Source organism: Microtus pennsylvanicus, chromosome 21 (assembly GCF_037038515.1).
Source record: "Microtus pennsylvanicus isolate mMicPen1 chromosome 21, mMicPen1.hap1, whole genome shotgun sequence".
Classification (NCBI taxonomy): Eukaryota; Metazoa; Chordata; class Mammalia; order Rodentia; family Cricetidae; genus Microtus; species Microtus pennsylvanicus.
The window spans coordinates 32,409,775-32,553,953 of record NC_134599.1 but is presented as its reverse complement, the minus strand read 5'-3'; the positions used below and the strand labels follow the sequence as shown (position 1 = coordinate 32,553,953).

The window sequence follows — 144,179 nt, the reverse complement described above, 5'->3', positions numbered from 1 at the left end:
GCCCCCTTGAAGAGGACAGGGGAGTTCTTTTCCACACCATTTCTTCCTACCCACGCACACGTGTATAGACAAAGGAAAAGACCACACCTAAAAATGGCTCTTACTTAGCTATGTGTGCACACACATGTGTTGCATAGATGCACCCTGAGATATATGCAGATACGAGCATAGGTAACTCCTAGGTCACACACTTGAGACTGTCGTTAACATGCAGTCTCACAAAGACATTCACACCTATCGGGTATTGATACTTCCAGCACGTATTACACCACACAGCCTATGAGCATGCGTGAGTCTGACAGCTGATAGGTCATCTGTCCCCAGCAGAGACTAATGCCACCCACACTGATGCCACCAGCACGGGCTTTGTTCTTCAGGAAGTTTTTGTAGAAAGTTGCCTGTGCCTTTGACAATGAGCGCATCCTCTCTTACTTCCTGCGCCCCAGCCGGCTTTCTTCTTCCTGTCCCCTCCGCGCCCCATTCTTTCATCCGTGGCTGCTCCTGCCCAAGGAAAATGCTAATCGCCATGACAGGAGCTGTTTCCACCTGTTTACGTCCAGGCTCGCCTCCCCCTAATGCCATTTCAGACTCTGCCAAGCAGCAGCGGAGGCCTGCTGGGCTGGCCTTGTGAGAGAGGAGAAGGAATGAACGAGAGGACAGTTGGGGTGTGAAAAGGACCAGTCGCTAAGTGACTCCCTATTCCAGCAGCCACACACAAGATGCACATAATTGCTTTTAGCACAGTGGGATGGATAGGGATACAAAAGGTCAAATCAGGGATTTGTCCCATAATATCTTTGCTAAGCAGCAGCGTCAGTCCTCGGAAAAGCATATTCATGAATTGAGCCGCCAGAGTGTGGGGCAGGCTTTTCAGAGGCGGCGGTGTGTTCCCTCTTTGAGGTGTGCCTGCCGTGGTGATTGGATTCACACGGAGCAAGTGACTTCTCAATGCTCAACAAAGCTCTGCCTGTGAATTGGACTAAATAGACTACTTGGCAAGCAGCTGAGATAACTATGCTAAGTGAATTGCAGACTTACTCCCACTCCCTGGACGTCCACGCTTCTTGGAAAATGCCGGATAAAGGCCAAAGTCCTGAGCACGGCAGGCGAGATCCTCCACCATCTGACCCTCGTCCACCTTTCCAAGTAGTGCCTACTATGAAAGTCCCCTTCCCCAATAGACCCAAACTATCCCGAGACTTACCACCTTGGAGATGGTCCCTACGGCATTTCCCATGATGCAGTGCTCCCTTCTGCCCATCACATCCTACCTGTTACTCCAGTCCTGATTCCACTGGCTGTTTTCTTGCTCTCGTTGGCTACTGCACTTAGATGAGAGGGTTCCCTTCTTAGATGAATGGAGGCCACAGGACAGGGGAGAAAGAGACTAGAAATTTCCTGACACTGTAGATCAGGGTAACCAATAGGGGGCGATGTGATTGAGAGTTATTGTAACTACTACATTGCTCACCTACCACCCTCCTGTCTTGCAGTGGTAGGAAGCAGGGGATTTAAAGTCTACCAGAAGTAGGTGGAAGAGCAGGCTCGGATCCTGACTGACAAAGCAATGGTTACCTTTCATTGAAGCAGGGTACCTCTAGCTCCAGTCTCTACCGGACCTCCTGTAAGTACAATGATCCTCCCCCCTCTTCCCGCCCACCTCTCATCTTGATGTGTTATCAGCACCTCACGTGGAGGCCGTCTGTGACACCAAAGGTAGACCTTCCTCCCGAGCCTGTGGACCTGGCTCCTGGCATGAAACCACCCATGGGAGACCACGTGCTGATGTACCCAGACCTACGAAGATGAGACCTTTTCATCCCATTGATTGAATACCAGGCAGATAAGCGTAGAGGAGAGATCTCTTTATATCAAATCTATGTTGTTTGTTTTGTTCACCAGGAGAGCATGGGGTTGTGACAGTGTTCTTACAGGGTAACAAGGAGATTTCCTCCCTTTGCATATCAGTGAGAATAGGCTTGGAGAGAGGCGAAGTGGTACAAAAGAAAAGGTGGTTTTGCTTTTTGTTGTTTGTGTTTTTTCTATTTGTAAAATATGAAAAATAAAACACCTTCTCTTGCAGTTAACATTCCTTTGGAAATCAGGACCCCCAGTTTGAGTCCAATGACCTGACTCGAGCTGGGACAGGTATGTCCTGCGCGACATGTTGCATAGCCTTTGAGGTAGGGCAGAGGGAGAAGCAGAAGGTGGTATGGGGCTGCTGTAGTCCCGCAGGGGAGACATGGATGATTCCGACGAGGGCGACGTCAGCGGAAGTGCTGGGCAAAGGTTAGGTTCTGATACTAGATGGTATTGTTTACTATTGTTGTTGGGGAAGAATGCATGTTATGGTCTAGACGTGGAAGTCAGAGGACCCCTTCAGGAATCAGTTCTTTCCCTCCATCTGTGAGTTCCGGAGACCAAATTCTAGTCTCCGGGCTTGTGCAGCAGGTATATTTACCTGCATCTTTCTGGCCCCTGATGCTCAATTTTGAAAGTAGAATTGAAAAGATTTGATCACGAATTGGCAGTGGGGTTGGAGAGATGTGCAGCGGTTAAGAACCATTAGTGCTCCTCCAGGTGGTCCTGGTTTCTACCCTAACACTCACACCGACTCACAATTGCCTGTACCTCCAGTTCCAAGAGTTCCAACACCGTCTCCTGGCTGCCATGGGCACTGCACACATGTGCTACACATATAGAAATGCAGGTGCACACCTATATAAACAAATAATAATGATTATAATTTCCATAGTTAGTGTTTCTTTTCTTCTTCTATTTTTTTTTTTTTTTTGAGACAGAGCAGAGTTTCTCTGTGTAGCTTTGGTGCCTGTCCTGGAACTTGCTCTGCAGACCATTTTGACCTCGAACTCACAGAAATCTGCCTGCCTCCACCTCCTGAGTGCTGGGATAAAAGGTGTGCCCCACCACCGCCCAGCATAGTTAGGATTTCTATTGCTGTGAAGAGACACCATGCCCAAAGCAACTCTTGTAAAGAAAAACGTTTAATTGGGGCTGGTTTACAGATTCAGAAGTTTAGTCCACCTATCTTCATGGCGGGACATGGTGCACAGGCGGCCATGGTGCTGGAGAAGGAGCTGAGAGTTCATGTTTTCATCTGCAGGCAGCAAGGAGAGAGTGGGTACTGAGTGTAGCTTGAGTATACATGAGACTTCAAAGTTGGCCCCAACAATGACACACTTCCTCCAACAAGGCCACACCTCTTAATAGTGCCACTCCCTATGGGCCAAGCATTCAAACACATGAGTCTATGGGGGCTATACAAACCACCACAGGGACTACCATCTTTTAAAAAGAATTTCTAGTAAACTGAAAAAAAAATTAAAGATGAAAAGACCTTTGGCCTGAACATTCACTTGTATGCAGAGAACTCCAAATTGCATGGAAAAAATTCTGAGTCTAGTTGGGGATGTATTAAAACGCTCGTCAGACATCTAAATAAAGAGGCCATGCAGAAGGACAAGGAGCGGGGCACACGAAATCTAGGAAAGAGCGAGGGGCATTACAGAGGAATGCGAGCTGAGGCGAGTACAATGGGGAGGACCAGGAACTGTGCTGACCTGGGCAAGCGTGATTTCCATGAAGCAGTGGAAGAAAAGCCTGGGTTGGAGCAGCTTCAGGAGGAAGCACTGAAGGGCTTTTGGCTGCTGTGTTGTTTAGAGATGTGGTTTGTAGTCCAGGCTGGGTTCAGAGTCACTGAGGCAGTCCTTAAACCTCCTCTTCCCACCTCTCCTGTACTGGGATCACAGGCTGCACTCTGATGCCCACTTGGGCACTGCAGACTGAACTCAGGGCTTTCTGCCTACAGGGCTAGCCCTTTACCAACTGATCTACACCCTCAGCCATGGAAATAGTGCATTTCTGAGGTTCTGTGGCCAGGGGAAGTAGATCAATGAGGGGAATTGTAGACTCAAAGAATTCTTGTTTGTTTGGTTTTGGTTTTTCGAGACAGGGTTTTTCTGTGTAATGGTCTTTGCTGTCCCAGAACTCACTCTGTGGACCAGGCTGGCCTCGAACTCAGAGTGCTGCCTTCTGAGTTCTGGGATCAAAGGCGAGCACCAGCCCTGCCCAGCAAAGTCTTGGTTTTAATGCTGAATCCAAAACACAAGGTTCTGCACACATTGAATGCTCTGTCGTACCTGGGCTGAATGCTTAGCTCCTGGAAGGATTTTCTTTGTGAGGGGCAGGGGAAGTTATCTTCAAAACACATCTATCCACGTTGACTAGTTCAACCCATTCCCCTCGCTCAACAGCAGGAAGAATGCCAGAAGTGTCTGAAAATCGAGTCCACTGACGAGCTCTCATGGTCTAGCGCAGCGGTTCTCAGCCTTCCTAATGCTGTAACCCTTCAATACAGTTCCTCACGTTGTGGTGACCCCAAGCATACAATTATTTCCACTGTTACTTCATAACTGTAATTTTGCTGCTGGTATGAGTTGTAATGAAAACATATCTGATATGCAGGATGGTCTTAGGTGACCTCTGTGAAAGGGTCATTTGACCCCCCAAGGGGTTGCAACCCACAGGTTGAGAACCAATGGTTTAGAGGCCTCTCCCGTGCAAGTGTCTCAGAAAACCAGGCCAGCTCTCCTTACCGTTAAGCCCAGCCAGCGGCCCCAACCACATTAATCCCCTCGTTCCCAATATCAAAGTCATGCTATTATTCTTCTTTCCAAACATCTTCCCAGCCTGGGGAGGAAGACATCTTCTCTCAGGAGAACCACATATTCTTTACCAGGGAGCACTGGCACATTCTTTTCCTAGCAAGTTAAAAAGATATAACAAATACATTTAGAAAATTTACTGTTCTTCACCATAGGGGGAAATGCCTGGCATATCAACTGCAGAGATGTTAAGTGCATTTACAGCTCGCAGAGAATACAGCGTGTAGCAGGGACATGATTTCATTAGCCTATTGCATGGCGGGAGCTATTGTGAGGGTCTGTGGTGTCTCCACTCTTCCCAAACCCCCGCCGGGGTTTAATCACACTCGTTTTCCCATCGTAAATCTTGTTAGACTAAAATTAGGCTGATGACTTAGACTTTAGGATACAAGCCCTCAATATTTTCCAACCAGGGCATTGTACTGGTTAAGTTGTCTCTGAATAATGTCAAATAGAATGAAGTGCTATAGAACAGAAAAAAAGCAAGCGTGCGAATTTTGAGAGCTGAGGTGATTGTCCTGAAAACCTGTCTACTGCAGAACTCTCAGGGACGGGGGGCGGGGCAGTCTTCCTTCACCAGCTGGGCTGGTGGAGACATAGCCTTTCCCACCCATGCGATGAGAAACTCACCAGCCCCTCTCAGAAACCCTGCCTTCGTGAACGGCTGGCTGGAGTTGCACGTGCTGTAACGATGCTTCTGGAAGTGGTGTAACATGCAGCCATAGCCCACGCAGCAGCCCTCTCTCTCCAGAGAGTGTTGTGTGAGTCAAGAGAGCATCCGTGGGCAACATCTGGACTTTTCCACTAACTACAGCACGCTTGCTTGTCACTGACGCCTTCCTCTCAGGCTGTCCCATTGAAAATGGCTGAGACCACAAAGGGTGCGGGCCACCAGCACCGTAGCCTGTTTAAATGGGACTAGAGTATATCTCAGGGGTAGAGTGTTTGCCTAGCATGTATGAGGCCCTACATTTAATCCCTAGCCACACACGTGTGCCAAGTATCCTGTTCAAAAAAATATCTCACGTGTGATAGCTACTGCCTTGCCGGAAACTCAGAAGCACAAAGGAAACCGCTCTGCAGCTGCGGACCTTCTTCTACGTGGCGTGCAGAAAGGTTCCCACATCCCGCACAGGACGTGTCAGCATTGCGTATATACTCAGAGCGCCCACATCCTGCACTCCGACCGCTGAGGCTGAGGCTGAGGCTGAGGCTGAGGCTGAGGCTGAGCTCACAGTCCCTTAAGCAGTCCCTTCGCAAACATGCACTCAACCCCCCTCCTGCCCCCATCTTTCTCTCTGCCCTCGCACAGAGCAATGGCTACGCCACCGCCAGCACTCAGCTCTCAAGGCTCCTCATAAGAGGAGAAACTTCCGTAAGCCTTTCTCTTGTGTCTCGTATCTTAGCAATTTCCCTCCTTTCCCCCCCAGAGGAAGAGAATCAGCCTCTACCACTAGCTGGAAAGTGATTTCCCCTTTTGACCAGACTCTGGCAGGTTTGGGCCTCGTTTCCTCCTGATAATCAATATGTCTGCGACCCACGCTATAGTCAACCTTCGCCCACTAACCCACTGTCACGTCGTCTGCAGTGTTCTCTCTACGTGCAAAATGCCCTCGGTTTCTCCTCTGTGCTGCCATGACCAGGGCTCTAGACCCCTCCCACCAACCAGCTGTCCTTCATCTGCCTTGCTGAAGTCTGCTGTAAAACCCAGGTTCTGATTTGACTACACATCCGGACATGGTTTTATGGGAGCCCTCTTTCTCCCTGCATGCATGTACATATTAGAATTTCATTTGGCATAAATAGTTATTTATAAATAATAAATAGGGGTTATAAAGTGATCCGAAGACTTTTTAAAAAAAAAAAAAGACTGGATTTGAGCTGTTGCTGCAAAGGACATATTTTTGTTTATTTATTTTGGGGATGTGTTTGGGAGGGTTTTTTTTAAAGTTTTATTTATTATATTACAATTATTGTTGTTGTTGTTGCTGTTTTGAGACAGGGTTTCTCTATTGCTTTGATGCATGTCCTGTAACTTGCTCTGTAGACCAGGCTGGCCTCAAACTCAGAGCTGCCTGCCTCTGCCTCCCGAGTGCTGGGATTAAAGGCGTGCACCACCACTGCCCGGCTTGTTTTCATTTTATGTGTATGGGTGTATGCCTGCATGTGTGTCTGTGCACCTCATGCATGCAGTGGCCACAGAGGTCAGAAGAGGGGGTCACGTCCCCTGAGACTGAAGTTACAGATAGTTGTTAGTGGATATGTGGATGTTGGGAACTGAAACCAGGTCCCTACCAAGCAGCAAGTGCTCTTAACTGCTGAGCCATCTCTTCAGCCCCCCTGTTTTCACTTTTTATTTATTTGATTTTTTTTTGAGGTTGGGTCTTGTTCTGGAGCCCTATCTGGTCTGAGACTTGCTTTGCAAACCCACCTACCAGGCTGTCACAATCCTCCTGTCTCTGCTTTCTGAATGCTGGGATTACAGGCGGGCATCACCACACCTGGTTGGGAAGTGTTTTGTTTTTGAGACATGGTCTTAGGTATCCCAGGCTGGATTTGAACCCAGTACACAGACAAGAATGACTTTGAATTGGTTCTTCTGTATCTACCTCCTGAGTTTTGGTGAGTGGCCTTATGCTAGTTTTTAGCAGTGTTAGGGATCAAACTCGGGTCCTCACGCATCTAGATAAGAACTTTACCAACTGAACTGTGTCCCCAATCTTGGGGAGTGTTTCAAAATGACCTTCATGGCTTTGACATACTTAATAAGGCCTACTAGAGAATTTAATTAGATCTTTATTAAGTTTTGGGATGTAGTTTCCCCATTTGGTTTCCAACATCCTCAACAGGAAAAGGTGGTCTGAATGCAATACTCTCTGAGCCGTTCACGATTTGTCTTCTTTCTTAGGGGCACAGGTATTGCCCGATACTAAAGGACAACCTCCCAGCTCCATTCCCCATAGACACATGTCTGATGGCGCAAGGCTAGGCTCTCATTCCCATGTACACGGGTGAGGAACTGGGTGAGGCAGTGGGGGTAAGGTTTTGGGGTGCAGATAAGGGAAACTCCTCTGGGTCCTGACTACAAGGCATCACAAATGGTAGAACTATTCTTCGTTTCCTCATCTGAGCCAAGCTAACTTGGAAATTAGAGACAGCAGAAAAAGGCCAGACAGAGGAAGGATTCTGAACCGTATTGTCTTTCCCTCACTTTAGTTTTGGATATTTGTGCTAACATGAGAGATATTCCTTACGGATAGAGGACTCTTCTGCTTGTGCTGGTGTTGGAGAAAATCTCTTCTATCTAATGGCATCATGGAAGATGAAAGAAGTCTCTGGTCCTGTGAGGAAGGGGAGGGCCAGGCTGTGCCATGGGGAAGTCCTGTGGCCTCACACCCAGGAGAACCGAGTCTGGTTTAGACTCTTCCATTCTCCATGGTCCCTCTGCCTGCATTATGATCTAGAAAGTCCACCCTAAAGAAAATACATCGGTTTTAGTCTGCTTTCAAAAGACCACTTCCTGCTACCTTAGGCGACACAGGAAGCAGAAATTGCTTTGTTCCAGCGCCCCCTCAAAAGTCCATTCCCTGAGGTGTTTATTTTTTATGTTTTTGCTTCAGCGTTTCATCTTCTGTGTCGCCTCCACAGCAACTCTGTCCCTGTCCCTTCCTTCCTTTCATCCGCTGCCTCCTCCCATCCTCAGCCACTGATCCCCGGGTCACACAGCTTTAGCAAGGCTTCCTGGCTCTAATCTAATCTCTGAAGAGTGGGTCCTATTGTTGCCTTCTCTCTCAGACAAACTGGATTTATGTTGCTGGGATGACCTTTAGGCCGACAAGGGCCGGCTAAGCTCTTGGGGAGGGTAGCTTTGGCAGCGCACCAGGCCCTGTTTCCTGGGGCCTGTATCAGTGATCAGTCCCTCACATTTGAGCTTGTTTTTCAGAAGGGGCATGGAAGGGCAGCTCATGCCATAACCAACTGTGAGCATGTCTCTGTCCTGGAGGCTCTTCGTCCACCTGCCCCTGCTATCCACATGGAAATAGCAGGGACCAGAGGCCTGTGTGCCTACCCCATCAGTTAAAGAATATTCCTAGAGCAGGGCGGTGGTGGTGCACGCCTTTAATCCCAGCACTCGGGAGGCAGAGGCAGGCGGATCTCTGTGAGTTCGAGGCCAGCCTGGTCTACAAGAGCTAGTTCCAGGACAGGAACCAAAAGCTACGGAGAAACCCTGTCTCAAAAAATCAAAAAAAAAAAAAAAAAAGAATATTCCTAGAGCCCCTGAACGCGCTGACAAAAGGCCAAAACATTCCATAGCATATCATATTTATTATATTGTAAGAATATGCCAGATCTACGCATATCATTATCATATCATATTCATAAACATTAGCGATGCCATAGACAGGGCGCCTTAAACAATAGTTTGCCTCAGTCTTGGAGGTTAGGAGTCCAAGGTCACAACATCAGTAGGTTTGGTTTCTTCTGGGCCTCTTTTCCTGTTTGACTGTCAACTTGACTGGATCTGGAATCAACTAGGAGACACACCCCTGGGCAGGCTTGGGGGGGCATGGAGGTGGTAACCCCAACCTTGGAGAGGGCAGCATCTTGTGTTAGCACCCCAGACATAGGAAGGGGTTCGAGGGAATGTATCTCCTCACGGCTGGTATCCCATCCTCTGCCATCATCGGAACACAGCTTTTTCAGCCTTCTGTTGAGGCCTGAGGAAGCCCTCAGGCCTTCAGGGCTGGACTGGAACTTCCGAGGCCTCCAGTCTGCGGGCTGAGGAGCTCCTGGGTTCCCAGCCCCTCCAGACTTCAGACTATCCAGACCACATCACGTGAGCCGGTCTAACGAGTCTTCTGTAGTGTGTATCCATCCACAGGTCTGTCTCTCTGAAGAACCCTGACTTACATCCTGCTTCGCAGATGGCCATCTTCTTGCTCTCGTCTCACACTGTCTGTGCGCACCTCCCTGGTGGATATGGGGGTACGTGTGTGTACGTGTTCACGTATGTTGCATATGTGTGAGACCATCTATGTGTGTGTTTGTATGTGAGCACACACGTGGAGCCCCGAGACTGACCTTTGGTATCTTCTCCAATCTCTCCCATATATATGGAGGCAGGGTCTGTTGCTGTGCCGAGAGCTGATTGTTTAGGCTAGTCTGTCTGGTTAGCTTGAGGGGTTTAGCACAGGGGATGGAGACGCCTGTCTCTGCTTCCCATGCTGAGATTATGGTGGGCTGTTATGTCCTGTGGATTTTCCATGGGTTCTGCTGATCAGTCCTCACGCTTGTACAGCAAGAGCGTTAGCCCCCGGGCCATCTCCACAGACCCCTGGTGTCTTTTTTTGTGTGTCAGAATCTTCTCCTTGTACAAGTAGGTGGATTTGCGCACACTGATGAAGTCTTCAACTCCAAATTCTATCTTTGACTAAAGTCCCATTCCAGGGAACGTCTGAGCACCTCAAATTCCCAGGGGTGAACTTCAGGAGAAACAGTTCCACCCTCTGCTTACAGTGACGGCGGCAAAGGCGATCTGTCTGACTGCGGTGTGTGCACATTCGCCGGGGTTCATGAGCTCCCAAACTGAGACCCTGACCCGGGAAAGCTCACAGGAGTGGGGAAGAAGGGTGAAGATGAAAGCAGACACCCCACAAAATACAATCCCCGGCTTTCCAGAATTAGAACAAGACAAGTAATTTTGCAGTCTCGGCATCTGACTCTCTCTTAGCAAGCATTCAGGGAACACTCACAGGGCGCCAGCACTAGGAATGTAGAAGCTATTCAATGAAGGGTCTTATCCCTGGAGAAACTAAACAGAGTATCTACATCTGGGAGTTTGTAGGGCTTGGAAGCAGCAGGTGAGAATGTTTCCAGGAGGCTTGGATGCTCACTGAGCCTCACACCTCTGCTGCAGTCTGCACAAGCTTGTCTAGTTCCTTCCTGACACCTAGCCACCCCCACCCCGCCTCCACCCCACTCGGGTCCGGATACAGGATCCTCCATTAGTTTACTGCATAAAGTCTAAACGTCCTAAATTGAGGGAAGTCTTTAAAGATCTTGCAACTAGAGCCAACCCCAGGGAACCTGCAAGTATTTCAAGGCTTGCACTTGGGAAAGGCTGGACGGAAGAGTACCTGGCTCCAAATTAGAAACCATAAAGTCAGGCTGCAATGGGCCCAAATCCTGATACTACTGTAGCCGAAAGACAGGCAAAGGCTCCCAAGTCAGACCCCTGCAGAGTCTCGTCCCCTGGGGTCAATCGCACCTTTGGGCATCTGTTAGGATTTGGGGCTCCAAGGGAGGGGCTTCAAGCTCGAAAGGCTCGAGCACGCTCATCCAGAAGGCAAGGCTGCCATCTAGTGTTCAAATCTGGCCACACAGGCGCCAGCAAGCCGTCATGGCGCAGGACACTCCCTGATTTCAGAATGGGCTTGTTTTTAAGAAATGACTAAAAGTCATTCCAGACCTAACAGTTACTGATGGAAATACAAAGAAATAAAACCAATAAATACCCACAGATTCCTCCCTAAGGCTTCTAACAATATAAGGTCAAATGATTACTTTGAGAGAAATAAACAAATCATAAACACACGCCCCATTTGTGTGTGCATGCCTCTTCACAGGCGTATAACTCTTGTTATTTTATTTTTAATGACGGATTCTATGGAATATGACTAAAATGCATTGTTACACAGACTTGTACCTGTCTTTCCCTTAGGAATGAGCATTTCTGGTATCTTCCCTGTGCCTCCCCCATCTCTCTTTAGTTTTTTAAGATCGAGTTTCTCTGTGTGGACCCAGCTGTCCTGGAACTCACCATGTAGCCCAGGCTGGCTTCGAACTCACAGAAATCAGTTTGTCTCTGCCTCCAAGTGCTGGGACTAAAGGGGTTCGCACCCGGCACAAACCACACTTTACCCCCACCCCCACACTGGTGTATGCCTGTCTTTTATGAGAAAGAACGGGATTTGTTTGATTAGCCAGCCAATTCATGGTCAGTTATCCACACAGTCCAGTATCCTCCCAAGATGTGCCTTTCAGAACCAAGTGGCAAACCCAGAAAGTTGATGCTGGCTTCTGGGTCGCTCATGGAGTTTTTCAGCCAACTCCAAAGCTTGCGGGGGGTCATAATAAGAGGGGCCCTGAGGGTCTTTCCCTGGTAGTCTACCAACAGCACCTGCAAGTGTGAAGCATATATACATAAGAGTATATATATATATATATATATATATATATATATATATACTCTTAAAAATACTTTGCAGGGGCTGCAGAGATGGCTGAGAGGTTAAAAATAAAATAAATAAAATAAAATAAACAAAATGTGAAATATTATGAAAATATTTTAAATAATAGGCAGTCCCTGAAATTGTCAAGGAGTAGCCCTTTCAATGTCTCTCACATTTTCACATAGAAATCTCTGCATTCGTTTTGGAAACTGCAAAGTATATTTTCATTATGTGTACACTGTTCTTTCTGCATATCTGTGTGCAGGCCAGCAGGGGGCACCAGATCTCATTACAGATGGTTGTGAGCCACCATGTGGTTGCTGGGAATTAAACTCAGGACCTCTGGAAGAGGAGCCAGGGCTCTTAACCTCTGAGCCATCTCTCCAGACCCATATTTTGTTTATTTTTTAAACACAATTTCTTTATTGATTCTTTGGGAATTTCGTATCATGCACCCCAATTCTGCTTACTCTCCAGTCCCCCATATCCTCCTCTCACCCCTGCAGCACCCCCCAAACCAAGCCAAAACAAAGCAAAGCAAGCAAACAAACAAAAACAAGAACAAACCCCCCCCCCCCCAAAATCTCTTCACTTTTCCGTCTTTCCCACCTCTCCAATACTTCTTCATTCATTCTGGCCGCATTGAGAGCCATGGTGTGTCACACAGCATAGCCTTTGTCCAGTCAGCTTTACTAGCAAGTGTTGATCGCAATGAGTCACTGATCTGGCTCGAGGCCTCAGGTTTCTGGTCCACCATCATCACTGGATCCTCACCGGAACTCCTCTGGAATATTCCACAGCAGCCCCGAGTCATGCAGCTCCTGTTACGCAGGATCAGTCAGAGACTGCCTGTTAACTGGGCGAAACGATTAGCATTGCCCATAATATACGTGCAAATACACACACCAACACAACTCCGAGGGGCAGATACACCTATGTGTTTGTAGACTAGAGGAAATACAACTTTTTAAAAAGTCTCACAAAAGGGTCAGAGATGCATGCATGAAGGCCTGGGTCCAGTTTCCAGTGTTCATAAACCAAGCTTGGTAGAGTATGCCTGTAATCTCAGTGTGGTGGAGACAGCAGGGTCAGAAGTTCAAGGTCATCCTCGTAGAGCGTGGGAAGCAAGCCTGGCTACATGAAAATATATATTCCATTCCCAGCACCTACATGGCAGTTCACAACTGTCTCTAACTCCAGTTCCAGGGGAACTGACGCCCATGGTGAAACTTCAATGCACATAAAATAAAAACAAATAAAGTTTAAAAAGAAAGGAAAGCTGAACAAGCCACGGGAAGCAAGGTAGCAAGTGATTTTCTTCTATGGTTCCCAGCTCTGTTCCTGCTTCAGTTTCTGCCTGACTTCCCTCAATGAATAACCACGGTAGGGACAAGTAAGCCAGATAAATGCCTCCCTATCCTCCAAGTTGTCTCTGCTCATGGAGTGTATCACAGCCATAGGAAGCAGCTAGAACAGGGTTGGTTCCCAGCCCTTCCAAGAACAAAACACACATCACTTGTGTTCATGGCCCAGTGGGCATGATTTGGTCTCATGGTCACCCTTTCAGTAAGGAAGACTGGGACGTGGTTATGGGCCAACCAAAACTACGAAAGGTATGGGGGACCGGGGTTGGTAAGTGACGTCTGATACATTCCTCAGACAACTAAAGCCGTAGTATAGTCATCCACGGACGCAGCAGTGGCGCCCTGTGAGTAGTGTTACCGGACAGGGAGTGGGTTCTTTTCCTGTCCTGGCTGGTCTAGCCAACGGAGGCATATCCAGCTACCTCCCGGAGGGAGATCTGTTTCTTAGAAACTCTTGTCTCTCCATTTCGGGATGCAGATCTTTCTGCATCCATCTTCTCTGCCTCCTGCACCTCCGTGCTCAAGGAAATTCTGGCCCTTGATTTCTGTGTCTCAGCCTGATGGAGAGCCGCCTGCCCTGCGTTCCGTGGAGGCTGAAATGAAGAAATGACACCTTAAGTGATGGAGGCCCCGCCAGTTTCCCTACCGGGCTGAGCTTTAGACTCTGATTCCAGCTGACACTGGGCAGCTGTTAGAAGAGTCTCTCCCCGAATCCCCCCCCCCACCTGCCCCCATGATTTGCCTCTAGCCTGTCTCAGTCCCTGGGGAATTATTTCTCTCCTTTTTCCTTTCTTTCCTTCCTGCCTTTCTTTCTTTTTCTGGTCACAGCAATATTTAAGCAGGAGCGGCTAGCCATGCCTTGTTTGAGCTGTGATCTAACACCAAGTGACAGGTGGGTTTCGGGGGTGTCTCTAGGGCTGTGGCCTCTTTAGTGGGTTTCCCACTCTAAACTCCATTACAGAGGCTTTCACGCTCCAGAAGCAACTCCAGGCCCCTGTTGATAAGAACTCCGTTGAGTAAATAAGTCATATGTGATAGGGGGCCTGCCATTTAATATTCATTGAGGTACACGTGTTTGGAAATTGGAAGCATAGTTTAATCCTTTTTCATATTTATATCAACATGCAGCTTTTAAAAAGACCTCCTCTTTTCTCCAGCAATCTTGCCAATTTCTTGTTTGTAAAGGTTAAGGTATAAAAGACACATTTTGCTTTTAAAAGTTAGAAAGTTCTGGAGTTCCATAGTTCTACTTACTAACTCTTGAGCTGCAGGTCTGTTCATTTATGGAAGAAATGATTCTTTATTTCTTTCATTCATATGTATGTGTGTGTGTTCATGCATACGCATGCATTCATGTGTATACACACACACATTTATATACATGCAATCAAAGCCATTGTTATTTCTTCCAGCTAAACCCCCAGAATTAAATGTGCAATGGGAACTTCTAAAGAAGAGGTAGGGGCACCTCGGGCCCTAGACCTTGCAAGGTAAGGGGATGTTGCATGGGGAAACATAGCCATGGAGGAGCTGCCCTTTATGAATAAAGATCATTTGAAAATGAGCAAGGATACATTTTTAAGTGCTTCCCTGAGAAAATTCTAGAGCTCTTCAGTGAGCATGGAAAAAGACAAGAAACCTGTGGAGAAAGGGTTAACAGAGTGACAAGTTGGGACACAGTTCTGCTGTCTCTTCCTGACCTGGTCTTTTTTTTTTTTTGTTCCCTGTTAAATGTGGATGAGTGTTTAAGTACGGCGCCGGTCGAAGGCATCTCTTTTAAATAATGCAGCACAGCTTCCTGAGGGGACAGCAGTTGACTTGGAAACCGAATATGGTGCACTCAAAATCCCGGTCTCAGAGGAGGGCTGGCTAACGGATAAGTGCCATGAGCTAGCGTGGGGACTCATTCTGTCAAATCAACTTGCCTGAAAGGCCCCATGCGGAACCTCTCCAGTCTCCGGGAGCTAATGCGAGCAGACATTTGCGACATTAGATAGAGCAGCAGGCCCGGCATGAAGGAAAACTTCACCATCCGCCAACAAGGTAGTCTTTAGATGACAAGGATCAAGAACCCAGCGCAAATTTGTTAATGTAACAACTTGGAAAAGTATGCTTTAAAAAAAAAGTGCCACTCTGTAGGGAAAGAGGGTCAGAGAAAACCAGTCACCGGCGGTTCCTGAAAGCCTTCGAGGGGCTTTCTGCAGCTTTCAGCCGTTGCCTTTCTCTCTCAGTCCCATTTCTAGGCTGCGGCGTCTTTAAATGAATGAGTTCCAACCTTTGCCATCCCACCAACCCTTCCCCACTTAAAATGCAAAAGTAAAGAAAGGAAAAATAATGAGAAGGAAAATGTGTGTCCTTTTGCCATGCTGGAGAAGAAAACCTCTCTCCTGTCCTCCTTCCCTGCTTCCTCCCCTCCCTCCCTCCCTCCCTCCCTCCCTCCCTCCCTCCCTCCCTCCCTCCCTCCCTCCCTCCCTCCCTTCCTTCCTGTCTGTCTTTCTTTCTAAGGTTTATGCATGTCTGCGCGCATGGCCACCAGCTACCAGCCAGAGGAGGTATTGGTTCCCTTGGAGCTGGAGTTCTAGGCAGTTGGGAACTGCCTGGTGTGGATGCTGGGAACCGAACTCAGGTCCTCGGGAAGAGCGGCTTGTTTTCTTACCCTCTGAGCCATCTCTGCAGCATTCTTTCTGAGTGAAAATTCCTATTTGTCTGATTGTGGTCCACATGGCTTGGAGGAAAAACTGAGGTGGTTATTTCTTGAGGAAAGAGATGGCAAGAGAAAGTAACTTTCTATGTCCTGTTGCTGTAACACCATACCTGACGCTGGTCACACTTAGGGTCGCGGTTTATAGTCATAGAGGCTGCGGAGTCCAATAGAAGGCCACCAGAATCTTCTCCGTTTTTGGTGAGGACCTCAAGGCTCTTCAACTTGTGGCAGTGGTGGAAAGCTGAAGGGCAAGTGAGGTCATCCCAGAGAGAAGGAGGCTGAATTGCCACACTAGATAACTTATTCCCGTGAGAAAAGCGTTTACGCATCTTTGGGCTCCCCTCCTTCTGCGCTAAAATTGCTTACCTTTCCGTGTTGTTCCACCGAGGAATTAGGGAAGGCTCACAGACTGAAACCACAGCAACCTGGGATACAAATCACAAGCAGATGTCCATAGCTGGAAAAATGAAAGAATATAAGGATTAAATTGTACTTTTTTGAGATCAGATAAATGAGTCTGGTTGTTTTGGAGATGCCTGGCTATTTCCTCTTTGTTGGGGCAATAGAACCAAATGGCAATTTGATGTGGCCTATTTGTCCCAGGTTTAAATTAGGAAAAAAAAATATGGCATATCATTGAACACGACATGTTGAACTAGGTCTTCCGTGGAATCTAGGCTCTGGGGAGACAGCCTCCATTCAGATCCTAGCACTACAACTTAACTGAAGTAGCTTGTGATCTGTGAAAGTATCTACCTCAAGAGATTACTCTAAAGACACCTGCCTCTTAAGATTATGAGAACATGAGTTAACCCACGTGAAGTTCTGAGACTAGTCCCCAGGATGGCTAGAGCACTAAATAAATTTGGGTTTAATAGGTATTTTTAAATTGTTTTTATTGAGCTATATATTTTTCTCCGCTCTCCTCCCTTTCTCTCCCCTCCCTTTCTACTCTCTCCCATGGTCCCCATGCTCCCAATTTACTCAAGAGATTGTGTCTTTTTCTATTTACCATGTAGATCAGATCCATGTATGTCTCTCTTAGGGTCCTCTTTGTTGTCTAGGTTCTCTGGGTTGTGGATTGTAGACTGATTTTTCTTTGCCTAAAAGATTTTTCTTTGTCTAAAAGTCACTTAAGAGTGAGTACGTATTATATTGTCTTTCTGGGTCTGGGTTACCTCACTCAATCTGATATTTTCTTTTTTTTTTTTTATTGATAAAAGGAGAATAAAGAAAAGAAAAAAAAAAACAAATTTCCACCTCCTCCCAGCCTCCCATTTCCCTCCTCCTCCTCCCACTCTTCTCCCCCTCCTCCCACCCCTTCAATCTGATATTTTCAAGATCCATCATTTTGTCTGCAAATTTCAAGATATCAATATTTTTTCCACTGTGTAGTACTCCATTGTGTAAATGTAACCACATTTTATTTACCCATTCTTTGGTTGAGGGGCATTTAGGTTGTTTCTAGGTTCTGGCTGTGACAAACAATGCTTCTATAAACATAGTTGAGTACATGTTCTTGTGATATGAATGAGCATTCTTTGGGTATATACCCAAAAGTGGTATTACTGGGTCTTTTTATTTTTTATTTATTTATTTATTATTATTATTTTTGGTTTTTCGAGACAGGGTTTCTCTGTGGTTTTGGAGCCTGTCCTGGAACTAGCTCTTGTAGACCAGGCTGGTCTCGAACTCACAGAGATCCGCCTGCCTCTGCCTCCCGAGTGCTGGGATTAAAGGTGTGCGCCACCACCGCCCGGCTATTACTGCGTCTTGAGGTAGGTTGTTTCCTAATTTTCTGAGAAATTGCCATAATGATTTCCAAAATAGCTGTACCAGTTTGCACTCCCACCAGCAATGCAGAAGTGTTCCCTTTACCCCATACCCTCTCTAGCATAAGTTGTCATCAGTGTTTTTGATCTTGGCCATTCTGACAGGTATAAGTTGGAATCTCAGAGTTGTTTTGATTTGCATTTCTCTGATGACTAAGGATGTTGGGCATTTCCTTAAGCATCTTTCTGCGATTTTATTTTCATCTGTTAAGAGGTCTCTGTTTAGGTCTCTACTCCATTTTTTTTTAAATATTTATTTATTTATTATGTATACAATATTCTGTCTGCAGGCCAGGAGAGGGCACCAGACCTCATTACAGATGGTTGTGAGTCACCATGTGGTTGCTGGGATTTGAACTCAGGACCTTTGGAAGAACAAGCAATGCTCTTAACCACTGAGCCATCTCTCCAGCCCCTCTACTCCATTTTTTTAATTGGATTATTTGTTCTTTGGATGACCAGTTTCTTGGGTTCTTGGTATATTTTACAGATGAACCCTCTGTCTGATGTGGGGTTGGTGAAGATCTTTGTCCACTCTGTAGAGTGCCATTTTGTCTTGTTGACCATGTCCTTTGCTTTACAGAAGCTTCTCAGTTTCAGGAGGTCCCATTTATTAATTGTTTCTCTCAGTGTCTGTGCTACTGGGGTTATATTTAGGAAGTGGTACCCTGTGCCCATGTGTTCAACTGTACTTCCCACTTTCTGTGGTTGATTTTATGTTGAGGTCTTGAATAATTTGGACTTGAGTTTTGTGCATGGTGATAGATATGGATCTATTTTCATTCTTCTACATGTTGATATCCAGTTATGTCAGCACCATTTGTTGAATATGCTTTCTTTTTTCTATTTTATATCTTTTGCTTCTTTGTCAAAAGTCAGGTATTTATAGGTATGTGGACTGAGATCTGGGTTTTTGATTTGGTTCCATTGGTCCTTCTGTCTGTTTTTATGCCAATACCAGGCTGTTTTCAGTACTGTAGTTCTGTAGTAGAGTTTGAAACCAAGAATTGTGATGTTCAGAAATTCCTTTATTGTACAGGATTGTTTTGGCTAACCTGGGTTTTTTGCTTTTCCAAATGAAGTTGAGTACAGTTCTTTCGAGGTCTGTGAAGAATTTTGTTGGGATTTTTGATGGGCATTGATTGAATCTGCAGATTACTTTTGTTAAGACTGCCATTTTTACTATGTGAATTCTACTCACCCAAGAAACATGGGAGATCTTTCCATTTTCTGGTGTCTTCTTCAATTTCTTTCTTCAAAGATTTAAAGTTCTTGTCATACGGGTCTTCCACTTATTTGGTTAGAGTTACTCAAAGATATTTTGTTTTATTTGTGGCTATTGTGAAGGGCAATGTTTCTCTTGTTTATCATCTGTGTACAGGAGGGCTACTGATTTTTTTTGAGTTAATCTTGTATCCTGCTACATTACTGAAAGTGTTTATGAGTTGTAGAAGTTCCCTGGTAGAATTTTGGGGATCACTTATGTAAACTATCATATAATCAGCAAATAGTGAGAGTTTGACTTCTTCTTTTCCTATTTGTATCCCCCTGATCTCCTTTTGTTGTCTTATTGCTCTAGCTAGAACCTCAAAAACTATATGGAAAGAGTCAATAACCTTGTCTTATTCCTAATTTCAGTATAGGATAGCTTTGAGTTTTTCTAGATTTAATTTGATATTGGTGTTGGCTTGCTGTATATTTCCTTTATTATGTTCAGATATGTTTCTTGTATACCTGCTCTCTCCAAGACCTTTATCATGAAAGAGTGTTGCATTTTGTTGAAGGCTTTTTCAGCATCTAATAAGATGATCATGTGGCTTTTATTTTTCAGTTTGTTTATATAGTGGATTACATTGACAGATTTTCGTATGTTGAACCAGACCTGCATCTCTGGGGTGAAGCCGACTTGATCATAGTGGATGATTTTTCTGGTGTGTTCTTGGATTCAGTTTGTCAGTATCTTATTGAGTATTTTTGCATCAATGTTCATGAGTGAGATTGGTTTGTAATTCTCTTTCTTAGTAATATCTTTGTTTAGTTTGGGTGTGGGGTAATTGTAGACTCGTAAAAAGAGTTTGGTAGTGTTCCTTCTGTTTCTATTGTGTGTAACAATTTGAGGAGTATTGGTATTAGTTCTTTGAAAATCTTATAGAATTCTGGGCTGAAACCATCTGGCCCTGGGCTTTTTTGGTTGGGAGACTTTTGATGACTGTTTCTATTTCTTCAGCAGGTATAGGTCTATTTAATTTGCTTATCTGGTCTTGATTTAATTTTGGTAAGTGTTATTTGTCCAGAAAACTGCCCATTTCCTTTAAGTTTTCCAATTTTGTAGAGTACAGGTTTTCAAAATATGACCTAATGATTTCCTCATGTCTGTTGTTATGCTCTGCTTTTCATTTCCGATTTTGTTTATTTGTTAATTTGGATATTCTTTCTCTGCCTTGTGGTTAGTTTGGATAAAGGTTTGTCTATTTTGTTGATTTTCTCAAAGAACCAATTCTTTGTCTCATTGATTCTTTGTATTGCTTTCTTTGTTTCTATTTTGTTGATTTCAGCTCTCAATTTGATTATTTCCTGCCATCTAGTCCTCCTGAGTGAGTTTGCTTCTTTTTGTTCCAGAGTTTTCAGGTGTGCTGTTAATTCCCTAGTGTGGGATTTTTCCAGCTTGTTTATATAGGCATTTAGTGATATAATTTTTCCTCTTAATACTGCTTTCACTGTATCCCATAAATTTGGGTATGTTGTGTGGTCATTTTTGTTGAATTCTAGGAAGTTTTTTTTTATTCCTTTCTTTCTTTATCTCTTGATCCATTGGTGATTTAGGTGAGTATTGCTTAATTTCTATGGGTTTGTGGGCTTTTTGAAATTAGTGTTACTGTTGAATTCTAATATTAAGCCATGGTGATCTGATAAGATACATGGGGTTATTTCAATTCTTTTTATTTGTTGAGGTTTGCTTTATTATGTGGTCAATTTTTGAGAAGATTCCATGAGGTGCTGAGAAGAAGGTATATTCTTTTATGTTTGGATGGAATGTTCTATAGATGTCTGTTAAGTCCATTTGAGTCATAACATCTGTTAGTTCCCTTATTTCTCTGTTAATTTTCTACTGACAGACCTGTCCAATGGAGTGGACAAGTCTCTCCCATTAATGTGTGGGGTTTAATAAGTTATTTAAGCTTTAGTAGTGTTTCTTTTACATATGAGGATGTGCTTATATTTGGAGCATAGATGTTCAGTATTGAGATTTCCTCTTGATGGGTTTTTCCTGTGACAAATATGAAATGTCCTTCTTTGTCTCTTTTGATTGATATTAGTTTGAAGTCTATTTTGCTAGACATTAGGATAGCTATACCAACTTGTTTCTTAGGTTCATTTGATTGGAAATTTTTTTTTCACCCCTTTACTCTGAGGTGATGTCTGTCTTTGAGGTTGAGGTGTGTTTCTTGTATGCAGCAGAAGGATAGATTCTGTTTTCCTGTCCAATCTGTTATCCTGTGTCTTTTTATAGGTGATTTGAGTCCATTTATATTAGGGGATATTAATGACCAGTGATTGCTAGTTCCTGTTATTTTATTTTTCAATTTGGTGATGTTATTGTGTATGTGTTTCCCTTCTTTGGGATTTACTGCTGTGAGATCATCTACCGTCTGTGTTTTTTTGGATGTAGCTAACTTCCTTGGGTTGGAGTTTTCCTTCTAGTACTTGGTGTAGGGCTGGATTTGTGGCTAGGTATTGGCTAACTCTGGCTTCAGGATGTCTTTTGTATAAAACAGGTTGTCCCCAAAGCCACAGATCTCCTGCCTTGGTGGGTATTTAATGAGTCTAAATGGCTTCTTAACGATCATTGCTATAAAGAACTTTCTGTAATTTCCCCCAATATCTCTTAACTAATTAAAAGTAAAGCCAAGAATCAACTCCACCTACATAGGACACCAAAGTTTTTAGAACCACCATAACTGAAAAATAATATTAAACCACATTTTAAGTGGAAATTAGTAGTGGCCCATAGAACTTGTCTCTGGTGCCGTTTGTACAAATGCCTTTTAATGTAAAAATCCTTAGCTTGCACAATTAGGGGTTGGCGGATGACGATGTGGTATTATGTAGAAAACTGAATAGGCAACGCAGGCCCCAGTCTCTTAATCGGATGATTATTTATGGACACTGACCAATAGATTGGCTTTCTGCGCGATCTGTGTGTGTCTGCGTGGCTATTACTGTCACTAGCATCTATGTGGGGACTGATGGGAGAAAGTCTAGTCACCTGGATTAATTGATCTCTCCATCCTGATGTTTCTGGATGGAAAATTGACTGCACAGCAAGCAGCTCCATGGACTGAGGCAGAGCAAGCTCTGTCAGGGAGAGAAAAATCCATATTAATGATATGCTATAAAACACTTTCTGTTAGGTACATATATTCCCTTACTTTCGTTTCCCAAGAATAGCTCAGCTGTCAAAGCATTTCCAAGATTTCCATGGATTCGGCAAATACTGTGCGATCGAATTATTGCCCTGAGAGAAGCTACAATTAAAACACATTAATCACTGTAACAAAAGATCCTTATTGAGGCTGACAAAGACAGGGAAATCTGATGAATAATTAGTCTGGTTAATCTTTTTAAAGGGAATTAAACTGCTAACAAGTTAAATCACTGTGATTTTTCAAAATAAGCCTCTAGGGTGAGCAAAGGCTGGGAGATATTCTCTTTTACAACCACGTTTTCTTTCTTTTTCATCGCTGGTCCACTGGAGGGCCCGTGGTTAGAGCAATGGGATTCTGAGCCAGTTGGGAGAATACGGCTAACCAAAAGGTGAGGGCAAGGTCTATCCTTTTCCCACAATAATTTCCCAATATGTCCAAAAGATTCGCATAGTGTCTGGAAGAGGAATTAGGAATGGCCTCTATCTCTGTCCCAGAACTAATGTGGTACCCCCTCACCAGCCATTAGCAGTAAGATCCGTCATGAAGCCTTTCCCAATTAACCACAACTCTCAGGTCAATCGCGAATTCATTTCCTTTCATTTTTATCCTTCTCTCCAGTTGGGTGGGTTATTTTTCCAGACCACACCCCTCCTTTTCCTTGTCAACTGCTGCGAGAGACATTTTCCATGTTTTCAATAAAATGAGAGGTGAAAAGGGATGAACCACAGCAGTGGGTGGCAAGGAACGACAGTCATTTGGGCTCACATCTGTTGTTGTTCTGTTTGTTTGTTGTTTTAAGATTTGTTTTATTTTTACCTATTTTGCATATGTGGGTTTGGGGGTGTGTGCATGAGTTCAGGTGCCAGTGGAAGCAAAAAGAGGAAGCTGGATGCTCTGAAGCTGGTGTTACGGGCAGCTGTGGTGCTGATGTGGGTGCTGGGAGCTGATCTGCAGGAGCCGTACGTGTGCTCTAAACCACTGAGCCATCCCTCCAGTCCCGCTTCGTCTGGACCGCTGCAACTTTGGGGAGCTCTGATGGGTACTGTGATGGATTGTCTAGATCTTCCTCCAGCAATGAAACGTTTCCTCCCCCAGCTGCTGGAGATGACTGTTGGTCACCAGTGGAATTGCCGGAATAAAGAAAACACGGGGCAGAAGGCCACGTGTCCTGTAGGAGTAGTTGGAGTGACGTAAGAGTATTAAGACTGGCCTAGCCGGGCAATGGTGGCGCACGCCTTTAATCCCAGCACTCGGGAGGCAGAGGCAGGCGGATCTCTGTGAGTTCGAGACCAGCCTGGTCTACAGAGCTAGTTCCAGGATAGGCTCCAAAGCTACAGAGAAACCCTGTCTCGAAAAACCAAAAAAAAAAAAAAAAAAAAAAAAAAAAAGACTGGCCTAATCTGGGGCAACTTTTGGGAGGATTCTGCTGTGCCGCTCTGTAACAGTCTCATCTGTGGTGTCAGAGAGGCCTTCGTGGGGAGGATGTATCACAACCCCACCCTCCCCATCTACCTAAGCTGAGTTTCTTCTTTCTCCTTCCATAGAATGTGATCACGGGCACAATGCCCAGAAGAACCACTGACTGCCGTGCTTAAGCTGAGAACCTACTTCTGGTCACTCCAACCTGCGACAGGAGAAGCATCACTTCTGAAGAAGCCTCTGATGGCTAGGGGGGTTCCTTATCAGCAGGTGGACAAAGATTCCCATCTTAACTGTTGCTGCCTCTGAGCCCTATACTGTTCTAACAGCAAGGTGCTCCTGTTCTCAGAGGCCGTGGGACACAAGTACTGCCATTTTGTTGTTGTTATTGTTGCTTTGGTGGTTTTGTTTTATTTTTTTGGAATGGCGGGGTGATGTGAATAGGAATGGCCCCGGATAGACTCATGTTTGAATCCTTGTTGGACGACGTGTGTCACTAGGCGGTGGGCTTTGAAGTCTCAGGGACTGACAGTGTGTCATTTCCTGCTGCCTGAGGATCCAGATGTAGAACTCCCAGCTACTTCTCCAGCACCATGCTGAGACTGTAGGGCAGCCCCAGTTCAATGTTTTCCTGTACAAGAGTTGCTGTGGTCGTCGTGTCTCTTCACAGCAACAAAACCCTAAGACAGATGGGGGTCTTACTTCTGAGCCCTGGCTGTTCTGGAACTCTATGTAGCCCAGGCTGATCTCAGACTCACAGAGATCTGCCTACCTCTGCCTCCCAAATGTTGGGATCAAAGGTATGTGCCCCCATGCCCCGTAATACACCATCACTTAAGAGAGGGGCTGAAGCTCCCTGGAAGTGGTGCATCAGTTTGCAGGGACACTGAGTCCTGTGAAACAGAGGTTAATGCACCCCACCTCCCACATTCTGTTCATGATCATCTTTTATAATTGACAGTTTGCTAAAAACTAAATGTGTTTACCTGAAAGTCCTATGGTGAAACCCTTGTATCTTTATGCTGAGATTAGGAGATAGGGTGATAGAAATTATTAAATACCTTGAAGGAAAGCTCTAAGAAGAGGAATAGTGCCCTCATGGAAGAAATTGAAATGTTGGAAGGGGGTAGGGTTTGGGCTGAGGTGGAAGAAATGGTGAGCTCAGTCTTGGCTCTGACATTCAAGTAGAAACATCTACCAGACCAGGCCAGACCTTAGAGTGGATCTTTCCACCAGAGAAACACTCACTGCTCAACGAGGATTGTTTTTGCACTTCCTGTATTATAAACCACCCGCTCTCCTGCTGGTGCTACTGCAGTGAATCACAAACAAAGCCCCTGGCTCTACCCACAAACACTGCATGAACTACTGAGAGAAAAATACAACAGAGAGAATAGGGAGAGTTAATGAAAGACGAGCTAAGACTTAAATTTAGGCCGAGTGTTGGGGTAGTTTGAATATAGTTGGCACCCCTAATCTCATAGGGAGTGGCACTATTAGGAGGCTTTGTTGGAGTTGCTATGGCTTTATTGGAGGAAGTGCGTCACTATGGGGGCAGACTTTGTGACATTTTTATGCTCAGGATGTTGCCCAGTGGGCCAGTTGACTTCCTGTTGCCTGTAAGATGTAGGACTCTCAGCTGCTCCTCCAGCACCACGTCTGTCTGCACAGCCACCATGCTCCCCACCATGATACTAATGGACTGAGCCTCTGAAACTGTAAGTGAGTGTTGTAGGACAGTTCTGTATTCTGTCAATTATGTTTTAAATAAACACTGATTGGCCAGTAGCCAGGCAGGAAGTATAGGCGGGACAATGAGAACAGGAGAATTCTGGGAAGCAGGAAGCTCCCTCTGCCGTCCTGTCCAGACACCAAAGAAAGGAGATGTGACCTGCCCAGCTGAAAAAGATACTGAACCATGTGGCTAACAAGTGAGCCACCCCAATTAAATGTTTTCTTTATACAAGTTGCCATTGTCACAGTGTCTTTTCACAGCAATAGAAACCTAACAAGCGCCATGGCTGCAGGAATTATGGCTAAACTTGGTTCACAGGCCCTTCAAGCAGCATTAGGGTCTAGCCTCTAACAACATGGTTTAGACTATCTACATTCTTCTGTCTACTCCAGTGAGTGCCCATCTTCCAGACCATAAGAATTGCATGGTGCTTGCTAAACTTATGTCACCTCCTGGGCCCCTCCCTCTGCTCCATCTCTGGGGAAGATCTTAGATGTCACATGTCAGTGTGTGCCTTATGGGATTCTTGTCAATAGGGAGGTTCAGGAATGCTGGTCCTTTCCTTTGCCTTAAAAAAGCAGCTCTACCTTAGATGAATTATGTATGTATGTATGTATGTATGTATGTATGTATGTATTGATTTTTGAGACAGAGTCTCATTTATCCCAGGCTGGTTTCTAGCTGACTATGTAGTCAAGGATGGCCTTGAACTTCTGATCCATCTGACTACTTTTAGTACTAAGTGTTAGAATTACAGCTATGTGCCACCATGCCTCATTTTAAGGCCAGTAATTTACTAATTGACTTAAGAACATGTGACTTGTATTAAGAGATAGACCAATGCTATACACCATTCTATGTTTCAACATTGATTTTATATGAGCCAGAAATTTAAATATAAGATGCAAATTCATGAAAGGCCAGAGAAGAAAATTTAGGTGAATTTAAAAGTGAATATCGTCTACAAGGAAAGTCCTTCCTAAGATGAAAAACACAACAGAAGATATTGGGAAGTGTGATATGTAGTTGAGTGTAACTAATTTCACATTAACCTAGCTTTATCACTAATCTCTTAATAAATAGATGCCTTGTGAAAACTACTTTGGGATGTTTAACTATATAGCATGTATATTCAGTTATATAGTATGTAGGAGGACTCAGTTATATATGTGTGTATGTATTCACTTACATAGTGTGTATATGGATTCGATTATATAGTACGTATGTATGTATGTATATTCAATTACAGAGTATGCATGTGGGTCCAACTGTATGTATTTATGTCAAGAGGAAGTGTGTAACAGTTGAGAACTTACTCCATGGCCTCCATCTCCTTCTATATGATACTTTGTGACTTGTATGCTTTTCTTGCACATTCTAAAGGAAGGAGTAATCATCAAGAAGTACAAAGTATCTATATCATTTTCTAGTAGACTTAAAATAATAATAAAAGCATGTGAGTGTAAAGCCTAAGGGATACAGTTTTACCATTGCATCTCTTTATTATTTGTGTGTGCACACACACGCAAGTGTGTGTGTGTGTGTGTGTGTGTGTGTGTGTGTGTGTGTGTGTGTATGAAGGGTGCATAAGTCAAAAAGGAGACCTGCAAATGTGCCACATCACACATGTAGAGGTCAGAGGGCAGTTTTAAGGAGTTCTCACTTCTGCCGTGCGGATTCCAGGGACTAAATTCACCTGGTGAGCCATCTTGCTAGTCTAAGAAATGTAATTTTAGACACAAAAGTTCCAAACAAGAAATATTTGAGCTGGATGTTGTGGCACTCAGGGAGCTAGAGGCAGCAGGACTGAGAACTTGCATGTCAGGCTGACGCCTGATACAGATTAAACCCACAGTGGAAACAAATCCTTCTGGAGGGAGAGTATAAAGGAAACACTGACGGGATATAATTAGGACCTGGAGTGTGAGCACTGCCTTCTATTGAAGACACCTCCGGTCTGCAGCAGTTCTGTAAAATACCCGTACACTGTCGTCAAGGCACTCCAGAAAGACATCGGGGTAAAGGTAGTTCTTAAGAGCCTCAAAAACCGTTGTGGTGGTTAAAGGAGAGAGGGGGGCAGCACAGCATTCTCTTTGCTCCAAAGGAAGTCACAAATGGAGGAGAGAAGAGGGTTACTGGTGGATATCTACTCCAACCTCGTCTGTTTCTCCTTCGCTTCATGGTCTGCGGTGAAGGTCTCATTGAAGGACTGGTGTGCAGGTGGAGACTGATACCTGAAATTTTTTCTTTACAAAGTAGGTCACCTCTCTGGAGGAGCACGCCATCTATTGCAAAGGAGATAATCCAAATTCAAAGCAAGGCTGCACATAGGAGGTAAGGTGATTCTCTTGTTGTGTTGGCCAGTTAGGAAAACCCAGCGAAAACAAAGGCCTTAAAAGATGGGTAAAATCTGGGCTGAAGAGATGGCTCAGTGGTTAAGAGCACTGGCTGCTTTTCCAGAGGACCCAGGTTTGATTCCCAGCACCCACATGGCAGCCCACAACTGTCTGTAACCCCAGTTCTATGGAATCTGACACCCTCACACAGATGAATGTACACATAAAAATAAATAAATAAAAAGACGAGTAAAAAATCCAGGAAGAAATAAATGTGTGTCATGTTTAGAGCTTGCCAAGTAGAGGGGCTGACTAAGAGTAAGGAGGACTAGGGAACCTGCAGACTGTCTCATTAGGGACACAGAAAGCCCACAACCTGCCGAGAACTGAAAGCCCAATCAGGAACTGCCCCATCACTGTTAATGTCCCCTGTGACAGCAGAGCTGATGGCACCCCCATAACAGAACACCCCACTACCACTTTAAGAAGATGTGCTATGAATTTAAATCCATTTACAGACTCCTTCGTGTTCTTTCCTTTGACCCCTTCACAAATATTTCACCCTGGCTCTAGCCCTGAGATGTTTCTTAGGCTGAAATTTAAGTTAAAACTTTTTTCTATTAAGTTTTAAAATGTTATAATAGGGGCTAGAGAAATATCTCAGTGGTTAAGAACACTGGCTGCTCTTGCAGAGGACCCAGGTTCAATTCCCAGCACCCATTTAGCGGCTCACACCTATTTGTAACTCCAGTTCCAGGACATTTGAAACCATCTTTTGGTTTTCTCCAGGAGCCAAGCATGCAAGTGGTGCACAGACACATGTGCAGGTGAAAACCCATGCACATAAAATATAATAAATCTTTTTATTAAAGTTAAAACATTTGTTTGTTTGTTTGTTTTGTGTGTGGATGTCACAGTGTGCCTGTGAGAGCATGCATGAGTGTGTGTGTGTGTGTGTGTGTCAGCATGCACGTGGAAGTCAGAGGACAACTTAGTAGGAGTTGCTTCTCTTCTTCCACCATATGGGTCCCCGGATTGAACACAGTTTTAAGGCTCCGCAGCAGGCATTTTTTATCTGTTGAGCCATCTCAGCGGCCCTAAGCTAAGCATTTAAAAGACGTTTACAGGTGACAAATAGCAAGTAAGCAAACAGACATACCCAAGATCAACCAAACTCCAAAAATAAACTCCTAGGATTAGGCAATCAAACCTTTGTGGGTTTGTTTTGTTTTGTTGGTCTTTGGCCTCAGCAGGAAGCAAGCTTCCAGTTTCACGCCAGTGCGAACTAGCTGGTCTCAGCATCATAGTGAACTTGGCTCCACATCTTGGCACCTTCTCATGGAAGAGCAAAGTGCCCTTTAAAACCATCACATCTTCCCCTCCAGCACCCTCAGTTTCTGTAAGCAGTTTCTGTAAGCTTTAATTTTCAGAGGCTTTTGAGCCGTGTATGCACGTGTGCACACCAAGTCTCCGGAGTGCAAAGGTGAGACTCCCTCCCCAGTGGGAATCTAAGCGAGAAGGGGCCTAGAGAGAATGGTCTTCTCTGGAAAATTCCATTGTTCTGGTTTGGTGGGAGTGACCGACCAGCAGGGGGCTGGTGGTGCTGTCCGTGGTGCTGACCCAACACAGCTTGGCAGACACCTTTGTTTCTTTTAACTCTGGGACCAGGACTGGGAACTGAAGGCCCAGCCAGCCCAGTACTTATGTTAAAATGGTCATGGTTGTGAATATTTTATCTTGTTCCCTAATGATAACTTATTACTTTTATCTCAAAACAGACTAATTGTAGTTTTTGCATCCTTATATATACAGAGGGTTTATAAACGCTAAATTCTAGGTTGATAACAGAATTCTTCCCTAGAAAGACACTGTCTTATCTACCTTGGTCAGTTTGCAATGTTATAACAAAAATTACAGCCAGGTAGTGGTGGCACATATCTTTAATCCCAGCACTTGGGAGTCAGAGGCAGGAGGATCTCTGTGAGTTCGAGGACAGTCTGGTCTACAGAGTGAGGTCCAGGACAAGCTTCAAAACTACAGAGAGACCCTGTCTTGAAAAAAAACAAAACAAAATAAACCAAAATAAAAAATAAATTCCAGAGACTAGGTAGCTTATGAACAACAGAATTTAGGTTTCCTTTTCTTTCCTTTTCCCTTCCCCTTCTCTTTCTCATTCTATTTCCCTTGCTTTTCTTTTTGGCAATAGGACACTACTTACGTACCCTAGGATGGCTTCAAATTCATAGCCCTCCTATCTCAGCCTCTTGGTGTCATGATTAAAAAAATGTGTCATTATGCACTGTGAAAAAAATTTCACTCACAGATCTGGAGGCTAAAAGTCAGAGATTAGAGTACCAGCTAAGCCAGGATCTGGTGAAGTCCCTCATCTGGGTTACAGACCAATGTCTTCTGAAAATATTGTCATATGGTAGAAAAGAAGGCAAGCCCGCTCCCTGGCCTCTTCTTTCAAGGACATCATCTCATTTGTTTGAGCTCCACCTTCAGTACATGGTCACCTCCCTTACAGCCCTACCTCTGATGTTATCACAATGTCTTTCGCCTACAGTGTCACAGCGCTGAGCACTGACAAGTGACACACGGATGTGGAAACAGTCTGTGCTACAAATCTTTTAAGACTTAAAGTACAGTGTGAAGAAAATTCCTCTCTTCTCAGTGTGCCGAATGTTGACACATTTTCTATGACATTCTTTATTTCCTATTATCAGAAAGGGCAGGATTTCTTCTGAAAAAGAAGAAAAAGGAGATACACAGAACATCGGTTTTAAGTGTTATTTTTGTTCTTGAAAGGGCTTCTCGTAGTCTTTCAAAGAGAGCTTTTTTCCCCTCCAGAGATTTATTTTGATAGAATTAGCTGAGCCTTGTCAGGGAGAACAAAATTTTTGTAAGCTTACCATACCAGTAAAATGCCAAATTATATGCTGTAAGTTTCTTGTTCTATTCTATCCGGGTCCAGTCAAAGAGAGAAAAGATTTTGAATCCAGAACTATTAGAGTTTGGAGACAAAAGAGAGACATCACCATAGCTGTTTGCTGAGAGCTGGTTTTCTCAGACCCACGGGCCCTGTCACTCAGGTAAAAGATGCTGTGGACCCTCCTCACTGCTCTTCTGGACCAGAAGGAGCATAGGGTAAAATTCTTTCACCTTGGCTCAATTCTTCCCCATTCTCTAAAAAGTTAAAAAGCTCACAGAAACCAGAAACTGCTACATTTAAAAGAGGTAATAGGGCCTAGTCATGTCTGGTGGTGCACACCTTTAATCCCAGCCCTTGGGAGGCAGAGGCAGGTGGATCTCTATGAGTTCAAGACCAGTTTTTCTGCATAATGAGTTCTGCATAACTAGAGGTCACATAGAAACATAAGACTTTGTTTTTTATTTTTATTTTTTTTGTTTTTTAAAAATATTTATTTATTTATTTATTATGTATACAATATTCTATCTGACGTGTATCTCTGCAGGCCAGAAGAGGACGCCAGATCTCACTACAAATGTTTATGAGCCACCATGTGGTTGCTGGGAATTGAACTCAGGACCTTTGGAATTGCCAGCAATGCTCTTAACCGCTGAGCTATCTCTCCAGCCCCAAGACTTTGTTTTTTAAAAAATGAAGTAATAAAATAATAAAAGAGGCGATGAGATATAAAGAAAGAAATTTAGATTTAAAACCATAAACATCTGGATGTAAATTCCAGCAGTGCCAATGCCTAGCTCAGCTACTTTGAATTAAATACTTAAAACTTGGGGCTGGAGAGATGGTTCAGTGGTTAAGAGTACTGGCTGCTCTTCCAGAAGACCCTGGTACAATTCCCAGCACCCACATGGCAGTCTACTGTCTGTAACTATAGTTCCAGGGGATTCGGCACCCTCACATAGACACACATACACATCAATGCACATAAGAATATCTGACACTCACTGAACCTCAGTTTCCTTATTTCTAAAGAGAAGGCAGCCATATGCATGGAGGCTGTGGCTGTTTTGATGAAAATTACCTATGGTGGGACTGGGGAGATGTTTTGTTGGTAAGATGCCTGCTGTACAAGCAGGACCTGAGCTCAGATCCCCAGCATCCATGTGAAAAACCTGTAATACACACCTCAGAGCTGAGAATTCCCGGGACTTCTGGCCAGCTAGTCTCCTCAATCAGTAAACTTCAAGTTCAGTGAAAGACCCTGTTTCAGAAAAGAAGGTAGAGAGGAAGTGATGAAAACAGAGGACACCAACCTCTGGATAAGTGTGCAGGAACACATACACACACGTGTGTGTATGCACACAAATTACCTGCACTAAGTGCCTAATGTATTAGCTCACACAGAGCAAGCTCAGTAAATGGTATGAAGCACTAATGAATGACAAATTGGACTACGCCATTTGAAAGACCAACTCAAGACACTCAGGGAAGGCTACCCTGAAAAGAAGGGGGCACTCATAACTAGCAGGTTGTTGAGATGGGGAAATGAGCAGGACCACATCACACTGCATCCACACAATCGTGGTGTGATGGTTTGAACAAGAACAGCCTCTATAGGTTCATAGATCAGATTTGAATGCTTGATCACCAGGCAGGGGCACCATTTGAATGGATTAGAAGGTATGACCTTATTGGGATAGGTGTGTGGTCTTGCTGGAGGACATTGGGACACATCTTCAGACTACAGGCCCATAGTGTTCAGGAGACTTTTCCATAAAGCAGAAAATTTGAAGATCTCTTATGCCTTGCATTGGCAAAGTTCATCAGTTGCTTTCTTCTGTGTCCTGTAGAATGTCTGGCAGACTCTTTCATGAAGTGGGAACCCGAGGGATGGTCTCACCTTTAGGAAAGTCATGCATGTCCAGTTCATATAGCATAACATCAAGCAGTCCAGGTAAGAGCAGTTTTTGCCCAAATGACTAAACATCTCCATAAGGAGCCTCTTCGATGCCCATCTTCTTGAAGTAATTGGTGCTGCCAGGAGCAGATGTGTCTCATTGTTATGAAAAGTCCTAGGTTCTTAAAACATTTTAAATGCCATATTCTGAAGTTCTCCAAAAGATTTGAAGAATACCTATCTAACTGAAATATATATATATATATATATATATATATATATAGCTTAACTAACATGACTACAAGCTTGACTACTATAGATGACTATTTATTAATCTATATTTCTTAATTATACATTATATTTTTAAGTGAGCTTCACAAACACAATACCTTAATCAAGAGTAGAAATACACATATAACAAAACTGACCTCAAATTTATGTCAATAAACCAAGATCCATACCAATGCAAATCTAGATAGTATATCCCCCTTTAAATGTAAACAAATGTTTGTAAACAATATTTGGGAATATGGGCATAGTTCTCTCCAAACTGCTTCCTGCTTTTTGTTGGGCAAAGTATTTTCTTTTGGGAGGTTCATAGAATACATGAACCACATTAGTTTGGAAGCAATCCACAGGTTCTCATCTTCTATAGAAATAAAAGAAGACCCTCTTTTCCAAAGCAACAAATCCTTAGACCCAAATTTTGAAGTCAAGATACCTTTAAAGTATATATGTTGGTTTATCTTAGCAGCCCATATAATTAAATGTCTCTCTGTACTTAACTCCTTCACAGTCAAAAAATTCAAAGACAACACAATAATATACATGATCCAGTGCCAGGATCTCTGACAGATAGAGTGGAGGTAAAGCCAGTCCAGCCAGACTCTCCCTGGACCTCCCTCCTAGCCACCAGAAAGAATCACACCAAGTTGGGAATCTTGTCGAAGCAGGATCTTGTTTTATTGCATTAGGCAGGAACTTTTCTAGGGCAGGAGTCTTGGGATGAGTTGAGGTGGAGTAAGGAATAAGGGCCAATAATATCCTGCCACCTTAGCAGTGGCTATGCAGAGGCAGGCTTAGGTCAGGCTGTACTGAGTCACTCATATACAGAAGTCATGGCCAAAGACAGATCACCAAACTCGAGTTAGGCTCAGGAAGTTACACTAGGCCTCATGCCAACTTGAGTTAGGCTTAGGAAGTTAGACTGGGCCTCAGGCCTGGGCCTCATGAGTCCCAACAATCCAGACTCTCTGTATATATTCCATCTTTACATGACTTATTTTTCTTACTCTATCACTTTTTCTACAAGTTTAATATTTATTTTATTATCTTTAATCCTTTCACCTATGACTGTCTGTACTCTTTTATTATGTAACTGTCTATACTCATTTTCCTCTCTCAAGCCTACGTATATTTATCCAACACTGTTACCCATTTAGAGGTCTTTTTCATCTGAATATGTCTTTATTGCATGTGTATCTGTAATTATTTTTTGACCAGGAACACTTTTTTTTATTGCTAAGCGGGCATGGCTAAGGCCAACTCCACCATCCTACCTGTTGGCTCTGCCCAGTCCAACATGGCAGAGGTTTGTTCACTGCCTCTGAGATTGCCGGGTGGGAGCCACACTTACTACCTCAACTCTGGTAACCAGTTGCCCATGCTGCCACCAAGTAACTTGCAGCACACTAGCCATAAACTCCATTCAAGTGCTTGGCCGCCTGAAAGAGCCAGAGTTCGTGCTAGCAGCATGGACCAGGAAGCCACCATTTTGAAACCACGCTTTTTTTTTTCTTTTGCTACTGCTGAAATAAGAAAATAGAAAGACCTCTTAAAGGAGCTGTGGTGCCCTGCTTGATGCCAGCAAACAGAGCTCACCTGAAAAAAATGTGGCTAAACTTTGTTTTTTTGGTGTGTCTAGAATTCCTTTTCAAGCTTCCTCAGGTTTTACATGGATGTAATCAGCCCCCCCCACCCACCCACGTTAGCGCACCAGGGGAGAAGTTAAGTAAAATCTTCATTGTCACCAACATACAATGTTGTACAAAGTCACTGTAGGCCCCACAGGGCTACCCCTTCTCCTGGGGTTCATATTGAGGATTGCTTGCAGTTTTTGGCCAAACATCTTGTTGCATTTTCCGGCTAAACATCCTATTTGCTCTGGTGCTCCCTCTGCCCCCACTTAGGGGTTTGGTTTACTCTTGGACCTGGTAATTTTCTACCTGCCTTGGGAGGGATTTCCATTGTGCAGCATATAGCTAGGTATATAAGGTTTTTGCTAAGCTTGAATAAATGGCATTTGCTCCTCACAAATGACCTATGTCTCTGTGTGTTCCTTTAATCTCCAGGGCCTCTCCCGGCTCGCGAACGGTACAGTGTGTGCACTGTACAGTAGAGAGTAACGCAGGCGAGGCGTTACAGTCACAAGATTACAGTAGATGAGCAAGGAAGACTTGTGTAGAGAAAATCAGTCCAACGTGCAGAGGGTGGAGAAAGTGGGGGAACCCAATTAAAAAAAAAACTCAGAAGGGGTGTTCACTCCTGGGTTTGGCCGCATGAAGTCTATTGGTAAGCAGAACGGCAGGAAAGAATGCCTGATTATAATAAACTCGAGAGTGAACAGCAACTTAAAAAACTTGTCCTCAACTCTCAAGTGTTTCGTTGTAAAACTGGCCGGGGAGTTTGCTGGAAAGAGAAGAGTCCAAGAACCTTCCCTGATTTCATTTGTCTGCGTGCAGAAGGGTTTCTCAGGCAGAGCGGGGCAACTTAGTATGCGGGAGGAAGAAGAGAGGGTTTCAGCTGCACAGCAGGCAAGCAGAGAAGGAGGTGGGATTTGAATGTAGCCTCAGACGCGATGGCTTTGAGAGGAAGGAAGGCTAAGCATTGACGCCAGGGCAGGGGAGGTTGGAATCCTCGGTTCTTCAGTGCGTTATTGGAGAGTGTCCTGTACCTGGGAGAAAGCTCGCCAGCCAGTGAAGGCTTCCACATCACAGTACAGGGAAAGTTGGATTGTTTTCCTTCTGACTTCCTTCCCACTGACTCCTCCTGTTTGTAGTCTCTGCAGTTTCTCTAACCAGGGGCCAGCATGGACATTGCATACTAATGAGACAATGCTTGGTCCAAACTCAGGCACTTGTTTCTGAATAATCAATCTGGCGTTTTACCAGCAACCACGAGCTTTGGATTTGCTGACAATTAAGTAAAAGGCCAAGGCTCTTAGCAATCATCCACTTTAGCTCCGCTGTTCAGTCTGACTTCATATCATGCACGGGAGGATGGGGGGCTGAGGAAGAACAATGAGCTCCCCTCCCCCCACTCCTCCATGACTACCAGACCATAGCTCAGATAGCAAGACTTAGAAGGCTCAGCTTAGAGGAAAATGAACACAGGTAAGGTGTTAGGACAATTTCCACATCACATGCACCGTGTGTGTGTGTGTGTGTGTGTGTGTGTGTGTGTGTAGTATGTGTGTGTGTGGACAAGGGTAAGATGTCATTGTAATTCCCACATCACATCTACCATGAGTATGTTGTGTGTGTGTATGTATGTATGTGTGTGGTGTGTGTATGTGTACATATGTATGTGTGTGTGGTGTGTGTATGTGTACATATGTATGTGTGTGTGGTGTGTACATGTGTGTGTGTATATGTGTATGTCTGTAGTATGTGTGTGTATATGCTACAGTGCCTTGGCCACAGGATGACCTTGGTGGTTTGTCCTTGGGTGTGGGCCATCCTTTTTTGAGGCTGGGTCTCTTACAACTCCAGAACTAGCCAACTAGCCTGGGTGGTTGTCTAGCAAACCCCAAGGAGTCACTTGTCTCTGTCTCCCCAGTGCTGGGATTACACGCACACTGTCACACTTGACTTTTTTTCACACTTTTTTTTTTTAAAAAAAAAAAGATTTACTTATTTACTGTATATACAGTGTTCTGCCTGCATATATGCCCGCACACCAGAAGAGGGCACCAGATCTCATCATAGATGATTGTGAGCCACCATGTGGTTGCTGGGAATTGAACTCAAGGCCTCTGGAAGTGCAGTCAGTGCTCTTGGCCTCTGAGCCATCTGTTTGGCCCCCCACACCTCGTTTTTTAAATGTGGGTTCTGGGGATCAAACTTACATCCTCATGCCTGTGCAGCAAGTACCTCACTGACTGCGGTATGTCCGCAGAGCCCTTTATTATCCATGCCTTATTTTATTTTATTTTTTCTAGAGTTGGGGATTGAACCCAGAGCCTGATGCCATCAAGCACATCAAGGTTTGCTAGCCTTCTCCCACGCATCTCAAGCGTTACTGGGACCATCCTGGAGCCCTTGCAATCATCCACTCAAATTGGCTTTGTTTGTTCTCTTGCAACCTCATATTTCTTTCTTCTAGTATTTATTTCTTAATATGATGACTATCAGTTTAAATCCCCTCAGACTGGAATATGAAAGTCCTAAATCCAGAATGCGAGTCTCTTTTCCAATGATTTTATTTTTTTAAAGCAATACGGTTTGTCTTGGCTCAGATGTAAACTTGCCAAGCCAAAGTCCCCTTTGAACGAAGCTTTGGGGCTTTGGCTGACACTGAAAGAAGAGAGGAAGAAGACAGGACAGCAATCAGTTTTTGTGACATCCTGCCGGTACTGCAGAGCTTCGTGAACTCACAGGGGACATCAGAGGCACTGAGATGGCAGAGATTGTTGTGGCAGAAGCAACTGGAAAACGTCCTGAGACTGAAATACAAACAGATTAACATCACTGGGGCGGACACTAATGTCTAGTACTTGGAAATGCCAGAGGCTCCTTCTGCCAGTTAAGACAAGGGAAAAACACATTTTCAGTCTCCTAAGACCTTAGATATTTCCAGACTCTAAGGGCAAGGGCAGCCCCGTGGATTTTGCATTAAGGATGGTCAGTCCTCCCCGTTCTGAGCAGGGCTGTGTTGCCAGATCTGCTATGGGCAGCATAGCTGGAAAGGTTGAACTCAGCAATCATGGAATATCTCCCAGAGGTTAAGTTAGCAATGACTCGATCAATCAATCCTCCAGCATCTCTGGTACCTGGCTTATTTTAATAGTACCAGGTGAACAACTCCTTTTTTTTTTTAATTCTGAGTGTTCAGACACTCAACAAATGGGTTTTAAGACACATATGATTTACCCTTGAGAGATAATTAGAATGTCATTCCAATCACCGGCATTGGGATTATGTAATTTTGTCCCAGCATGCCAATTTCTAGGAAACAACTCTGGCAAAAGAAAACTCTGAAGGACTGCTCTCCTCCTCAGGCAGGGTCTGCATTTTCCCCACACCAATCTGATAAGCAAAAATCAATGTGGACTTTCAAATCATGGAGATCAACAAAAAGATATCTAGTCCCACTGAAGGAAGTGCGGAAGGTGCACAAAGATGCAGAAAGGTAAGGCCGGGCGGTGGTGGCTCACGCCTTTAATCCCAGCACTCGGGAGGCAGAGGCAGGCGGATCTCTGGGAGTTCGAGGCCAGCTTGGTCTACAAGAGCTAGTTCCGGGACAGGCACCAAAGCTACAGAGAAACCTTGTCTCGAAAAACCAAAAAAAAAAAAAAAAAAAAGATGCAGAAGGGTAAAGGGTAGGAACTGAGTTCGTGGACTATAAACCACCTAAGTTCAGGCCTATGTGAGCCCATTACCCAGGAGTCTAGGGTTTAGTTAGCCCATTCAAATGTGACCAGCAATGAGTGTGGCAGTGTTCCAGGTCTCACGACCAAGGAGATGTAAAGCTGGGCCTCTGCACCCTCTAAGTCCCGACTCCTAGCTGAGAAGATGTGAGGAGCAGAAGAACAAAGGCGCGAGGTGAAAACTGTGTGTACTGTGTGGCTATCTACGGAGCTTCTGGAGTCTGGAAACAAGAGAAACCAGTGTTGGTTGGAAGAATTCCTGGAAGTGTAACAACAGGTCAAATGAACCCAAATATATCTCCTTCTGAGCTGCGCATAATTGTCACCATTCTTACTATGTCTTTGTATGAAGGCCATTCTTTTAAACAATATGCAGAAGTAGTTAAATACATTGGCTTGGAACCAGCCTGCCGAGATCTCAACAACATACAAAATGGATGATTATCGGGCTGTCGAGCCTGGCTTGAGCATTTGCTAGAAGGATGATCTTTGCTGATTTGCCCTCTCTGTGTCTTCATTTCTCTTTTCTTGTTTCTTTTGTTCTTTCTTTCTTTCTTTTTTGTTTGTTTTGGTTTTTTGAGACAGTTTCTCTGTGTAGCTTTGGAGCCTGTCCTGGAACTCACAGAGATCCGCCTGCCTCTGCCTCCTGAGTGCTGGGATTAAAGGTGTGCACCACCACCACCCGGCCTGTGCTTTCATTTCTTATAAAATGAGATTAATGACAGAATTTACTTTATAACATTCTTACTTTTTGTAAAACTGACGATATCTTTATTTTATACACAGTACAGCCTAGTACATGAAGAAATATACTTTATCACAGCCACAATCAGTATCTTCATTTCCACTTTGTGTGTTGTTGAATACCTGACGAATCATTTATCTATTTAAACACACACAGGAATCCAATAGTTAATTCTAAATAATAGTGGGTTTTTTTTTCTTCTTCAGTATCAAGTCAACCTCTGCTGAGGGGAAGTTAAATGTAAACCCCACAGTGGCGTTCATTTATGAGACTAATTTTTGCTTCCAAGCATCAAAATTAACTTTTTTCCAACATATTTTTATTGATTATCTGGGAATTTCACATCATGCACCCCAATCACACTCACTTCCCTGTCCTCCCAGGTCCCTAGAAAAGAAGAAAAAAGTTCAAGTCGTGTTACCCATATACTCACTGTGTTGTAATAGGAGCGGCGGGGCTGCGTCCCGCCACCCGGCTAGCTTTACCCGAAAGAATTACACGGAAACTGTATTCTTTTAAACACTGTTTGGCCCATTAACTCTAGCCCTTACAGGCTAATTCTCATATCCCGATCAACTCATCTCTAATAATCTGTGTAGCATCAGTCTTACCGGGAAAGATTCAGCATGTCTGACCTGGCAGCTTGCTTCATGGCGTCTGCCCGGGAGAGGGGAGCATGGCCTCTGTCTGAGGCGTTCTCACCTCATTTCCTCTTCCTCCCAGCATTCTGTTCTGTTTACTCCTCCCATCTAAATTCTGCCCTATCAGATGGGCCAAGGCAGTTTATTAGCCAATGACCTTCCTCCATCATCACTGGAGCATGGTCAAATTCCCAAGGGCCAACCCCTTAAAGAAAATGAGTCCTTCTCCATCTGCACCCCTGTCAGACACCATCTCTTGTGGAGAGCTACATTTCAGCATCTTTATCACGATTTTTAAGAGTTCTCTTCGATGGCTTCCTGTCTAGGCAGTAACTTTTTGGCACAGGGATTGTCACAAAAGCCTTATATGTCCTTGTCTCTCAACTGTGAATCTATAGTCATCAATGCCACTGCAAAAATGGCTTTCTTTTCCTTTGCAGCCCAGTGACAGCACGGACCATAGACTTTCACGTGTTTCTGGTGACAGCATGGACGGGGACAACCACATGGTCTCTGACCTCAGCAAGTGTCACAGACCTCAGCATGGTCTCTGGTGGCAGTACAGACCACAGACACCAACCCTCTGTCGCAGCTCGGGCATAGACACCATCATAGTCTTCAGTAGCAGCATAGGCCAAGGACATCAACTTGGCCTCTGAGGCAACATGGGCCATAGATACCAATATGGTCCCTGGCTGTTGTCTGAAGGCTTTCTGCCCTGCCCAGTTCCCACAATCATTAAGTCCCAAAGAAATCACACAGAGGTCTACATTAGTTATAAACTGATTTGCCCATTAGCTCAGGCTTCTTATTAACTCTTATAACGTATATAGCCCATTATTCTTATCTGTGTTAGCCATGTAGCTCAGTACCTTATTCGGCGGGGCAGTCACACCTTGCTTCTTCTGTGGCTGGGTCAGGACTGCCGAGGAATGGGCTTCCTCCTTCCCAGAATTCTTGTGTTCTCCTTGACCCGCCTTTACTTCCTGTCTGGTTGTCCTGCCTATACTTCCTTCCTGGCTACCGGCCAATCAGCATTTATTTAAAATATAATTGACAGAATTATATTTTCAATAAATTATAGACATTTGTCCCATACAACCTGGCACCATGGCTTTAGGTGGTAGTACAGGTAGTGGTAACACGGGCCACAGACAACAAGATGGATATGTATGTGCATGTAGAAGCTAGAGAGCAGTCCTGAGTATTGTCCCTCAGAAGCTGCCCACCTTGGTTTATTTATTTATTTATTTATTTTGTTTTTTTTTTTTTTTCGAGACAGGGTTTCCCTGTGGCTTTGGAGCCTGTCCTGGAACTAGCTCTGTAGACCAGGCTGGTCTCGAACTCACAGAGATCCACCTGCCTCTGCCTCCCCGATTAAAGGCGTGCGCCACCATCGCCCGGCCCACCTTGTTTTTTGAGATAAGTTTCTCTCAATGGCCTGGAGCTCACCAAGTGGCTTAAATTAGATGGCCAATGAGTACCAGGGCTACCTACCTATCTCCGCCTCCCCAGAGCTCACTGTCCCTGCCAGGGTTCTCTAAGGAAAACACACTGAATATATTAGTTTGGTTTGGATGATATGGTCTAGGTAGTCCAACATAGACTGTCTCACACTGGAGGAGAGCTTGATTATCTTTTAATCTTTCACCTTTTTTAAGATTTTTTTTTTCTGAGACAGGGTCTCTCTGTGTAGCCTTGGCTGTCCTGGAACTCAGTCTGTAGAGCAGGCTGGCTTTGAACTGACAGAAATCTGCCTGCCTCTGGCTCCTGAGTGCTAGGATTAAAGGGGTATGCCATTATTGCCCAGCTCACCATTTTCAGCATATAATATTTTTATTTACTATTTTTATTTTGTGTGTGTGTGTACATGTACGTGTATGTGTGTGCGTGTACATGTATGTGTATGTGTGTGTACATGTATGTGTATGTGTGTGCGTGTACACGCCATAGTGCATAGTGTGGAGGTCAGAGGACAACTTAGTGGAGCTGGTTCCCTCTCCACCTTATATGGACATGGGTTCCTGAGATGGAATTCTCATCACCAGACTTCAGAGCTTTTACCAGCTGAATCATCTCACCAGCCCTCAGTGTATCATTTTTCAAAACATAATGAAGTTCTAACCAACAAATTGATCTTAAAATGACATAAGAGAATGCAGAGAGTTAATGGAAAGAAACATTTACATGACAACAAAGAATGAATGCTTATATTCATGCTTAGAAGCATGGTGTTAAAGGAATAAATCTAAAGGAGACAGTGGTGGTTCTGGGCCAAATTCAACAAGGGTTAAGTCAGACCCCTTTCTACTAGGAACTGCAAAACAATCTCTTTAGCCAAAGTCATTTATGAGTGCCGGTAACTGGGATGATGCCATCAGTCCCTTCTCTTTCCTTGGTTCTGATTGAGGTGGTGCCCTCCTTCTCTTAGTACAAGAGGGTTTGGAGGAGAGTGGAGTAGAAGCAGAGAGAGTCACCAGCAATTGCTGTTTGCATTTGTATGCCTCAGAATTTAAGATTAAATATCTCTCCTTCTCTGCTAACTGCGGGTAGAAACGTCAGATGGATTGTCCTAGTCAGTTTAAATTGGGTTCTTGAAACAATGTCTCTAAGCAAAAGATACAAATTTTCATAGGCTTGGACTGTGCCACAGGCTGATCTTCGTGACAGGGGGACCTGTGGGCCTAGTTGCCAGTCAGTCTAGCAGAGCCAATGAGCCGTAGGTTCAGTGACAGACCCTGTCTCAAAAAAGAAAATAGAAGGTGACCAGGAAGATGGCATTGTCAACCTCCTGCGTGCAGCACACACATATGTACAGTGGACACATACAAATGCATACAATACATGTACATATATCCTCCGTGCAGTATGTCTACAGGAAAATCATTGTACATCAATTACTGAAGACTTCCAAAAATGCAACAGTAACTGTGTATCTTTCTTCCATAATTAATTCCAAAAGTGTTTTTTTTAACATAATTCTACTGAATCACATTCAATTAGAAAAATACCACTTACCCTCCAGGGAGTGGGAGACAATCTAAAGATAGAAATACCTCTTTTACATCCTGTGTTCTATAATTGCAGGTGGTTTGCAGTCTTCCTGTTCAAGCCTGAATGAGGCTCATCAGGACCTAATAGCCTACATCTAAATTATAGATTGTTTCTACCAAACATGCTTAAGGCATAGAAGTGGAAAGAAAATCAGATAATCAGAACTTAAATCACATTTAGGAATGGCAAAGTTGGGAAATAACCAACAGCCCTGCACATTTCCTGTTGGTAAGATTACAGGGTCTTTTCCAAGTCCTGTAAGTCTCTTTCTCTCTCCCTCTTTCTCCCTCTCTCTTTGTTTTTTTGAGACAGGGTTTCTCTATGTAGCCCTAGCTTGTCCTGGAATTTACCATGTAGACCAGGCTGGCCTGGAACTCACAGAGATCTGCCTGCCTCTGACTCCAGAGTACTGGGATTAAAGCTTGTGCCACACTGTCCAGGAGTGACTCTCTTGATTGCGATCTGGTTGCAACGGTTTCACCCAATGAAACAATTTCCTCATCCCTTCTTCTCCATGGCCAATCTGAAAGCAATGGTGGAAAGATTCGTATTCATGTCCTCAGAGGGCTCAAGGATTTTGTAGGCTCTCAAGTCCCTGTTTGCAGGGGTTGGAGCTTCTCTGGCAGCAAAGTTTTCATTTTTTCCTTGAGGTTCTAGCCAGCTGGCTGATTTATAGGGTTCACGGGAGGTAGTAACCAGTGCCAAGGGATTGTCAAGCTCCATCCTCTGAATTCATCTCACCAATTTTCAAACAGTGTCTCCCTTTGAAGGAAGCCGCTCGATGGATAGTTGTGGTGGAGGTTGTTTACCACACATACATCCCCTGTAGGACTGAGGTCCTCATCTCCATAGCAACTCCTAGTGTTGGAAGCTGGTGGATCTGAGCTGACATTAACTGGGAACCACCCTAAGCTTCACCATGGCCATGGTTTCTCCCTCAGAGGTTACTGAGACAATAAGGGACCAGTGGCAGGATATAAAGGCCTGAGTGGCTTACCTGAGGACAGGTTAGTTCTGGAGATCTGGAGCTCTCGGGACCGTAAGGCGTCAGTTGCAAATGAATTATCATCTGACTTCCCCCTCTGCCCAGTCACACTTTGTGACAACCCATGGACAGTGTTCTTAGCACACTCTGACAAACCTCCTGCCCTCCAAGCTGAAACTCAGGATTTCCTCAGGAAGGCAACATATGAATTAGTGAGAGATGGTGGTGTGGGCCTGTCATGTGATCACAGGTTGCATCCTAGAGCATAGTGCTTGACAGGGTTGGATTTACTACTTTGATCAGAGAAGTGGTATGGAAAAAGGAAGGATTGAGGAGAAAACTATCTTAAGACGTCTCTCTATTCTATGATTTCTCTTGGATTCCAGCTATAAATCTTGTGATTTTAACTATACAGAAATTTAGAGAAAAGGCTAAAATTGATGTGGGACACCTCTTCAAGGTACGTATTATTAGATCATTAGCGATCTGAGATAGCTGGGGGGCAACTGGAGAGACCACTGCTTGACAAAGGTGTGCTGTGTGAACTTCCTCTGGGGAGACACAAATAAGCGCCTAGTCATGCCTGATAGGGCATCAGCAACAGACCAAATATTAGTCCACCGAAGTGGACTCGGCAGGCCAAGGAGCGATTTACAGAGCCTGGGTGGGGGGCTATTGTCAGGAGGGTAGATGGCCTCGAACAGTTGCATCCCGGGAATGTCTTAACCTAAATGAATGACAGCTTCCTCCTAGCTGCCCGGGTGGTGCCCCCATCTTCAGTTAACTTCCTGTCTTATGTATGTCCCCTAGTACTTCCTGAGAATCCCACAGTCACATGCAATCAGGTCTTAATTACATAATAGAGAGGCCAAGATCTCAAGAGGGCGTTTAATCCCCCTCCCTACACCTTCTATGAGGGAACGTCCACAGACTCCATCTCAAGAGGCTCTGGTGGTCCCAGCTGCCTCTGTTGACGATGGTCATGGAGGGCAGTGTTCCCATGCTATGAAATGTTACAAGGTGACATTCCCCTTCTGCTTTCAGATGATAGCACAGAAAGAAGTTTGATCCTCCCTGCCAGAACACTGCTGGAAATCAAAAACGAAGGAGCAAACACGTAGGGCTGCAGATGTATCCCAGTGGTGGAGTGTGTATTTAATATGTATAGGGCAGTGCGCTATAAGCAAATAATAAAGTAAATAAGTAAAAGATGATACATGTATATAAACACATACTCTATATGCTGACTTTTTTTTTCCTAAAAAATTCTCTAAGACTCTAGTCTTACCACATTATAGAAGTCTGTTTCTCCATATCGAGTCCATACTAGTCAGAACTCTTTCAGATGAAAATGATCAAAGCCTGCCCCCAAGTTGAGAGACAGAAACACCAGGACTATACTGCCTCATTTTGCTGGGGAGTCCAAGAATGGAATTCAGATACTGTGAACTCCAGAGAATCAAAGTTGGTCATTAGAATCAGTCTCTTCCTTCCCCCTCCCCCTTCCTGCCTCACCCTTGCGTTTTCCCTGCATGTTCCCATATACTGATCTCAGTATCCATCCTTGAAAATGCACATAGCAGAGAAAAGGCTGTCCATAGGCAGGTCTTCATATTCTTTAAGTACCATAACCTTTTAAAACACCCTGAATGTGGTTCACTTGCCTCTATAAACCACATTACCATCTGTGGTGGTTTGAATGAAAACGGCCCCCATAGACTTGTATGTTTGAATCCCCAGTTAGTGGAATTGTTTGGAAAGGATCAGGAGATGTGGTCTTGCTGGAAGAGGTGTGTCACTGGGCGTGGGCCTCGAGGTTTCCAAACCCCACAACAAACATAGAGTCTCTCTCTCTCTCTCTCTCTCTCTCTCTCTCCTCTGCCTGTTGCTGTGGATCGGGATATAAAGCTCTCATCCACTGCCCCAGCACCATGCCTCCCACCGTGATGAGCGTGGAACAACACTCTGAAATTATAAGCAAGGCCCCAGTGAGATGCTTTCCTTTATAAGAGTTGCCTTGGTCATGGTGTCTCTTCACAGCAACAGAACACCAACTAAAACACCTTTCTTATCAGCGTCTCTAGAACTTTGATTAGGCCGGATTTTATTTATCGTATCACTGTTTTAACCAAGGTGACATATTAGTTAGACCTAGATAAATTCATATATCAAGGTCTTGGAATAAAATGCAATAAAAAACAATTTCTCTTCTAGTCATGAGTATTGAATCAGGGCCTCACACATGTTGGGTAAGAGCTCTACCACTGAGCTACATCCCCCTTCTTGTTGTGTTTACTAAGATCAAACAAAATCTTTTGGTCTTCCTTCCCTTAACCTAACTGAAATGATCAGAAGGAAATTTGAATAAAAATGTTCAAGGGAAATTATCTTTTTAATACAAGGTAAGAATAACAGTGTTAAATTCCATATTACATATGCTCAGAGAGAATTAAATATATTTTCTAGCTCTTTTTTTCATTGGTTGTGAACCTAGCCTTTAATAGCTAAGCCATCTCTCCAGCCCATTTTCTAAGCTCTTTTAAAAATAAAATGAAAAGACACAAAATCATCAAACACCCAGGACATTAAGAAACACATCAGATTTTAATAATTAAAAGTTTTGCTCAATAAGGACTTTCTGAAGTGTATTTCCAGAGTTGTACCACCAGTTCCTGTCTTGAAGGGAGTCATTGTATACATCAGCCAGGACACTGATATGCCCACTATGTTTGAACAGCATTCTGTATTGATTTACCCAGACACTATCTGCCCTGTGGGAAACACATAGACTTGCCAGCCTTCACACTTGGAGACACCGGGAAAATATCAGCAACGACTCCTTGTTGCCAGCATGGGTTATTTTCTTATAGTAAATGACCCTGCATCTGTCTTCCTGGTTTGTGCACTTACGGAAGAATCTGTTTGACAGAGGGTCGCTGAAGGCCGTAACTGCAATGGCATGGACCTCCGCTCTTGAGGAGAATCCTGGGGCTGTATGCAAACAAGGGGCTGAGCAGAATATTTTTGGAATAATTGAGAATTACATACGTGAATAAACTTGGAAATGAAAAATGTTGTCACAGATGGGAGAAGCCCTGGACTCATCAGCTAAGTTGCCTTAAGAGAAAACACAGTCCTAGCTAAACATGAGATCTGCTGCTTAAAATATGCTAAGGCTTTCTGAGCCAAACAGGCTTTTAAACTCCAGGCAATCACTTGCTTCTGTGCTCACATTATTTTGGACGTGTTTGTGTGAAGGCTGAAAGAGACTGCAAAAAGGTCAACGTGAAATTATGAATGATCAGCGCTGGTTTCCGATTCTTTGGGATTCTCACAATCTATTATAAGGCAAGAAACAAGTGTATTGATGGAAGCCAAGCAAGATTAATATCTTCTGTTCTGCAGATTTCCCACTTAGGGTGTCAAGCGCCCCCTTCTCAGCTCAGAATCTTGAGGTCTTCTCTTTTTTGAAACTTTAGTCTTCAATGAAAATCATTATCTTAGATGATGAAGGTTAAAAAACCTCAATTCTTGAATATTTTGCAAAAAACGATTTACCAGCAATAACAGCATGTTTTGGAGTTTGGGAAAACTTTGTTGGAAAAGTCCACTCAGCTACATGGTTCCTGGGTACAGGCAGGTACATTGTCTGCCTGGTGCCTCTGACTTGCTTAAGTGTAGAGTTCCTAAAATTATGACTCATGCTCTAATCACAGCAGAGATGTAAAAGCAGCCGTCATTTCAGTTCTCTATGAACTGTTTTTCTCTCGGCACTGGTAGCTGAACCCAGGGTCTTTGCTCTACCTCTGAGCTACATCCCAGACCCTGCAAACATTTTTTCAACACATTAAATTACAAACAGTAAAATAATCCCCCAAATTCCCTGCCAAGACTTGCTCTTGGCTGTGTCAAGCTGACAAACGGTAACAAACTAACTGAACAACTAATTTTACACACTCGGAGTTTAGAAAACCATGGCGTTCAGACTTTTGTAAAGTTTGACTTCTAAATTGTTCTTCCCAGTAAGACTCTACTTGGACTTTTCCTTTCACTGGAAATCAGGACTCTAGTTAACCAACATCTGAGTGTTTTATATCGTTCAAAAGCCAAAGGGAGGCCAAGGACAATTTCTTGGGACCTCTCTTCAGCCACACCCAGCTTCTGGAGAATGTCTAAGGTATTCTTTGAAGAGGATGGAAAGGTCTGAACTGAAAATGGTCAAATAACGCTCTATCATGCTCTCCCTTTCTTTCTCTCCTTCCCTCCCCGCTCCACCCCTCTCTCCCTCCCCCTCCTTACAAACACATCTCTACCTGAAATTGTAAATGGCGCTGGGCGGTGGCGGCACACGCCTTTAATCCCAGCACTCGGGAGGCAGAGGCAGGAGGATCTCTGTGAGTTTGAGACCAGCGTGGTCTACAAGAGCTAGTTCCAGGACAGGCTCCAAAACCACAGAGAAACCCTGTCTCGAAAAACCAAAAAAAAAAAAAAAAAAGCCAGGGACCAGGGAATTGAGAGGGATGTATCTGACCTGTTTAAGGTGGATCCTTTAATTTGGCTCCCTGGAACTCACAAGAATTTTTTGAGTTTGTGAAAACGTAAGTTTTAAACAGCAGCATATTTCTATCAGAATGACTGTGACAGATATTTTTGCACAATGAAAAGCATTTTTAAGACTATGAAAGGCAGTGTGAGAGAGAATTTGATAACTTGTATTTGTCCTCACACATTTATAATTTGTAGGTTCATGCCTTAATATCTTGTATTTGTATTTTACTGAAATTCATTTGGTGAGGTTGTCCTTTTAAACTGACAAAGCCTCTCATATGTCAAACTGCATCAGAAATCTTTAAAAAGGATAAAATTTTACTTGAGGAGTTAATGATTAAAAACTGACAGAGAACTTACTTGGTTGGCACCTAGACCTATTTCTCAGGGTCCTCCATGGTCTCTGAGGGTTGTATTTACCTTTTGCTGCTTAGCGCAGGGCCTGCCAAGCTCCAGAAGATCCTGTGGGCTAAGAAATCTGTAGGAAGACAAGCCTACCTTGACCTGAGCAGCAGCTGCCAATTCTGGTGATTCTTTCCACTGTCTGGAGATCTTCAGTTTAGATAAAAGGCAGTTTTTCCCAGTGGTCAGTGCTTGGCAGTTGAAGTGAATTGCGGATGGACGTTGTTCTGTGCTCATTTGTCTTCTGTCTTCTTTGGAGCAAGTGGAGTGCTGTTGCTAGGAGCCAACCTGTCTCTTTTTGTTATGAAACCTTTTTAATAATTAAACATTTAAATGCCATATTCCCCAGATCTCTGGGCAGTTGAGGGCTGTTTACCGGGTATAGATAAGTTATAGAATCTGCCTGGAGTGCTGGGTCCAAGCTTGACTGTACTGGCTCTCAATTTAACAGGTAAGATTTATACTTGTAAAAGACAGAAATAATTTTTAAAAAAGCGCTTGCAATAAAGCTTAACAGTAGAACTGACAATAGTAGAGAACTGTTTAATACATTTTAGAGCAAGGTTGGATCAAATATATATTATTTTTGTAAGAGACTTAAAAGTACATACCAATTTAAAACATGAGACTTATTGTTTTTTTAGTCTGGAATGAGATACAATGGGCAGACAATTATAACATTTAATAGTAACATAGGTACATTTAAGTTACATGTATACACACACACACACACTAAACAGAAGTTGGGCAAAGTGGATGCTCTTGGTGGGCCCTACCAAAGGAATGCCACTGCACAAAACACACATGTGACAGAGTCAGCACCAGGGGACCAGGCAGGGGATACCTCCGTAAAGATGGCGGGAATTGATCACCTGACCTGGCCCTCAGTTAAGATGGCAGTGAAGTCACCTGACCTCAGTGAAAATGGTGGTGGTCACATGTTGTATGGAGAAGCCATGTTTTTTGAGCCATGGGAGTTTTAAATACAATATCAGGAGAGACTTAGAGGCTTGATCCGTCCTGTTGCCAATCCTTTGTGCCACGGCAGAGAGGAAAGGCTGGAATTGAAAACAGCTGCCTTGCGGATCTGACCAATCTTGTCGGTTTCTGTGGGACCAGCAGTAGTGGTGTCAGGGATAGACTAGAAGGAATGGGAGCGAGAGGAAAAGAGCATTTTCAGATGGATGGGGATTTTGCCCAGCAAAGGAAAAGCGGAGCCAGCGGGACACCAGCGGAGTGTTTGCAGGCAGGTGCCTGATATTTTGAGGGTTTATAGTCTGTAGCTGAAAACCTGTGAAAACAGCACCACTGCAAGGCCTATAGGAAAACATCTTCTCTCTACAGGCCGGGTGTTGATGTAGCCTGACTGGCTCTGTCTGGGTGACTGGGAAGCCAGAGGCTAGAGGCCATCCTGGATGATCTCTCACAGCAGGGATCACGTACGAGCGAGCGGTCCAAAAGAAAAGAGAAAGAAAACTCTGAGGGATCCTGGGTTCCAGAAAGAATGCACTGCTCAACGGTCAATTTCTCAGGTTCAGAGAAACAGTTAAGCTGACTGGAAGGGGAAAAGTCACCATTGAAGCCGCTGGTGTGTGTAGAGATCAGTGCTCAGGTAAATACCTGGTTCCTGAGCCCAGGTTTCCACACGTCCTCAGCCAGCCCACCTGCGGGCAGGAGGAAACATGGAGGAAGCATGAGCACCAATGTAATGGTTTAAGTAAATGACACAGTTCCCTGAGGGGTGGCAGTGGGCCATCAGGGACAGCCAGGTTCTACTGAAAGACCCCCCCCCCAGTGCGAGGAGACTCTCACTAAAGTCTCGGGATAACACGACCCCCCCAGTAACTCACGAGAGACCATCCTTGCTGCAATCACAGGAGGCTTTCATTGATGAGATGAGCCGGGAACCAGTGCACTGGGGCCGAGACTCATAACCCACTGCAGGGGAAGAGTTCGACCCCGAGTGACCTGAAGAAGGGAGAAGGGTTTATAGGAAGAAACCACAGTCCAATAATAGATGCAGGGAGGGTGCCACAGAAAGTCACAAGGGGACAACTCCCTGCCTCTCAAGATCACTCAAGGTCATAATCAGCTAGTTCCTAAAATCACTACGGGGAAACTCCCTGTTTCTCAAGATTATAATCTAACTTTATCTTCAGCTAGTTCCTGAAACACAGTCATTGAACAGGCTAATCCTAGATTTTTGATCCTTCTCTTCCTGCTTGGATTTTTGGCTATTTTCTTCCTGCTGGGGAGGTCTGGATTTATCCAGGTCTTTCACTACCACACGAGGCCTCTGTGGGTCCCAGGTGGGTGGGAGGTGGTGGGTGAGAGACCTTGTCTTGTCGTGGGGCAGCTGTGGCAGGTGGGTCATGGATAGGCATGCCATGCAGAGAGAGGGTTTGGGTATAGTTTATTCAGTAAAGGGAAGGAAAGGGAAGGGGAGAGAGGAAAAAAAATCAGGGGGGAGAGAAAAAGGAAGCGGGGAGAGGAGGAGTAGAGCAATGGCAGCCACTTCTCCTGAAGAGGGCAGAGAGCGTGGGCTTGAAGTAGAAGGAAGATCCACTTGCCTAGGCTGAAGGGGGGAGTGGGCAGGGCTTGTCTCTTAAAGGGACAGGACAGACCATTACACTTCTCACCTAATGCTGTAAGACCACGGAGACTTCACAAAGTTCTGCCTCCGAGGTGATTGATTCTAAGTTCCACTAAGTAACAATTAAAACCAGCCATCAGAATCAAGTGGATGAACAAGAAGAGCAATCACACCAGACAAAAATACTAGACAAAGTCAGGTAGTGGTGGCACATGCTTTTAATCCCAGCCCTTGGGAGGCAGAGACAGGCGGATCTCTGTGAGATTGAGGCCAGCCTGGTCTACAAGACCAGGATTAGTTCCAGGACAGACTCCAAAGCTACAGAGAAACCCTGTCTCGAAAAAAGCCAAGGAAAACAACAACAACAAACAAACAAACAAACAAAAAGGCCATGACTGCCCCTGAGTCTGGTGGAGGAGAAAGTTGATTGTAGATACGCGGGAGAGCATAGTCAGAGGCAGGGACATCTGGGAGAGTCCAGAGTGAGTACAGACTGCACTGGGCCCTGTGCAGAGAGAGGGAGGGGAACCAGGTGCAGCAGCCAAGAGGCCAAAGGTACAAAAAGGGGCAGGCAATCAAAATGTCTGAATTACATAGGGCAGAGCCTCTGGGGGAAGGGCAGCCCAGCTGCTGGGCTGAAAAGTTCAGGCTAGCAGGTGGGATGTGCCAGCCATAAGCTGTAATAGGTTTGGACTGAAAGATTCTGAGAGAACCTGGTGGCTCTGTCTGCTTTGGTATGTTAAATCGACTTCTCAGCCATTTGGGACAGGGCTTGAAATTTAACACCAAGGAGTGGAGTTTTCAGGAGTAAACACTTAGAAAATCCATTATGGTAATTACTTCTACCAGCCTTCTTTCACACTTGTATTCAAACTCCTAGTCTTCCTTGGATGTAGCATATACTTGGAGAGTCTGCATTCTCTGTCTCTTTGTGTTTTTTTTTGTTTTGTTTTTTGTTTTTTTGTTTTTTTGTTTTTTGTTTTTTTTCAAGACAGGGCTTCTCTGTAGCTTTGGTCTAGCTCTTGTAGACCAGGCTGGCCTCGAACTCCCAGAGATTCGCCTGCCTCTGCCTACCGAGTGCTGGGATTAAAGGCATGTGCTACCGCTGCCACCACCACTGGGCTCTGCATTATTTTTTAAAGCTGTATATACTGGTTGGCTCAATTCCCAGCACCCACACACAGTGACTTGCAACCTGTCTGTAACTCCAGTCCCAGGAGATCTGAAACCCTCTTCTGACCTTCGAGGGCACCAGGTGTGCCTGTGGTCATATGCATACATGCAGACAAAACACTCATACACATAAAATAATGATAAAATAAGTCTTTTTTAAAAATGCATGTGAATTAGTTTCATAGCAACTCACCAAATTTTCCAATTGTTTTTCCATCTCATCTACATAAAAGCCCAAGTCTTGACAGTCAGTTCCCAGGGTCCCGCGTGCAAAGACCCTTCTAGTCATTCACACCCTGCATGATCTGACTCCCAAATACCTCCGTGACCTCCCTGTCCAACCCCACTCCCTGCTCATTCTTTTCATCTAGTCCTTTTCAGTTTCCTCCACCTCAGGGTTTTGAATTTGCTGTTGTCTGAAACTAGCACAAGAGCTGGCTCTCCTTTTTCCTCCAGTTAACCCTCACTTCCTCTCTTTTGATTTTGTTCAGACGGTGAGTAAGTTCCTTGTTCTGTTGCTGCAACACAATACCTGAGAAAAAGCAACTTAAGGGGAAACTTTGTCTTTGGCTCATTGTGGTATAGGCCATCAGGGTGAAGTGGCAGCATGAACTTGGTCACATTGCTGTAGGCCTCAGCCAACCATGATATAGGAGCAGACCACCCGAAGGAAGTTCTTCCAACCATTATCACCTGCCAGTATTGGACCCAGTCAAGATGAGCCTCAGTAGTTCACCCTGAGGCAATACCTGGTTGCAGGAAGGTCAACAAACTGAGATTACTAAGGCACCACCCAAGAACAGACCATCCAAAGGAAATTCCTAATGTTCCAACCATTGTAGATAGGATCACCTGCCAGCAGACATTCACCAGGACACCCCTAGACAAATGTCAGCCAATCAGGGGTCCTGAACCTTGGAAATCCCTCACCCCCTTTACTACTATAAAAACCCAACTCTAACTGAGCTCGGGTGTTGACAGGGGTTTCTGTTCCACCTAGTCCCACAGCTGTTAAGTCCCAAAGAATCACACAGATGTCTACATTAAATATAAAGTGATTGGCCTATTAGCTCAGGCTTCTTATTAACTGTTATAACTAATATTAGCCCATAATTCTTGTCTGTGTTAGCCACATGGCTTGGTACCTTTTTCGGCGAGGCAGTCACATCTTGCTTGCTCTGTGTCTGCTTCCTCTGTGTCTGAGAGACGACTACAGATTGCATCTCTCTTCTTCTCAGAATTCTCCTGTTCTCAATGCCCCACTTCTTCCTGCCTGGTCGCCCGCCTATACTTCCTGCCAATCAGCATTTTATTAAACAAGCACAAGAAACAAATCTTTACAGGGTAAAACCATTGTCCCACAGCACTGGGGGCTCTCCAATTATTCCAATATGTTGGACACACTGAGAGACCAAGTTTGCAAACTTACATAAAATTTAATAAAAGCTCTTTGCTTTTACATACAGGACTCAGTTTCCATGTTGGTTTTTGGGGAACTTCACAGATCTGGGTATAACAGCTGCATAGGGTGTCAGGAAACAAAGAGATGATGTCTGGTGCCCAGTGCTTTCTTCTTTTGATTCAGCACTGCCAGGTCACCCAATGGTGCCACTCATATTTAGGGTGGTTCTATAATGGTAAAAATAAAAATGGTGCAATTTCCCAAGGGGTGGCAGGCGGAGGGCCATGAGGGGCAGTGAGTCCCAGGCAGGGAGCAGTGCTGCAGGTGAGAGACCTCCGTGGGTCAGTTGGTCCCATGATGAGCTGCAGAGGGTGAGAGACAGAGATGAATAGGATAGGACGCTATGCAGAGAAATGGGGTATTTATTTAGTGGGTTATGGAGGGGAACAGAGGAAGGGAAGAAGGAGGAAGAGGAGAAAGAGGCAGAGAGAGAGAAGAGAAACAGAGAGAGAGGAGGGGGAGAGAAGAGAGGAGAGAAAAGGAGAAAAGAGGAGAGGAGAGGAGAGGCTAGCTCTTCAGGAGAGAAAGGGAAAAGGGAAGAAGGAGCTCAGGCTGAAAGTGGAAGGAAGATCCCCTTGCCTCAGGTGACAGAGGAGGGAGTGGGTGAGTCTTGTCTCTTAAAAGGAACAGGACAGACTATTACAGGTTCTTAACCCCTTCAACTAATGACTAGTGACTGTAAGCACTGCAGCTTGGATGGAAAAGGATCCTGGCAGTCAGGAGCCAAGGAATAGCACAGGTCACACAAAGCATAGCAGCTTACAGCCCTGCTCTAGGGAGAGGTTTCCCCATTGTAACAAACAGTTCTGCTGGAGCAGGTGAGGGCATCCCCAGTGAAGTTGTTGCAGTTTGGCTAGGTCCCTAAGCAGAGTGTAACAACTCTGCTTAGCTAGGGGAGGTTTCCCCAAAGTGTTACAACCCTGTTGTTCTGCTCTGTTCTGTTCTGCTGTGACTTAGCTGAAAAGTTGCTACTTCTTCACTCTGCTCCATTCCTGGGAAAGAAGGTCTCACTCAAACCTCATTCAACAGATTTATTGGGAGGGAAAAATCCAGGAGAGTGGCTGCCTCTGTCAGGGTGAAAAAGAAAGCAGCAAACTGAACAGGTGCAAGGCATATACAGGGCTTCTTAGGGGCGGAGTCTTTCCAAGGAGAAGATTTTCAGGGTGGACTTGGTCATTTTTCAGTTCCTTGAGGTCAGATTGGCTAGATCTCATGCTTGGGGATTGGTTGGTTTTCTGCTCAGGAATTGGTTGGTTTTCTGCTCAAGGGTTGGTTGGTTTTCTGCTCAGGAATTGCTTGGTTTTCTGCTCAGGGATTGATGGGTTTTCTGCTCAAGGATTGGTTGGTTTTCTGCTCAAGAACGTTTTGGTTTTCTGCTTAATTGGTCAGGGGGCAGATTTGGCTCTGGTTTCAGGGCCAAAGTGCGTTTCTTTGGCTCTAGTTTCAGGGTCAGGGTGTGTTTCTTTGACTCTGGACAGGGTGTGTTTCTTTGGCTGGCCCTTTTCCCCTACAGGGTCTCTAAATCCTATCAAGATTAATCATCACAGATGGCAACCTACCATCAGTTCTTTGATTTATTTTACATCACAATTCTTTTGTGGCTCTTTAAATGTACAGTGTTTCATCTGAGTTGAGATTCGTTCTGTTTTGTCTGTTGCATCCCCAGGATCTCAAGTAGTGCCTGGCACAAAATATGTGCTTAATAAACAGTACTGATACAGAATGAGGGAATAAATTACATTCTATCATAGTGCTTAAGAGTGTAACTCAGGGCTGGGCGGTGGTGGCGCACGCCTTTAATCCCAGCACTTGGGAGGCAGAGGCAGGCAGATCTCTGTGAGTTTGAGGCCAGCCTGGTCTACAAGAGCTAGTTCCTGGACAGGCTCCAAAACCACAGAGAAACCCTGTCTCGAAAAAACCAAAAAAAAAAAAAAAGAGTGTAACTCAGAGTAAATTAATCTTTTCCTGGGTGCTATCAGCTTCTTCTTCTCCAAAAGGAACGTGAATCAAGTTATCTCTAAACGTATATTCACTCAATAAATTCTTAATGTACAGAAGGCGTCTCAACCCGAGCAGGCCTTCCACTACACAAGAGGTCGCAGTCTGGGCTCTCGGAGTTTGTCGCCCAGCAGGAGAAACAGTCAAATAGGAAACTTCCAGAGGGAGAAAGAAACTGACTGCTCACCTGGTGACAGTCAAGGAACAGTTAAGTAAGTAGAGGGTAGAAACCTGTTCCCGGTTCACGCGAATGCACGGGGAACCCTTTCAGAGTGCAAGCCCTGTGAAGGTAAGAACTTGTTTTACAAGCTCCCGATATACTAAGCAGACAGTCACACCATTGCCTTAAACGCTATATTGGTGTATTAGCTGAAAGGAGGGCCGGGGCAGCGAGAAAGGGAAAGTTCAAAAACTATACGATCTTTGTTGAAATCCATTTATTTCATAAAGCGAGACACTGCCTATGCACTTGGGATGAGGTCTGTCTATTCCGTCTACCACATCCCCAATCCCAACAACACAAATCGTATATATTTAATTAGAGGGCCCACAGCCCAGTCTCAGTTTCCTTCATCAAGTTTTCCTCTAACCCCCGTTTCTGAGTGCTATGGCAGGAACTACGTCACTGAGCAACTAGGTCAGCAACAACCTTGGCGCAGGGAAGAAACGTAGTCGACACTCCGGGTTCTGCACAGTCGGCCCTTCCCGGCACCCTCGGTGTTGCGCTTAGTCGGCCCCCCACAAGCCCTTGCGCGAGCGTGGGCGGAGTCGACCTCTAGGGGCTCTACCAACTGCAGCGTCTGGTGGGGGTGACGTGGCTGAGCTCTCCGAGAGCGGGAGCGAGAGAGAAGGGAAACCGGAACGTTGAGGTCAGAGAACAAAAAATTATTGTTGTAAAAAGCAAAAAAGTGATCCGGATGTCCCAGGGAGTTCGGCTCTCTCCTCCTGTGCGCCTTGGCGAGGCTCCAGCCTCCCCTGCGCTTGGCCGTTGGTCCGTCCCACTTGGGGGCGACCCCGTCGTCACGTGTTCCTCCAGGTCCTCGGCAGGAGCGTGCTTCCCGGCTTGGGCACCCTGAGCCATGGCTGCCCTCCTGAGACCCGCTCGTTGGCTGCTCGGGGCCACGGCGGCCCCGCGCCTCCCGCTGTCCCTGCGCCTCTTTGCGGGCTGCCCGGGCCGGCTGTTCTCCGTCGCCCGGGTGGCGGCGGCTGGGAGCAGGCCGCCTGCAGGGTGAGTACCGGACCCTTCCTCCTGCCGGCCGATGGACAGACGTCTGGGCTCGCGTTCTCCGGCTCAGGGCTCCCGGCAGCTCAGGCATAGTCTCCCATGCTTTGGCCAGTGCTCTTGCCCGTGATTTGGGGGTAACAAGGTTGAGCGTCTTGAGAAGGTCATGGTCGAGGGCATGGCTGGTTTCCGGCTTGCTGCTTGAGGTCGCCACCTGCTCTTGGACTGGGGACCGCCCGGGAAGCTGAGGGATTTGGGGGGGGCCTGCTACGGTGGGAGCAGGTGCTGTGTCCTTCCTTAGGAGTACCCTTCCTGGGTGCTGTCCCACGCTGTTGATCAGTAACTTGCTTGTGTGTAGTCTTAGGAGGCTTCGGGTTTTCCTACCCCCTTCTCTGGGGGGTGGGGTTTGAAATTTTGAGTAACCCAGGGATAGTTTAGAGCATGACGTTTGATAATGCCCAGTTCGGGTTTTTGCCTGAGTTTTGTTGAATGAAATTTTCATTTAGTATTTAGGCCGATGTCATGGGTTGGACATTGTCTCAGCAGAATAGTATAATGAACACATGTAAGACACTGTTGGGATCTGTCTAGGAATGCAGAAACAAGTTAAACACCCAATGAGTGTCAAGTATTTGTGTGAGTACATCGTCATGGGTTGAGGTTATAGGGAGATAAGAATGCTCATTTGATTAGTGTTCTGATCACCAGGAAAAGGAAGATGGGTACTTAGGTTTTAGCACCAGAGAGAAATTGACAATTGAATGACCTACAAAAGAGCTTTGGGGTCTAGCAAGATCTGGGAACTGATCTGGAGTGGGGAACCGTGGACTGAGGGTGCTTCAGTTCATTGCTCTATGCCATTGGACAAATCACTCAACATCCAAGACCTTAGTTTCTTCAGGTACACAGGTGTACACAGCACCAAGGTGGGGAGTACTCAGTAACTGCTTTGCTGCCGTAATAGAAGTAACTGTCTTCGTGGGCCAGCCTGGCACTGCGGATGATTAGGTGAAGAAAATGCTTATGGGTTCTCAACTGCTTAGGTGTACACCTTCCGAGTGCTGCTGCTTGGAATTTAGGCCTGAACAATGAACCTTCAGAAATCATTGCCTTTGCTTTCGCCACATCTCTTCATCCTTCGTCTCCTAGCTCTCATTTCTTTGAGTAGAGCAGCCAATCCCTGTACATTCCTTTAGTCCAGTGGTCCCCAGCCTGTGCGCTGAGACCCCTTTGGAGGGTTGCATATGTCAGATATCCTGCATATCAGTATTTACATTATGATTCATATCAGCAGCACAATTACAGTTATGAAGTAGCCATGAAATAATTTCATGGATGGGGGTCACCCCAACACAAGAAACTATATTAAAGGGTCATAGCACTAGGAAGGTTGAGGACCACTGCTCTAGTCCTCAACATGATTCCAGAGGCCAGGAATGCAGTGCTATTGTTGACTTCTCTGTAGTGTTTGGGAAACAATGAACACGTTTTAGTGACAAGCTCTTGGTCTAGATGTTTAGCACACCTGGGTTCCGTTCCTTGCTGCTAACCTTAGACCTTCCTCTCTGTAAGGGTCTCTGCCAGGTGTCTTTGTAAAGCTGATTTTTTGTCATTCAGGGCTCAGGTGTCTCTTTAGAAGAAGCTAAACTTCCTGTGGCTCCTCTAGAAAAAGCACATCCCCTGCAAGTCTGATGACCTCCGTTTGATCCCCAGGACCCATCTGGAAGGAAAGGCTCCTGCAACTTGTCCTGACCTCCGCCTGTAGCACACACAAAAGATAAATACAAGAAGACCCTGAGCAGTGACATTACCGCACCTGAGTCTTGTCTATGACCACGTGTTCTTTTTTTCTTCTTCTCTGTTTCCGTGGTAGGAAGTAGGCTGTGGAGCACAGAACTTGGTCTTGTTCACAAAGCTGTGTGCTTAGCTCTCAGCAGGCAGTAAAGTAGTGTTTGTTTTCTTTCCTGGACTTTGAACACTTTCCCCTACGGGCTCCTATCCCACAACAGCTTTCTGTTTTGTTTTGTTTGTGTTGGTGCTCTCTGGTCCCCTGGAGTTTTAGTTACAAGCACTTGTGAGCTGTCTGGCATGGGTGCTGGGAACTGAACTGGGTCCTTTAAAAGAACAGGAAGCGTTCTTAACTGCTGAGCTGCCTCTCCAGCCCTTTTATTTTTTTAAGCTGTAAAACTCAGGTTCCTTGATGAATAACTAAATTACAGAGGGAAAACACCAAAAATCTTCTCTAATTATCACCCAGAGAGAACCATTGGTACACCATTAGTATATTTTTCAGTTGTTCATGTGGCTGTATATTGGTTTTACTTCTTTTTTTACAGAAGACGTCATGATTACCAAGTCTGTGTTCTGGGCCTGAATCTCTAGCATCCTACTTCCCTTTCCCATAATGCCCCTTTCCTGGCTAGGATGGCACTGTCAGTTTCTTGTGTCTCAGGATTTTTTTTGTACCTGCCTCCTTGATACTTGTCCCCATGTTCATGTATTAGATGCTCACACACTCGGAGGCTTTGCTGTTGTATGTTAGATGCTCACACACTCGGAGGCTTTGCTGTTGTATGTTAGATGCTCACACACTCGGAGGCTTTGCTGTTGTATGTTAGATGCTCACACACTCGGAGGCTTTGCTGTCGTGTCGTGTGTTAGATGGTTGCACACTCAGAGACTTTGCTGTCGTGTATTAGATGCTCACACACTCGGAGGCTTTGCTGTCGTGTCGTGTGTTAGATGGTTGCACACTCAGAGACTTTGCTGTCGTGTGTTAGATGCTCACACACTCGGAGGCTTTGCTGTCGTGTCGTGTGTTAGATGGTTGCACACTCAGAGACTTTGCTGTCGTGTATTAGATGCTCACACACTCGGAGGCTTTGCTGTCGTGTATTAGATGCTCACACACTCGGAGGCTTTGCTGTCGTGTCGTGTGTTAGATGGTTGCACACTCAGAGACTTTGCTGTCGTGTATTAGATGCTCACACACTCGGAGGCTTTGCTGTCGTGTGTTAGATGCTCACACACTCGGAGACTTTGCTGTCGTGTATTAGATGCTCACACACTCGGAGACTTTGTTGTCGTGTATTAGATGCTCGCACACTCGGAGACTTTGCTGTCGTGTCGTGTGTTAGATGCTCGCACACTCGGAGACTTTGCTGTCGTGTATTAGATGGTTGCACACTCGGAGACTTTGCTGTCGTGTATTAGATGCTCGCACACTCAGAGACTTTGTTGTCGTGTATTAGATGCTCACACACTCGGAGGCTTTGCTGTCGTGTGTTAGATGCTCGCACACTCGGAGACTTTGCTGTCGTGTATTAGATGCTCACACACTCAGAGACTTTGTTGTCATGTATTAGATGCTCGCACACTCAGAGACTTTGCTGTCGTGTGTTAGATGCTCACACACTCGGAGGCTTTGCTGTCATGTATTAGATGGTTGCACACTCAGAGGCTTTGCTGTCGTGTGTTAGATGCTCACACACTCGGAGGCTTTGCTGTCGTGTGTTAGATGCTCGCACACTCAGAGACTTTGCTGTCGTGTGTTAGATGCTCGCACACTCAGAGACTTTGCTGTCGTGTATTAGATGCTCGCACACTCAGAGACTTTGTTGTCGTGTATTAGATGCTCGCACACTCAGAGACTTTGCTGTCGTGTGTTAGATGCTCGCACACTCAGAGACTTTGCTGTCGTGTGTTAGATGCTCGCACACTCGGAGACTTTGCTGTCGTGTGTTAGATGCTCGCACACTCAGAGACTTTGCTGTCGTGTGTTAGATGCTCGCACACTCAGAGACTTTGCTGTCGTGTGTTAGATGCTCGCACACTCAGAGACTTTGCTGTCGTGTATTAGATGCTCACACACTCGGAGGCTTTGCTGTCATGTATTAGATGGTTGCACACTCAGAGGCTTTGCTGTCGTGTGTTAGATGCTCACACACTCGGAGGCTTTGCTGTCGTGTGTTAGATGCTCGCACACTCAGAGACTTTGCTGTCGTGTGTTAGATGCTCGCACACTCAGAGACTTTGCTGTCGTGTATTAGATGCTCGCACACTCAGAGACTTTGTTGTCGTGTATTAGATGCTCGCACACTCAGAGACTTTGCTGTCGTGTGTTAGATGCTCGCACACTCAGAGACTTTGCTGTCGTGTGTTAGAGGCTTGCACACTCAGAGACTTTGCTGTCGTGTGTTAGAGGCTTGCACACTCAGAGACTTTGCTGTCGTGTGTTAGAGGCTTGCACACTCAGAGACTTTGCTGTCGTGTGTTAGAGGCTTGCACACTCAGAGACTTTGCTGTCGTGTGTTAGATGCTCGCACACTCGGAGACTTTCCTGTGGCAGCTTACATGGTGTCATCCTTGTAGGCCCCTCTGTTCTCAGTGTCTGGGTCACGGTTTGACTGCTAGCACGGGCAGTTGCATTGTTTCTCCTGGATGTGGACTGTCAGTTGGGAAGCTCCCTCTGGCTGAGCTACAGAGGCTTCAAACCCAACCCATCTTGAAGGGAAGGAACTCAGCTTTTCCCCAAATCTGTGCTGCAAGTGTCACTGTTCTCTTACTTAGAAAGAGCCCATTCGTGTTCATGCTTGCTCTTGTTCCTCCCTCCCCCAACGCCTCATCGTCCCCTTTCATCAACAAGTGATAAAATCCCAGAGTTCTGTTTCATTTGGAATGGATACCCCATCTCTCCTGCCCCCATCGTCCTTTTTCTGGAGTTTCTGATAGACTTGATTGCGTCATTTAGGTTCACAGTTGAGCACTCTGGCTCCAGCTGTTTCCAGGGTAAGTCCTACCTGGTGCTTTCATGGGTGTTTTGGGAATGAGATGCCTCAGCTCTTCTGTCTTCCCATGGCAAGCGGTAAAGCTACAGGGAGGGCTGTTTCCCTAGGAATCCTGTGAAAATGCAGTCTGATTATGAAGAGCTGCTGTTCAGGACTGAGACCGAATGGCTTACCAAGCTTCCAGATAATAGAGGGTCTGTGGGACTGAGTCAGGAGGGCCCACTGGGCCAACTGCCTTTGAATGTGATGCTCATTCTCCTCATACTGAGAAGTTCATATCTCTGATAGGCCCTCCCAGCTGCTGCTTCCATGCGTTCCTCTGATGTCCTCTTCTCAGCTCTGAATGGGCAGCATGCTGTTAGCCCTGTTAACATGTGTAACCCTGGATTCTATTACCTGTGGCACTGCAGATCTCCTTAAAGGCAAGGTCTTCATCTTAGTATTTTGCCTCCCTTGATGCCTACTTTGTTTGTGGAGTGGATGTCAGACATTTGTTCAATAAAGCATCACAGACACTGAGAAGAGGGATAAGATGAGTTGAAGATTAGGGGCTCTTAGTTCACCTCTGTGCTCTAGAGTGGTTCTGCCTGTTCACCTTTACCTTGCTTTCCAGCTCTGCTGTGTCTGACTTGGACTAATAGGCATTACTGAGTGGGAATTATTAGCATTGCTTCATCTGTTCCCAGAAGTGTGCACCTTGTATTTTTGTGTCTTGCTCTTCAGTTTTCCTTTTAGCATTTTCCTCTTTTTTGGAAGGAAATTCTTCTGGCCCTTACCTTCTGCATGAGGAGGGTGAGGGGGCTTTCCTTCCTTTCTCCTGGTGTTTTTTTTTTTTTTTCCTGAAGCTGCCTATGCTTCTCTTGAGATCTTAGAGTAATCCCCACCTGTTTCGGGGGAAAGATGAACTTGAAATGAAGTCTGTGTGAAAGTAGATGTGTAGATTGATGATTGCGGCCTACAGGTGAAGATTACATGTCCACTAGAGTTGTCATTGGAAGAAAAGTAAACTTTCCCTTTTTACCTGACATTTTGGAATGTTCTTAGAGTCTGAACCCTTTGGGCCTGTGAAACCCAAGACTCAACCCCTCCTCTCTTTCTATATGCTCGTGAGTAGATGGTAGTCCTATCTAGTGATGTTGCATGCTTGTAAGATGATAATTTATTGATGTTATGCACTCATAAGATGATACTGGATTGGTATTGCACAGAGAAGGGCAGTCACATTTGTTTTTGGGAAGGAGATGGACCGACCAACCAACCATGCATGCCTGTGTGCCTGTGTGTTTCTTAATGTGTGCAGGTGCACATGCCACAGTGCGCATATGATCAGAGGACACCTTTGCAGAGCCAGTTCTCCTTTCAGCATGCGGATCCAGGGATAGAACTCAAGTCAGAATTAGAGGCAAGTGCCTTAGCCATTGAGCACCTCCCAGGCCCAAGAGGGAGCCTCATCTTTCAAGAGGATATGTGCTAAGTATCCAGGGCTTGAAGGCTAAAGAAGTCTGTGGACAGCCGGGCGGTGGTGGCGCATGCCTTTAATCCCAGCACTCAGGAGGCAGAGGCAGGCGGATCTCTGTGAGTTCGAGACCAGCCTGATCTACAAGAGCTAGTTCCAGGACAGGCTCCAAAACCACAGAGAAACCCTGTCTCGAAAAAAAAAAACCCCAAAAAATATATATAAAAAGAAGTCTGTGGACTTGGAGCCCACACTTTGATCTTGTGTGGGTTTGAAATCTGTTACTGCAAGTTGATTGCCATACTGGCTCCATGATTGGCTGTAGCGGGGCCTCAATCCAGAGGGGGAGTTTGAATGTGTTGGATCTTGACAAAATAAATGTATTTAGAACGTGAGAGAAAGACAGGATGGCCAGTTAGGGACAGTGTTGGTACTGCAAACTTGGGCCTCAACTAGCATGCAGAACTGAAGGTTTTCTTTTCCTGGAGGTTGGTGAGAGTGTTAGAACTGAAGAGTAGTCAGGACAAGTGGGGTCCATTAGAACAAACCCTTATGCAGACTGCCTCTCTGCATGCATTGTACCTGCAGCTCACTCTCTGGCCTGAGAATACAAGCTGGGAAATGGAAGCTTCTCACTCATATTGTGCTTCCTGATTCGGAGATAGTCTTGAATGTGTTTTAGATGCTGAAGGGATGACTTTAAGATAGAAAGTTAATTTTTAAAAGATGTTATTTTAGGCCATGCGATCGTGGCGCATGCCTTTAATCCCAGCACTTGGGAGGCAGAGGCAGGTGAATCCCTGTGAGTTCGAGGCCAGCCTGGTCTACAAGAGCTAGTTCCAGGACAGCTAGGATTGTTACACAGGGATGCCCTGTCTTGAAAAACCAAAAAAAAAAAAAAAAAAAAAAAAAAGATGTGTACTTATATACACAAGAGTTCAGGTGCCTGCACAGGCCAGAAGAAGGTGTCAGATGACCTGGAGTTGGCGTTACAAAACATGGTGCTGGGTGTTACGCAAGAGCTGTATGCGGCTCTTTGTGGCTGAGCTATCTTTTCAGCTCCATAAAAATGTTTCTCAAAACAGCAATGGATGATATATTTGATTTTAAAAGTTAAAGGCCATTATAAGCACCTAATGCGTGTAAGACTTTGAGATGGTTAGAGTATAGTCAGTGTCATTCTGATTGTATAGATTCTGGATGTGTTCTGCCTTCAGACTTTTACTTGTTATTGGGCCCATTCTGAGTACTTACTATTTAAATATTTAATATTTTTCTTTATATTGGGCTTAGGTTTAAACTGACATTTAAAAAGCTGTTTTTAGCCGGCGGTAGTGGCGCACGCCTTTAATCCCAGCACTAGGGAGGCAGAGGCAGGTGGATCTCTGTGAGTTCGAGACCAGCCTGGTCTACAAGAGGTAGTTCCAGGACAGGCTCCAAAACCACAGAGAAACCCTGTCTCAAAAAACCAAAAAAAAAAAAAAAATGCTGTTTTTATTTTATGTGTATGGTGTTTTGCCTACATGTGTATTTGTTCACCATGTTCTTGTAGTGCCCATGGAAGCCAGAAGAAGGCATCCCTGGAACCATGTGGGTGCTGGGGATTGAACTCAGGTCTAGAAGAGCAGCCAGTGCTCTTAACCACTGAGCTATCTCTCTAGCTCTTAAGCTAACACTTTTATAACTTTATTTTGTCTTGAGCAAAAATGTTAATAAGAAAAGAGCTAAATTTGATAGTTACTGTTTTTTTTTTTAAATTTTCAACAAGTAAACCTATTGAAATGGAAAATCTTTGCCTAAATGCAGTCTCAAACCCATCTTGACTAGAAGTATGTTGTAGACTAACTACATGGTCTCAGTTAATACTCTTGTAAGGGAAATACTGTTATCCTGAGTTAAAAAGTATTTGTTTAGTTTTGTTTATGTGTTTTCCCACATGTTTATCTGTATACCACATGTGTGCCTGGTGCCCATGGAGGCTAGAGGGGGGTGTCAGAATAGAACCCCTGGAACTAGAGTTACAGCTGGTTGTGAGCTGCCACATGGATGCTGGGAGCAGAACCTGGGCCCTGAAAGAGCAGCCTGTGCATTTAATCACTAAGCCATCTCTCTTACCCTGTCCTCCTAAGGTTTAAGCATAGAAACTTCTTGGGCTGCTCTAAGATTGTCTGAGACTGAGTAATTTATAAGAAACAGAAAAAAAAAATCATTGTTTTTTTTTTTTACAGATTTGGGGGCTCCCATTTTCTGGTTGTTCTTCTCTAGGGTTAGTTTTGACCACTTTGCAGTGTGTGTCTTGCTTTGTGCTTGGGTGATGGCTCTGGTGCCCTGGTGCCGCATGGGCCTGTATTGAATGGTACTACCCAAATCAAGGATTGCTTCTCTCGTCACATCTTTAACTAGCTTTTTCTGTGATTTGGGAAATACTTGTTAGTTTTCTCAAGTGTAGGTTGGGGCTATCATAGTAATTTACTACTACTTAGTATGCATTAAAAAGTAATTATTAATACACCTTTTGGCCTGGCAGTGGTGACACATACCTTTAATCCCAGCACTCAGGAGGCAGAGAGAGGAGAATCTCTGAGTTTGAGGACAGCCTGGTCTACAAGAGTGAGTTCTAGGACAACCAGGACTGTTCCACAGAGAAACCCTGTCTCAAAAAAACCAAAAACCAAAACAAAACAAAAACCAAAACAACACCCTTTGTCCTTTATTCCTATCCTTATCTTTAACCCTGAAAGCTCCAAAGTTACTTTAAACCAACTCATAAACCTGAGAAGAGTTTGAATGTGGAGTAAAGAATTTAATTGAAACCAAACCATGACAAATATTTTAAAAATCTACAGTTAGAGATTGGGCAGAAATTCTGAGCAGATGCCTCACTGGAAGTCTGAAGGCAGAGACTTCATGAAAGTTTGCAAAATACCTAAGAGTTCCTACCTAGGTCATTCACAAATTGTAAATGAAAACACTGATGAGCTACCTCACCTGGAACAATGACTACTCAAACCAAAACACTGAAAACTGAATGCTCGCAGTGGTCAAGAAAAAGAGCTCTCAGCTGCTGCCGTAGGAACACACACTGCGTAGCCGTTTGGAAAGCTAGTTTCATGGCCACTTCGAAAGTTGAAAGTAGACTTCACACCAAGTATTTACCCAAATGAGATCAGCACTTAGGTTTTCACAATAATTGCACACATTGGCAAAACCCAAGGTTAGGAACTTAGGAGAACAGTGGCTTTGGGGGACTGAGATCAAACCCAGGGCCTTTTGCATGCGGAGTGCACGCTCCATCACTCGGTTATGCACTTAGCTCCTACAGTTTTATTTTTAAACTCACCACTGACTGGTAAAGAGGTCTATGTGCCAGAAAATGTGGTTATCATCTTGAAGGCATTTTCTGAATTAATGTTTTTAGACATAATGCTTAGCATAATTTAGTGGCAACTAAAATTAAGGTACTCGGAGCAGATTCCCAAGAATTGAGTATGTTAAAAGTGAAGTACTTGAGAAAGCCTTTCAAAATTACATGTCAGTTTACTTTTTTAGGTCTGATATTTGTAAATCAAGTTCAGTATTTATTCCTATAGTATGAAATACCTCTGCACAGTTTAGAAGTTTAGTTGTATATTAGACTGTATTAATATTGATTTAAAGAGTTGCTTGTTCTGGGGATGTCAGTTAGCTTAGTTCATAGGATGCTTATTAGCGTGGGTCCCATCCCTGTACTGCATAACCCACAGCATAGGCCTGGCATGACAGCAGAGTTGAAAGCAAGAGAATCAGAAGTTCAAGTCATTGTTGGTTCTCAGGAAGTTTCTGGCCAGCCTGAACTAAAAATGGCCCTGTCTCAAAAAACAAAGAAAGAAAGATTGTTTATTCTGTAGAAACATGTATCATTCTCATCTTAACTAATTTCTTATCTGACAATGGTTCCTACTCTGGAGAGTTAGGGAAGTGTACAAACTGTGTGTTGAAAATGCAAAGCTGTGGAATTGAGATGCTTTGGTCTTGTTAGACAGGCGGGAACTAACGTGGGCTTGAGTGGTCCTGTAAAGTCAGTGCAGAATTTTAACTTGGAAGAAACTTCGTTGTCTGGTCTAATAACTGATTTAAAATTTAAGTTCATATAAGCTCATGCCAGAACAAAGCCATAAAGGTAGTTTTGGAATTCGGAGTGCACTCTGGCCTTTTGTCTCATTTATACAAGTGAGAAGAGCTCGTTGATGAGCTGCTTTGTTTTCCTTCGTTAAGGAAAACAAAGCAGCTTCTTAGTTTTAGCTTCTTAGTTTGAAGTGATTTCATGTAAGGTTATCAATACACCCAGCATCAACTGGAGTTTTACTGTGTGTGTGTGTGTCTGCACGCGTGCGCGCACGTCTGTGTGTGTAAAACAAGTCAGAACTTTAATTTGTTGTCAGTTCATAGATCTCTTAGTACTTTTGCTGTTGCATTGCAATATTAGGTATTCAGTGACAGTCAGAACTTGGCGTAAACTTCACACAAACGATGTCCTGACTAGATAGCAATTTACTTAGTTTGTTACTAATTGTGTTCAATTTTACAGAGAGCTACCAAGCCAAGCCAGATTATATGCAATTGTTGCTGAAAAGAGGGATCTTCAAGAGGAGCCTGCTCCTGTGAGAAGAAATAACAGTCAGTTTGATTGGGCTCTAATGAGACTGGACAGTTCTGTCCGAAGAACGGGCCGCATTACAAAGGGACTTCTGCAGAAAGTCTTTGATAGCACCTGTCGCTCAGGTATTTCAGAGTTTCTCTATCGGTAGTTGAAGTTCTTCCCGGGTTTCTGGAAGCTCATTGTGGAGAGCATCATTTGATACTCAGTGTCAGTGTGACTAGATCCTCCTCTCCTTCCAGATCATCCAGGCAGAGTTTGCAGTAACCTGAAATATTTCAGTTAGAGTCCATTTCAGAGTCAGCAAGTAAAAATAGCCATTTGCTTCCCCTGCTTTCTAGAGTTGTACAGTTTCCATGATAAGCTGTAGTAGAAGGCACCAGTTTTCCTGCCGTGACCACAGTGAAGACTGGTTGCCATTTCTCTTTATTCCAGTCAGCCTCTGAGCGGGCAGATGGCTTAGGTCTTGACTAGTCCTGCAGGAGCTGCAGGTCCTTCACTCCCAGGCTCTTCCCCCATCTCCTGACAAACACAAAAGCAAATGTACTACTGTGCAATTTTGTGTGTGTTTTAGGAAGAGTCTCCCGGAGTCTGTTTGTGGGCATCATTTCCTTAGGGAGCAGAGCTTCTAATGATGAGGTGTAACAAAGAGGTTCCATGACAGACGGTCATGTTCATTGAAAGACCGTAACTTTTTGATTTACTCAGTTCTTCAGCCATTGCCACAGTTAATTTTGGAACTTTTCATTGTCACCCTTCCAGCCCTTCCCATCCTTTCCAGTCCTAGACACCCACAAGTAAGTCTGTTTTCTGCCCCTTTAGTTCCTTGCTCTGGATGTACTTACAGATGGAGTTAGACAATGCGTGTTTATTTTTGTGTTGTCTTAAAGTCCAGTTTAAGGGACATGGAGATAAAACTTAAACATGGTAATATGGGTTCTTTATCTGCTTTGTATCCTTCCCATAAGGTGCTAAGAGGCGTAGCCTTTGAACTGTAGCAAGCACTGCTTAGGAATTAGATTCTTCTTGAATCCATTAGTCTTAGAGAGTATGTGGATTTTGTAGTCTTAGATTTCTTAAAGCAGTCTGCTGCTAAAGATTACAGTTCTGACATTTAGTAGTGTTATGGAGTGCTGGTCTTTGGGTGCCCTCTTGTCTTTGGTGAACTGAGGGGTGGGGCTTGTGGATCATTTAATGGATGTTTTTCTTGATTTCTTTGAAAAGCCTGAAGATGGTCAAATAATTTATAAACCTCAGCTGAAGCTTTGCTGTTTACCTCCTCCGTGTTACTGGTCCTGTTATCTGCATCTATGAACTGTTTCCCTGCAGGTAGCCCAGGTGGTAATCAAGCCTTGCTTCTGCTGCGCAGCTGTGGTTCACTCTTGCCTGAACTGAGTCTTGCAGAAAGGACAGAATTTGCTCATAAGATATGGGACAAACTTCAGACATTAGGTATGATTGCTTTAGTCCCTGACATGCGTAAAGGCATAGGTATTTTTTTCTCTTCCACTGAATGTGTTCTTCATGTAAGTTATAATTTTTTTTTTTGTTTTGTTTTGTTTTTCGAGACAGGGTTTCTCTATGGTTTTGGAGCCTGTCCTGGAACTAGCTCTTGTAGACCAGGCTGGTCTCGAACTCACAGAGATCCGCCTGCCTCTGCCTCCCAAGTGCTGGGATTAAAGGCGTGCGCCACCACTGCCCGGCATGTAAGTTATAATCTTATTTTGTTATAGGGCTTCTTGATTCAATACTATTTGGCAATATGTTTATATGGTGAGTTATAGGGACATTAAGAATAAACTAGTTTTCATATCATGAATTAGAATTTTAATAAGTGAAAAAAATAGATATTTGGGCTCTCAATTGTAATTCAACTTACAGTATTATAGTATTAGAATTTAGGAAAACGTGTTCACATATAAAAGAGGATTCCACTGTAATGATTGGGTCAATAAATTATGGAGATTCTCTGATAGCGAATCATGAGTCTTCACATACTGGTGAAATAGACGTAAAATTTACGATGCTGAGCAGTGTGTATCGTGTGCCACCATCCATAAGCAGTGCGTATTCTTTATGTATGTGTATCCATTATAGTGAAGTCCTTCTGGTCTGGAAGGGTGACAGACACTGGCTCTAATTTTTACTCAATGCATTTGTTGTTGCTGTTAAGACAGGTTCTGCTGTGTTGCCCTGGCTAGTGTGGAACTTGCTCCCAGAGGACGCCTCCCTAGTGTTGGGATTAAAGGTGTGTGCCACCACACCTGGCTAAGTGCCTTTTTTAAATAAAAATTTGAACCAGTGTGCAGCAGCACTGTTGCTCTGTAGAGCCGGAAGGTCAGGTCACAGTCAGGTCACAGTAGCCGCTGCGCATACTAAATGAGAAGCCCACACTCTCCTAATTACAAAATCTTGAGGGTCCAGTAGAGGACAGTGACAAGCACAGAAGGCGTGTAGACTGCCTTTGCCGCGTAACTGTATGAAAAGCGGTAAGATGAGGATGGTCTTTACCTCGCTGCTCTGAATTTATTTATTTCAAAAATTGAGTATACTTATGTATATATTGGATTCTACCGTGGGGAAGGATTTTAAGTATAAGAATAGTAGGAGTGTGGTAATGAATTAAGTATAAAAATGAGAAGTAAAAAATATGTTTTGAGAATTTCATTTATGAGTACTGTATTTGCATTATCCCCCCTTTTCCTCTGACGCCTCTGTGTTGTCACCCCTCAGATTCACAGGCTCTTCTCTTACCGTCACATTTCTGTGACTATATAAAGACAAGCTGCTGAGTCCGTTTAATGATGCTCGTGTGTGCTTTTAGGGCTGGCCACGCCTTTAATCACAGCACTGGAGAGGCTGAGGCAGGTGGATTTCTGTAATTTGAGTCATGACAGGGACATCCTGTCTAAACAAACAGACAAAAAACCAAGACCAGAGAGAGGGGGTAATTTCTAGGACTAAGTGCAAAATGTTAATTCATTCAAGTGTGTGCAGTCTGTGGCCCCAAGATCACATGTGTCCAAGGATGGCTTTGGATGCAGCCCACCTCATTCGTAGGTGAGAGTCATACTGCACTGCCAGAAGTAATGTCGTTTGTAGAGTAGGCTGAGTGGTGTCCTAACAGATGTGACCTTAGGTAGTATACACAGTGGAAGAAGACAAGGACATCGCAACATGGGTAAACAACGCCAGCAAACTGGCAGTGGTGTTCAGATTCAAGGGGGAACAGGTCCTTCAGGCAAAGGCTTTGGGTGACCTGGTAAAGATTAAGAAAAATTGCCAACGGTCCTACTTTATAAAGGAATTGTAGTCCCAGTTCCTCTGCAGCATGTGAGGGCTGCTTCATAGAGGAATGGCTCTGTCACTTAAATGCACAGGTGCTATCCGCGTGTTCTCACGTGAAGACGGCACTGTTTCGTAAGACAGCTGCCATCAGGATCTGCAGTGTCGTTGTGCTAAGGATGTGATGGTAAATGCTTTTCTAAACTTCTGATTTAAATTTCATTTGTAGGTACTGTGTATGATGTCAGTCATTACAATGCTTTACTTAAAGTGTATCTTCAAAATGAACATAAATTCTCACCTACTGATTTCCTGGCCAAGATGGAGAGAGCAAACATTCAACCTAATCGAGTAGGTAGCTGCTGCTGTGGGTGCTGAGCAGCCACATACAGTTCTGCTGTTTTCCAGAAAGATGTTTATGTATGAAAGTGTTAAGCTGCCCATTTCATTGGCAGGTAACATACCAGAGGCTGATTGCTGCCTATTGTAATGTTGGAGATATTGAAGGTGCCAGGTATGTATTTTTTATAAATGTGGGTTATTGTTTAATTTCATTTTCTTTTATTTATTTTGTGTTTCTGCGTACGTGTGTGTGGACATGAGTGTGTAAATCGAGAGAACAACCTGCAGGAGTTCGCTCTGTCCATCATGTGGATTCTGGGTTCAGTTCTAGGGATTAAAGTCCAGTTGCTAGGCTTGACCATATGCTCCTCTACCCAACAAGCTCTCTCATCATCATTAAATGTAGTTTTATACAAGTAGATTTGCAAATTGTATAACTATAAAATATATCCACTTTTTTGTAAATTTATTCTTTATAAAGGGAATTATTTCAGAAGTATTTTATATAGCAAATTTAATAGTATGATTTAAATAAAATGAAATCGTTGTATAAAAGGGAAAGAAGTAAAAGTTGCTATCTGAATTAGAACAGAGGTATAAACTGTTGAGATGCGAAGCTAGATTTACTTTTAAAAAACTGTTTTCTAAGGGAGCTATCTTTACCCATTTAAACTTTCTTTGTAAAAGTAAGGATATTTTCTTTGCCCACTGATTCAGGTAAAATCAACTGCAGTATTTCTCTGCCTATAAAATTATTGCCACTTTTTAATTAAAGCTTAGGCAATAAGTAGTGGGTTGAAATATACAATCCATTTTAACTCAGTATATTGTTTTTTTTCCTCTCACATTGTTCATATGTCCCTCCTGCCCCCATGCTAAGAATTGACGTAGGGCCTATCCCGTATCCTAGGCAAGTGCTTAACCACTGAGCCACAGTCCTAGCTTGGTTAGTCGTTTTGACAAGAGTATTCAAAATTATTGATACTTCAAGGAATACAAGTTCACGAGAAGGGGATTATGCTTCACTTCGTTGCTTTTTTTTTTTTTAACAAGGACATGTTATGCTAAACAAAAATAACTTAAGGCCTAATTCATGGACGCATTAGCAAGTGTCATTGATAAATGTCACCTCTCTTTTATTGCAGCAAGATTCTTGGATTTATGAAAACGAAGGACCTACCAATCACGGAGGCAGTGTTCAGTGCTCTGGTTACAGGCCATGCGAGAGCTGGGTAATTTTCCACCTGGGTTTGCTTTGTCAGCAAGGTTTTGGTCCTAGAAAATTATTAGAGAGGAGTCATAGAGCATGCTTATCTATTCCTCCAAACAAGCCTGGTATGCAGTGGAGCACACTGGTATTTTTATTACTTTCTCTGAAATTTGTGCCTTTTTTTATTGCAGTTATTACTTATGGGGGTGAAGTTAGTTGTAAACATGTCAGGTGCTTATGGGTCCTATTATTTCAGAAATATATAGCCGCTTTAATGAGTAGTTCTTTTGGGGTAGAATTCCAAATAGTATTTAAAATTAGTAATTTTAATATACTTATGAATATGTTTTAGAGTAATTATATTCAGCAATCTTATGTTTTCTTTGAAATAATTTATAGAGATATGGAGAACGCAGAAAATATTCTCACAGTGATGAAAGAAGCTGGCATTGAACCAGGACCAGACACGTATCTGGCTCTGTTGAACGCATATGCTGAGAAGGGTGACATTGACCATGTTAAGCAGGTATGGTTCATGCTGTGTAAGTCAATATTGAAGTCACTGTGTGAACGTGTGTTACAATTTATGTGAAGCAAAAAAAAAAAAAAAACATAGCTCATGTCCATTTAAAAGATGTCTTGTAAAGAGTAATATTTAAAGGAAATTATTAGTTGGATACTTTGCTGTTGCTATGTGATGGTCACTGTGGATTAGTATATTGAATCTTGTTATTTTATTTAGCTCTAATACTTCTAATTTCTCATTTCAATTACTCCACCCATCTTTAGATTCTGGAGAAAGTGGAGAAGTCGGATCATTACCTTATGGATCGTGATTTATTCCAGATTATCGTTACCTTTACTAAAGCTGGGTATCCTCAGTATGTCTCAGAAATTCTGGAAAAGATTACCTATGAGAGAAGATATCTTCCAGGTACTTAAAATATTTTATCTGCATGACTTTTGTGAATACCTGGATTACTATTGCTTGTATGATACAAAGGGGACTTTTTTGTCGATTTTTTTAATTGTTTGTATTGTGCTATACATTTTCCCTGCTCCCCTCCCTTTTTACCCTCTCCCATGATCTCCACGCTCCCAGTTTACTGAGGAGATCTTGTCTTTTTCTCCTTCCTATTTAGTTCCTCTTTGTTGTTTGTAGGCTGTTTTTTTTTTTTTTCGCTTTATGTCTAAGAGCCACTTATGAGTGAGTACATTCTATATTTGTTCTGGGTCTGGGTTACCTCACTCAGTATGGTTTTTTTCTAGATCCATCTATTTGCCTACAAATTTCAAGATGTCAGTATATTTTACTGCTGAGTAGTTCTCCATTGTGTAAATGTACCACATTTTCTTTATCTCTTCTTTGGTTGAGGGACATTTAGGTTGTTTCCAGGTTCTGTCTATTACAAATAATTAATGCTGCTATGAACATAGTTGAGCACTTGTCCTTGTGGTATGATTGAGCATCCTTTGGCTATATTATATACTCAAAAGTGGTTTTGTTGGGTCTTGAGGTAGATTTGTGTCCTAATTTCCTGAGAGATGATCATACTGATTTCCAAAGCAGCTGTACCAAAGGGCCCTTCTTAACAGTACGGGAGTATGGGGGGCAAACATAGAGTGCTTGGTCAGTGTAGTGAGCTGCGTATGTGTGAGTTGAGTGCTCCAGGATATGGTATTAAGAAGTATTTTATTCTTATATATGTATATTTATCCTTTTGATGTTTGCAGTTCTTAATTTTCTCTTTAAAAATTTAAAAATTTTTGTTGGTGTGTTTGGTTATGCATATTTCACAGGGTGTGTTCAGGGTCCAGATCTTTCCTGGGGGTGGAACTCAGTTCATAAAATTTGGCAACAAGTGCTTTTATCTCCTGAACCATGTTACTAGCCCTATTTTTTTCCATTAGTATTGATTATTATTTAAACACATTGCTCAGTTTAGTAATAACAGATGTCTTTGTTTTCTTCCCAGATGCAATGAACCTCATTTTGCTTTTAGTCACTGAAAAGTTGGAAGATACGGCATTCCAGATTTTATTAGCATTACCCGTGTCAAAGGAAGAGAACATAAATGTATTTGGCAGTTTCTTTCTGCGGCACTGCGTGACCATGAATACGGTACTCTGCTTGTTTTCCCTTTGTAGGTTGTCTAGTTGGCAGTGAAATGATATGCTCTAAAACAGGAGAGAATTCATGAGATGAGACAAGTTTTAAACAATCTGAAACTTTTAATGTTGAAGATTTCTGGATAGATTTCTGGATAGAAAGGGAGAAATTGAGACTTCGTTGCCAAAGTCATTGTTTGCAGAAAGTGCAGTGGTCAGGCTCTGGCTGTCCGGCTGACTCCGTGTCTTTTCCTCCAGCCTGCGGAGAAGCTCATAGACTACTGCAAGAAGCTGAAGGAGGCCAAGCTGCACAGCTCCTCCCTGCAGTTCACTCTCCACTGTGCTCTGCTGGCCAACAAAACTGGTACTGTATCCTTGTAGCTTTGACTAGCATCCAGAAGTTTCTCTGCCATAGCACAGTGACATATTATGGATTGTTTTTCAGCTTTGGCAAAAGCAGTGATGCAGGCCTTGAAGGAAGAAGGGTTTCCTATTCGAACTCACTATTTCTGGCCATTGCTAGCCGGACATCAGCAAACAAAAAATGTTCAAGGTGAGCTTTGCCTTTTATGGAGTCACAGTTGGTCAGAACAATTGCAGATAAACACACATCTGTTTGAATTCTTTAAAGCACACTTACTTCTGAGAGTCAGAGCTCATGAGAAACTGGGATTGTGTTAATAATTCTAAAGTGGGTATTTTTCACTGATTTTACTTCTTAGTTCGCGTCATAAGCAAATGTTCATACTTGTGAGTGGAGTTGTGAACAGTTTGTCTAGCCTTAGTGAAGTTATATTTAATGGAGTTCATAGAACAGAAAGTGTGACCATTTTCCTCTGTGGGCCACGCCAGCCTGTTTTCCCCCAAGCTTAGCTCCAGGAGGGAAGGCAGAGAAACTTGTGTATATTGTAAAGAGGTGCTCCTGACCTGACAGCCTGCTGATTGAAGGACAGAAATGCTCAGACTTTCAGCTTCTTAAGTACATTTAAGCATTTAGCATACTTTCCCTTGTACACATGGGATGTCTATAGGATATGAATAAAATGGAAAATATTAAATTTTAGAGCACAGTATCTAATTCTTTGGTTTGCATTACTGGTAATCAGAAAAAGTAGTCTCATAAAAAGATGCTTTTAACAGAAGTACCTCCCCCTTGGGGAAACAAAAATGGTCTTTTTTCATTTTATCTCACAGTATAATGTGCTTTGGAATGAGATGCAGAGTTGTTAGTGTGACATTCGGTGACAAACAGAATGCACAAACAACAAAAAAGTGCTTTTAGCAGACTTTCACATTGCAATTTTATTTTAAATATATAGTTGTCTTCTGGTTTAAAGAAAATAGTGAAACAAGTATTCCCTAATTGTTTCTGGTTATAAAAGTCTCTAAGTCCTTTTTAGGAAAGTCTTTGTGAAAACATTAAGAGTTGATTAACTCTTTGTGTATCTTCCAGTTCTGAAAGCATGAGGTAACCTTTAACCTCGTGTTTCTGCAGCGCAGACCATTTGTAGCATTCCATCAGACTCTTGAGCCTCTTAGTATTCTTGATTTTTACACAGGTAGGAAAATATTGTTGGTGCCTTTTGAAATGTCTGTGTACTGGGTAAGTTTCCTGGCACCATATTATAATGTCTACCCCTTTGAGTTGGCAAAAGACCAAGACTGGTTTCAACTGGAGCGAGCTGAGCTTGGGGAAGAAGGGCTTGTGCGTCTGCCTTTCCTGCAGATCTTTTGGAGACCCGGAGGGTGCTTTGTTGAAAGGTCACCTTGTATTCTTGAGACACCGGAGAGCCAGAGGGTTCAGGGTCTGACCACAGGTAGTGTCAGTGTGTCAGAGTTGAGAATGACTTCTGCACTTTGTAATGCTTCTTCATGTCACCGCCCCTCAGTAACCGTTACATTGTTTTAGTAACATTCTTAGCTGTCCTTTGGAAATTGGACACCATGTTTTACATTAATTCATCGAAAAATCAGGAACAAGATTTTGAAAAACTACAGAAGCCTCTGCTTTATTGGAGATTACTGACTTGATAGTACCAGGGAATGTCAGTTGTCCTTCAGTTTTTAAAAACCATCTGTGCTCTCTAGTCTTCTTCTGGAGGTCTTGATGATAGGAAAATATACTGTGTAGACTTGCATGTAGCGGGCAGGGGGCTGTATGCTTTTGTGTAGTTTTCGTTGCTGCATGCAAGGCTAGAACGCCACATTGTCTTTAGTGAAATGAGCCTGCTCTTTGTCTGGACGACATCCAGTGTACCCTGGTGGGGAGACGTCGATGTCTGCTCAGGAGTGCTGAGTAAGGGAGGGGAAGAGCTTCAGGAAACAGGTCCGATGAAATTGAACTGAGTTTTCAATAACAGGGCAGTCACGTTTCTGTTGAATTGAGGCAGGAGCTTCACTGTCACCAGCCTCCAACAAGATTTCCTGATCTTGTGCCGCTCTGCTGTGCCACGAGTAGAAAAGTCACTATTTACAATATTTTCAGCAAGCACCCATAAGTGAATGAGAGGAAAGGCTTGGAATTAGGACCAAACCTCCTTTGTTAAACTTTGAAAGCGTAAAAATAAGAATATGAAGGGTTGAGCTGGGCAGTGGTGGCACACACCTTTAATCCCAGCACTCTTGATGCAGAGGCAGGTGAATCTCTGTGAGTTCAAGGCCAGCGTGGTATATAGAGTGAGCTCCAGGACAGGCTCCAGAGCTACAGAGAAACCCTGTCTCAACAACAAAGCAGGAAGAATACAAAGGAAGCTGTTTGTGTCGAGGACACCCCCGAAATTAAAAGTGCTCCATGAGTCGGGGTGGAATAGATGGGCCTTATTTTTCAAAAAGTAGAATTTTGCCTCCAAATGAAGTGATCCTATTTGATTGATTATAACAATTACGTGATCGTCTTAGTAGGTGAGCATGGCCTAGGCAAATCATGTCTATTTCCCTAGAGTTTGGATTATTTTAATTGCTACAGTGTTTTGTTTTTCAGACAGAGTGCTGAGGAAATTTCCTCACTGATTCAGCAAACAACCTTGTGACTTCCCTGAATTTGAAGTTCTTCATCTCTGCCCTGCTGTGTTTTATCTCTTAGGAATAATGGATATACTCAAAATAATGAAGGAGTTGGGAGTAGATCCTGATCAAGACACATATGTAAATTATGTGTTTCCTTGCTTTGATGATGTAAAGTCAGTTCGAGCTGCTTTGCAGGTGGGTACAAGTGTGCTTTTACTGGCCTTAATGAAGAAAATACTCTACCTAATGTTTCATTATCATTAGAATAAAAGAACAGAGCACCATTGAATGGAGAACTAAAAATGGTCTTGTGCATGTAGTTTTTAAGACTCTATAAACATGCTGGTTAGTATATGTAAAAGGTTTAACTAGCAGGCTAAACAGTGTCTTTCTTCTGTCCTTGGTAAGACTGTCCCGATAGCAGAAGCATAGAAAAGATTCACTTCTTGGTCTTACCCTAGAACCTGTAATTTTGGTTTTTTTTTTTTTTAGTAATTTTCCAAAATACATTACTAATAGTATATTTATTATTCTGTATTTGAAAAATAATCTTTGTTGGGCTTTGAAACACTTTTTCTGCAATGCTTTTAACCCTACCAGAAAAGGCAAGGTATTGTGAGTATCATTTGAAAAGTTGACAATGGGGACTGGAGAGATGGCTCAGCAGTTAAAGAGCACTGACCATTCTTGCAGAGGATCCATCTTTGATTCCCAGCATCCAAGTGGTAGCTGTCTGTCTGTAACTTCAGTTCCAAGAGAGCTGATACTTTCTTCTGGCCTCCATAGGCACTAGGCACATAGACATGAATGCTGGCAAACACTTACACACATAAAATAGTGAAATAAATAATTAAAACTAAAGTTGATTTGAACCATACCTGAAGCGGTAGTGGCACACACCTTTAATCCTAGCACTCAGGAGAGAGGGGCAAGCAGATCTCAGTGAATCCGAGGCCAGCGTAGTCTACAGAGCAAGTTCCAGGATAACCAGAGCTACACAGAGACATCCTGTCTCAAAAAGCAAAACAAACAAAAATAGTGGGTTTTCTAATTTTAAGGCAAAGTGTTGTATGTACAGCTAGGAGTGGCAGGTGCAGGCTCCATGTGTGTAACGTGTATTTTACTAGGAAGAGCTATAGGGCAGAAGTTACTAAGTACTGTCTGGATTTTTGTAGGAGTGTTCCTTTCTGTGAAATAACTTCATATTATAATCATTTTAAAATCGAGAGTTATATCTTGAACGTCTGTACCTACCTTCCTCGCTCCCTTTCTCAGGGGAAGATGGGGACTGTGGGGACACTGGCTAACTTCTGACCTTTTGTCCCCACCTCCCGTGTGCTGGGACAGTGGGCATATGTTAGCATGTTGGCTTTTTTATGCTGTACTAGTAGGGCCCAAGTCCAGGACTTGGTGTCTGCCAGGAAATCACTGCAGCAAATGAGCTCCGTTCTCCAGTCTTCCTCCTTAGTTCTCAGAAGAAGCTGTTGACTTCATGCTGTGCATACTTTACCTTGGAGTTTGTTAAACAGCGGCTTTCTCCATAATTCATTCCTTGCAGACATACAGCCTGAAGTTCCACTGCTGTCTTGTGACTACTCTTGATTTTTCAGAACTGTTGAACTCTTTGAGGAGAAAATTAGACCTAAATTGTAAACTTGTGTGAATTTTGATTATACTCATTCTTATTTCAACTGCCTTTTGTTTTCATTGTTACAATTTCAGTGTTGTGTATTATTGGCTCAGAATCAACCATACTGTCATATGACAGTATTATATGCCATTCATTAATACATGGAGACCACTAGTCAGGTGGTAGATCTGTATAACTCACCCATGGGTGATTCCTTAATATAGTCTTATATTTTAGATAATCATTTTTCTTAATATTTCCCTTTCATATATGAGTGTTCATAAGAAATATCTTTGAAAAAGTGGGTAGCTTAGAGCAATATTTTATTCTACAAATCATTTTAATGCTTGTGTGATATTTTATAGCTATGACATAATTTATTTTTATTCTTTGCCTTTTATTGTCTGGGTGGTTTGTAATATTGTCCTGTAAAGAAGCATTTGAACTAAATTATTATTCATGCACTTACATTATCTAATGTTGAGTGAAGCGATAAACTATTTGGAGTTAAATAAGTTTGATCCGTACCATATGTGTCAAAATACCATTTTAGTGGGACTTGAGAGGTGGCTCAGTGATTAAGAATAGTAAGGAGCCATGTTTGAGTCTCAGCACCCAAAATCATCTGTAACTCTAGTTCTAGCTGATTTGACCTCCTCTTCTGGGCTCCACAGGCACCAGGCACGCCTGTTGGCACAGACATTTTATGCAAGCAACAAAAAAAAATCCATAAAGTAAAAATATGTATTTCTTTTAACCACTATTTCAGTTCTGTGTTGAGGCTCTTTTATAAGAGGATTGTCATGTCTTGTGTAGTAAACATGTGAACAGGTCACCTGTCTTTATTTTTATTTTTTTTTAAGAGAAAACAAACTATCCTTTTTTACTATGCATACCAATCCAAGTTCCCACCCCCTCACCCAGGTTGCCTGTCTTGATAGTGTTGGTTTGGGTTATTGGCACTCCAGCTTGAAGTTTCTTTTTGCCAAGGTTTGGTTACTCAACTATGTATAGTTTTAGAAAAATTATTTTTTAAAAAAGATAATAGATTATCTTGGTATTTGAAAGGTAGGGAACTAGAAAGGCATATTGAAGTATTTTAATTGAAGAACCTTACCGTTGATGTATACTTTATCCCCAGGAAAATGAATGTCTACCTCAAAGTAATACATTTACTCAAGCTGAAGTGAGAAGTGAAGCAAAAAATGGGAACTTAGAGAACGTTTTGTCACTTCGTAAGTATTCCATGGGAGAAGTAGGCTTGGTGCTGACGTCAGTCGCTGCTGAGAGCATATCTATGGTAGTTTGTTTGTACAATGCAAGCAAGAACACTTCCAGCTTGTGTTAAGGCCTTGCTGAGAAGCCAGAATATGGCTTGAACTTGGCTACTTTGGAAGTAGTTTTAAGGTTGGAAGGAGCATGAAGACACCATGGTGGTAAGAGTGGTAGCTGGGTATGTGATAGACCAAAGACACACGGAACAAATCTGTTAATATCTACTTGCTTCAGTTTTCTGAAATTGAGGTGACACAGCCTGTTTTGTAGAGACTTCTGGTTAGTGATTTGAAGCTGTTCCCAGATTTGGCTAACATAAAGCATAGCTAATGCTTGCTGAGCATTTAAAAGAATCAGCTCCTTGTATACATACCTCACATGAAGCCAGTTCCATTGACAGAGGGCACAGTGAGGGAGAATAATTTGATCAAAGGGTTCTTTGAACCAGAAGCAAAATCTAGTTCTAACTTTGCTGTTTTCGACATATTTTTTATTCGACATATTTTTTAAATGATTTAATTTATTGTTATTTTATGTGCATTAGGATTTGTCTTTATGCATGTCCTTATGAGAGTATCAGAACTCTTGGAGCTGGAGCCACAGACAGTTGTAAGCCATGTGGGTTCTGGGAATCGAACCTAGGTCCTCTGGAAGAACAGCCAGTGCTCTTAGCTGCTGAACCATCTCTCCAGCCCCTAATAAATTGCATTTTTTTCCCCCAAGGCAGGACTTTTCTGTGTAGGTCCGACTGGCCTTTAGCCTGGAGATCCGCCTGCCTCTGTCTCCCAAATGCTGGGATTAAAGGCGTGCACTGTCACCTGGCTTTTTTCAGCATTCGTCATACGTTTAGGTTGTGGAAATACATTTGAACTAAAGCATAGCAGGATTTTGTTAGTTTATTTTGGGAGTTTTGTGAGACAGGGTCTCACTGTGTAGCCCTGACTCACTTAGAACTTGCTGTATAGACCATTTGGTCTTGAACTCACAGATTTGCCTCTGTCCCTTGCCTTCCAAATGCTGGAATTAAAGGTGTACCATCATGCCTGGCACAAAGCAGGTTTGATCTTCTTAAAGTGCTAAAAGTTAAAGTTTGATATATATTCAGATTGTATAGGTGAGTTAAAATTAATAATGATTTTCTTTCTATGACCTCTTAAAGATTAAGCCAGGTATCCTACTCTTTGTAAGTTGTATCATCGTCTTCAGGACTTGCCTCTGTTATCAATTTGTTTCACCCCACTCATTCTGTCATCCAAAAGCGCTTTACATGTAGTGTAATGATCCAGTTAACTTGGTCATACATTGTAATACAGCTGCAAGCAAAAACAAAACCAGAAAGTCCCAACAGCAACCCTCTGTGTCATTTAAAACTAAACCATTATAAAACAAAAAAGTTGTTTTTTTTGGGGGGGGGTTTGAGGCAAGGTTTCTCTGTGTTGCCTTGACTGACTCTAGACCAGGCTATAGGCCAGGTTGGCCTTGGTCTCACAGAGATCCTCCTGTCTCTGCCTCTTGAGTGCTGGGATTAATGGTTTGTGTCACCAATTCCTGATTAAAAAGTAGTTTTATGTCAAGGTTTACATGAAAAATCAGGCTTAGCAGTCCACATAGAAACATTTCAAGTTGTGGACTGTTAAGTGCCAAATGTGTAGTAGAGCAGACAAATGCTCAGAGACGTTGAAGAGCTGTGGCCCTGGTGATGGAGCAGAAGTAAGGGCCTACCTGTGCCGGGGTTAGCTGCCCCTCTGTGTCTCCAGATGGAATGAGAAAGGGAACAGTTCACCAAGAGCCATGACAAAAATAACTTACTTTTGTCTTCAGTAAGTGTAAGTTATCTTTCTAATCTCCTTACTGTGTCACAGTGCCCAGGAATATACAGTTTCAGTTATGTAGCAGGGGGATTCAAGTAATTACTATTTATATTAAGGAATAATTACAAATTCTTTTCTTGATGAAAACAAAGCAAAAGGCTTTAAAGAATGTTTTGTTACAGACGTATATATTGCCTCATTAAGTAACTTCACCTGAAACATTTTATTTTTTAAGTAACACTTCCCAGTTGGAAGTAAAAAGGTAGGTAAATATGTCATCAGATCATTTATAGCTCAGTGTGGTCGTTTTGTTTGTTTGGCCTGAGTTATTTTGACTATGCTTCTCTTTTGCAGTGAAATCAAATGCATTGCCTTTATCGTTTAATTCTTTGAGAGGCAGCCTAATTCTAGGCTTTAGGAGGTAAGATTATCAGCCTCAATGTTCTCTGTTGTTGGACTGATTTCTCTTGTCCTTGTGATCTGTTGATGATGAGAACTACTTTGGAGAAAGGCTTTTCCTCTCAGTTGGATTGGGTTTGGACAGCCTTTCTATCACTTTTTCTAAGAAAGACAGATACAGTTCTATTCAAAAAAAAAAAAAGAGAGAGAGAGAAAGAAGCGATTTGTGTGCATATTGAGATTATTCTTTGAGAATGACTTTATTCTGTACGTGTTGCTATTCTCGCATGTTCAAGGAAAATTAACGAACTTTCCCACGTGTGTGACTGTTTTCTGTTACTGCACTGAGATACCAGCACAGGCGACCCTTACAGAGAAGAGCATGTGCTGGTGTCGGTTTGGATCTGGGGGGGTTTTCTTGGCTGAAGCGTATGATGACACCACATCAGGATGAGAAAAGTGAGAGGGAATGGTCATGCCATAAAGCAGAAAGCCAAAGAGCGACTTAGGGTTTGGGTTTACTCACGTTTTTTAACCACTTGTGGTGAAAGCCCCAGTGTTCAGAACTACAATCCCGTCCCAGGACAGTAGCCCAGTGATGCAAGGACCATTGGGTCTCACCAAGCTTCCTTCACGTGGACCCTTGGGGAAAAACTTAAGCCGTATCTTAGTGCGTCCAAATTTTGTTTTTTTAGCCACATGCACACTCGCACGCACAGAAACACTAGTAATTCCTTGGTTGCCTGCCTGTCCCGTATTTTCACAAATTCCTGATTCTGTGCTGTTTACTTGCTTTCTCCGGTTGCTGTGTGCATAGATACTCATTTGTTTCTTTTTTGCTGGACTACTCTGAGTTGTGGACATAACAGTGCTGGATGTTGCAGCATATTTTCTTTACTCGTAAGGTACTTGAAGTATACCATCATCTGATTGACAGTAAGTCCATGCTAAATTGATCCAGTGCGATGACTCAATGTGCAGAGGCACTTGCTACCAGGCCTCGTGATCTGAGTTCAATCTCCAGGTCCCACATGGGAGGAGAGAACACAAGCTGTTCTCTGACTTCCCTGGGCATGTCTTCATGTGCAGAGCTTGGCATGAAGGCTGCCTGCCACTGTACTCCTAGCGCTTCCAAGGTCACACAGGCAAATCCCCAAAGCTCGTTGGCCAGCTGGCCTGCCTAATCAATGAGCCCTGGGTTCAGTGAGAGACTATCTCACAAAAGAAGGTGGAAAGGTGGCCTCTGGCCACTTCACACATATACATGTGAATACATACCCATTTGCACTTGCACAAATAAATACATACCTACCACAAACATTTTAAAAAAGAAAAATGATAAAATCTGAAACAAATGGGATGGCTCAGTGGTTAAAAACAGGGAAGCCTGGTGGCCTGAGTTTAGTCCCTAAACCAACAAAACCATAGAAGTTGTCCTCCGACCTCCACATAATGCCTGCCTTCCTACACAGCTGCACAGTGATGAGAGAATTGTAGAAAGGTTTTTAGAGCATAGACTATAATTGCATAGATAGAACTTCAATGGAACCGGCTTTTCAAGAAATAACTCATACTGTTTTAATAAATGAAATGGGATAATGTTAATGTTCTTGATGAAGGGCTTAGTTTTTCACGTAAACTTTCAAGTTATGGATATTTCTTTTAATTTCATTATTTTTTAGTCCGCTTATATTTCAGAATTTCAGACTTGTGGAAGTACTTGGGTCATAAAGCTAAGGCGATCTGATAGGGACAGACTCCTAAAATGTGCTAGGGCAGTGGCTGAGCCGAGTGAAGTCTCGGAGCTCCTTCTCCAGCTGTTTAGTATTGTGTCGCAGTTTTGGCTGTCAGTGGCTAGTGGTGGATACAGTAAAATTTCAGGTTGGAGTAATGTTGTAAGAGTATGGGTGTAGTCAGAGACATCTGTAACTTGGGGTCACTTCTTTCCTTCCACTCACCCCAAAACTGACAAAAATTCAAACTATATTAATATACTTATCCTTTATGTAAGCATTAATATAGTCATGTCTTTTATTTGTTGTCAAAATAAATTGTAATATATTTTAAAATCTCTCAGAACATTCCATATAATAGTCAAGCCACCTGTTGTGTGTGCTTAAGAGTCGTGTTATATGATATAACATGTGTTATGATATAACATGTGTGATATGATATAACACATGTTATATGTTACGCGAGTAAATTTAGGACTAGGACGAAACAACATGACTTGGCTCATAAATGGATCGACCATGCTGTTGCCGGCAGAGCCCGCATTAGCGTAGGAAGTGCCTTACACTTACTGGAGATAAAGGCTCGTCAGAAGTGACTTAGTTCCAAAAGCAAGTGAATCAGAAACCCAGGATATTGCAGATCTTTGTAATTAGATATCTAAGTTATTTTTGGTATATATCTTATTATTATGTAACTTCAATAAAACCCTTTTAGTAGTTATGGTAGGTCCAGGGCCTAAGTGGGCAGTTGTTCCTAGTATGTTTGGGTAATAAGGTATTTGGCTCAGATTTTCTTAAGTTTCTATTGTTGTAAAACACCATCATCAAAAGCAATTTTTCCTTATAAGAGTTTATTTCAGTCCATCATGAAGGGATCTCAAGCAGCAAGTTGGGAGCAGGAACTGAAGCAGAGATCGTGGAAGAATCTAAGTACTTCTATGATTTGCTCAGTTTACTTTCTTATATCTCTGTAGGATCTCTTGCTCAGGGTGGTACCACTCGCTGTGAGCTGGACCCTTCCATTTCAGTCATCAGTCAAAAATTAAAAATGATGCTCAGCTTGCCTGTAGGCCAGTCTGATGGCATTTTGTCAATTAGGTTTCTTCCTTCACAGATGACCCTGCTGTGTCAAGTTGTCAAAAATCTAACTAGCACACTTTCTTTTTTGGGGGGGGGAGGAGTGAGACAGGGTTTCTCTGTGGCTTTGGAGCCTGTCCTGGAACTAGCTCTGTAGACCAGGCTGGTCTCAAACTCACAGAGATCCGCCTGACTCTGACTCCCGAGTGCTGGGATTAAAGGCGTGCGCCATCACTGCCCGGCTCACACTTTCTTTTTTAAAATTTTTTTTTATTATTGGGTAGGGGCCAGAATTCAGGAGTTGATTTTTCTCCTTTCGCTGAGTTTGGGGGATCAAACATGGGTTATAGGCTTGTGCAAAAATCCCTTTTACCTGCTGAACCATCTTACTGGTTCTTATCTCTTGTTTCCCCGCCCACCAGGTAAGGTCTTAACCAAACCCACTCTGGCTTTAAAGCTTGCTATGTAGTTGAGCATGACCTTGAATTTGTGATCCTTCTGTTTCTGTGCTGGGATTACAGGTATGCACAACCCCTGCCACTTTATGTGTTGGCTGCCGACTGAGATTCTTTGCCAACCATTTCACATAATAATTTGAAGAACATTACTTTCTTATGTCTTAGATAGAGGGTAGTGTTCAGCCACAAGCTCATGACATAGTTGTTGAATGGCACCTGTCCGGACCATGCCTGCTTGAAGACACACTTATTACCTGCCAGCATTCTGTCTGGACCTTCTGAAGCCGGTTAGGGAAAATAGACAGTGTAATCATGCTGTCATTTTAAAACAACACCCCCAAAATTTGTGTGTGTCTGTATATAGTGTCTCATTTTATAAATGACTTAATAACATGCTTAGGAAATGTCACCTAAGTTTAAGTCGTTTAAATTGAATACCACTTCGTGATTATTATAAAGAGATTTTCTGCTTTAAATTTTCTTAAAAATGAAGCTACATAAAATATATTTTAGGGCCTCGGGATGTAGATGAGCTGGTAGATTGCTTGCCTGGCATGCATGTTTTCCCTGGATCCGGTCTTCAGCACCGTGTGAAGTGGAGCCAGTTGATCTGTGACTATGATCTCAGCCTGCTGGATTGGCCGCAGGAAAACCTGGAGTTCCATACCTCCACAGCTCCATAGAGTATTTAAAGCTCATGTGGGCTACATGGGATCCTGTCTTCAAATAAGTAAACAGATATTTGGAAATTGTGTTCTCTGTCAAATCTAGGATGAAATTGTACGTAGAATGAGCAAGATGTTTCTTCCTTTTATCAAAACAGTAGAACAAAGTTTAAGTGAAAAAGAGAAAACTGTTCCTTGAATGTGTAATTGAAAATACTCCTAAGTGTTAAGCCATTGCTAGGAGGCAGATATGGCACTGAAGCCAGCCCTTACAAAAAAGAAGGTGGAGAACTGGTTAGGTGGCAGGCCAGGGTTTCCTTTTTCTTTTTCCCCTTGGTTTTCGAGTCAGGGTTTCACTGTAGCTATCTACAGTCCTGGAACTAGCTCTTGTAGACCAGATTGGCCTCGAACTCACAGAGATTCACCTGCTTCTGCCTCCTAAGTGCTGGATTAAAGGCGTGCACCCAACCAGGCCAGGGTTTCTTACAAAGAACTCTGTGGTTAGGTATTCTGACTTGTTGGCAACAGTGGGAACTCGGCAGTTAGAAATCTTTGTTGTTAAGGAGTACTGCCTGCCACGTGTTGAAATGAAAGATCAGGTTTTTGAGTCTAAACATTTAAGACTGACCTTAGCCCTACTGGAGTCATCAAATTAATGCCAAATCTTCAACACCTTTTTGTAAATAGGTGTCGATGATGTCCTGACCTCACCAGAACTGAGAGCTGGAATGAGATGCTTGCTCCTAACTACTTCATAATTGGTATAGAAAATGGAATGTGGGGAGCCAATCACTGCACTTGTTCTGCCTTACGGCTCTCACAGTTGCTCCTCTTGGCCGTGCACATGCTGGAGGAGGAACTGGAGGATAGCTGATAGCGGCACAGACAGCGCTGTCCTTGTCACTCAGATCTTCCTGACTCTAACTCCACTAACAATCAAGATGTTAATGTTTTGTTATAAATTATCCTCCCAAATTCCATTATGTCTCTAGAAAAAGCTTGCTGAAAACCTGCAGTCAGTCCTCAGCAGAAGTGGTGCCATTGCCAGTGTGTTTTCCAAACCTGTTCTTCTTTAGAGGACGTTGTCCTTTACAAATTCCGCCTTCTCAGAAACTTATTTTCTGTGTGGGCAGAAAAGAAGCAAGGATTATTTGCTTATTAAACAAGCACTAAGATTCATTGCCATCCAAACTGGCTTTAAAATGGGTCCAGTGTTTTATTAGTTATGAGAACTTGGGAAATTTCTATTGCATTTTTAAATTGTGAATTGTATTATACATTCAGTGAAGTATCTCAAAGTTGAATGTACCATATAAAACAAACACATAGCTGTCACCCACAGAACGTCTGTTGTTCTTGTAAGGTCCTCTGTGTATCCTTCCTCGGTTCCATGTTGTCTTCCTGAAGTTCCCTGCTATCCTGACATTGATGTAACTCCTTCACCTGAGTTTGTCTATAATTGTGCCACGTTTGTGTATTCTCAATAATACGTAATTTTGAATGACTACACAGAAGCCTGGCCTTAAGGGCAAAGCAATAGTCTCCCTGGAGACTCAGGCTTCAGCTTTTCTAAAGGCATTTCCAGGGAAGTCAGTAGGAAAGGTCAAAGGTTAGTCCTGAGAAGCATAGGGTTCAGTATATTTGGAGAACCTGTGACCAAATATAGGCTCACTACGGCCTTCCTCAGACATTTAAGAAAATGCTTCCATAGATGTTGTCATCAACTTTAAGTGCAGGGCGTGGGCAGGGAAGGAAGTTTTCTACTATTCATGATTGACCAGTAATTAGATGCATCAGTACCTTACGCTAAAAAGATGTGTAGGTGCCTAGTGCTGGTGACCTGTGGTGTAGACTCATTGTGTGCTGTGCACAGCAGTCTGCCCCTTCCCAGACTGCTCCTGTGACCTTCATCCTGGAGGTTCTTTGTTTGTCCACATCGATGTTTTTCTTCTTTATTCAAGTTTAGTAGAGGCTATTCTTGAACACCTTTCTGCAAACAGACGTTCTTGGCATTGTAAACAGTGGAACCACAGAAGCACTGTCTTGTTCATTTTGCACTGGATATGTCCAGCTTCTGGACACGTGAGCCTGAAACTCAGCAGTGATGGGAAGCCAGCACTCATTTGTTGACCTTTTTTGAAAATTGTGTCTCATTTAAAAAGACCATATTTGTATTATAGTTTTTCTTTCTTTCATTGAATTGATTTCAGATTTTATAATACAAAAGATCCAAATATATTATACTCCAACATTTAGCATTTTGTCTCATTTTTACTGCCTCTGTGTGACATACATATATACACACATATATGTATATGAGAAATGGATTTTTCAGAATTATTTTAGCTTAATTACTATTATGATCCTCTACCATTCCATATTTTAGTATGTACTCTAAAAGGACAGCCGTAATGTAACCTCAGCACAGTTAACAAATTTAGGAATTTAGACATTGCTGGGCTATTTTTAGCTAACATAATTTATGTTTCCATTTTAAAATGTGTGTCCTTTTTTATTCTTTATACCCTTTTGTACACAGTTCAGTTCAGGGATAGATATTGCCATTTCTTTTAAATTTTCTCTATTCTGGAATAACTTTGTCTTTTATGATATTAGCATTTTTTTTTTTTTTTTTTTTACAAAATGTGTACTTCTTAGTGATTAGTGGTTTCCCCATAAGCTTCAGGTTGTGTGTTCCCTGCTGGATTAATGCCTTTTCAGGGAGTTACATCCAAAGGACAGTTATCCCTTAGCACCCAGCAGTGATGCTAGTCTTGCTACTCTGTCAGGATGGCCCCTATCTCTATCTGAGTTGCTGTTTCCCCTTTACAGGTAGCTCAGACTTGGGGGGCACCTGCAAATAAGCTTGCCCTTCAGACTTGCACCCCAGCACGCAGACGTGGCTTTTTAATGGTCCGTATCCAAACCATTGTTAATTTTTAAAATTTTTAAGTTGCTTTTCTTAAGTAGTTCAATTTGACATTTATTTACTTGATAAAGCGTTGATTTTTTTTTTATGTATTACATAATGTAATTACTGATGCATTTTGACTTAAAATGGTTTTGGGACCTTTGAGCTTATTTTTAATCCTTTGCTGCCCTCTGCAGGTCTAAGAATATAGATCTTTGGAGCAAGGTAAGTATTCCTAATACTGCAAACCATAATGTGATGCTTGAAAAGCCTTTGAGAGCAAGTTTTAATAGCTTCACACATCTGGTACATTATTACAAGCTAATGGATTAAAAATCTTGATATTGGTAGTTCTAAAACAGCAGGAAAATGTTATTCAAGTAGCCTGACTTAATCTTAAATTCTTACTAAGATTTTCATCTTTCAAAACAAAACTTCAGAACTTATTGTGATGACATTTGATCTTATATATAGGCATAATAAATTTTTTTGGTGGTGCCTCACATTTCCCGAGTGTTTGTTCGTTGAGATCATCTCTAGCCCAGTTTCTTGATACATCCATGTGTATCTGTAATTATGTATTCCTGTATGCAAATGGTACATAGACCAACCCACTGCTTTGTAAAGAAGTCAGCTGCTCTTTATGGCAGAAGGACAGTTAATGAATGCATGAAAAATATCAGCCCAAGATCAGAATACACACTAAAGTCCACAGTTTAAATTTGTTGTGTTTTGTATGTTTGGTGCCAAGGTGGAATCCAGAGCCTTACATATGCTAGGCAAATCAGGCCCACTTTTTTTAAAAATACAGTTTCATCCAGTTCTCTAGTATCTAGTATTACTACAGCTGCCATTCAGACTTTGTGCTTGATTTTAGTATACAGTTGGGTTATATATATAGCCCATGGAGACATTCACTGGTTTGTTCATTAAATGTGTCTGTTCACATTTACTAAATACTATAACTGTCTGCATGTTTTCTGCAGCTACAGTCTCTGTAAAATTTATGTGTGTTGCTTGATAGACAGCCTATAAAATGCTGTTTTTCTTTTTAATCTTACCTTCCCTTTGTTTGGACGGCCATTAAGTGAAGTGTTTCATGGTGGCATATGATCAGTCTTGTTCTTTCCCGTATTAGCCAACAAATGATCCAGGTGACTGACATTTGACTTTGATTAACGCTAATTATGTATGCTGGGATAAGCTCAGCTGTAGACTGCACATGGTAGTTCTGACCCTTATCATTTTGGACAGCTACTGTATGCTTCTGCTCTGTCTTCAGCCTAAGGATTTATGGGGTCAAATGCTGTTCATGGTTAGAAGGCAGTATTATAGGTGTATATTAATTTTGATTATAAAGTGTATACTTGGATTTTTAAGTTAAAAATTTGTCATAGAATTAATGCTAAGAAATAAACTTGTGTATAATTTTAATATCTTTGAATTGAATTGATAAGAATCTGAATTCAAACACATTTGAATCTTTGGCTCATTTTAAAAACTCATTTAAGTGATTGAAAAAATGTCACTGAGAAATAAAAAGAACATACTATTTTCTGGTACAGCACATATTACTTATTATTTTCCTAGTATTTTATTCAAAAGGGGGCATTTGCTCCAGCTTGAGTGGGCTCTGAACACTAATGAGAAATGATGCTTTACAGTCCTGGGAGATTTTTCTGGTTCTCGGAACTAGCTTTGAGAGTTTAAATTCAACATGAAGAATCACTTTAGAGCCTTTCTTTGTGCTGTTTCATAAAATGCTGCAGTTTTCCTTCATATGTTTTTTATTATTTTTAGAAGACAAACCTGCTGTTTAAAACGAATAACCTCTGTGGTGGGTAGGTGGGGTTGCTATGACACAGAGGTCATTTGTTTTTAAACAGCAGGGTTGTCTTCTAAAAATAATAAATGTATTTGTTTTTGTTTGCTCCTCTTGCTGTGATGCATGGATTTTCTGTCTTACCAGATAACAGAACTGTTGTACAAGAATGGACGTTACGGCCAGGACCCTCCAGGACCAACAGGTAGCGTTTCTATTTAGATGACCGTAACTTACCCACAAACCCATTCTTCTGTGTAATGATGGGCCAGAAGGATCACAGCAGTAAACACTCTGATTTTGAAAGTAACATTTGAAAACACTTGATTCTAATAATCTGTATCAATAACTACATTTTGAGATCTCTAAAGTGCATATAGTTTTATTATTTTTGAAGACAGACTGTGAAGCCTTTGAGGTGTTCTGATAGCCTCTGTGGACCTAGGTCTAGAAGCCAGTGAGTCTCAGTGTTTATGATTTAAGCATTTTGTGGGTGTAGTTAACTTTATGCGCAAAGTAGGTAAAGGTCTTAGATTTTTGACTTAAATATAACTTATTACCTAAAAGACGTAATTCAGGCATTTAATGAGTCAGGACTATATATAAGAAAGTCCCCTTCTTGAAAGTTCAAACCTCCTCTTGGAGGCATTAACACATGGCCCTATGAATTTTATGCTTGAATGCATAAGAAAATGACTGTTGTTACTAAACATCTTTGTTAATCTTGGATTTTCATTGGCTAATAGGCAGCTCTCCATGGGATTACTGTGTCTGCTCATTAATAGTAATGTAACTTTCTCTGCTCAGTATTTATCGGTCATTTCTTATTTTCAAAATATTGTCCACAAAAAATTAGTATAGAAATATGTGAAGACATCTATTTACACTCACTACCTGTGCTTTGGACAGGAGAGAGGTGAGGCCTTGGGCAGGACCACTTCTGTCACAGAGTGTGGAGAAAATAGTTTGAAATAAGATTCTGTTCTGAAAAGCTGTCACTCGGTCTGAAAATAATTAATATTCCTTTCACTCACCAGCTAGATATGTGCTCCCAATCCACATAATCTCTATGCTTCAGTGATCATTGTTGCCATTTCAGAGCCTCTCATCAGGGTGACATCTCACACCAAAATGATTTCTTATAAATTAATCTTGATAACATGACAGTCTCGGTAATTTCAGTAGAATGCTTTCCCTTGTTTTTTTTCTACAGAAGCTGTTGGCTATTTTCTTTATAACTTGATTGACAGCATGAGTGACTCAGAGGTACAGGCCAAGGAGGAGCATTTGAGACAATACTTCCATCAGCTGAAGGAGATGGTACCATTTCATTTTTGCTATATAATGCCTGTTCTGCCTGACATGTATCTATTAGATTTGAAATTGCTGCTTTTAAGTACAACCAGACCACTTCTCAATGACATGCAAGAGTTAGAGACTTAAATTATGTCTGAGATAATTTCTCTTAGACAAATTTCAGTTTGTCTAAAACTCAGTGTTTTCTTTGCCTGCCCCCCCTCCCCCCCCCCAATTTCTTTCTCACAGGGTGTTAAAGTTCCTGAAAACATCTACAAAGGCATTCGCAATTTGCTGGATAACTACCATGTCCCTGAATTGATCAAGGTGTGTGAGTGTAAACAGCCAACTTTGTTAAATGCTTCATCTACATGTAATTAAAAATCTCATTTAAATTTAATTTGGAATGACACAATTTTTTCCCAATAACAACAGTAAAAATAAAGCTTTTATTGATTGTTAGTAGAAACTGTTTACACAGTAAAGGAAACATCTAAAGTAATTACAATGAGTAATGCAGTATAAATAGAATTTTTTCAACATTAAAATGGGGTGGGGCTTTTAGAATTTACCTTTGACATTCACTAACAGTTTTTTATATTGTGTTTTCTAATTCTGTAAAAATTTGGTTCCAATTTTAGGATGTTAAGGTGCTGATTGACAGTGAGAAAGTAGATTCTCGAAAAGTAAGTGTGTTTTGTTTGTTTTTTGTTTTTCTTTTTCCAGACAAGGTTTCTCTGTAGTGTTGGAGCCTGTCCAGGAAGTAGTTTTTGTAGACCATGCTGGCCTCAAACTCACAGAGATCCGCCTGCCTCTGCCTCCCTAGTGCTGGGATTAAAGGCGTGCGCCACCTCCGCCCAGTGTGTTTAACTGCATCTAATTGAACATTCCAAATAATGTCCCTGTAAAGTTGTCTTGTATACCTCTGAGTTGGTAAAACTGTCCCCCATCTCAGAAAAACCAACAGACAGGTCTATGATGCTTGCATTTGCATATAATCTTGGGAGTCATAAGCCCCTGGAGTCTGTTCCATCTGCAGACTCCAAGATTAACATCCTTGCAGCATTTCTGACAGTTCAGAAAGCCAGCTTAGAGGGGAGAATGATGAGGGCTGTATTTTCTTTTCATAGTAAACTTGCTTTTCCCATGTAGTCTCATCAACTGGCCTCATCTGATTTGGAATCAACACTTGAAAAACTAAAAGCTGAAAATAAGCCTGTAGGAGATGTCCTCAAGCAGCTCATCCTGGTGCTCTGCGCAGAGGAGGTAACAGGAACACCTCATGCTCGTAGGGTGAAATAGTCCACATAGACCACAGAAGTCCAACCTAATATAATGTTTATGATTTTTACACTTTATTATTATGTGTCATGCTGAGAACAGAGCAATTAAATGAAAGGTTAACTAATTTCAGCGACTCCTTGAATGGCATGTTTGTGGGCTGCTGTAGTTTGTTTATGATAATCTGCAAAGTGAATGATAGTAACAGCCGTGATAGGTTTATCATACATGCCAAATGTCCTTTCAAGCCATGGCTCCGGTCTCATATCTAGATTGTCAAGCAACTGATACATGCAGTAGTCATTTGCAAGTCAAATATACCGAGGTTGTTAATGCAGGGATTGAAATTCCATTTTCCTGCTAGGAAAAAGCTTTCTGAGATAAAGGGTCCCTTGCCTTCTCCAGCAGGCATGCAGCTGTACTTTGTGTTCATGTTAGTATATCTGCAGTTTGTAGGGTATCACTGCACTTTTTAAAGTTTCTTGTTCAATGTTATTATTATGCCTGTTATTTATGGAAAGAAACACTGTGACTAACTATGAGATGGCATCATGGCTCTGTCACATTCTAAAACAGATTTTGTCACATCACTTGTATACTGAACTACTCTGAGGAACTTTTCAGTTATGTGTATTTCCAAGTCTGGAAATTAGACTATTAAGGCGGACTTGAGAAACCATTTATTTTTAAAGTACTGTTAGCTTTTCTTAAACTCTGAACACCACAATAAAAAAGATACTATTTTTGCCTTTGTATTATTTCCTTCTTTTTCACGAAATCCTTTTATTTTAGAATATGCAAAAAGCCCTTGAAGTGAAAGCAAAATACGAATCAGATATGGTTATTGGTGGTTATGCATCTTTAATAAATTTGTGCTGTCGACATGATAATGCAGAAGATGCATTGAACTTGAAACAAGAATTGTAAGTACCCTGGCACTGAAGCAAGTCAGCCAGTATCTAAAATGCCCTTGATGGACTGAGTATTACTGACATAAGTAATTTTTAGTAATTTTTTTATTATCAGTGTTTTTTTGTTTGTTTGTTGTTTTTTAAATTTTGTGCTAGAAAGTCTCTTTAGCTAATTGTGTCGTTCTTTCTTCAGTGTGTCTCTTCAGTTCAGTAAAACCTTCTAGCTCTCCAAGCCAAGGACTGGTGTTGGGAACATTCTTAAAAGCTGTAATATCTTTCCCTTTCTATATATGTACACAAGATTCTGTTGGTTTTCAAGAATCATTTGTTTTCCTTACTTAAAGATTTATAATACGGAAACAAGTCATGTTAGGTATTTGAATGTGTGCAGTGAAAGCTGGAGTCATGAACAGGGCGGTGAAGGCAAAGTGTGTCTTCAGTGTCTCCCTGTGCAGTGAGGCAGCGTATGTGGCTCTGCGTGCTTACTTCTGCAGTCACCTGTCTGTAATTGATTTTGGATTGACACATGGTTTCAAACAAGTTATATGTCAGAGCCAGAATCATAACAGTTTCAAGCTGTCTGATTAGCTTCGGACAGTAATAAAATGAATATGACTATCCTTTTTCAGTTACTTGACTTAATGTAACTGTGACTTATTTTATAGTGACCGCTTAGATCCTTCTGCTGTTCTTGACACTGCCAAGTATATAGGCCTTGTGAAAGTATTGGGAAAGCACGGCAAGCTCCAAGGTAAGCCTGCGGACATAGAGGAAATATGCGGTGCCAATCTTTGCCACTGGAATAACACGTGAATTGATATTAATGGTGTATCATGTCCTACAAAGAGCTTGAACACTTTGCATACAAATTTGCATGTGAATCCAACCAGAGCTGCATGGACAGTGGAGGCCATTAGTTTTAATGGATTGGCAAGCTTGTCATTTACATTTGCACAGCTCAGTGCCTTTTGCATTTCTGCAGCTAGTTTTTATTAGCATTGCTGTTTGGATTGCGTTTGAAGATCATGACTTATGGCACAATTTACTTATATGCCTGCACTAATGGCTTTGTTTTTGCTTAAAGAGATCTGAAGGCTGAATATAAAGCCCGTAAACACAACCTGGTAGATAAGAATCTGAACTGTGCAGTTTTGTCTTAACCCTTTGTAACATTAACAAAATGTATACTTTAGTTGAAAAAGCAAATTTGATTACATGGATGATTTGCATGCTCTAATTTCCATTTTAAAAAATTGCTAAGCTTAATAATATAATGAATTGCACTTAATCCAGTCTTCCTATCAGCTTTATATTGGAACTTCCTCTTTACATTTCTTTCCTCTCTTCGATTTTTGGAAGAAACAGAAGGGGAAATTACTTGATTTGAATATTGACATTTTTCCTACGAAGCCTAACACAAATTGGCTTGTTTTTTTTTTTAAATCATTTTTTGTAAACATTTTGTCAGTGTAATAATTAAGAACAAGCATTATAAAAATGCACTTATTTCATATCATAAAATGTTTGTTTCTGCCTTCCTAATGAAGCTTAATGAATCTAATGTATTAACATGCAGTCTTTTGGAAAGCTTTCATTGGCTCTGCTTGGCTAATTAGTATCGACATAGCAAACAGGCCCTATCGGTATCAGACCATTAGTCTGGCTGTATATACAGTGTAAACACATCTTTATTATCTGGCCTCCTGACAAGCCATCTGCTGAAGAAACAATGGTGTGATTTAGCAGATGTTAGCTCCAAACGATAAAAGCATCCATTTAGAAGGATCTTCCAGCTCCAGGGCAGACCATGCAGGGCTCTGTGGTGCAGAGCGGGCACCTAGTCCCTATCTATAATTTGTAGTCAAAGTTGCAGGGAAATGATAAAACCATGCTATTGTGCATTTATAATTGTAGTCTCGTTTAGAAATGCAAGTAGTAATTAACTTGAAATCGGCATTATACACTAGAATTTACATTCCTGCCGGGCTTGAAATGCTGTTTTAATAGCAGTTTGTTTCCCTACATGAAATTACCTAAGGGTCTTTTGTGTTATTTCATTGTAGATGCTATTAACATTCTAAAGGAGATGAAAGAGAAGGATGTACTTATCAAAGATGCAACAGTCACGTCCTTTTTCCACATCCTAAATGGCGCAGCTTTAAGAGGTGAAATTGAAACAGTAAAACGTTTGCATGAAGCCATCGTGACTCTTGGGTTAGCAAAGCCATCCACCAACATAAGCGTTCCATTGGTCACTGTGCACCTGGAAAAGTAAGTGGATTGAATTTTGGATGTTGGAATTACAAGAGTGAGCCTAATTGTTTTGGGATTATGCTCCGCAAGTGCTCTGGTGCCGTGGGAGCCTTGAGTGTCATTTGCTGGTGGATAAGTGTAGGCTAGGCATCCCTTCAGATACCAGCAGCCTGGGACTTGGCTGGCTTACCTGTCTGTGGAGGTCTCTGGTGACTGTTTATTAAGGAAGTTGTAATGGTATTACATGAAATTGTATCTTTGGTTGGGCATGTGGTGGCAGAACCTATAATTCCAGCACTCTGGCAGTTGAGGCTGGAGGCTTATAGGAAGTTGACTCCGGTCTGGGCTATATATTCAGTTCTTAGGCCATCCTTAGCTACAGAGTAACACCCAAACTCCAAAACCTAAAAACAAGTCAGTGGCACATACCTTTAATCCTAGCACATGGGAGGCAGAGAATGGCATTTCTGTGAGTTTAGTGTGTAGGCCAGCTTGGTCTACACATTGAGAGCCCTGTGTCTAAAGAAAGAAATACATAAATACAACGTTTCCTCTAAGTTTTGGATCTAATAAGTGCTGGTTATTAATGAATATAAGAAATAGGGATCCTCTGGATTTTTCTTCTTATACCCTATGATTATTACCCAGGTAATAAACAGAGATCTCTTGATGTGTTCTTCCTCTTTGATATTCAACCACATGTACCAATATAGTTATTTGAAAAATATTTCTCTTTATGGGAAAATCAGTTTTGTTGGTAAGGTAAGATTTTTCTGAAGTTGAAAATTTCCCCTTTGCAATGAATGCCCTTGTTGGTGCCCAAGTTAAGCTGTTGTTTGTACAGTGAGTCTTAAATCAGTGGTTTTTAGTGAGAAAAAATTGTTGTAAGATTAATTTAGCACCCCTTACCTTCTTTTTCTTTTAGATTTGTTTTAGTTCCGTACATTTTACCTGTTTATCTTCTATTCCATGGTGAATGTTGTTTATAATTTGCTTCTTTTGTAATTAGGGTTTCCCGATTTTCCTGTGGTGGCGTCTATCAGTGCCAGACAAACTGACTTTATATTTTAATTGTTGTCATTGTCTCTCTTAATTTCTGGTAGTGTTGGTTTTATTAGGTAGGATAGTGACTGTGTATATGACTGATAGTGTTGGATTTAAAATAAGAATTAAAAATATTCTAGCTAGCTTTCTATTAGGAAATGTATATTTGTACATTTGGATTATGCATACACAAAACAATTGCTTAACTATCCAATCATAAACAGCTACCAAGTTAGATGTTCGTACAAATGTTCACCTTCACAGTCTCAGCATTACGTTCTTTTCAAGAAATAGTGACTCAGACAATTGCTGTGTTACTGAGTTCTCATACTCACAGCCAACTTTAAATAGAAATCCTATAATTAATATTCTTCCTAGTGGAATTTTTTGATTGTTTAAAAAGCCCATCTCTGCAAATTGCATATGGAACTCTATGCAGGGATTTGAAAGAAATGGGCCCAGTGCCCAGAAGAATTAGGCCCTCCTACACTACTGGGCAAAACCAAGTAACTAACAAAGAAAACAAGGTCATGGCAGAAGAGTATGTTACAAACAGGAGAACTTTGAAGACAGAGACATGAAAGGTTTCCAAAAGAGGCCTGCAGATGAGGCTCTGAGCCAGGGGCAGTGGACATAGCGTGGGCAGTGCTAACCTGGAGTTTAGCAGCTCTGTGATATTTGTCTCCCCTCACATTGGCTGTCTTTGTTAGCTGGGCTGAGGAAATCTAAGTCAGTACCTTTTTAAAGGGTGTCGTTGTATGTAGATATTTACAGAAGTTACCACTTGAGAGAGCTTTCTTTTGTTTTCCTGTTATTCTGCTTTCTTGTCTTTTTGTTTTTACAGAGAGGGCTCCATGACAGGGTCTTTCTGTTTGTTCTGTCATACTAAAAACATTATGTTGCCTGCCCTAGATTTATGGGAATAATAAAAATGAAACAAAGGAAACTTTGTATTTATAAAACTACCAAAAAAAATTAGCCCCCCCCCCTTCAAAAAAAAAAACCAGACCACCCCTCTGGTAGCATTTCATTAGTAAACACTGAGATAAAACACTGACTTGGAAATTTTTATTCAATTATGTTTTGTCTGACTGATAGAAGCTAGCTAATTAATTCAGAATCATGACAAGTACCAGGATTAACTACACCAGGCTACCCAAACGGGCACAAGTATTTGATTTGATTTAATAACATTTGACTTTTCAGTAATATCACATTATTGACTCCAGCAGGTTATGAGCTGATCTGCAAAATGAGTCATATTTATTTAAACTTGGGATAAAATTATGGAAACAGTTTCAGGGCATCATTTAAAAAAATCTCCATTGTCATTTATTTTCAGCATGTTACTGCAAAAGACGAAAGGGGATATCTATTTCATATTAGAGTTGTAAAGCAAGTCTTTAAGGTTCTGTCGGCTTTCATTCTGAGCTGATTTTTCAGTATTTGGATAAAACACAGAGGAAGTAATACTGTTAGATTGTGTTCCTTACATACTTATATACTGTGGGTTTGGAAAGAGTGCATTTTGTTCATATGTATTTGACGAGGGAAAGCACAATGGTCATAGGTTTCCATAATTGTAAAGAATTTGGTAAATGTCCTGCTTTTAGACTACCCATGAAATAATACTTAACATTGAACAGGAAAGAGAGTTCAATTTTTGTGTGCTTCCTATTGCTAGTCTTTAATCCCTTTTTTAACATGTAGTCCAGTTGAAATGTTCTTTTAAATATTTTGTTTTGTTATAAATTTTATCTATCTTACTCAACTCCTAATTGGTTCGGGGAGATGGCAGGGTTCTTCTGTTATTAAAGCAGAAAGGACTTGTTTAAAATGAGTGTAGATAGCTTTTGAATAGTCTTCATGCTGTTAAAGAGAACGGAGTTAAAAGTGTGCGATGCTGTTTGAGATTCGCATGTCCCCTGTGATCCATGGGGTTTTGTTCCATGTGGAAAGGAGCCGAGGCTGCGTAACTGAATTGCATTAGGTACAGATGATCAAAGCGCTATAATTTCTGCTTCCCATTAAGGAATTTTTGTGTGTGCTGATTTATGCCTATAATTTAGAGATGCACGGATGTTGTTCATTTCTTTTCCCAGAACTGTTGCTAAATTAATATTGAGTTTTTCATAAATGTCCTAATTTCCATAAGGTGAACTTTTAAAATTTAGATTTTTGAAACAGTGTAACCTGGCTATATATATGTTACATAAATGAGAGGCATACTTGTAAATGCTGGTTATTCTGTGGTAAACACTCCCCTTCAATTTGAGCGTCTTCATTTGTACTGGATATTTTTATTATATGTGGGAATGCTTGCCTTCCAGAGTAAAACTCTTCATATGTTGAAAGGAAATTAAGGAGGTTTGGCTCTTTTACTCCATTATTGCAATTAAGAATTTAGCATCATCAGTGCCAAAGGACAAAAAGTGTTTCATTTGCCCGAGGGGACAGGACAGTGATAAGATGACTTTTCGTCAAGGATCATTGGGTCGTAATTAAGTTACATTCATGGCTATTGCTTTGTGAAGGATGATTGGTAAATGACAGGCTTCATGTGCTTCTTATGGACAGTGTGCAGTGAGGGTTTTTTCTCCCTCTGTCAGAAAATCCTGTTGAGCCTGATAATGTAAATGTGGCATTTTACTCCGAACAAAAGAGCAGGGAAATGAGCTATCTTGTCTAATCACTCAGTTGTTTAACACCGACTTCCAGTTTAGACTCAATTGGCTGGAAAGCACTTGACATGTGAAGTTAGTGCTGCTCCGAGCACATGTTTGAGTAAATTTTAAAGTAAGTGACAGCTAAATTGTACCTAGGGAAATTACAAAGCCTTCAACACAGTTAATTTTTGGGGAGGATTAGTTGTAATTGCAACACCAGTCTCCTTGAAGATTTCTCATTTATAGATGATGAACAGGGAAAAACAAAAAGAAACCCCGTTGGCTCTTGCAAGGTGCTGCTCTTCTGGACAGAGCCGTGTTCCTCCTCGCCCCTTCCTAAACACAGTTCGTTTTGGGCTGTTTGTTTCTTTTTGACATGACACCCACCTCACCTTGATCTTCTTGTTTCTGGTGATTTCTGATTTGAGGGTTGTTTAATCAGTAAGCCCTTCAATAAATTGCTGTTTCACTAATATTTTATGCGTAGTGGTGAAGTACTTTATTCCAGTTAGAAACCAATATTGGTTGTATTTTTTGTTACTTAAATTATGTATCTACCTTGGATTCAAAAGTTATTTCCTACAGTTGTGTAAGGAGACTGAGTCGAAAGCTACAGATGAGAATAGACGGTGGTGTACAGGTCTCCTAGAGGAGACAGTCAGCGTTGTGTGGAACACATGTATGACGGCATTCATGAAAGGCTGTCAGTGAGATATTGTCTCCCGGAACCTCACAGAGACGTTTCTGGGATGGGCGAGTGCTTCCTAGGAATGTGGAGCACAGGCTTGCACCTGATGTGGTGTATGTTCTTCTGTCGTTGATACAGCACACTTTCGCTTGCTATTAGAGACTAAAATAATGGGCAACATTAGATTTGCCATGTGAGCAAGCATCACAAGTGCTTTTCGGTTTTGTGCACTCAGGCAAATATATAATTTATATTATGGTCATAGTTTCTATAAAAATTGAAATACAGACTCTAAAATGAGTATTGAATGGGCCTCTCTGGTTAATAACTGCAACTCTTTGATGCTTTCAGAATACTTACTAGGTTACTCTATTAGGAATGTGTATGTGTCCTTAAAATTTAGAATGACAGAGTCATCTTTTCTCTAGTTTTATCTTTATTTCACATGATTTGGTAACACTTCTAAATTTTCATCAATCAAAATACTGCTTTTCAAAATTGACTGCTTTTTTTCTTAACATATAATTTCAATTATGAGAATTATTTTATATGATCCTCAATATATATTTTCAACAGGGTTTCTGGTTTTTAAAGGTAGTGCAAATACATTTTTGTCTTAGAAATAATAGTGTATCATGTAGTAGATTGTGTGGGTGTATGTATGTATGTGAGAGAGAGATACGGTTTGTGGAAACAGTGGCTGGAATTTGGTTTCTGTGGATAGACTTTACAGTTATATACAAAACCCTAGCGACAATAGACTCAGAAGCAACTGAGTCAACTTTTGAATATAGAGTTGACATAATAGAAGTTTTTTTCCAAAGGACTATTGTTCCTAACTACATTTTGCAGTTATTCTGGTCTACCAAGTGTATAAAGGGATCATAGAGAACTCTAGGTCGCAGATCCTGGCAGTCTGCTGGCTGGTAATGTGCCCAGCTGCATTTTCTTCCCTTATTTTGCTAGTCTTAGTTTTCATTCTACTTAGCATTGGTGGTGTCGGAGTAACACACATACATGACAAGTGACCAAGCAAAGATTAAAGTGAGCTGGGAACCCAAAGGACCCACATGGGTCAGTGGGACAGCTCTCTTCAGTTGAAGGTCAAAATCTGGAGTCCTACAGATGTACAAGTTTTCATTTCCATCACCTGTTTCCAGGCTCTTCCAGAAAACATCTGGATGAGGCAAAGGACATGAGGGATGCAAACCTTTATTCTTTAAGAACACCACCACCCACAAGGTGCATGCACAAAACACAGATAGCAAGGAGCCAGCTAGTCATTTACTTCAGTTCTGTCCAATTTATAAGGAGTGTTTTGTAGATTGAATTTATCCTGTCGGCAGCCTTAGGAGTGATAACGTTGGTGTTTAAAATGACTAAAATATATGAATTATTTCCATTTTTTTATTCTTGTCTTTTCTGTTGTTGTTCTGGACATGTATTATCTTCGGAAGCATATATTTAGAGACTGAGGACTATTAACGTGTCGCTTTGATTGACAGTACATTCATTCATTCATTTATTGATAGTTTTGACCTAATGTAGGGGAAATACAGTTGAGACAGTGCTGTTCTGGTTTGGGTGTCAATTTGAAAAAGCAGATCTTGCTGTTTAAAAACATGATTGTGTTAGTTTTCCTCTTAGAGATGTGTTCATAGTTTTTCATGAAGGGCATTGTAGAAAGAGAATACATGAGCCTGTGTCTGAAGCTAGGGAAAACACTGATTATATATACTGTAGTATATGTGGTAGCACTATAGCATTTCCTTCGTATGACAGTAATCTAGCCTGCAACATCTACTTTCGGGTTTGAAATTAACCTGTAATTTAGTCTTCACCCCAAATGACAAAAATTCAAATGACTCAGTGGGGTGCCAGAAGATGCACTGTAAACAGGACTGGTGCGGGGTACAGCCGACTTGGCTTAACACATGCTTGTTTCCCACCGTGTCAGCTCATCATGGTGAGCCCCTCTGCATTTCACTTTCTTAGCACAGTTTAAAAATCTTAATCTAGATACCGTAGTAATCTCATCTAGGGTGACATAGCATTTGTGTAATGGGCAGAGTGTAGGGCTTTTATCAGTACGTGGTGAAAGGCTTTCTTCTGTGAGAACTGTCGGCATGTGTAAGAAAGTGTCTCTCCGGGAGTCCCTGGTTGTCAGAGTGCACTTTTTGTCTATGTTGTGAGCGGTGTCTTAGAAACATATCTCACGCTCTCTTTTTTAATGTGTAGTCTCTTAAAACAAATAATCGCCCCTAAAGCAGTGGTGTTTTCACAGCATAATACATAACAGAGTGCTTGGGCTGAGAGTCCAGGGGCCTGCTCCAGGGTCTCCATCTGCTATTCTATTCAGGCAGAGCCATGGTTCTAGGAGAAGAGGAGGAGGGCATTGGACAGAATTGCGCCTGCTACCTCTCTCTGTACAGGCTCTTCTGGGCCCCGTGCACTCACTTGCCCTTTCAAAGGGAAAGGGGCTTTTGAAGACCCACGAAAATATCTTTCAACACCCTTAAGAAACTCTGACTTAGTAAAATATCTTTTTCTTTTAAGTACCGCGTTTACAAAGGTGCCATGATTTACAATGAAGCAGGGTTTTCAAGGCTCCTTTCTAAAGGCAAAAAGTTCAGAATTGTATAGTTCACTGATAAATAAGAACACCCTAGTTTTAGGAGGGACTGTATTTTTTTACTTCTGAAGCCTGGGGCTGGCCATTTCCTGCTCACCTATACAGCTGTGAGATGGAAGGTGCTGGCAGGTGCCTCCCAGTCGGAAGCAGTGGGGAAGACAGTGTGACAGTAGTCCTTGTGTGTGGAAATAGCAGCCTCATACCAGTTTACTATACACACTCAGATTGTACTATAGCAAAATTAGAAAATGCCTTCATCATTTTCGACCCCCCCCAACACTCTTTAAAAAGCAAAGTATAAAGACAAAGCGGGGAAAGCAATGTGTCTGAATGCGTGTTAAGAGCAAAGGCTTGTCCTGCCTTCTCCATGTGGGCTGAGGGGTTTTGTCTCAAGTTTGGTATTGACAGTTTCCTTGCTCATTACATATCTGTCTGTGTTGTTTCTGAGAGCCTAAACTGAAACTAGATAGATCTTTTTATTCATCGTCAATTTATTTTTCCAAGGGATGATTTACCTGCTGCCCTTGAAGCCAGCATTGACTGCCATGAAAAATATAAAATATTACCCAGGATTCATGATGTCTTGTGTAAGCTAATAGAGAAAGGAGAGACCGATTTGATCCAGAAAGGTTAGTGACTACCCACCATTTTCTTCTTGCGTCTTTAGTCTGAACGTGGAGATGTGAAAGGAAAATGTAAGAGCAGTTGAACACCTCCCGAGAAAACTGTCGTGCTTCTGAGAGGAAGTGATTCTAAACATTTGAGAACCTCTGGGCTTCAATGGCCGTTCCTTTGGGAGGATTGCCCTCTGTTCTTTCGGGTGCATTTTCTGTTAGTGATCTGCCTTGTGTACAGAGCCTCACTCGGTCCCTTTAGCGCTGTCTTCAGTATTTAATGTCAACAATAGTGCTATCAGATAAGGACTCTGACAATATCTAGAATTTCATGATACTGTCTTATGTTTTTCTCATGATCTGTGTGTTTTCCTGCCCTGTTGTCTAGCGATGGACTTTGTCAGCCAAGAGCAAGGTGAAATGACAATGCTGTATGACCTCTTCTTTGCCTTCCTGCAGACAGGAAATTACAAAGAGGCCAAGAAGATCATTGAGGTATGATTTTAACTTTGCTATGCTAATGTACAGCTATTTAGACTCTTAATTAGAATACACTTAAGAATCTTAACCTTTAATTATCCTTGTTCTGATTCATGTTAGTGGAACTCAGTCCTAATAATATTGGGAGGACGTAGCTCGGCCAGCTTTGTTGTGTGTAGCTACAGTTCAGAAAAGGCAGTCTTCTTGTATATTGAATTTTTTTCCTCACTTGGCTAAATTCACTGTTATATATCAAAATGTTATTTGCATATTACATCTTGAATTGTGAAACAATTAAATTAAACTGGTATTCCTGAGTGTAAAGTTGCTAATCCTCTTTGCCAAAGAGTTCTTTGTTCTTAAAAGCAGTAGAATTCAATTTCCTGCGGACCAGGCTCACGTTTATTTGTAATGCTTGTCTACAAGTCAATCAGCCAACCAAGTTCTGTCTGCAGTGGTTTGGCATTTCATTATTTAAATGTTCTTTCTTCTCCCTTTTTTAAAATTTTTTTTTTTATTTTTTGTCCCCACTATGGTAAGCAGCTTATAGGAAATAGGTGACAAACCTGGCCTCTTTGGGATTAGTATATTTTATCTACACTCTGCTGATCTTTTTCTTACTGGAATTGATAAGGCAGCGGCTAACATAGTCTGTCCATATGGTGATTAATTTCATTATCAAACAGTTCTTTCTGTAGTAAGAAAGCATCCACAGTAGACGTGGTGCATTAGGAAGAATGACGCGTTGTTACTGAAAACACTGCATCCTAAACAGCTAAGGAATCACATTGCTCCAAGGCTGCTATCCCTGTTGTCCCAGGTTGGCTCTTGGTCTCCTTATTTTTATATAAATTATCCCTGGTCATGGGACTGAAGATTTAGGCACATGACGTCATCAGTGTATCTTTAAGACACTCGAGCTCACTGTGTAGAGCAGGATGTTTGAACTCAGAGACCTGCCTCTGCCTCCCAAGTGCTGGGATTAAAGGTGTGCGCCTCCATGCCTAGCTTGTATCTTCAAATGTTTTTAAGAAGGAAAAAAAATGTAACACAGGAGATAGTGAAATTAATTCAGAACTTTCTTCAGTTTTTCTCTGTCTTGTCTGCCTACATACCTGTCAGTCGTAGACAGTACTTTTTAAACTCAGATAGTTAATTCGTATCGTCTGGAAATTGGTTTTAGTAGATCTGAAGGTGGAAGCACAGTCTGCCTTCCGGGTCTGCTGCTCCGTGTGGCAGTGTGTATAGACCAGTGACTGAGGCAGAGCACTGTGCCCCTCGCTCTGCAGTGTAAGCAGGGACCTGAGAGTGAGTTTCCTTTACCATCTGCTAAGCTTTCCTCAGCTGCCTTAGCTACAAGAGGGAGCGTGGTATCTGTCTGTAAGACTCAGTAACATGGCGTGTGTAAAGTAACTTGCACATTTCCTGGATTATGGTGAGTGACCAATAATATCAATTCTCTTTGCCCCTCAAAAGTAGGGATTGCTTTGTCTCCTTTGTTCTATATGATTGCAGTGTAGTATCACACTGAAATATCACATACTGTATCACATACTTAACATAGAGTATGTGACTGTCATGTAGGTGAGCGAGAGAAGACTGGCTTTTAACACTTTCCAACTTTGCCCATATGGGTCAGTTAGAATGACTGTTAAACAGTGGGTGTGTATAAAATTAGATAAAGAGGAGAAGGCTGTAGCTAAAGTGCTTGTCTTGTAAGCATGACGATCTGAGTTCACATCTCCAGCACCCACGGAAAAAGCTTGTATGGCAGCATTTTCTGTAGTACTAGCATTAGAAGGCCGAGCAGGAGAATTCCAGGTTCAGTGAGGGACACCGTCTGAGGAGGAAATGAGAAGAATAAACCTCTGGCCTCCACACATACAAGCATAGCACGCACACCTGCGTGGCACACACATGCAGGCACACAGAGAGAGAGAAATAAAAACTAACCATAGAACCACAGCCGTGGCCGGGGAGTGTGATCTGTGAGACTGTGTTTCAAAGGGTTATCTCATTGACAAGACTGAAGGGCAAGTTTGTTTGTAGCTAATGGAGAGTCAGTTGTAGTGAGAATTTGTAACACTTTTGTTATAAAGTTAAAGACCTAAAGTTTTCAATGACAAAAGATAAAAGCAAGACTAGATTTATGAATAACATGGCCTGTTTTGTTTGTAGACTGAGCTGGTCTATGCTTACATACTATGTGATATGGAGTCTTTTTAGCATAGACTTCTATTTTATTTCTTTACATAGATCACTATAGGAGGGTGAATTTTAGCTGATTTTTAAAATATCTTAGGTATTTTCTGAATTCTTACAGTGAGTAGCTTATACTTGGAAAAGAATTGTTTTCTTCAAAGGGAAATAGAACGAGGATGCTCTAAAATGGAGTTAATAAGTTGAGTCTCGAGGAGCTGGAGTGAGACTCCCTTGAGTAGGAGGTTGCCGTGAGAGGAAACTGTTGGCCAACCTGAGGACTTTATGGATTCTGAGCATTTAGGAGAGTCATTTCTCTTGAGTAGGAAATTTGGGGAGACTCTCGGAAGGAAGTGGGTGCGGAGCAGACAGTAAACACTGATGAGTTAATAGCACTAGGAAACAGCAGAGAGGAGAGAGGCGGCAAAGAATGGCCGCTCCAGTTTGTTCTGGGCCAGGCTCGTGAGAACTCTTTGGAAGGGAAATGGAGGAAGCCAAAGAGTGACAGATTCTGGGTACATGCAGGAGGGTTCTGGGACGTCAAGGAGGACTGAGGTAGTGAAGTTAATGAGGACCTCAGGATCGTGGGCAGGAAGTCGGGTGACAGCACCTTCTCCCATGAGTGATGGACATGTGCTGGCTATCATCTCAAACCTCTGCCATCTACACAGCTTCCCGTTTGGATTGATTTCTCGCTTTCCCACAGACTGGGTCAGCAAGGTAGCCTTTTACAGTTTTATTGAGTGGAGTAGTTGCTGTCGGGGAGAGTTCTGTGGAAAGGGCTATTTCAGAATAGGTATTTATTTCTAAGGAAGTGATGCCTGGGGGAAACCAAAACGTGGATTGGGAGCTGACAACATAAAAGTGTTCCAGGCCAAGGAGGCTGACAGTGCAGAGGCCCTGGGAAGGACAGGGCTGCCTTTGTTGTGCCTTGTGGGACGTTTGCTGCATTCACATCCAGAGGAGTGCGGTCCCGCCCATGTCCACGCGCTCTTCAGTACCTGTGTCTGTGTGTTCCTGTCTGACATTCTTCCCTGTGCTCAGCTCTCGTCCATTGTACCTCCACTGCCAGCTTCGGTGGCACACGCTGGAGTGAGCTGCACCATTGAGGACACGCTGCAACTTACTTTGTTATATCGGGAAGAGAAAGTTTGTGAAATATATTCTGTACCTTGCTAGTAATAATCAGTCATATTCCCCACCCCAAACTGCCCTGTGTATAGAACCAGGTAGAAATTACAGGCTTACTTATTTTAAAATATGTCAAGTATAAAGACTTAATTTGAATACTTAGTCATCTAGTCATGTTTGTGGTCCTTCTCTCCCTTTATTTCAGTGACTTACTTCATTTATGTATAATTGAAATTAATGGGCTCATGTGTCTTACTATGTACTTCACTGTAATCAGCTATTCCTTCATCTCCCTGCATGAAATTCATTAAAGGTTTCTCTAAGCACTTTAATGATCACGTTGTTCCATTGTATAAATGAAACACATTTCATTGGTTTCTCCCTGGAGAAAAAATTTTTCCCTGCTGACGAGTCATTGTCATTCACATCTTCACGTCTGGCTTCTTCCTTCAGTTTTCTGGCCATTTTCTCCAGTGCTTTCTTGGCAGTGAGTTAATCTAATCAAGACAGAAATGTCCAGATAGGTGAAGACCCTCCCCATCTTTAGAGATTTGAGTAGAAATCAGGTTTTCCAAAATTTAGTATAGATTAGAAATTATGGTCAAATTAAGATGGTATTTCCCGGTAAAGAGAAAAACAAACCGTTCTCTCGTTCCTTTAGATCTAGTTTAAGAACTTCACTCACCTCCTAGCTCTGGTGGGTTACAGAGCATAAAATAAAATGTGTTTTGTCTGAACCACTTTGTTTTGAGACTGGAAATTAGAGATGGCATGCATAGTCAGGAAAGGTTAAGTAATGCTATAAAATTGTACATAGCTTTTAAAGGGCTCCAGGAAGAAGGCTGTCAGTGTCACTGCTGGCTGTGACGGGCCGGCCACTGCTCTTGTCACGGTTAGGCTTTCACCGTAACGCTAACGTTTGGGACTCAAACCTGCATTGTCACTATGCAGTGACAGCATTGACTTTGCCATTCGTGAGCCTCACAGAAACTCCCTGAGAAACAGCTAGGGCAAAGAAGTCAGGTAGCTGTGGAGTTTGAAGTCAGGACAGTTCCTGTAGTCTCTGGTTTCTCCAGCCCTGCTCCTGTCTCCGTGCTCTCGACACGCTGCCCCCAGCTTGGGAATCATCAAAACAACTTCCTCTAAAGTTTGTTTCCCCCTCTGCTCGGTTCGTTTTCTTCCATTTTATTGAAACTGAGGTCAGTTTGCTGTCCTCTGCAGGGGGACTCTCAATTTGGTGGCTTCAGATTTAACACTAGAAGTTTGGATTCTAGTGCAGTCTTCATTATTCTTTGTTCTTTACTTGATGAAAATAAAATTTTTATCCCAATTTGCTTTCCTTAATAGGGTCAGAACTCAATCTTATGTGCACTGTGCTGATTTTAAAGCTAGTGTTGTCTCTAGCTTCCAGAATCTCGCGATATGCCGGTTCTCCTGACACGTCAGCTGGGAGTCTCCTTTTGCACTATCTCCGTAACTCCTCCTAGTAAAGAGAAGCCTGGCTGTTTACAGTAGACTGTTCACTGATTTGCTCAGGGCATTCGCTCTTTAATACACCTACTCTTTAAGTGCATATCTGAGAGTTCAGAGAAAGGGACAAAGACCGAAGGCTCACTGAGCACCGTGAGGTCCGTTGTCCTCCCGTGTCTAGCCTGGCTGTAGGGTCCAGAGTTAAGTCAGCTTCTGAGGAGCCCTGTACACACGTACTTCTTCACTGCACTGACTAGAAGGAGTGGCCGTGGTGTATGCTTTATTGAAGTCAGTTTTCTTTGGCCATTCCATTAGTATTGGCAAAAAAAAATGAAAGCAAGTAAAAATTGACTGTGTCAGTCAAATTTAAGTTCATATGAAATAAAGGTTAAAATGCAGTAGAAAAATTTTCACGTCCTTCACTTGAAAATTATTTATATTTGTCTTTATTAACATGCATAGGCATTGTGCTCATAGAGGATTATATTAAAGCTATCAAGTAATGAAAACTTTTGTTTTACTTTCTGCCTATACAGTTGAGCTCAGTGTTGCATTAGAACTGCAAAAAGCTGTGCTTTATGACCCAGGAACTTAGTTGGAAACAAACATGGCAGTCTTTCTGGTAGAGTAACTATGTAGCCTCAATGTCCATTAAGTAAATTACATGTAAGGAAAATCAGAAAGGACTAGAGGTTACCTCATTAGTTTAATGTGCAGTAGCTGGCCTCCGATGTTATATTTAACATCCCAGTTAGAATTCAGTTATTCCCTGTGTTTCAGTGCATTTTCTGTTGCTGCTTTCAGCTGCGGTGTTTAAACTTCAGTAAGATGCTCAGAGATAAGCCAGACGCATTGGCTGTTCCAGCAGCCTAGGAGATTTAGTTAATCTGACCTAGATGTTCTTTTGATGATTGAGGTTTATATGTGAAAACAGTTCTCAATTTCAAAATGGAGCATGGGGGGAGGTGTAGCATAGAAGTCAGCTATCCTGCCCGCAGCAGGGATTAATCAGCCCTGAGCAGGAAGAGTTAGCACGAGGTTGTGCTGTTCAGATCTTGTGGATTTGGATCAGTAATAACACTGGAAGTTGTAAGTGAATGTAGCCCTTGCATTTTCCATGTTCTAAAGAGGCTAAAGAGGATTATTTGTTTTTTTCCCAAGGGCTTTCTATGTACATTGATGTTAATTTCGTATTTGTTAAGATGTATGTGGAAAAGTAGATATGAGGGAATCCTTGAATACAGTCCATGTCTAGATGTAGGGATTAATATCTGAAAGTGTGTTCCAATGGTCAGTTTACTTAGTGTGTGATTTTATACCCCAGGACACAGATCCTTACATGGTTAACGAGAGCTCACAACTTAAAACTCTACCATTTCTGTCCTGCAACCCACGCTGCAAGATGGGACTTAGTCCATCAGATCTTCATCTAGCCCTGTGCAGTGCCTTCGTCTAGCTCTTCATCATCTAGCACTGTGCAGTGCCTTCGTCTAGCTCTTCATCATCATCTGTACTGTGCAGTGCCTTCGTCTAGCTCTTCATCATCTGTTCTGTGCAGTGCCTTCGTCTAGCTCTTCATCATCTAGCACTGTTCAGTGCCTTCGTCTAGCTCTTCATCATCTGTTCTGTGCAGTGCCTTCGTCTAGCTCTTCATCATCTGTTCTGTGCAGTGCCTTCGTCTAGCTCTTCATCATCTGTACTGTGCAGTGCCTTCGTCTAGCTCTTCATCATCTAGCACTGTTCAGTGCCTTCGTCTAGCTCTTCATCATCTGTTCTGTGCAGTGCCTTCGTCTAGCTCTTCATCATCTGTTCTGTGCAGTGCCTTCGTCTAGCTCTTCATCATCTAGCACTGTTCAGTGCCTTCGTCTAGCTCTTCATCATCTGTTCTGTGCAGTGCCTTCGTCTAGCTCTTCATCATCTGTTCTGTGCAGTGCCTTCGTCTAGCTCTTCATCATCTGTACTGTGCAGTGCCTTCGTCTAGCTCTTCATCATCTAGCACTGTGCAGTGCCTTCGTCTAGCTCTTCATCATCTGTACTGTGCAGTGCCTTCGTCTAGCTCTTCATCATCTGTACTGTGCAGTGCCTTCGTCTAGCTCTTCATCATCTGTACTGTGCAGTGCCTTCGTCTAGCTCTTCATCTGTACTGTGCAGTGCCTTCGTCTGTAACTAGAAACGCTGGGTGCAGAGTGTGGTGCTGTGCTCCTGGAGAGGACCGCCTGAATCTGGAGGTCAACCAGGGCACCAGTAGCCTGGGGTTTATAAATAAGCCCTGGTATTCTGGGGGCACCTGGCTTCAGCAACCACCAGTCGAGAGAGCAGGCACAGTACCTTCTCCAGGTTGGCACTCAGCCAGGGCAGATGAGTAGGTAGTTGTCTTATCTTGACCCTGTGATTGAAATGCAGTGTTCCGTGCTGAAACCCTCTTACAGATGATGCAAATGCTGTCGTTACAGGCACAAATCCTTGGAATTATGTTGAAATGGTTTGTCTTTTATTATTCCAGTATCCAACATTGTGAAATACGTGTTTTAAGCCAGAGTTCCTGACTAAACCTTCAGAATTTCTAGTTGAGTGTATAACTAACATACGTCTCAGTTATTGAACTAAGCCAGAACTAAGCTAACGTTCAGTGCTTAGCCAGGTTTAGATGCGAGGTAACACATGTAGTACTTGCTAGATAAAGTTCTTTTATTAAAGTATGTTTTCAGTTTTCTAAAACTGAAAGCTGCTGGTTTTTTATTAAAATTAAAGTTCTGATTCTACATAGCAAACTAGTAAGTTTTGTCTGTTGAATCTGTTGGAGTGTTGAAGTGAGTGGAGTGGAGGGTGGAACACACGATCGTGTGTTATGGGGTGACTGTGCATGTATGTGTTTATCTTTACATATTCTTGGGTTGATTTAGTTAATTACTTATTCCTGAACTGAACAAAATGTAATCATTTTAGTATTTAAAGATGTTTGGAATAGCGTGCAAGGTCCTGTTTTAAACTCCAGTACCAAAACAAACAAACATAAAACAAAATTATTGAATGAATATTGAGCTGGGAAGGAGCATCTTGAGATAACCTAAGTAGAAGACTATCTAGAAAGACATCTGTTAAATATGGCTCCATTATGTGCTTCGAGGTCTGTGGTCCTGGGATTCTGGACCAGTTTCCTTTAGCACGTATGTTCATTAGAGGGAACAAACTATCTTCCAGGGAGAGTTACGCTGTGTCTTAACATGTTGTGTGGTGGTTCTGTTTTTCAGACTCCAGGAATGAGAGCTCGGCCTGCAAGACTTCAGTGGTTTTGTGATAGATGTATTTCCGGTAATCAGGTTGGTGTTTGATTTCTGATGTCTGAAGCACTTAAAACTCAGGAGTGAGTGAGTGTCAGCATTTGGGAATTCACAAGATGTCCTTGTGGACACAGTGTTCTCTCAGTGAGGCTCCAAATGAATAACAGCATATTTTGTGTTCCTGGGCTACATTAGAAGTCCTAATCCTGGAGGTTTTCACCTGCCTTCCTCAACTTGGTCTGAGCAAGCTGGCAACTTACAGTGTATTGTGGCAGGAGGAGATGCCCTCTCTCCAAGCTCACTACTTCTGTTCATACCATACAGAGGCAAAGCCCTGGCACAAGGCGACACGCCATCAGGGTTGTGTGTTTGTGTGTGTGTGTGTGTGTGTGTGTGTGTGTGTGTGTGTGCGCGTGCGTGCGTGTCCCCTGTGCTTTCCCCACTGCTCTGTATGTCATCAAGATGCTTCTGGACAGTCCTGTAGCTTAATTTCTCGTGTTGTGTTGTTGTTTTTTTTGTTTTTCGACACAGGGTTTCTCTGTGGTTTTGGAGCCTGTCCTGGAACTAGCTCTTGTAGACCAGGCTGGTCTCGAACTCACAGAGATCCGCCTGCCTCTGCCTCCCGAGTGCTGGGGTTAAAGGCATGCGCCACCACCGCCCGGCTCGTGTTGTGTTGTTTGATTTCAAGGGCCTTTTAAACTTTAAAACACATCTGGGTGGTGGCGGCGGCTTACGCCTTTAATCCCAGCACTCGGGAAGCAGAGACAGGCAGATCTCTGTGAGTTCGAGGCCAGCCTGGTCTACAAGGCAAGTTCCAGGACAGCCAGAACTGTAACACAGAAAAATCCTGTTTCAAAAAACCAAAAACACAAAACAAACAAAAAAAAAAAAACATTTGTTACTAATGTAACAAATGTAAGTTTACTTAACTAATGTAAGTAAAATACTTACAGCACAGTGATTTGGTTTCAGTGTGAGCTCCGTGGGCTTAAACAAATACACCCTTGCTGTTGTGCTTGACCCTTAGTCTGTTGGTAGAGTTAACCTGTGGTAACGTTAGCTCATTCAAAGGGTCATTCTGCTGCTTGTGTTAATTGTAAAATACACTTTTTACACAGTGCAAATCTACCTGTTAATCTTTTAAAGGTGGAAACTCTTGAAAAACTAGTGGAGCTGACCCAGAAGCTGTTCGAATGTGATAGAGACCAGATGTACTACAGCTTGCTAAAACTGCACAGTAAGTGACGGTGCTCCTGCTGGCTCTCCAGTCTGCAGAGGCCGCAGCAGGGGGATGGCATCGGAGGGGCTGTCAAATGCGAAGGCTAGCTGAGCCCGCCCTTAGAACATTACATTGTATCACCAGCTAGTGTGGAATGTTTATCAATCTGATGTCCTTGCTGCAGTGAGAGACAGTAAAGGTCCTCTGCTCAGTCCTTTTCTTCCTGTGCTCCTGGAGCCCGGAAGGGTAGGTGACACAGCCCCGTGTTAAAGACATGCCACATTCATCTACACCTACCAGGATGCGGCCTCCGGGTACCCTGGCGTGTCCTGCCTGTGATGACGCAGACACTGAGATTGGGTGGGTGTGAAAAGAAAGATTTCTTTTTGATAGTGTTTCCTTCTTAAAAATGAGGGCATCCTAACCACCACCAAGGTCCAGAAACATGGGACGTGCTCTGTTGCTGCTGAAAGTTGGTGTGCTCAGGGTTGAGCGGGACCTTGAGTGTGAGTCCAGTCGGTTCACAAAGTGATCCCACTTCGCCTTAGACGTTCTCGCTGTTATGTGGATTGTGTAGGAAGCCATGGGTTCACACTAGTGATCTGTACTAGGCCTGAGAGAACAAATCCAAACAGAGTTACTTACTCAGCCAGGTGATCCATGCTATAAACCAAAACTGAATTCTTTTACCTTCTAAGAGATCAGGAGAAGGACAGATAGACGCACTGAGAAGGAGGTAAGTGAGGATGAGCGAGCAGGCCAGTTAGTGTGCCGGATAAGATAGTCCTTCAGTCTTGACGAGGAACGCCATTTGAAATGGCTGCTCTGTCTGCCCTTTGTTTTCTTTTGGTTGGTTTGGTTTTGTGTATGCTGGGGTGGTTCCTTCCTGTCTGTAAAACCAGCCTCCCCCTGCTCAGCTCATTGAACACTCATACTTTACACAGTGAAGTGGTTTCTAATCTTTTAAGCCAACTCAGAACAGAAAAAGAACTCAAAGCCCCAGAATTTAATATTAATAGGATGTTTTGAGGATTGCTCTCTTTTCTCTCCTATTTTATATAAATCCTGAAGTAGCTTTCCCAGTCACTCCTATAATAGCTATGAGCATACTTACAGGCATAGATCTTGTAGGAACATGCGCATTGTTTGTTTTGTTTTTGTTCTTCCAGACAGGGTTTTTCTGTGTGGCCCTGGCTGTCCTGGAACTTGCTCTGTAGACCAGGCTGGCCTCCAACTCAGAGATCCACCTGCCTCTGTCTCCTGAGTGCTGGGATTAAAGGCGTACACCACTACTGCCTGATGTTAAAACTATTATGTAATATGTGTATTTACATCTCTTTACAATCTTTTTCTCCACTTTAATCATCTATAAGTTCTAATATACTAATATATCCTAGAATTCATTTTACTAGTCCCCTGTTTCTGTGAATAGATTTTAGGGTTTTTTTTGTGTACCTAAATCTTGGTTTGTATGCTTAATCTCCATGTGACTAAACTCCAGGTATTTGTCTTGATACTGAAGAGTGGTTTGGATGATGTTGTGCTGTTTAAGTGGAAGGTAGGCAGTGGTGCTCCCTTTTGCTCTTGTAGATTGGGATTATTTTATCCAGCCCTGTTTCTCTCGTGAATGAATTAATGGCTTTGACTTTTTAAACGTTTTTAGTAGATGCTTCCTTAATATCATTATTGTCCCTGTATTAAACATTTTCTTGCTTTGAAGTTACTTCACTTTATACATGATGTTTTGCTTTCTTCATTTTGATGTTGTTGTATTGAGGCAGGCCTCCTTTGTCTCTATGGCTTCTGAAATCCATGTATAGACAGACTGGCCTTGAGAACCTGCCTCCTGAGTGCTGGGCTCAGAGCTAAGAAATACATTCACTTGAAAACACAAATATTTACATTTTATTTTCACAGTTTGTAAGAGTTTGGTGTCCTTCAAACCTCAAAAAAATTGATGATTTTTTTTCTTAATGAATTTATGGTTTTTAAAAACTTTTGTTTCAGTTATTTTGATACTCAAATTATCAGTCTTTGGTCAGAAGGGGTCTCTTCCTTTTAGCTTGTGTGCCCTCTGACATACCTACAGTTAGTCTTTGGCTGTTTTCAGGGTCAGGCCGATGGTGCATGATTCCTGCCCCAGGTGAGTCGTGCCTAGTTAACCAGCAACTGCAGCTGGGGGACTTAAAACAGCTCAGTTCCGACACCAATACTCTAACCGTTGTCAGTGTTAGAGTTCGAACCCTGGACTAGACTTCATTTGTTTAATGACTCAGAAATGTCCCAAGATTGTAGTCCACAGTTTTGTCTATTCCCATAAAGCTTCACTTTCTTCTGAAACCCTTTGTCTAGAAAAACTCCTTCAAGATCAGTTAGAGTAGCCCACACCCTTGTTCTTTAAAGACCAAGACCATGAGCCCATCTCCTTGTCCCAGCCTGGATTTGTGGCCTTTTAAATCTTTGAATCACAGCTTGGCATTATTTATTGCCACAGGAAATTATTATCAAGAAAGACATATTCTTCTGACATTCTTGTTAGATTTTTGCACACAGCAACAGATTTTGATAGTCTGATTGGTTTGATTTTTTTTTTCCCCCCTTAGAATTTTGGGTTGTATTTTATGATACTGCTACTGTTAACCTTGCCCTAAAAGCCTCCATTCTGTTGGTCAACTCTTGCCCCGTAAGAGCTGCTCCATGTGTTCCTCACACACAGTAAAGGTTCTTGGGCTTGGGTTTTTTTTTTAATTCAACTTTTATGCTTTTAAATATTTATAATACTTAGGTTTTACATTACAGGAGAAGATTTCAATAAAGGGGAGGTATAATTATAAGAATATTGCTTTAAAAACTAATTGTAAATATAAGGTTTATGTTAGTTAGATTGACCTTATAAACAAGTATGTATAGAATCACTCTGAACTTTAGGTTAATTTCCACTCCTTAAGAACAGGGGTTGCAACCTTTGTATGACTATAGATAGTGCTGCTGACCTTTTGTTTTCTTTATTGCTGATTTCTAATTGAGTGTGTCAAAGTTTGTATTCCTAGCAGTCACTACTTGTTAAAAATTTTAGTTTTTCTTTTTTGAAGTCAGGATTTGGAGAAACAGCCTAGGGGAATGTCTTCGCTCACTCTAGTGGCGATAGTTTTCCTCTGGTGTAAGAAGTGGAAACAATCGTGTTTTCTAAGATGGTTGTGCATAGTTTGTCTCCCTGATGCTCCTCATGGACACATTCGCAAAACCAAGCAGAGGGACATGTGAAGCAGGACTGTTGTTGCTTGTGAAGACTGAGTGTCACAACATAGAACGTTAGCGTATTGGTGCAAAGGCATCACCACCCTAAGACTTAGTCAGAGTGTTATCCCCTGCCATAAAAATGTAAAACACTCAGGCAGAGGTCCTTCAGCCTCACTCAAGTCAAAGCCCTGGACGTTTGTCACCTTGGAAGAAAAAGGCATGCATCAGAGAACTCCCAGTCATTCCAGAGCCAGAGGTGTTCACAAGGCAGTGCACACGTGTTTATCGCTGCAAACTTGCTTATGATTTTGATTTTACATTGAGCAATTTTCCATTTACTTTAAAAAAAAAACTTTATCAACATGATTTTCAAAGCTTTGGATAAAAGCCTGGGGTGGTTTGTCACTAATTTTGTTTTTGTTTAGTTTCTGTTTGTCTGTTTTGGCAGAGAAAGTATTTCTGTGGCTCATAATTAGAAAGATAACACAGAAAAGTCTCGTCACCTCTAGGCTACAATCACTAATATTTCCTCTCCCTGACAACACCATTTGGAATAAAGTAAGAATGTCCTAAACCTATAAGTTCTGCTTAGCTTAATCATTGGTTTTTGATTAATCAAAATTCTACAGAAATAAATGGTGACTGGCAACGAGCTGATGGTGTCTGGAATAAAATGCAAGAAGAAAATATTATCCCTCGTGAGAGGACATTGCAGCTGTTAGCAGAGATCCTGAAAACCAGCAACCAGGAGGTTCCCTTCGATGTTCCTGAGGTAATTGTCTTTAGCATAAGCCCAACAGGTTTTTGTTGCCGTATATTTCTATGAAACTCGTTTAGTTTCATAGTGCATGGGTCGCTGGATTTAACCATTTGTGTTGAACTGAGTAATTTTGTTTTAAAGTTGTGGTTTGGAGATGACAGACCATCCCTGAACTCTTCATCACCCCCATCGGTAGAAACTGATACTGAGAAGATGTTGTTGAGTGCCTGCAGATTGAGAAAGAACAAAGGTAAATACCCACAGGGTCTTGTTTCTCATCGCTAGCAAGGTGCGGGCTGAGTCTCGCACACGAGGTGCTGTTGGACAGAGAGACAGCTGCAGACAAGGGCACACACTAACATTGTGTGTTTAGATTAGCAGAAATATTGCACATTTGAGGAAGTCTTAATTATCAGCATAATACAGGTGATAGTAATTTATAAGTTATAATAATATAATTTATAAGCCAGTGTCATTTTGAGGTTGTATAAAGTATTTAAAGATGAAAACAAGAACAAGGGCCAGATGTTAAGGATAATTGTTAGGTATAGATTGTGGGCGTATGAGAGGCCGAGCTAATGATGATACTCTTGGCTGATTGGAATTTCTTTTTGAGATGGGGTCTCACTCTGTAGCTCAGGCAGGCTTCAGACTGATGAGCCTCCACTCTTAGCTTAGAGCAAATGCTAGGATTACAGCTGTGCACCATCATGCCTAACTCATATATTACCTTTCTAAAGGTTGTTTTTATTTAAATGAAACCATTTAACTAAGTGATTAAGTATTGTACAGTCATTCCGCTATTTGTTTTAGCCTGTAATTCAGAGTTATATACAGATTTTGTATGTCTCGAGATTCAAATATTCAACATGATGCTAGGGCTGGAGAAATGACTTGGTGGTTAAGAGCACTGGCTGCTCTATTCCCAGCTCACACTTGTCTGTAACTCCAGTTCCAGGGCTTCTGATACCCTTATACATACAGGCAGAGCACCAGCGAAAATGAAATAGAAATAAATGATATATTAGAAGAAAATTCAGTGCTTATAGTAGCACCTGTTGGAATAGTTGTGGTTAAAGGGTTTGTTACATGGAAGTGCTTACATAAACAGTTTACAAGTGACAGCAAACTCAACTTCAGTGGTATCGGAATACAGCTAATCACGTTTGCTAGTTTTGTCTTTATTAATTTTGAATATTCAGATAGTACTTAGCCCTCATTTGACAACAAACAACGGGAACTGAAAGGGCAGTAGCAACATTCCACCCTAACTATGCAGTCCCCTTTAAACAAAACAGGGGCGTTGTGTATTGAGTAGCAGGTTCTTCTGTGGTTCCATCCTAACTATGCAGTCCCCTTTAAACAAAGCAGGTGCGTTGTGTATTGAGTAGCAGATTCTTTTGTGGTTTCATTCTTGTGTGCTATGATTTTAAATGACTTCTTTTTGGTAAATTTTACTGTATTTTATTAAGCTTTGTCTTAAAGTTTGTGATGGATTGATAGTGACATTCAAGAGGTGACTTACTAGGGGACAAGACTCATGAGACCCCATATCTCCCAGAGGATCTAGGCAGTTAGTGGTTGCTAGGGGAAATAGTCATTCCGCAATTGTGTCACTACAGGAAAGTAGCTCTTGCTCAAGTAGATAACAGGCCCGTGCTGGTCCCACCATTCCCGGTTAAATGCAGTGGGTCACACTCCAAGTGATGGCAAAGGCATGAAAGTAGGGTGGGGGCTTGTTGGGAAAAATTGATTAGGTGAGAATATGAGAGGCATAAGAAAGGAAGATTGGGGCTGAACATGATTAAAGTATATGTGTATGTGGAAGGATAAGGGGGAAAGATTTCCTTTCCTACCGTTTCAGATAGTAAACTACACCGAGTAGTCGAGGTGTCTGTTGGCATAATCATTAACTTCCTTGTTGAGTGTCTGTGCTTTTCTACGTTTTGCTAATGCCTGATTCAGTAGGCATTAACAAAAATCTGATAGAAGGCACTTGGTGATATAATCACTAAAAAGGATTGTGCTTTGGGAAGCTTATTTAAAACCTGATTAATTTGCATGACTATGGCTTTGATTCACACAAACCTAATCTCCTTCACTAAGACCCCCACTAATATAAATATTCTCAGACCTTTTTTGTCCCTCCCAATTTAATTTCCAGGTTTAAATAAAATTTCTGCATTGCCACTTGAGTTTTAGTGAGGGGATAATACTAACTTCCCTAACTTGTATATACAATCTCAACTATTTTTGCCTGTTCTTGTGGTCATTAGCATCATGTCTGTATCCATCTAAATGCATTGCATTTCTTTCTGGCAGTTTTATGTTCCTTAGAGGGCCGTCTGTGGGGAATCGGTTTCACTGATCTCTGTTGTGATGTGTTTATACACACGAGTGGATTATAGTTTCAGTTGGCTCTTTAGAGCCAAGCAATTTTATTTCAGAAAAGTGAGTGACTGAAAAGTGTAGATACTTCTCTTTTGGTAACATCTTTTCATTCACTGACAGTTATTGTGAACAAGTGAAATAAAACTGTTAATCAGTCAAACAAATGTTGCCTAGTTTACTTGTTAGATATCTGTATATTTGAAAATTGTATGTTTTTGTATAAGTCCTGTCGTAGCCAAATAATTTGATCTTCTAATTTTAGAATTATAGGCTATATTCACTTTAATGCTATTGTGTTGAAATATGAACCATTGTAACCACCCACTTATAGATTAAAGATAGCTTGAAAGTGAATCTTTTGCGCCCCTCAATCTAAATTATACCTCTGGTTTATTTGGACTTTTAACACGTATTTTGCGATTTATTTTGAAACTGCTATCATCTTTTGAAGTCAGAAGAGCTGGTTTTCATTTTTATTTGCAAGAATATAGTTTACTGACCCAAGGCAAGTATGAAAAATAATTTGGAAAAGACACCTTCGGATCCCACTGTTGTCAGTGGAGTAGCACTTCCTGCATTGCCTTCGTCTTAACAATTTTGAGTGGTGGTGACGTCAGTGCCTATTTTTAAGAATTGGTAACAGTGGGGGATATATGTTTTGGGGTTTTTTTGTTTCTTGTGTTTTTGCTCTCTCTTTAAATTTTTTTTCTCTCTTTTAGATGCATATAATATCTTCCTCAAAGCCCAAAAGCAAAACATTGTATTCAGCAGTGAAACTTACAGCACCCTGGTAGGCTTGCTGCTGAAGAAGGATGATTTTACACAAGCCATGCAAGTCAAAGACTTGTAAGTATGGGTTCATTTGTCGAAACCCTTCACTTTAAAGAAATACTGGTTTAAATGTCTCAACTTCCCATAAAAATAACATCAAAGGTTACTTAGTGTTGTGGGTTTTTTGTGTGAAGCAGGGTCTCGCTGTTCTCCATGCTGGCTTCACTTGGAGCAGCCCTTCTGCTTCTCGAGTACTGGGACAGTTGGCGTGTTTGCCACCACTCCAGGCCATGTGTGTGCTTTCAGACTGCTCACCTGTTTATGTGCTCCATCTGTCTTGTGCATTTATTCAGTTGTGAATTGAATAATCTACCTCTAGACTTTATCTACACCTCAATTCATGACTTAAAGCATTTTTTGCAGTGTGCCCTGTCGGTTCTAAGCACCGGGTCTAAGGTACAGAAAGTCATTATGGAACTGCATCTTATAATAACCAAAGGTGTTCTGAAATGAGTAATTTGGAAAGAGTAGGGCATAGAAAACAGCAGGATTTTGTGTTGAAAACTTAAACTTTTAAGAAAGAAGACTTAAAAACTCAAAAACCATTTAATCTTGAGTGTTGGTCACAAACCTTCTAAAGACATCCCAAAGTAAAACTTAGTTATCTTTATCTTGGGCTATGGAGACAACTCATGGGTAAAGTCCTTGCTGTGCATGAAGACACGGGTTCGGATCTCCCCAGAACCTACCTACAAGCTGGGCAAGCTGGCTGGAAAGATTAGCTGTAACTGGTGGCCTTCAAGTTCAGCAAGAAGCCCTGCGTCAGTAAATGAAATGGAGCAACTAAGGAAGACACCAGTTGTGAGCTTTAGTTCTCCACCTGTGTTCATGTACATGCCTGTCTATACACACGTGCAAATGTACACTCACGCATACCACATAACACACACAAAAACTTCTTAATTGAGCTTGTGCATAGACATCAGTTGAGTCTTCTTTCCATAGCCCACTGCTAGGGTTTTGATGTTGAGTGACCAAGGATTGTGCATTTTACAGAGATTCTGATAATTGATGAGTCACCTAAAACAAAACATTTTGTTAGCATATCCTTAACGGTGACACCCTTTCTCCTAGAGTGTTCAATGCTGCGTGTGCCTCTCAAGGAAGGCTACTGACCTGGCAGAGTTCCAAACTGCAGTTGCCACTATTTAGTGGGGCAGAATGAACATTTTTCAATGAAATAGACTGGAAAATACCAAAGCACTTCAAGTAGTAAAGATCACTTTGTGGAATATTGATTTCCATTGATGTATGCTCGGGTGTGGTTCCTATAAGACATTCCTGTAGTTCTACCGTAGGTCTTGATTTTAGAGGGAGTTGGCCTGAATGGTTAGAAGAATAGCTCTTTTATTCTTCTTTCACCACAACCTGTAAAATACAGGCTTATATTCTTTTTCCCTCGAGGTTTTTATGAAGCCTTTTCACAATATGATTGACATATTAAAAGATATACATATTTAATGTATACATCTCATTAACGTTGGGGATAAGTATATACCAATGAAACTACCACCGGCATCAAGGCCGTAAACATATCCATCACCATCTGGAGCTCCTCCCACCTTCTTTATCCTCATCGTCATATCACTGTTGGGTTTTCTGAGTCTGTGTAATTAGACTGGTGATCTGCCCTCTTAGTTGTAGCTTGTAGGCCCTGTCGTGTAGACTCTAGAACTCACCCACCCGCCTTGCTCCTCCCATGCCTGGCAATCTCCATTCTGCTCTCTATTTTCAAGTTGGGTGTTTTAGATCCCACACTTTGTGAATGTCAGAGCACTTATATTTCAGCTGTGATATCCTACAAGGATTAGTCTATAGCTGCTCTCCCCGTGTAGCTATGTGGGCCCAAGAGAATCCAAGATCCAAATCCTTTTTACACAGCCTTGGACTAATAAAATGTTTATCATTATGTAGAATTGTGGCCTGGGTTAAACCTTTGTTGGGTGCCTTTCTTGAAAATAGCCAGATGATGGTGCATGCCTTTAAATCCAGCGATTGGGAGGCGGAAGCTAGTGGATTTTTATGAGTTCAGGACCAGCTTGGTCTACAGAGAGTTCCAGGACAACCCCTGCACTGGAAGTATGTCATGTTCTTTGCATTTGTTTCCTGAGTGTCTCTTCACCCCCAGGGTAGAGGCTGACAGCTGACTCCAGCAAGCTGTCCTTTGACTGCCGTCACACATGCGCATACGGTTGTCGTGTGCAGGTCACTTGATTTTATTATGGTAACCACCATACTGGCTATTCTTACTCTCCGTCCAGAGTGCTATCTTAAGCGATTCTGAGTCTCTGGGAACAAATACTTAGAACCTAAGTAGAACCTAAGAAATGGTTTACTTGGGAGGCCGAGACTCATTTATCAGCCGCCCTGCGTTACCTGTAAGAACTGTGCTGGTTTCCTCTTGCCTTGACTGGCGTCCTGTGTCTGTCTGCCTAGAAATGCTACTGAATCTCTCACTGCTCTCACTGGCTTGGCCAGTTTTTGTCACTCTCAGTGACATTAGAAGCATTCGTCTGTTCATTGCTCTGAAAATAGGGAATTTTCCATGAAATACTGTCTTTAGCTGAGAAAGATTAGTATTTGCAGCTGTGATGAGCTGTACGATGCATACCCTTTTTTCTTTATTTTGACAGTTCAAAAAAAAGGTCTGAATTTGTATGGAGCCCACTCCAGTAGCCACCAGCCTTAATGTGACTGCTTAAATGTGTAAAATGAAATATAATTAATTACATATTTCCGGCAACGCAGCTAACACCATTGAAAAGCATAGATAAGAGAAGGCAACTAAACTAAAGATTAGGATCCAGAATTAAATTTCTTTATGTTGTCTGAATGATCCCACTGCAAAGGTTTCTGTGAGTAACTTTGTGCTTTTTCTCTCTCTGCCAGATTAGAATACATTTTCCTGTGGTTGGTCCTTTTCTGCTACTATACAACAGATAAGGGGAACTTTGTTCCTTCTGATATTAATCTCTACTTTCGTTGGTATTGAAGAGTATTAAATGATGTTACGTGTTTTCAAAAGGCTCATTGCTTATTGTTGTCAGTTAAGAGACAAGATTTATTATCTCTAGATGTTTTTCTCTTATTATTTTGGGGTTTTGTTGGTGGTTTGGTTTGGTTTTTAACAATTACTCGCACTCACTGCAATGCCCTTCCTTGCTGATCTGATGCCCTCTTTATAGACCAGGCTAATCGTGACCTCATAGAGATCTACCTGCCTCTGCCTCCTGAATGCTAGGATTAAAGTCTTGAGTTCATGCCAGGCTGGTTTTTTGTTTGGTTGTTTTGTTTTTGTTTGGTTGTTGTTTGTTTGTTTTGGTTGTTGTTTTGTTTTTGTTTCAATACAAGGTTTCTCTGTAGAGCTCTGACTGTCCTGGAACTCAGTCTGTAGATCAGGCTGGCCTGGAACTTAGATCCTCCTGTCTTTGGAATCAAGAGACAGAAGGATCTTTATTCCTCCTGCCAGGAACAAAGGCGTGTGCCACTGCCTGGCTGTAAATAATATTCTTAAGTGAATAGGATATCCTAGCACTGGTGTGAGAGGTAGGGTTTTATTTAATCCTGCTGCCGGTTGGGAAAGCCAAGTCCTTTGAGCAGGTGGTAAGGATGGGCACACACAGTGTCTTTGCTGATTTTCTTGTTGATAGGAACAGTGGTCCCGCTTCTCTTATACTGTGCTCAGGGTTTTTTAGGTTTGTATTAGCAAACCATGGAGAATTGACAAGGTCACTGCTGAGCCAACCAGGCAAACAGCAGTGATTGCTCTTGCTCCTCGTGACCTGTGACTGTTTCCTAATCGTGAGCTCAACTCTGAGGCATTAAGGAAGCTAAAATTTCATCACGAGAGACATCCAAATAGCGCAGCAAACAAGCTACTTGCAGTTAGATTTTTAGGGTTCTGTTAGTTTGTTTATTTCTGTTTAGTTTTAGTTAATCCTTGGGATTTGGTGCTAAGTAAAGCTGTTTTTACTCTTAAATTTTAAAAGTTAGGACGTTTGTTGTTTAGTCTGGTTATGTGGAATTTTAAATTTTACTGTAACAATGGTTTTGGTTCTATGCTCTGTTTAAAAGCTTTTAAAACTGTATCTAGATGACAGAAATTTGAAAATTAATCAACCAAATGATATAGCATTGGTTAGTAATATGCTTTAGTTTATATTTAAAGTACTCAGTACTGAAAATAAAATGTTCATTTTTGTTGCTGGAAGAATAGCTTTACATTTTATAATTAGAGAGAGAGGAAAAAGTATCGAGCTTGGATCCCGCGCACAATGCAGGGCACGCGGTTATTTTAGTCACCTAATATGTCAGCACTCAAGAGTCTGAACCGATTGTTTAAAAAAAATCTTGTACTTTGTTTCTTTTGTTGCTCATTTCCAACTTTGTCATCTGTCAGAATGCAAAAAAAAATTATCCTTCTATAACCATTGACAGGATAACACAAAAGCTGTCTCCAGGTCGATATTTTGCAGCAATATTTTTAACATACGAACAGTAGTTTTTATAATTTCACCTTGGTGCTCAACCATTTATTATCGTATCAGAAGCATGTCAGTAATTCCTTTCTAAATGTCTGCTTCTTTTAGCGCTGAGACCCACATCAAGGGCTTCACACTGAACGATGCTGCCAACAGCCTCCTCATCATAACGCAAGTTAGGCGGGATTATTTGAAAGGTATGTCACAATGCTTGACCTTTACGTCACATTAATGCCTCTGCAGATTTTTCTTGTAACGCCCTTCGAATACTTGGATAAAGGAGTCCATTTAGCAAATTACCTGCTTATCAAGAGCCTTTTGTGGAAGCTGAGAGACGTAAATTACTGTACATGCATTTATAATACAGCTTGAATATGAATGTACTTGTCATTTGACCACTTAGTCCAGTTTCCATTCCATTTAACACAAGATGGGTTTTCTTAAGATGAATCACAGCTCTTCAGACATGCAAAATTTGTGTTCCAGAACGAGAGAAAGTACAGGCTTTCAAGTGCGTTAAAATTCACAGCACAAGTCATTTTGCTTTGGAAATTAACATACTTTGGAGGTCTGAGACAATTCCCAGCAGTTATTTCTTGCGTGTTGTGTTGGTTGTATATGAGATAGCAAATGAGTTAAATTGAGTGTTAAGTGTGTGGGATTGTGCACCAAATGATTGTAATATTGATTTTTTTAAAAACCTAATCCAATACTTTTTTTAATAGTTTATAATACCAACAGCACTACAATGCAGTGTTTGTTTGGAGGCGAGAGTTCTTAAATGAGTATGGAAAGGAGGGTATACTAGGAAAGTGTGGAGGTTACTTTGAGGAGGATTGGGATTGGGAGCTTCTGTGGAGAAGGGAGATTAGCTCTGAAGGGGACAGCGCTGACTCTTGAAGTTAGGAAAAGGAGCTTTTCAGTTAAGGTTCACATTTGAATTTTAGTCAGCATAGTAACACTGTCACAAGGAACCTCACACAGGAGACATGGAGGTTAGAGGTTAAGCTCCCTAGCTCTTCCCTATGGTACTTGTTTCTTCCCCAGGCTGCTGGAATGATGCTTCCTGTTTGCAGTTCATAAAATAATTTTCCATCTCTTGAGAGGAAGCCGGGTAATTGCCCAGCCCCACTGTTGCTTACAGTACCTTCCCAGATGACGGTGGCTGAATACCTACACGACTGTTCTCCCTTCCCGGAGTGGAGTTCTGCGGTGCTCTGCGCACGCCGACAGTCTTAGGCAGCCTGGAGTTGTAATTGGGACCTGCAATAAGGCTTGCTTTTAAAATTTTAAAGGTTTTTATTTTCAATAGAAATGATTTTGTGAGGTTTATTTTTCGTGTAGATTTTATGAAATTGAACATGTTAAGTGGTCACGCCCGTGCACACTGTAATCCTAGCACTTGAGGGGCTGAGGCAGGAAGAGTGTTCAGGCTTGAAGCCAGCCTGGACTGCCAAGATACTGGACTGCAGAGTTAGGCTGCCTCAGAGAAACAAAGAGGGGGCTAAAATCTGCTCCTTGTAAAAATTTTAAATAGCTAATGTTTCTGTAGACATAAAGAACAAGACTTAAAAACTTCATGAGTTCAGTTTGCAGGGAATATGCCCCAAGGCTTTTTTCCCCGATTCCTAGCTTACTAGGTGCCCCGTGAAAACCACAAGGACATATTTGGTGTGGTGTCTTATCTGTTCTCAGGTATTCGCACACATGGAGGTTCCATGAGCCCACTGGCCCCTCCTTCCACTTCCACCCAGCCCTCGCTGCCCGAGCCCCACCAGACTGGCATCTGGTGAAGGCACAGTGCTGCACGAACAAGGCGGGAACGGTTTGGACCCTGTTCCCGTCCACACTTGCTCTGTAGCCTTTTGGGTCTTTTCCCCTCTCTTTATTTTAATCAAACATTATTTTAAGCAAACTTATCTATGGCAATAAAGTAGCCAAATAAATCTTACTAGTAATTTACAAAGTAATATTTTTGTAAACTATTAATAACGGCTATGTATTGCTAGAACAAATGAGAGAAGGTTGGCTGAGTGACGGTCAGAGAGACTTGGAAAAGAGTGGGGGTTATCCACCTTGGTGTTCCTTAGGTCATTTCTGGCACAGATGGCAAATTCTGTGGCATGGTTTAGATCATAAGCTCTTATATTCCCCTTGGACAGACAGAATCCCCCTCCCCCCAACACACACACACACTTTCCTGTACCCATAGGTCCAACACCTGGAATGAAGTGGGGGCTTAGGTTGGCATCTAACACATGACTTTAACTGTAAGGTTGGTTAGGGAGGGTTCTTGGAGGATGGCTTTTAATCCCACACCTGCATTATAGTATAAAAAAAAAATACGTCTCCTTTCTGTTACCTTTACTCGTTAGCACTTAGCTCTTCCCTAGCAGTGTGCTTAGATACCGAGTACACTAGAGCATAATTGTCTGCGTGTGACCACCCTTAGCAAGATGCGACTAAGCTGATTTTCTGTGAATCTTATTTTTTAAATATTATACAGCCTTTTTTTCTGGTATGTTACATATTTGTAACCTCTTAACCGCTTTTTAAACTATTTTTTCTTTTCTGTACTTGACAGTCAATGGTCTGGATCATGTGTAAATTTGAAATTATAATAGTTTATTCAGTAAAGAAGACTAAATTGATCGTGTCTCTTACTGTATTGTTTTTAATAGACTGTTTAATTACTACCCTTTTCCTTCCCATGTAAAGATAAGCTGCTCTCATTCTGGAAGCTGCCTGGAGAGCCTTAGCTTTGTCTAGGTTACAGTGCTTTAATTGCTACAAAGCCTGGAAGTTTTTTTGGTGGTGGTAAAGGTGATTGTTATGCAAAGTACTGGTGCGGCCCCTCCCATCTACCTCCTTATTTAATACCAGGATTTCACCACGCACTCCATATTTATGCATAAGCAAGTGCTTGTAATTGTGAGCGTTTCGCAAAGCAGCCCCTTGACTGTAGTCTTAAGAACTGAATGCGGCAAATATCTGCACGGAGCCTGATTGTGTGAAGTCAGTCTTCTAACCTGGATGAGTGGCGGCTCCAGCTCAGGAGGGTTGTGTGATTCCATCCAGTTGGGACCATTTTCTAGAAAGAATAGGAGATGTTAAAAGTTTTTGTTAATTATGTGCTCTTTGAATTAGTAAAATCTAGGAAATTACTAATGAGAGTAGAAGTTACTTATTTTTTGTTCTTTGTTTTTTCTTTTAGGGGGTGCTTTCTTTAGTTTAAGAAGTTCTTCCTTATTTATACTTTTCAGAGCTTGTCACCTTCCTTGATTAGTCATAAAATAGTACCCTGGATGGGACTCACACTGTCAACAGCATTTCCTTCTCTTTGACATGAACTTTTGTTCCTCTCTCATGCTTTAACGTTAGATGCATTGTTTTAATAAAGATTTTTCATGAAGTATTAATATTTTTGTAATATAGGATAAATTGTTCATTTTTGTATTTAGCCATTTGATGCTCTCTCTTGTTTTAAAACGGGTTAAAATCGGTATGGGTCATTTAAGAAAAGCTTAGTTCTCTGCTCTCCGTTTTAGTGGCTCTCACGACTCTAAAAGCAGCCTTGGATCTGGAGCAGATCCCTTCTAAACTCGCCGTCACCCGCCTCATCCAGGCCTTCGCCATGAAGGGTGACCCGGAGAGCATAGAGGCCATTCAGAGTATGGTAAATGGACTGGATGCAATCGGCCTCTCAAGTATGGTTTTCATCAATAACATTGCTTTGGCTCAGATGAAGAAGTGAGTATTCTCAAGCTTTCTTGACTAAGGATTATCTCAGATAGCAACCTTCAAATGTTTTTGTTGTTCTTTATACCATTTGGAAATTTGCAATCCTAATTATGTTGATAATTTACTATTAAAACTATTTATATGTTAAAATGTATTTTATCTTTAATTAAATCTTACTAAACATTTACCATTCATAAAATCTACTCCACAGTTGCTAACTCCCATATATAAAATGTATGTTATGCGCAAGTGTGTATGCCTCTTGTTATCAAAAATAATTCATTTACAAAAATGAAAGTGATTTCACTTTCTAATCAGCAGTTCTTTAGCATCTCAACACACTACTAGCATAGTGAAACAGGACTTACAAACTTATTAAAAATACACATTTCTGCCAAGCGGTGGTCACACATATTTTTAATCCTAGCACTTGGGAGAGAGAGGCGGGTGGATCTCTGAATTAAAGAAGAGCCTGTTCTACAGAGTTCTAGGACAGCCAGGGCTACACAGAGAAACAAACAAACACTACATTGCCAGGGCTGGGGTGGGTAGCTTTATAACAGAGACTCTGGTTAGCAAACATTAGAGCCCGAGTTGTAGTTGAAGCGTTCCATCTTTCTCACCCCCAGTCTATGATGTCCACAAGACTTGAGTAGCATCATTGCAGAAGGACAGACAGACTTGACTTTCTCTGATCTCACTAGTGCTTTATATACATTACATCATTAGGAGATTGAACATCATTCAGGCCCAAGGTCCCAGAACTCAGGAGGCTGAGGCAGGAAGATCCATGAGTTTGATGACAATCTGGGCTATGTAGTGAAACCTCAGAGAAAAATCCTAAGAATAATTCTAGAATTGATACTTGACATTTTTGAGGAAATCTATCTCCCCCTCCCCCTCTCTGTCTGGTTTTTTTTAAAAAATATTTATTATGTATACAATATTCTGTCTGTGTATGTCTGCAGGCCAGAAGAGGGCACCAGACCTCATTATAGATGGTTGTGAGCCACCATGTGGTTGCCGGGAATTGAACTCAGGACCTCTGGAAGAGCAGGCAATGATCTTAACCACTGAGCCATCTCTCCAGCCCTCTGTCTGGTTTTTTGAGACAAGGTTTTCCTGTGTAGGTTGGCTTTGAACTCAGAGATCCGGGTGTCTCTGCCTCCCAAGTGCTGGGGTTAAAGGTATATGCCACCCCTGCCAGGCTTTTTGGGGGGTGAGAGGGGAGTCGTTAATAGGATATATGGATATATTAAAATGCTGTTTGGCAAGGTTTTTTTTTTTGTTTATACTTATTTCTTTTCGCAAAAATGTTTTGGTTTTAACCTTTAAAAGTACTTTCCATGGTTAAAAATGCTTGTAGCTCTTCCAGAGGACCTGAATTCAGTTCCCAGCATCCACTCGGTGCCTCACAGCCATGTGGATCTGATACCTTCTCTGCCCATACAGATATGCAGGCAAACAGCCATTTATAGGTAAAATAAAATATTTCCTAAAATAGAGTTTCAAACCTTTTTAATAAGAAAATGTGATGTTTTAAAACTAGATCTGTGTGAGAGCTAGATGAACATTTTATTTTATAGTTACATTTTTTATGAAATGGAAAACATGTTTTTACTCGCTTTAAAATAATTTTTTTTACCGAAACTCATAAGAAAGATCTAACAGATACTCAGAGTCCTTATTTTGATGTAATAATTTCAACATGAAATTGATTTCTGGCATCGCATTATAACCCACACCACCAGCCATCGGTCATCTTATCAAAATGACAGTTATTAGCATATTTTTTCCTACTTTGTCCAGGAAGATGCAGAGTTTTTCTCTTTCTCCCATAGTAAAGGTGTGCTTTTCTGAGGGTTCTAGTACGGATTTCCCCTAAAGTATGGTCCCAGACGCAAAGGCATCTCCGACTTAACCATGAAGATAGCTTTTTGACTGTATGATCTTTTTATTTTTTTATTCTCCAAATGTTATGCATTGTCTTTGCCGCACACGCTAGTGATCATTGTGGTTTATAAAGCCAAAATAATAGCATCTGATATCCAGTGAACTGCAAAATCAAATTAAATATTCGAGACAAATCTAATTTGGTCTTGTTTCTCAAACACTGTTTTGAAACAAGTGCCCCATAGTGTGAGCCACTCTGGTTGCTTTTATTATGTTAGATGATATGCTTTAAAAAGATCACTGTTAGGAACCTGGTTGCTTGTAAATAGTTCTTTTTTCTGGAGTATTTGCATGAGTACCCACATAGATTGGCTTCTAACTAAAACTGGCTGCAATTTTTGTAGATGCAAATATTTCATTATAATTTTTTCTTTTACAGTAATAACATAGATGTTGCCATAGAAAATATTGAACACATGCTTACTTCAGAGAAACCAACCATAGAGCCCCAGTACTTCGGCTTGTCGTATTTATTCAGAAAAGTACTAGAAGAGCAGATGGAGCCAGCACTGGAGAAGTGTGAGTTGCTGTTGGTTAAGCACATAGAAGCCATTCCTTTGCTTTGGGAGTGAGTCACGGCCCTGTTTCAATGAAAGCTTCTCCTTGCCTCTTTCCCTTGCAGTAAGCATCATGTCTGAGAGGTTGGCCAATCAGTTTGCACTTTACAAGCCCGTCACAGATCTCTTCCTGCAGCTTGTGGATTCCGGCAAGGTGGATGAGGCCAGAGCTCTCCTAGAGGTAATGACTCATCGGAGCCTGTGGCTTCTGAGAAGTAAACAGAATGACTAGTCAGGAGTGTGAGGAAGGGCACTTCCGCTAGAATGCTGGAATTCAGTGTAAAGCAAGATTGCATGGCAAGACTGTGGGCACAGGTAGAACTGAAGTATCCTTGTCATTAAAATCGGCATAGGGTGGGGAAAGGAGACAAATGCTTCAGTGAAGACAGGTAATGCAAAGCAACAATTCCTTTGATTTCCTAATTTCTTTAACACTCTAAATACTGTGCATCACCATGGCAACACAGTTTGCAAACAAGAAGTAGAAAATGTTTGCTTTCAATATACAGCTTCTCACTTGAATACTCAAACATTCTCAGTGCCTTATTCGAGGTTTATTAAGAGTTGGATTTGCTTTCTATTCACTTACGTGTCACAGACACATTAAATGACAAATGCAGGTCTCTGTGGCCCGCACGCTCGGTTAAATTAGCAATCTTGAGGAAAAGGAGACAACTGCATTCATGCCGTTTTAACAGCTCTAAATATAAAGCTGCGGCAAGTGCGCCAGAGCGGTGGGTGATCAAGCTGCTGCTGGCAGTGTACACAAACAGGCACCGCTGGGGAGCCCCTTCCCAGCAGGTGGCAGTCAAACAGTCTCGGTGATCCCGCCTGCGACTGTGTTTGTGTAGACTCCCTGTGTCAAATTGAGGCCTGGAACCAGTTTCTGGTAGTAAATAGTGTTATATTCACTCACATTCCTACCAGCTGTGAGATATCTTAAGTAGGAGATATGGACGATGACGCTGTACCCCTTGCCTTGAGCTCCATGTTGGATCCAAGTTCATCTAGCGTGACAGCACAGCCCGAGCCACTTTTCAAAGGCGTGTCCAAACATCTACCAGTACATAAAAATGCACCCTGCTTCTGCTTTCTTTCTTTCTTTCTCTTTATTTATTTACTTATTTATTTATTAAAGATTTCTGCCTCCGTGCTTCTGCTTTCTTGGTGTGTTCCTTGACTTCTCCTCTTTGCAGGAAATTTATGAAAGGAGTATCAAAATCACCACTGAATGTTCTCTTAGGATTTGTCTTCCTGTGCATTCAGCTGCCCAGCGAGGGCTGTAAACGCCGTTCCCTAGCACATGTGTGATGGTGTCTTCTCGATTATTCTCCAGAAGAGGCGCTTGCTTCCTTTCCCAGCTTGTTCTGAGCCATCACCTCTGTGCCTTCCACAGGAGCAGAATCACCAGCAGCCTGGCTGCTCTCAGAGCTGCCTCTAGCTGTGAGGCACGCCTGGGAGCTCTTGATGGCTGAATGCTGATCCCACAGCAGCCCCATCCTTTACCTGCTTGCCAAACAGTAAAGTGTTGTTCTTTCCCGCTTTCATGAGGAACACTTGATTCCCAGATGTCGAAAACATGAGTTTATAATGTAAATGTTCCGCGAGTCGGCAAAAGTTCTTTTTATACTATTCATCTTAGCACTGACAGTGTTTAAGGCTCTGAATGAACAATGTGCTTTTAGAAACTTAGAGGATGACATCTGCAATGAGTATAAACTAAAATATTGTCTTGCCATATTTGATTTGACTAAAGCATCTGAGATTGGATAGACACTTGATTTATCTGGTCTGTCACATAAACTTTTTTTTTAGTTTAACTTTTGTCTCTTTCTCAAGCACTGGCTGTCTATTGCAATGAAAGCCTTTTATAAAATGGAGAGATTGAAATCGGTCCTTTTGTGTGCATAAGTGTAGGTAATTATACTTTAAAGAGAACGTGCTTTGTACATTTTAATTTTTATAAAGAAATGAGCAGTTATCTCCCTGACACCTTATTAAATGTAGAATTAACCTTATGATCCCTAGCTCACTTGTGAATGCTTGGCAGAATAATTGGAGAGGAATCGTGTTTCTTTTTTCCTCTTTCTTTGCAGTTCTAAGCCTTGTTCTATGGTTGTTGAAGCATTGTTTTAATTTTTCCCTTTCCTTTTTACACAAACTTCATCCTTGGATGCAAAGAGCCACACTCTGACGGCTCCCACCTGGTCCCTCCGTGCCGGAAACCTGGCCGGCCGGCTGCTGGGCTGTCCTGTGCTGACGACACAGCGCTGTGGTGTTGGGAACTCCCTTAATTGGGAATATCCACTTTGATCTGCTTATTTAAAACCTTCATTGACTGAATGATGTTTTATTTCCTAGAGATGCGGTGCCATTGCCGAGCAAAGCTCAATTTTGTTGCTGTTCTGTCTCAGGAGTGCTCGGAAACCAAAAAAGGTACTGTACTCTGCTTTGTCCCCAGCGGGTCTGGAGACACTGCTGTTCATGGTCAGCGCCTTATCTGAAAATGCCAGAAACGAAAGGCACATCAAATAAATAAATTTGGCTTCTTTTTAAAATTGGGAGGTGTGCGCACGCGCAGTCCTGATTGCATTTGTGTGTGTCTGTGTCTGTGTGTGTTTGTTTAAGAACTACGTCTTATGGTTTTTTGTTTGTTTCTGGTCCCCCCCCTTTTTTTTTTACTGTGCTGCAGTATAGTTAGTTCAATGGTAGAAGCTGCTTAGTGTGTGCCCAGTGCTGACTCAAACCTCATCCTGCCTCAGGAGATGGGACAGGAAGGAGTTCAGGAGAGACGTGGGTCTAGATCTGGTCTGACTACATTGGTATAAGAGAGGAGGTAGGATTTTAAGTGCTGGCCACAGAGCTGTTGGCAGTCCGCAGTTAGTTAAGCTGGATTTCCCTCTGGGAAAGTGAGGATGGTTTAAGTACATGAAATCTATGGCCGATTTCCCAGTCACACGGTGGAGGAGGTTCTGTCTCTGCAGCGAGACGATCTGCCTCTGCAGTCACCCCCCCACACACAGTGACAGTCCAGGGAAGTCCTACAGATGGGTTTTTCACGAGCCGAACGGGACAACGCGAAGTTTTGAATCTTCACATTTTATCTTGACTTTAAAAAAGAAAAGAAACAAAAAAACCATGATGTTAAACTACAACTGTTGCCAGGTGGCAGTGGTGGCGCACGCCATTAATCCCAGCTCTGGGAGGCAGAGGCAGGCGGATCTCTCTGAGTTTGAGACCAGCCTGGTCTACAGAGCTAGTTCCAGGGCTACACAGAAAAAAGCAAAACCACAAATACAGCCTTTATCTTTTCTACCCTTGTGATCTTACAACTTTTTGATAAGTTGACAGTTGATAAAAGAAGCAGTGTTTAATGCTTTTATTATTTAAGTCTATTTTAAAAGCGTTCAAATATAAATGAAATGCCATTAATTATTGAAAAAAATTATGATTTTTTATCTGGCTGTGATTTGTTGGATTAACATCAAATGCCGAGATCCACAGGCCCGCTGAGCGGTTGACTGTGCTGTGATTGTCTTGATGCTGTTAGTTAGATTAGTGCACTCTGAAGCTCTGCTGAGTTTGTCACCTTTGTTTACCTTCCCAGGCACCGGTTCTGAAGACTTTGTTAGAGTTGATTCCTGAATTACGTGAAAAGAAAGAAGCATATTCTTCCAGCATGAAAAGCTATGGTAATAAATTTAACCGTACTATATTAGTCAGTGATCTAAATATTCTAAATAGAGTAAACTATGAGTTCAGCTCCAAAGACTAATCCTAAGTTTCAGATAGTTACTCATTCATTTAGCTCTAGAAGGTTTGGGTTTTTATGTATATGAATGCTCTGTCTTCATACTCATTAGAAGAAGGCACCAGATCCCATTACAGATGGCTGTGTGCCACCATGTGGCTGCTGGGAATTGAACTTGGGACCTCTGGAAGAGTAGCCAGTGCCCTTAACCTTGGAGCCATCTCTCAAGCCCATGTTTTTAGACTATAAGAAAAGTATGAAGTTATTTATTCCTAGAGTTTGAACGTTAAAAAATAATTCTGAGCACCTTCAGAGTGGTCCGGATAGGTATAGTCAGGTTCCAAGGCTTTCAGACAGACCTGGAAGTTCTCTTGGACGTGTGGTAGGGACCAGCCCTGGCCCTGGCCTGCAAGCCGGAAATGCTGGCCTTTTGTCAGTGCCAGCCCCACCTACCTCTGCTGTGACCAAGGGTCAACCTGTCCCATTTGGAACTCCATCCTTTTCCTTCTTGTCCTCTGTCAGACACTCACATGAAAGGGGCAGTCTCAGATTTTCTCACTAGGAAGATAAAAATACTGTCATTTCCAAGTCATGGTTGCCTGTCCATGTACGGTCCACAGGCTTGCTCACTGCAGTAAATGAAGAATCTATGGTAGAGCAGTTGGCTTAGCAGTCAGAGCTAGGAAATAGATTCTTTGTTTCCATATGAAATCTTGCAGTGTTTCAAAACGGCTGGAATCCTAGACTTCCTGAAGCCAGTAACATAAATAGTATCAGAAGCTAAGACAGGTCCCTGTTGTGCTGTGGCAGGACAGCTGAGCAGGCCAGGCCAGAAGCCCTAGACAGGAGCAGGCAAAGAGAGAGGGTTGGGGGCGGGGCAAAGATTGACACTGAGAAACTGAGCTTCAGCAGCTTCCAGCTCCTACGATGGTCACTTCCTCCCTCACTCTCCTCACAGCCTCTTACTTGGTAGTTGAGGATTTGAGATCACTCCGCTAGATCCATCTGGCACTATTCCTGTTGCTCCTCAGGCTTTCCGGGCCTGCCCTTCCTTCCCCTCAGCTAGTGGCTTTGCAGGAAGGGTGTGGAGGAGTGAGCAGTCTGTAGATTCTGGTTGGCCTCCTGCTGGAGCCGTCCCTACCTTTGTCTTGGATCCTAGAGAGCCTTAGCAACAAAGGGTGCCGATGGGAGGAAGGATGGCTCTCTCCACCTGCCTTCATCTCTCTCCTGCAACTCCTTCAGCCTTAGACAAAGATGTGACCTCCGCCAAAGCCTTGTACGAGCACTTGACAGCAAAGAACGTGGAGCTGGATGACTTGTTTCTGAAGCGCTATGCTACTTTGCTCAAAGATGTTGGCGAGCCAGTCCCCTTCACAGAGCCCCCTGTGAGTACTCTTAATTAAGAGGGAAAATAGCTTCACAGATTATGTGTGCCTAAGAACACCAAGGGTGTGAAGAGAAAACAGGTTGAATACTTAATTACTGAAATTAGGCCTCTGAAGAAGAGCCTTGGGAGGGCTGGGGCCTAAGCAGTAGCTGTGGGCTGGAGTGGAATAGCCTTGGGGTAAATGGAAGGTGTGTTCCCGACCTCCAGCCAGGTGTGATTTACCAGACTCTCTTAGGTAGTAGCTCTCTTGTTTCTGCTTGAGCTAGAACTTTAGCCTTGGTTTAGCTCAGAACTTGAAGCTTTTGAATTTGGCATTTCACAAAACATGAAGCCCTACAGAGCAAGTGATTAACCTTGGTTCAAGCTGCCTTGGCCACCAGTCTACACTGATTGTGGTCTGAGTCTGCGCTGTTTGCTCGTAACTGTAATTTCTGTTTCTCCTTACAGGAAAGCTTTGAATTCTATGTGAAGCAGTTAAAGGAAGCAAGGGAAAACCCTTCATGAAAGAAGCAACGTGTGTGTGTGTGTGTGTGTGTGTGTGTGTGTGAGAGAGAGAGAGAGAGAGAGAGAGAGAGAGAGAGAGAGAGAGAGAGAGAGAATGCCTGTGTCTAAATGTTATTTCTAAAATGTACTTGAGGAAAAATAAAGAAGTGAAACTGAATTTGTGTTTCTATGTGTAAATACTCGTCCACTGTGTCACCAATGAGCGCATATACTTGGTCCCTGACCTCTTGCTCCTTTCTCTAAGATGGCTCTTCATATCCAGCAGTGCTTTTCCAGGGAGAGACTGAGAGCGGAGGGGCCATGCTGTGGCCGTGTCTGCAGCTCACAGCCTCTCCCTTCTGCCATGGGGCTTTCTCGAAGCTCCTAACATGAAATCTTGGTTTTGACTTCCTTTGGTTTCGGGATTTTGTTAGTCCAAGTTGCACCTTACACCAGACTCATAACTGTAAACTTACAAACTGGACATGCGATTTATAGGAATAAGTAAAATACTGGTTTGTAATGAAGTTTACAAGCAGTCAGTATTCCCTGTCCGTACACTTGCTAGAATCTACGTGTGCGTTGTAGCTTTAAAGCAGACTTCAGATAGGCGCGACACTTCCCCTCTCGGGTAATAGGCACCCCAGTATAGGGGAGGAGGTGATGCTGGAAATGTTTCTTTGAAAGTCGCCTCAGTTTGTATTCCTCGTTGATTTGACCTGGGTGTCTACACTGCCACTGTTTAAGAGGCTGTCGGGCCACAGGACAGGACTTGGGTGCTGTTTGCTGTTCGTGCTGTCCCCTCTCTATGGAACTCACCCTCCAGTGTCTACCTGTGGGGGCACAGGAAGGAAGGTGGATGGGGAGAAACTGTGGGGTGTGTGTGCACGCGTGTGCTTGTGCCTGGGACAAGCTGTGCTCATTTCCACTTGGCTTTGTGGAGTGAGATGCAGGACCAGACACTAAACCAGCCTGGATTCCCAGCCTAGAAGACACCGCCGAGGTTGCTCCTGTTCCTGCTATACAGCACAGGACCTGCATGTGTAGTTGAGCCGTTGTCTGGCCTGCCGGGAGCCTCTCTTACCCACCCATGGCCAGTGACCCCAAAGCTGACCGAGTTCTGCAGTTAGGCCAGCCCAAAGGAATTGATCTGACGTTTCCTTGTTCACTGACACACCTGGGTGAAATACATACAGCTTTGGGGAGCGATTGGAACTTTATGGCCATCCTTGGAAACCTGAGGTGCAGTCACATTCGCTGGAATAATAAATGGGTATTAAAGGTTTAAAAAGATTGCCTGCTCAAATATCTTTACCATTAGTTTTGTTCCCATTTTGAATATTAATATTTATAGAGCAATAATTGTATTCTAGGTGACTTATAAATGCTTCCTCAATATATCATATCTACTTTGAAATAGAGCTACAGAGTAAACTAAGTTGTGGATTCTAAAAAGGAGCATGATTGTAAACTTTGGGAAAGTGTGGTATTTTATATATAATGTATGTTCATGTACCAAAAACCAATATAATTTAAATGGAATTTCTCTGAATAAAGTGTATTTTAGTACTTAATGAACTGCCATTTTTTACCCTATCAAATATATGAGGCCTATAGTCTTGGATTTTTAGAAATTGTCTGACCTCTGTCACAGGGAGCTTCCTGGTCTGGTGACCTCTGTCACAGGGAGCTTCCTTCTCTTTTGGCTTGTGGAGAACCAGTGAGTCTCCCACTGTGCTGAGAAGAAACGGTGTCTGAGATTTCTGAGGAACAAAGCTGCCAAGAATGGAGAAATTGAGCTAGGTGTGATGGTGCACACATTTAATCCCAGCACTAGAGGCAGAATCAGGAACATCTCTGTGAGTTCCAGGCTAGCCTGGTCTACATAGTTCCAGGACACCTAGGATTACATAGAGAAACGGTCTCAAACAAATGAAAAGAATTGAGAAATAGCAGTTCTGATACATGTTGTCACTCGGTGAAGGGGCAGATGCCTTTCAGCTCTGGAGAGATGGTTTCAGAACTCATGTGCCACGAGGGTGCTTACTGCCCTCATCACTACCTGCCCAAGGCTCCTGTGGCTGCGTGCATCTCCCGTTAAACCTGGACAGATTGGGAACTCTGCTTTTGGTTCCATAGTCTATCCTCAGACCTGCAGGATAACATTGGATTAGATTATCTGTAGTGAGTTCCATGACTTCTATGTGGTTAGCACTGAACACCAACTGCCATGTCAGGCACCTGTCTTGCCTGGTTATCGGTAAAAAAAACAAGTCCATTTACGTAGGTTCACGGCACTAAGTCAGATGGCCAAGACTGTTAAAAGGCTTTTCCTTGGAGCTAGAGAGATGGTTTGGTGCTTAAGAGAACTTCCTCTTGCAATGGACCTGGGTTCAGTCCCAGCATCCTTACCATTGCTCACACTCATCCATGTGGGAAACTTCCTCTAGAGCCCACTTCTGACCTTGGACACTGATGCTCATGGTGTGTTTAAATGCAGGCAAAACAATTTTTTTAACATTGTTCCCACTGGGCATGGTTATGCATGCCTTTAATCCCAACATTTGGGAGACAGGGGCAGGTAGGTATTGTCAAGGACAACCATGGGTACACAGACCCCGGCTCTAAAAATAATGGAAAAAATACCTATGATAATACAAAAATACAGCAGACTAAAATAGTGAACTCTTTAAACAACAAAACATACAGTGTTGACAATAATGCAATGTTTGCACTTTTGAACACCTTACTGTAATGAGAAAAAACAATCCTCCATTTAATCCAGTGCCCAGTATAATCAAGTTTATGAGTCCCGGCGGATTATAAGCAAGCTTTATGTCGCAAATCACTCTTCCTGGCATAATTCCCGTCCCCAGTCCGCAGTGTGTACGTTCTGCATGCTTTTCCTCATGGCTTTCAGGGCAATTTTCATTTAATATTTGCCTTTCTGAAAAAAAAATATGTTTGTAGAGTTTCTAAGCAAAAGCAACATTTCCTCCAGCGTGGTGGAACTGGGAGCCACAGGAGGTCCAAAATCACGGTAATTTATCGCTTTGCTGTTGTACAATCATGCGTGGGAGTGTTTCCATTAGAAATGTATCCTGCTTTCAGGCCAGCAGACTTACAAAGCCCACATTATGCGGCCTTAGTACAAATGAAGAAAATGGCTGCATTAGCAAATTCAGCTGTCACTTTTTTTTGCATAAAGAATAGAATCATCGGAACCAGGTAAGACAGACTAGAATCCAGACTTCCTGCTCCGGCAAAGTGCTTTGGTCCTTAACATCACTGATCCCACCCCGGGCAGCACCTTGGAACCATTCGCCTCTATTTCCAAGGCCCCGTGTTCCAGTGCTCTGCAGACCTACTAGTGGGTTCATAGTAGGGCGCTTGGGCTGAGTCACGTGGATTCAAGGCCATGATTCCCGTTTATGAGGGTCCCGGTTTGCACGTGTTGGACAGTTCCCTCTCGTGATTAGTCTTTGGTTCCCACATGTGGCTCAGCTGGGAGAGCCGGAGTCCTCCAGAAGGCACCGTCAGTGAGGCCAGCAAGGCATGATGCGAGATCTCCAGTAAGTTGACCCACCTGGCACTGTGGGAGGAGCTCACACAGGAGGGAACCTGTGCTGCCACGCAGTTAAGACAAAAGCTTGCCTTTTTAGCAAGGAAAAACAGAGCTATCCTCAGTTTGGAGAAACAACACCTCAACTTTACAAACAATAAACAAGCATGTCACCTAGCCAGTGGGCAGCTGCTCCTGCCGGGAAAGCTCTGCCCTCTAACCTGGACACAGTGTTGCTCTGGATCAGGACCCTGAAAATTCGTTTCAGGGTTGGGCCTCGAGTCTAACTTGTTAATTACTTTCTCTGCCACCAAATTATTCACCCCAGCTATTCAGCTCGACCATTCTAGATGAAGAACCAATTTATCAGACGCACGTGACGTCTGAGTCGACACTGGCGCAGACTATTAGCAACTAAGAACGTTTCAGGCATAGGCACTGGCTGTGTTGTCCTAAGAATTTGCTTCCTTTGCAGCCGGCTCCCACGCTGTGCCTTATGGTGAGTCTGCACTAAAGCTGGTCCCCTGTGCTGGGCTAAACGTTGCTGCTAAGTGACTAATTTAATTTTGGAAGAACCCTTGGCCACAGGACTTGAGTTTGACATAATTTTCAATATCTCTGTTGTATGTGAGTGGTTTAATCTGAGATCAAGAGCTTTTTAAGAATGAGTGAAAAACAAGAGCAAGCAGGAGATCTACCTCTGTGGACTGGCTCAATCCAGGGAAAGATTATGTCTTAAGTAATCTTTTTAAGAACAAGAGCGGTTTAAAAAAAAAAAATCACAACAAGGACTATTGGAGTCAACACAGGTGATTATTTTCGGTTTAATTGTTGTATCCCCCCATCAACAGCGTAACTTGAATTTGGAGAGCTTAAAATGTAAATTTCAAAACCTTCGTCTTCGGATCAGGAGTCTACAAGCTGCAGCCTCAGGCCAAAGCCAGCAGCTGTGTGTTTGTGTAAGCTGTTTTATTGGAACACATCCACACCCTCCACACACTGCTATGGTTGAAGCAGCCCTCACACCGGAACAATGGTGACAGATTGTGACAGGCTATATAGCTCTCAAAGCCTAAAATGTGGATCCTTAGCAGTAAAACTTCACAGCCCACAAGAAAATTCTGCCCCTTTGCTTTGCAGGATAAGGGATCACTGAAGGATACAGGGTGTCCCTAGGGCCCTGGCCCTTCTCTTCCCAGGCCTTGTGTGCCCTGGAAAACACTTTCAACAACACAAACCCATGAAGTTAGAGTATTGAGGTGCATAGGCACTGGCCTGTATGTGGGGAGGCAGGATGGAGGTCTGCCCTGAGGACAGGCTCCAAAGAACCAGTAGCTGTCTTGAGTTTCGGCATCTCTTGTGCTCCAATTTCTGGGTACCACAACACACGGAGTGGCAAACTCATAGAGTCAGATGACATCTCTCAGTGGCTTCCAACCTTCCCCTTCCCACTCTCTCTATCCAGGCCTAAAGACAGCAGGTCACCTAACCAGAACAGAGCTGGGATCTAGGGAGGGAATTCTGTGCACATGAAGTGAGCAGACTGTCCACACAGGAGAACTGTGACAGGATGTACGGTACAAGCCGGATTCAGCAGATGAGGGACACAGACACCAAAGCCAGGTGTCTCCCAGAGACAGGAAGACAGAAGGATAAGAGCTAGCACTGGATGGCAAATTCTTGACATCCAGTCAAGATAAACTTACATGCATTTATGACCGTGACTGCACATATGCACATATGCACACATGCCCCCCCCACATACATGTGTTCATTCATTCTGCCAGTGGAGAGCCCTGATGCAGTAACAGGCAGCAGCAGAACAGATTAATCCCTCGGGTCCAGGCTTCTATCATTTCCCACTAAAAAGAGTTAAGTGTCTACAGAGAAACATCCAATTCCAGGACTGGGCTGGGGAAATGCAAGATAATACCACAAATACTTCATTTTGTCAGGGCCCTCAATGAATGACAGAGGCCTGATTAAGAAGATGCAGAAGCCACCTTGAGCGTTCCACTGGTCAAGTCAGGGACAACCTGAGCATCAAAATTAATGATAGCAATGGATTATAGCTTGCTGAATTAAAGTGGGATTCAACAAGTATATAATTTATGCCAATAACTCGGTAAGTAAACGGAAAGCTTGGTGAAGAATGAGCAATAAACAGTTTCTAGGCACTGGCACTCAAAAGGTTTATTCGTTATGAAAGGAGGAAACACGGACATATGGGAGTCC

At 42.5% G+C, this 144,179-nt stretch overlaps 1 protein-coding gene across 1 annotated transcript; it reads left to right on the top strand.

The window, feature by feature from the left end:
• The first annotated feature begins 56,834 nt into the window (after nucleotides 1-56,834).
• Lrpprc (leucine rich pentatricopeptide repeat containing) lies at nucleotides 56,835-139,956 on the top strand. Its single transcript, XM_075955752.1, has 38 exons — nucleotides 56,835-57,036; nucleotides 67,841-68,034; nucleotides 69,239-69,361; nucleotides 71,424-71,545; nucleotides 71,650-71,708; nucleotides 72,682-72,768; nucleotides 73,146-73,272; nucleotides 73,536-73,680; nucleotides 74,723-74,868; nucleotides 75,114-75,219; nucleotides 75,301-75,408; nucleotides 77,938-78,056; nucleotides 80,633-80,726; nucleotides 82,932-82,998; nucleotides 90,018-90,045; nucleotides 91,790-91,847; nucleotides 92,856-92,962; nucleotides 93,188-93,265; nucleotides 93,580-93,624; nucleotides 94,091-94,204; nucleotides 95,012-95,142; nucleotides 95,796-95,881; nucleotides 97,194-97,401; nucleotides 104,918-105,042; nucleotides 105,416-105,522; nucleotides 113,559-113,627; nucleotides 114,735-114,825; nucleotides 118,677-118,819; nucleotides 118,949-119,057; nucleotides 121,918-122,044; nucleotides 126,619-126,707; nucleotides 130,059-130,260; nucleotides 132,584-132,723; nucleotides 132,827-132,942; nucleotides 135,123-135,197; nucleotides 136,369-136,453; nucleotides 137,755-137,897; nucleotides 138,347-139,956. Exons 1-38 carry the CDS (start codon nucleotides 56,888-56,890, stop codon nucleotides 138,401-138,403), a joined length of 4,179 nt encoding a protein of 1,392 aa, XP_075811867.1. The 5' UTR covers nucleotides 56,835-56,887; the 3' UTR covers nucleotides 138,404-139,956.
• Nucleotides 139,957-144,179: the final 4,223 nt, after the last annotated feature.

Excerpts from the sequence above, each read along its gene's own strand:
- Lrpprc (XM_075955752.1), top strand. The coding sequence starts at position 56,888 with ATGGCTGCCCTCCTGAGACCCGCTCGTTGGCTGCTCGGGGCCACGGCG. Across the intron at positions 71,546-71,649 it reads CAAACATTCAACCTAATCGA|GTAACATACCAGAGGCTGAT; the intron begins GTAGGTAGCTGC and ends TTTCATTGGCAG. Across the intron at positions 80,727-82,931 it reads AGAGAACGTTTTGTCACTTC|TGAAATCAAATGCATTGCCT; the intron begins GTAAGTATTCCA and ends TCTCTTTTGCAG.